The sequence below is a fragment of the Nicotiana sylvestris genome, chromosome 8 (genome assembly GCF_000393655.2).
Source record: "Nicotiana sylvestris chromosome 8, ASM39365v2, whole genome shotgun sequence".
Classification (NCBI taxonomy): Eukaryota; Viridiplantae; Streptophyta; class Magnoliopsida; order Solanales; family Solanaceae; genus Nicotiana; species Nicotiana sylvestris.
In genome coordinates, this window is record NC_091064.1 from 147,461,629 (window position 1) to 147,603,424 (window position 141,796).

General features: G+C 38.9%; 4 protein-coding genes across 5 annotated transcripts; 2 read left to right on the forward strand and 2 right to left on the reverse strand.

Moving 5' to 3' along the window:
* Positions 1-2,860: 2,860 nt before the first annotated feature.
* Positions 2,861-3,820, reverse strand: LOC138875813 (uncharacterized). The gene has a single exon (XM_070154682.1). It carries the CDS (start codon positions 3,818-3,820, stop codon positions 2,861-2,863), a length of 960 nt encoding a protein of 319 aa, XP_070010783.1.
* Positions 3,821-32,878: 29,058 nt separating this feature from the next.
* Positions 32,879-84,375, forward strand: LOC104240482 (uncharacterized). The gene is made up of 10 exons (XM_070154683.1): positions 32,879-33,082; positions 36,005-36,058; positions 36,188-36,278; positions 36,349-36,419; positions 36,503-36,572; positions 36,730-36,779; positions 48,237-48,330; positions 48,466-48,563; positions 57,686-57,692; positions 84,293-84,375. The coding sequence occupies exons 1-10, from the start codon at positions 32,879-32,881 to the stop codon at positions 84,373-84,375; spliced, it is 822 nt and encodes a 273-aa protein (XP_070010784.1).
* An 835-nt stretch (positions 84,376-85,210) lies between these two features.
* Positions 85,211-92,125, reverse strand: LOC104235287 (peroxisomal fatty acid beta-oxidation multifunctional protein AIM1-like). 2 transcript variants are annotated; one of them, XM_009789010.2, is made up of 19 exons: positions 92,037-92,125; positions 91,510-91,643; positions 91,157-91,228; positions 89,762-89,824; positions 89,620-89,676; positions 89,434-89,501; positions 89,256-89,337; positions 89,122-89,177; positions 88,666-88,953; positions 88,440-88,526; positions 88,008-88,182; positions 87,778-87,899; positions 87,322-87,485; positions 86,866-87,120; positions 86,434-86,555; positions 86,103-86,224; positions 85,811-85,959; positions 85,576-85,714; positions 85,211-85,479 (listed from the first exon to the last, which is right to left on the reverse strand). In XM_009789010.2, the coding sequence occupies exons 2-19, from the start codon at positions 91,604-91,606 to the stop codon at positions 85,465-85,467; spliced, it is 2,133 nt and encodes a 710-aa protein (XP_009787312.1). In that variant the 5' UTR covers positions 91,607-91,643; positions 92,037-92,125; the 3' UTR covers positions 85,211-85,464. The 2 variants fall into 2 exon arrangements, with proteins under 2 accessions (XP_009787312.1, XP_009787311.1); XM_009789009.2 differs by having other exon boundaries at positions 92,010-92,111.
* Positions 92,126-95,995: 3,870 nt separating this feature from the next.
* On the forward strand, positions 95,996-96,432 carry LOC138875814 (uncharacterized). Its single transcript, XM_070154685.1, has 2 exons — positions 95,996-96,153; positions 96,243-96,432. Exons 1-2 carry the CDS (start codon positions 95,996-95,998, stop codon positions 96,430-96,432), a joined length of 348 nt encoding a protein of 115 aa, XP_070010786.1.
* The last annotated feature ends 45,364 nt before the right edge of the window (positions 96,433-141,796 follow it).

Consider the following 141,796-nt stretch of genomic DNA (forward strand, 5'->3'; position numbering starts at 1 on the left):
GAAACAGAAGGATAGCAATCTAAAATTTTGGGATCTCCCAAGAAGCAGGAGCATCTCCATATATATGTGGGGAAACAGCAATGGTCCACCTACCCAAGTTAGGCCTCGGGAGGCCAATGGCTTCGATACAAGTTTCGAGGCGGTACCCGACCTTGAGGACCTACATCGAAGAGATGTAAGGCTTCAAAAAGCCAGTCACATCGTCTCCAATCCCGAGATGGTAACCGACCTTGAGGGTTCCTCTCAAGAAGAAAAGTAACCACTTCGAGCTCCATCCATGAGGGCTCGACCTCAGGACATCGCCTAAATATGGATAACCCCTCCTCAAGTACCTACCTACAACGCCTTAAAAGGTTATCTACGTCAAGTTCAAAGTAGATCTCCAGGTGCCTAAAGCTGACTCTTGCTTAGAGACCACTCTCAAAAATTTCAAGGTTCGATGCTCTATCTTCATGGGACTCGAGGCTCCTGTATGACCTGAGTCTATCAGACCGCTTCGGGCTTGGTCCGAGGAACAACGGTAGGCTCGGAAAGGATCCATTTCTATCAACTAAAGAAGGGAAGGAATGCTCGCACTCGAGTTAGATATTGACGATCATCAACAGAAGTAAACATTCAGAATCCCCGCAAGTGCACAAGAGTATATAAGAATATGGCAAGTATCAAAGGCATAAGTCAAGAAAATATCTTTATATTCATAAACATTTGTTTACAATGACCCTCTAGGGGCCCTTACATATGATTACAAAAGCCTACAAAGGGTCTCTACATAGAAACGAAGAAACAAAGGGATGCACACACGTAGTAAAAGCCTGGGGCCTAGTCTACCCTCGAAGGTTCATCTCGGGTAGCAGCATCTCTGAGTGTTGCCTTCTCGAGCTCACATCCTCGAAGGCAATTCCTTCGATAGCCACCTATCTAGGTTCCCAGCTCAATCCCTTGGAATAACATCATCGAGGGTGAAGATGAAGAAGAGGAAAGGAGGAGGATGAAGAAGATGCAGAGAAACGAGACATAACCCGCCAAAGTCAAAGGTTGAAGATTCAGTGGGCCCAACCTCAATGGCCAATTGTGCCATTTTATCCCTTGGGAGAAAAAACACAAGGGATGAAGTGCCACACCAGGTCAGGGTAGGAGAGTGAGCAGCGGTGTATAGTCCGAATACTCTCCCGAGCAACGGTGTAAAGTCGAAATGCCCTTTTAGATTGGAGGATGCCAGTCGCCCCCATATAATCATCTCGGGCCAATAAGTATAGCAGTAGCAGGCGTAACAACAACAACAATAGCAACGACAAGATGGCATGATCTCTTCCGGCAAAGGGAAAATCAGGCGGGAGGCCATCGCACAGCCGATGGGAATGCTGCCAAACAACCTTAAAGCCGTGAACTCCAAACATGGTGATTAGCAATAAAGAAAGAAAGCAATAAGAAAGGGATGAATAAATAAAGGAAGGCACTTGGGTAGAGAGATAACGCCACAATACCCCCATTTATAGGGGATAATGACATGGCCATCAATGCCTCTGGAAGACTGACTGGTATGTATAATTAATGCATTCTTGAATAACCGAATCGATGGCGGTACTGTCACCTTGAAGAACCGAATCGACAGCGTATTAAATGGCTTTGAAAAGATAAGTCCATAGGATATCTCGGTTATCGTGAAAACTCATGCCATAGGTTGCGTCATCGGCATGACATTGTCACGAGAAGCCCGGGGAGTCAGGTATTAGAATCGTTTCACATTGCTTAGTTTTAGGAAATGCGGAGATTATCTGTATGCGGTGAAATTTGAGGGTCCAATTTCTTACTATTAGGTCACTTCGGAAGAACACCTCGAGGCCTCGAGGACTTGAAGTTGTGACTGAGTTCCCTCTCTTAGAGCTCGTCAAGGCCCGACTTTAAGAGAATTTTGACCAAGGCTGGAGTAAAAATAGGGAGTTCCTAGGGCATGCAGCTAAGTCTGACAAAATCGGCCTACCCAGCATCTGTATCAGGGTGTCGCATCTAGTCGTCCCATCTCCATACCTTTACAATTAATGCATCTTGTACTATGTTTGACTGCCCCTCTTATATAATGGGAATCCTTACCACTTTGTAAAGGGCTGTTGTTGCTCCAACTATTCTACACAAGATAAATAACAACTATCTTTCTCTTCTCTCTAACTTACTCACTCGAGATCAGCACTTCCATTTATTGTTTTCATACTTATTCTTCATTTATTGCTTGTTATAGTCCATAAAGAGCCTCCTTTAATTATATTCTAACTATTAACCCCTTCTCGATTATCCTCTATATCTTGAGCTCGAGCCCAGGCATCGACCTCGAGGCCCCTCATCGGCCAATCCGAGGCCCGAACAGCTAACCCCCCGGTTCGCTCACAATCTCATTTTAGCTCGCGCTTTATCTTTTATATTCACAAATATAGCGTCAACTGCTTTAAAAACTAGCATAAAAATAGATCACGTATTTTTAGAGTCCCATAAACAAATTTAATTGTTATTGCCATTTTCACGGTAAACAGCTTTGTTGGTGGAGTCTTCCGGTTCTCAAGGTCCAAGGAAAGTTTTCGAGGCTCATATGTATATGAACCCATTCTTTGCAAAGCATTGACACATTTTACCAAGTCTTCCTTCTCATCCTCATCTTGATTCAATAACACAGCTTCCAATGGGTCTTCAACATTCATCATAGCAATTATGTCATCAACAGTTACTTTGGTCACAAGATCCACAAACGAACACACTTTGTTGCTATTAGGTTGCCTCATTGACTTACAAACATGGGTCACAACCTTTTCATCTCCCACCCGGAAGGTGATCTCCCCAGCTTCCACATCAACTAAGGCCTTCCCTGTAGCTAGGAAAGATCTCCCAATATGATTGGCACGTAGTCAACCTCACAGTCAAGTATCACAAAATCTGCGGGAAGTATGAACTTGTCGACCTGAACTAGCATATAATCAATTATCCCTAATGGCCTCTTCATTGTCCGGTCCACCATTTTCAACCTCATGGACGTGAGTCTTGGTTGCCTAATCCCCAATGTCTTGAACATAGAATAAGGAATCAAGTTAATGTTTGCCCCCAAGTCACACAAAGTTTTGGAGAAATTGGCACTACCAACAGTGCATGGGATTTTAAAGGCACCGGGGTCTTCTAACTTTGGAGCCATACAGTACACAATGGCACTCACTTGATGTGTTATTTTGATCGTTTCACAGTTCATTGATCTCTTCTTTGTTACCAAGTCCTTCATGAACTTGGCATATCCCGGCATTTGTTCTAAGGCTTCAACCAATGGCACATTTATGGACAAACTTTTCATCATATCAATGACTTTCTTGAATTGATTCTCATTGTTTTGCTTTTCAAGCCATTGAGGATATGGTAGAGGAGGCCTTGGCAAATGAGCCTTGGCATTGGGCACTAACGGATCCGATATGTCTATCACATATCCCCTAGACAGGTTCACATCATCTTGTGTCTCCTCCAGATTTTCATCAATGTTTATCATCACTTCATCATTTACTTGAACCTCTTTTCTTGGCTCATCATCATCTTGCATCACCACATCAAAATTCATAATCTTTCTTAAGTTTGAGGTACAAGCAATTTCACCTTTCCCATTTCTTGTAGTCACCGCCATAGCATGCCCCGTATTGTTCTCACTCTTTGGGTTTACTATTGTATCACTTGTTAGTGCCCCCTTAGAGTGAGTATTCAAAGCTTGAGACATTTGGCCAAGTTGGACTTCCAAGTTATGGATAGAAGTGTTGTGTGAGGCTAATTGAGCATCGGAGTCGGCATTTTTCTCCATCATCTACTTGAACATGTTTTCAATCCGTACCATCTCATTTTTGGAAGAGCTAGGACCTTGTGACGGATATAGAGGTGGGTTGTTTAGTTATTGATACATCGGGGGCCTCTGAAAGCCCGACCCCTGATTCCCTTGATTATTGTTGTTCCAATCCCCTTGATTGTTATTACCTCCCCAATTACTATTATTGTTGCCACCCCAATTGCCTTGATTTCCTTGATTACACTGATTTTGATTGTTGTTGTTCCCCCAATTACCTTGGTGTTGTTGTTGCCACTATTCTAATTTCCTTGTTGACCTTGATTGCCCCAATTTCCTTGGTTTCTCTGTGATCTCCATTGTTGTTGATTCGGAGCATTTCCCCGTTGACCTTGATAATTGTTGACATATTGAACCTCTTCAGTTTGATCATCATATGAATCATCTTGATTGTACCCACTACCACTTTGCTCAAATAGATTCGGATTGTTTTGAACTTATTGACCTCGTTGCCTTCTCTTGTTGATCATCATCTTCACTCCTTCCATGGCATTCACTTGTTTTGGCCCTTGAACTTGTTGAAGCAGAGCTTTGGACAATTGGTTCATGGTAGCTATCAACTCGGCTATAGCATGCTCGTGGTCATGTAGCTCCTTGTATAGGTAAATAACATTAGGATCAGCTTGTGGTACATTGGCTCTATTTTGCCATGCCGAAGAGGTATCCACCATCTCATCAAGTATTTCACAAGCTTCGGCATATGGTGTGTTCATGAAGATCCCCCCGGCGAGTTGGTTAACCACAAATTGGTTTGTTGTGTTGACCCCCCTCCCCCCCCGCCCCTGTAGAAGGTCTATTGGCTTATGGCTCAGTCATATCGTTGTTCGGGCACTCATTTACCATTATTCAGTAACTCTCCCGAATTTCATATAACAATTTATTTGGATCTTGTTTAAAAGCAAGGATTTCATCTCTTACCGTTGCCATATATCCCGGAGAAAAGAACTTGGCGATCAACTTCTCGGCCAACTCATCCCAAGTGTGTATGAAATGGTTGGGTAACCTCTCTAGCCAATCCAAAGCCTTCCCCCTTAGAGAAAATGGGAAAAGCCTTAACCTCAATGTGTCCTCAGAGACATTAGTCTACTTGCTCCCCCAGCACGTGTCAACAAAACCTTTGAGATGCTTATAAGCGCTTTGGTGTGGAGCTCCGGTAAAGAAACCCCTTTAATCCAATAGTGTAAGCATGACATAAGTTATTTGAATGTTTCCCGCCCTAATCCGGGGCGGGACTATTGCACTCGCATAGCCTTCATTGGGTAACACCCTGTGTGCTGCCCTTAGAGGAGGTGGGGGAGGGTTTGGGACATTGTCATTAGGCTGGTGGCCTCTCCTTTGTACTTGAGGTTCAAGATGAACATTATCTACATGTTTGTCATATACCTCCTCCCCCAATGGTATGTTCCTGAGGGCTTCGTTGTTAAGAGCCATTTGGTACCTAAAAGCAATTCACACACAAAATTAGAAAAATGGAAGGAAAGAAAAACAAAACACACAAATACTTAGATATATAGCTAAGACCGTCTAACTCCCCGACAACGGCGCCAAAAATTTATCGGGTCCAAGCCTACACTACTATTGAGTAGAGAGGGTGGTCGATGCATTTTTAACCCAACTAGGTCCGGATCGAATCCACAGGGAGTTAATAATTGGAATTAGGTTTATATCTAAGCTAGATGTGGGCTTTGAGTCTAATAAAACTTCCACATGTTTTGGGTTTGATTTCTACTTCTACCTTTACTCTAAAGATTGCAACAATTGAAACTAAGGATAATATTTTTGTTGTTGATTTATAAATGGTTAAAGAGACTAGGGTCGTGACTTCCATCTAGGTAGATATCTAACGGGTAGCAAGAATCTAGGGCAAGCTTGATTAGTTGGGGTCGTAATATAGCTATCACACCCGGGTACTCACTCTATACCTCTCGGTAGTTTGAGTGATTTTCCCAATTTGGCTTTCTCAAGTCCAAATAGATATTCATGCAATTCAAGTGATATTAGCTCAAGTCGAGTATTACTATCTCTAGGTTTAACCCTTTAATTGGAGCTATCAATTTCTTGAGGTCACCTCAATTCCTTGTTAGCCTAGTTTTTCCAGACTTAGTCCCTCTTTCTCAAGTAGAGACTAAGTCATAAAGGCACACAATTCAGACGCAGACTGCACTTCTCTTTTTTGCTCAAATTGTAAGCTTTCTGAACCTCATTCATCTAGGTCCGCGTAATTTCAATCGCGGCCGCACAGGGACTTTCGCAGCCGCACATTTCTGGTGTGGTCCGCGCTCATCTTTTAGCCCAAAAATCACACTCTCTAAATCTCCCTTATGTGGACCACGTAATTAAGCTCGCGTCCACATCATGGCTTTCGCGGCCGCACAATATTTGTGCGGTCCGTGCTTCAGAACTCTTTTCCTAGCCTTGGTTTGTTCAACTTTTGACTCCTTTGTGAGTTAATTAAGTTCCTTTAGATCATTTTGAACAATTCCTGCAAGCAAGCGTATTTCATTAGTTTTCGAGAATACTTTCAAGCATTTTGGGCCTAAAACACAAGTAAAAGAGAGAAAATAATCGGTTAAAATCCCTACTTATCAGTAATATCATATGTGTTCATTGGGTAGATCATTATCATGTTTATTTGCAAATGCCATCTCTAAATTGTGTAAAAATTGTAAAACATAAACTCAGTGCTGTGTGATTTAAAATTATGCGGTCGCGGACAAAATTATGCGGTCCGTAGATCTTGAGTTAGGGAAAAATGTAATGCATGAAAAGAGGGGACCGCACTCAAAATTGTGTGGTCCGCAGAAAAATTGTGTGGCCACGAAAAAATGTATGCGACTGCATTGTTGAAAGATCAGAGAACCAGTATTCTGAACCTGGGATTGTGCGGCCGCTCTCAAAATTGTGCGGTCCGGACATGGCAGTCTGCGGCCTCACTCACTTTTGTGTGGTCTGTACTGTCTCTTTTGAACATTGTTTTGTTGCATCTGTTATCATTGTCTTTGGCCTGAAACTAACTCATATGCCTTGTATTGCAGAAAATGGTCGATCATGAGGTAGAGGTGACACTTATAAAGAGAGAGGTGAACCCTCCCGAGGCTGAGGTAGGGAAAATCTCCCACTCTCAGTCCAAAGAGCAATAAACAAAAAGGCAATTGCTAATAGAGTCCTTGAACCTTCAAAATCCAGTGAATATATCATGTCTAGGGAAGCCTCAGAGGGAAACTCTGTGCAAGCACAAACTGATGCACAATCTCAACCCAAACAACTTTTGGGTAGACTACAATTGAGAGATGAATCCTCCTCCTCTGCTAGTTCTTTTGAGGGTTTGGAAGAGGGTAGCCAAGATTCTGAGCCCTCTTTCTCACATTCCCCTGAAGAACCTATCCCTGTTGATGATGATGATGATGATGATCCTAATGATGGTAGAGGGGGTGACACTAGAGTGGGCGGCCTAGAGAGGTCGAAGAAGAAGGAGATATGGGAAGATAGATTTGTGAGCTTGACAGCCTTCACAAGGTTTAGAGAATGGTGGCCTCAGAGATCGCTCACACTTGAGCAGCAATTCTTAGTGAAGGACTTGGATAAATACAATCTTAATGTCCTTAGGCAGTTTAGGGAGCGCACGGGGTGTATGTGGTGCACCCAGAGTATTATGGATGCTAATGAGCACTTGGTACGTGAATTCTATGCCAATATGGCACACATCAAGTAAGGTACTAAAGTGACCAAAGTGAGGAATTTGAAGGTTAGATTCGATCAATGCACTCTGAACACGTACATGGGATTTGAGGAGGTAGAGGTAGTCCAGTACATGGAGAAGTTTGCTATGGGTGATGCAGCTCGCCCTTGGCTAGCAGAGATCTTGGAAGCTCCAGGACCACCACCCCCGTGGATCACAGCGGGAGTTTCAATTGCACAGAACACCCTCTATTTTGAAGCAAAAGGGTGTCAAACTTTTGTGTGCAGCCGGATAGACCCGAGCAGGAATGAGAACAATCTTCCACTTCCCCAAGCAATTTTAGTGGCATCTATCATGGCCGGGTACCCAATCAATATGGGTGCCATCATATCGGCCAACATGTCTGTGGTTATCCGTAAAGGTGAAAGCTCTTATCCATTTCCAAATACCCTGATTGAATACTTTAATGATATCCAAGGTGGAACCGAGGAGATTTGATACATATGTTCGGGCCAAAAAGCCCTTCTCATGGTACTCTTTGCAAGGACCGTGGAACCTAAAGTTCAATGGTAAAGCAACTACCAACGGTGGCCAGTCTGATAAGCCAACGGTGGTGGTTACAGATTCAACTGTTGAGTCTTCTACAGCTGCCATGCCTTCTACAATAGCCAGTTCTTTCACCGAGACAACTGACATGCCACCACTTTCATCTTCTAGACCATCTACATCAGTACCAATGCCTGCCTCATCCACATATCCACTCATTGTACTACGAGTCTCTCATGCATTGGTGAGTCTCAACAACTGGACGCAGACAGCTACTTCAATGATGTCTGACATATCCAGTGTTGTTGTAGCACAGTCTTTTGCCCCAACAGCATCACAGGTACCTCTGTCAGTAGAGAAAACATTGAAGAAGAACCTGGACAATCAGAAGACCATCATGGATACATTGGTGGCGCATGGAAGAGCTATTGAGGAGTTGGGAAAATAGGTGAAGAAGATGCGGAAATCTCAGGCTTCAAAGAAATCGGTGGATAGATTGAGAAAAAAAATGAACAAGATAGCATCCGCTAGGGATATACCACTTGATCTATTGATGGAGTCAGCAGCAGAAGCACCATCAGTACCTGAGGCAACAGCTGGCTAGTCTAAAGAGTCAGACCTCGCTGCCCACATTGCTGAAGAGATGCTTCATATGTTCACCAACCCATTTATTCCCCCACCGTAGGATGATGAGATCCAGTTGGCGGTGCCCAAGGATGTTGATGATCCCATGCACACTGAGACCACATAGAGAGTTCTCTTAACTTTCTACCCTTCCTTATTCTGATTTTTGTTAAGCATTGAGGACAATGCTTATTCTTATTCGGGCGGGGGGGGGTCTATTTTGGTTGATTTGATATTACATTAGCTTGTAATATCTTTAATACTCTTTTTATTTTATCTTTATTCTCTCTTTCATTATCTATATATTCCTCCCTCTCTTTTGATGTATGTATTTTATTCCCCTTGGTTTGTATATTCATTTCTCTTACTTTCAGTAGTTTATTTTTAGCTTCTTTAATTTGTTTTTCTTAGCAGTGTAACTTCTTATTTACTTTAATAGCTTCTTTGTGATTTGGTAGTTTCTTTTTATGTTTAAGTGAGCAATAAGTCTTTGGTTTTCTTAATGTCATGGTTCTTTCCAAATGTGTATTTTGTGTGAACCGGGTAGCTCTTCCCAACGATGGATGGCATGACAACCTTCTTAAGAGATTGAGTCCGTTTTTTGATGTTTAGGTAAAAATAGTATTATTAATGAATAAAAAGGGTCAAGCATGCTTCACTTGGTACCAACACATTTAACTACGGCCTTATGGTTAAAAACAAGTTCTTGGCAAGAAATAGCTCTAATTAGTGACCTTTAGACTCTTATGTTGACTTGAGCAATCATCGAGTGGTTTAATTGAACCATTAGTGATTTTCAATCTTGAATATTGTTGTTGTGGGCCCTCGACTCTATCCTATTTAAAAATCCAATTGTGTGAGAAGTGAGATTTTTGTTGCAAGTCCAAGTACTCGTGTGATTGGTCTAGAACTTCCCCCGAATGTATTTCTAGGCAAAATTCTAGGTTTTGCTTGGCCTGAGAAGTGATTGTAGGCTCTCCTTGGCCCGCATGAAATTGTCCATGTCCCACCAATGTTGCAATCCCTAGTCAACCCATTTGAGCCTAAGTCCTTTCTCATTTGATAGCTACGTTACAAGCCTTTACACATTTTGGAGTGACCCTCTCTTTGCACCCTAGATTTCTTTATCACCCTTGGGGAAAAGACGAGCAGTTTGAAAATGGTATAAAGGAACAAAAAAAAGAATAAATGAAGAAAAGGAAAGGCAAAGAAAAAGAAAGAATGAACAAAAGAAAAATGCAAAAATAAAATAAATAAAGTGAAGAGTTGGAGGGATTCAAAGAAAAGTAATGATGCAAAACATGTAGAAAACAAAGAAGGAGAAAATGACCATCATGAACAACAAAGAGTGACGTTAACTCTCTCTAGTTCTCACAAGGAAAAAGTTAATGACTCAAAGAGTCGGAAAAACATGAGCCAAAAATAGAAATGGAGTGCTTCAGGAAAGATGAACCTGTTTCTTATTCCAACATTCTCTACCCTTGTCTAAAAGCCTTCATTACATTCCGCAAAATCCCTACGTGATTTCAAGTCGAGTGAATTTGCATCAGTGGTGATTTACATGAGGGGAAAGCATATGGTACTTAGAGTCATACTTGTGATATTCTTTTGAGAGATATGAGCGAACTTTTCACAAATCCTTGAATTGAGTGCTACATTCTTAAGTAAGATATGCTAACGGAAAGTACAGGAAGAGGAGTTTAGGATCCACAATGACTTACATGAAAGAGCGAGCTTCCTTGATGAATAAAGTCAACTCTTGATGATCTAGTCTCACAGTAGAACTATTGAACTTGAAAAGTCAAATCATTGACTTGTTAATAATTCATAAGTGTTGTGGGTAATTATTGGTCCCAATTGATGTGTGTTTGATTCACCTTAGGCTAGCTGAAATAGCTCTTTTCTTGTGGAGGTGGGAATTACCTTATTTGCTAGAGAAAAAGCACAAGCTTAAGTTTGTGGAAGTTGATAAGTAGGGATTTTGACTACTTATTTGCACTCTTTTACTTTCATTTTAGCTCAAAATTACTTAAAGGTATCCCCGAAAACTGATGAAATTCGCTTACTTGTAGGAGTGTTGGAATATGAGCTAAAGAGATAAAAATCAGCTCAAGAAGGAGTAATTTTTGACAAGGACTAAAACATAGCAAAAAGACCAAAATGCAGACCGCACAATATTGAGTGCGGCTGCTAACCAAGAAGAAGCCTCTGACATATTTCCTTTGCAAAGTGCAGATCGCACAAGATGAGGTTCAAAGATATGGGATTCTGGGACCATGAAGAAGTGCAGACTGCATCATTATTGTGCGGCCGCAGAATCAAAAGTGTGACCGCACTCAGAAATGTGTGATATGTAAAAGTCTCTCATATCAAGTTCAAATTAAAGAGTGCGGTCGCACTCAGAAATGTGCGGTCTACGGAATCTGAAGAAGTGCAGTCGTAACCCAGAATTGTGCGGCCATAGAAGTCCATACTATCAAGCCAGCTTCAAAGTGTGGACCGCACACAGAATTGTGCAACCACAGAATCTCCGTAGGGGCAATTTTGTCCCATAATTGTAGCTGGGTATAAATAGTTTTTGAACAACAGAAAATAGATAGCGATTTTTCTTTACTGCTTTGGGTACCTTTGTAATAGTTTATCATTTTAACATTGGATTTTCTTCCGTTTATCATCTATTATGAGTTTAATCTTATTTTCTTCTTTGGTTTCTTCAATGTTCTCTATGAGTAGCTAATTTCTTAGCTAGTTTTGTGACCCAACCCTGGTATGGGTACCTAATAGGTGTTTAATTTAGGACTTGTTTGTGATTGGGTGAGTGATATTTAGCCTAGTTCTTGCTTGAATTTAAGAATTAATGGTTGCAAACATTGATTCATGCCTAATTGACTTAGACTCTACTTGAGAAACAGAGACTAAGTCTAGGAAAACTTGGATAACAAGAAATTAGGGTGAACTCAAGAAATTGATAGACCCAATTAAAGGGTTGAATCTAGAGATAGTAAGACCCGACTTGAGAATCTATCACTTGTTTTGCTAATTACCCATTTGAACTTGAGAAAGCCAAATTAGGCAAAACCACTCTAACCACCGAGAGGTATCGAATGGGTGATTGCATGTGAATTCTATATTACACCCCGACCAATCAAACTTACCCTAAAACTCAAAGTCTGTTAGGTAACCACCTAGGTAGAAAGGTTTGTTCTAATCTCTTTTGGTGGATGAGAGGATAAAAAAGTAGAATTGGTTGTCAAGAATGAGAAGTAATGGGAGGAATAGATTAGTAGTTTAGTCGGCAGGATGAACAGAGTTAGAATACCACCAAGATTTGGTGAGATGCTTGAGATCCCTTCACCCTTAAGCAACCAAAGGTCTCAAGTTTGACCCCTAACGGATAACTTCTTGATAGGAAGCGCTTTACCTCTCAGTTGGCTTACCCAACGCAAATCTGGATTAGTTTGGTTAGTGAATTTCAAATATCTTATGCATAAAATAAGAAAAGAATGGAGCAGATTATTGAAAAATGAACAAAACTGTTGGGTGCCTTGTTTACTAATATTGGCTACTATTATTATTATCATCCAAACTCAACAGACAAGAAAAGAGACATATAGTTACACTTATCCTAAGAAAAGAAGATATATTTGCATTTGTTTTATTTATTTTTGTGAATCTTGTTGGCATATGCTGTCAGATACTTGTTTCTTCTTGTGAGGTTTATAACTTACTAAAAAAGAAAAGAAAAAGCTTAACCATGTAAAGCGAATAGTGGTTCACTTCTTAGCTGCGTGTTTAGAGCTTAAACCAATTTCCCCAACCAATGATGGGCTTTTGTATGAGTTTGTTTGCAGAAACTAAATTTTATGGTAATAGAGAATCTTGTACAATCATGGTTCTATAGTTGACCTCTGATAGCAAGAGTGCATTTTGGGATCATCAATTCTATCTCTCAGTAGATTCAATGAATTAATGTCTTTTCATTTCTTTATATCTAGAAACATACTTTCTCCGTTTCAGTTTATGTGAACCTATTTTCTTTTTGGTCTGTTGCAAAAGAATGACTCCTTTCCAAATTTGGAAACAATTTAGTTTAAACTTACAATTCTACCCTTAATGAGAAGCTTTTATAACCATACAAATACTCGAGGCCCCTTTTTGACTTCTTTAAGACAACAAATTCAAAAGTCTTCATTTTTTCTAGGTTCATATAAATTGGAACGGAGGGAGTATATTTTATTACCTGGTCTAATTCCTCCTTGTAGCCAACTTATGTTTTGGATTTTAATTTACAAGCTTGTATTTGCTTGGTCAAATTCCTTCCAGTTCCACTATCTGTGGTACCTGGAGAACCTGTGAAGGATCCCTTCTTTCAGGAAACTCCAAATCCAAACTTCAGTGAGGTACAAAACTACTTCAGTTTCTTTGTATTGCTAAATATCTACTGTGGAGACTTCATTTTGACAAATTATCTAATAATACAGGCAATGGCATCTTCCCCAACGGAAGATGTGCCCAATTTTAAGGAACTGCTTCAAGAGAAAAAAAATTACTTGACCACTGAGGTGATAGGATTTTAAAACTAAAAATTTGTTAATTAATCTACTAATTAGTATATAACCTAATAATATCCATAGCTGGAAGCTTCAGTTGTGAGGATAAATGGGGAAGAACACGAGAGGAGTTTAGAGAGAGAAGTAAAAGACTTTCATTATTTTCTTCTAAGAGAAAATAAAATGTATCTGTACTTTATACACTAACACCTACAGTAGAGTTAACCGCCTTTCTACAGTGTTATCAACCTAACTAACTAACCTACTATACAAATAATACAGCTTAATATAACAGTGTTCTACAGCCACAGCTTGCACTAGCTCACCACTCGTCTACACTCCCCCTCAAGTTGATGGCTTGAACAAGTTCTTCAGCCCAAGATTCTCCAGTAGGTAATCATGTTGCACCTTACCTAAGATTTTAGTTAGCAGATCAGGTAGTTGCTCTTTGGTAGGTACATGCTCAGTTCTTACCACTCCATGTTAGATTCCTTCCCTCACAAAATGACAATCTATATCTATATGTTTAGTCCTCTCGTGATAGATTGGGTTGGCAGCAATCTGAATAGTTGCCTTGTTGTCACATAAGAGATCAACAGGTAGTTCTAGATTCACACCAAGTTCTTCAAACAACCCTATCAACCAGATCACTTCAGCAGCAGAGGTAGTCATGCTTCTGAATTTAGTTTCTGCTGAACTCCTGGATACAGTCTCCTATTTCTTAGACTTCCATGATACTCGACCCGGTCAGTCATTTTGAGAATTTTAGTCATGTTCGATGGAATAAGGTCTTGAGCAGCTTCGTATTATGTGTTATGACTTGCGTACATGGTCGAGTTCAGTTACTGGATAATTTGGAGTCAAATTGGAAGAATAATTCTAGTTTTGGAAGCATAAGCGATATTCCAATTTGGGTTGGGTAATTACTCTAATAGTTAAATTATGAAGTTTTGATTATATATTGATTAATTTATATAACATTTGACTAGTTTCGGATTGTTCGCACCGAGTTGAGGCTTTAGAACGAATTTGTGGGTCGGAAAGTGAACCTGGAGACGAGATAAGTCTCTTGCCTAACCTTGTAAGAGGGAATATATCCAAATAGATGTTTTAAATTACTATTTGTTTCTATTAGTGGGGGGGAGATACATACATACTAGGTTACGAGAGCCCATGCGTAGCTACTAATCATGCTAAGTTCGGGTAGTTTAGGTCCCAAATCATGAAATACTTGAGTTGTTTGCACTCTACTTATTAATTTAAGTGCCTAGATTATATTGAAACTTGATAAAGAATTCTTAAAGACCGAACTTCACTTACTTTGAGTTTGGCGGACTACTTGACTGTTAATGAAAATTGTGTTCCTTGTGTATAATTGCGTGATAGCTTTAATTTGGGTGTTCATAGAATATTCTCTCTTCTTGTGGAGTGGGCCGAATGCCTCGGCGGTATAACAGACGCATCTATGGTTCGTGTTGCTCGACCCTCGACAGTGTACACATTATTCTGGATCGGACAGTACAACCTCGGCATAAATCGTGCGTAATAATGTTTGGAGCCCGAATACACTTGATATTATATTTATGACTTAAGAGGTTATAATTTATTTGATGGCCCAAAATTGTTGAAGTTCGTGTCGTGTCAATGAGAGATTCTAATTGATTATTATCTAAGGAACCATTTATTTATTGTTTGTTATTGTGTTATTATTGTTGTTGTTATTCATGTACACCATGCCTATTAGAATTTATGTATTTAATTATTATTGGCCCGTAGTAAGTATCGAAGCCGACCCATCGAGTTGACCGGAATTTGATTTATGTGTATATGGCTCCAGAATGGGTTTTGAATAATTTCAACAGCTTCGTATGATGATTTTGGACTTAGGCACGTGTTCGGATTTGGATTTGGAGGTCCATAGGGTAATTTGAAATATTTCTGCGAAAGTTGAAAAAGTTGAAGTTTGGAAGGTGGAGAAGTTTGACCGATAGTTGACTTTAGTATTATCAGTGTCATAATGCAATTTTGAGAGTTGGAACAACTCCGCTATGTTATTTGGGACTTACCTACAAGATTTGACGTCATTCCGGGTTGATTTGCTAGGTTTCAGCGCTAGTTCTAGAGGTTGGAAGATTTGAAAGTTCATAAGTTCGATTCATGGGGCAATACATAGTTTCGACGTCGTTTGGTGTGATTTGAGACCTCGTCTTTTTAGGTAATGGAACTTGTTAGTGTGTTTAGACGGGGTTCCGGGGGCCTCGGGCATATTTCGAATGGGCTACGGGCCATTTCCTTTTATGTTTGGACTACTGAACTGCTAGTGTTTTGTTTCCTTAATCGTGTTCGCGTCATTTCCTCCGCATTCGTGTAGTGCAACTTTGGAGGATGAATTATTTGTTCTTCGTGTTTGCATAATTCCTTTCACGATCATGAAAGCCTGCTTTCCCTTCTTCACATTCGCATCCGTCTCTTCGCATTCACATTGTAGAAACTAGGAGCTGGGCGTTGGTGACCATTTCCTCTACACGTTCTCATTCTTCTGTCCACAAATGCGTAAGTGTGTTTTCCCTCCTTAGTGTTCGCGTGATGCTTCACCTATTCGCGTAACTCAATTCCTGGGCCATCCATTTTTTCTCTTCGTGATCGCACCATTCTGTACGCGATTGCGTACCATTAATTTGGGCAGTGGTCATTTACTCTTCGTGATCGCAGTTACCTTTTCGTGATCTTGATGCTTTAACACCTGGCAGAATATAAAGTACTTTATTCTGAGGGTTAGCCATTTTCCACATTTTTGGAGTTCTAGAGCTCGGTTTTAAGCGATTCTGTGGATTTTTCAAGCAAATCAATTGGGTAAGTGTTCTTCACCTAGAATTTATTATATTCCATGATTATATCTTTATTTTTATCATTAAATTAGTGTTTTGAGTTGAGGAAAAATGGGGATTTTGAAGAAACCTTCAAAATGTAAAATGATGATTTGAGGGACGAATTGGTATCGGAATTTGGTAATTTTGGTATGGTTGAACTCATATCGGAATGGGTTTGGGTTTTGTGAAATTTATCGGATTCTGAAGTGCAGGACCGAGGGTCTTTTTTAGGTTTAGTTTTAGTTTTTAATAAAGATTGAGTCTTTATGATCAAGAATAGTTTCTTATGAGTTTTATTTATGCTTTGAAGTTATTTTGGCTTGATTTGAGCCGTCCGGAGGTTCTTTCACCCGAGAAGTTTCATTTTAGAATATCAGTCTATCTTCTTTAAGGTATGTATCTTGCATAACTTCGCATGGGGGAACTACCCCCTTATGATTTGAGTCTTCTATGTTAATTGTATCATGTAAAGTCCGTGTACGCGAGGTGACAAGTACGTGCTCGAGATTATTTGTTGAAAGTTGGCCTGTTAGGGTTCTTAGGTCCTTATATTCAATAAGTATGAAGTTGTTTTTGTTATGATCAAGTTTCTTATTTACTAGTTCACCTCTACATGCTTTAATTGGAACTTATTGCTTCATGATCCACTCTCATTGCCTATTTGACTCTTATATGACTTAACTGAAGTTGTTACCTCTTCTATTGCCATGTTATCCCTCCCTAATCGTTTTTCCTTAATTGAAACAATGATTATCTTTTCTGTAATTATCCATCCTTAATTGAGTTTATGATTATCTCTCTGCTGCTTATCCTTAATTGAATTTGTTGTATCTCTTTTGTAATTGCTCAACCTTAAAAGAAGTTTAGATATCCTATATCTTAGTTGACTTATCCTTATTTGGAATTATTGACTCGTGTTATCTCCGTTGTTGTTGAATTGTACTATGGAATCGTTGTTACATAGTAATTTCTCCCTTGTTGAGTTATTCTTATTATGACTAGTATTCTCTATTGTGGTTATTCCTTGTGAACTAGTTCTACCATTTCTTTGTGATCAAAAGCTCTTGAATTGATTTACTTGATGTACTCTTGTGTTATTGTCATTGTGGCTATAGTACTCAGTGTTGTGGTGCACGAGGTTTCTGCCGTGTGGTTGGGGTAGTGTTGCATGAGGTTTTTGTCGTGCTATTGTTACTGTGTATTATGCACATGCACCATGACAAGGCAGGCTATATCTGTGTTTTTGTGCATATGGCGAGACAAGGTGAGAATATTAATATGCACGTGTGGGGAGACAAGGCGGACATCTATTTTATTATTGTACATATGGTGAGACAAGGTGGGCTATGTCAGGGATTGATTTGTGATGACTTGTGATGGCCTAGGGGCATTCTTGTTGTTGTATTTTTGTAGTGGCACACTTACCTGTGTGAGTTTTATCTTGTGGAAAATTGTGGAGAAACATATTACGTGCTATCCATTTCCCTATACTTATTAGTTGGCATGAACTATGTTAGAACACTTGCACAAGCATACACGTAGTTAATCACTCATATCCATTAAGAAGATGGATCTTGATATTGTTGAGTATTGATGCACACCTTTGCTTACTTGCCTTCTATGTGAAAATGGTTATATTGGCACGAGCGTCGTCCATGCAGTACTAGTTGAAATGAGCGCACAAGATGCCAAGTGTTTAGAGTTCATAAAGTGGGACTTGTGGCTTATGGATATTCTAGGGTTGGTACCTTATGATGATTATTGGATAAAATCTGGTGTGAAAGTGGTTACTCTCATCTAGTTGCTACATGTTTTTCTTTTAATTGTGATTGCCGGATTTAGACTATTTTCAGTTTACTTTATTATGTTATTATTTGTTGTATTCTGCTGCTAGTTGTTGTTTCTATTTCTCATTTCAAGTACCATATTAGCATCGTCATTATGCGTAGTTTTATATAGATGTCATATTCTGTTAGTACTACACTTATATTTGCTTAGGTTATTTAGTCTACTAGGTGTCTTGACTATTCATCGTCACTACTCCACTGAGGTTAGTCTTGTTACTTACTAGGTACTGTCATGGTGTACTCATACTACACTTTTACATAATTTTTGTACAGATTCAGGTATTTCGAAGTCAGTTGATCGTTAGCTAGCTGTGCAAATTATTGCTGTGGAGACTCAAGGTAAACCTACTGCTGCGTTCGAAGGATTCAGAGTCACCTTCTAGTTTTTTTTATTGCACTATTTATCCTTATTTCAGAACAGTTGTACTTAGAGGTTTTCTAGCAAGAACTATGTAGAGCTTATGACTTGTACTACCGGGGTTTTGCGATTGTAAATGTGTATATAGATTTCTATTTCAAAATTTTCATATGTTAGTTAAATATTGTTATTATTTTAGTTAATATTAGGCTTACCTAGTCCCTAAGACTAGGTGTTATCACGATACCCAACGAAGAAAAATTTGGGTCGTGACAAGTTGGTATCAGAACTCTAGGTTCATAGGTTCTACGAGTCATAAGCGAGTTTAGTAGAGTCTTGCAGATCAGTACAGAGACATCTGTACTTATCTTCGAGAGGCTATGGGACTATTAGGACAGTTTCACATCATTCATTCCTATTGTGCGAGTTTATTGTCTTGGTGTTTGAGTTTTTATCATTCTATTCTCTCACAGATGGTGAGGACACGAGCTGCAGCTATAGATGACGGTGCTCCCAGAGCAGGTGTCGCTAGAGGTAGAGGTAGATACCTATGAGGAGCACGTGTCGTAGCTAGAGCACCTACCAGAGCAGCAGTTGAGGAACTGCCAGTAGCTCCAATTGGGGGACAGGTACCGGAGGCGCCTGTTATTACCCCTGGACTTCATGAGACTTTAGCACAGTTCTTGAGCATGTTTGGTACATTAGCTCAGGCGGGGCTGATTCTAATTGCACCAGCTACCTAATAGATCGGGGAAGGGACTTAGACTCTCTCTGCCCATACTCCAGAGTAGCGAGTTCACGTTGGTCAGGGTCCATGTGTTATGGAGATATAGCCTGTGGTTCCAGTTCAGCCCATGGTCAGGGCAGCAGCATCTGAGGAAAAGCAGCTTAGACTTGCAAGGTTCAAGAAATATGACCCTCCTACTTTCAGTGGTTTGGCTTCAGAGGGTGCTCAGGGTTTTCTAGAGGAGTGCCATCACATTCTCCGTACTATGGGTATTGTGGAGATGAGTGGGGTTGCTTTTAATACGTTCTAGCTTAAGGGAGTGGCTTATCAGTGGTGGCAGGTATATGAGTTGGGTAGCCCAGCCGATACAACTTCACTTACATGGGTTCAGTTTTTAGAGATGTTCCTAAGAGAGTTTGTACCCCAGTCCCTTCAGGATGTATAGCGTGTAGAGATTGAGCAGTTGCGCCAGGGCACTATGTTAGTGTTAAAGTATGCCGTTAGATTTAGTGATTTAGTAATTTAGCCAGGCATGCACCTGCTCTAGTTGTTGCAGTTAGGGAGCGAGTCTGTAGGTTCATTGAGGGGCTCAGGCATGATATTTGGTCAGCATGGCTCAGAAGTTGGAGTCGAATGTTTCATTTTAGTAGGTGGTAGGGATCACTCGTTGGTTAGAGGGCATATGGGACCAGGAGAGGGAGTACAGGTGAGCCTACAAGAAAGAGGGCATGCGAGGTTAGGAGAGAGAGGACAGGGAGGCAAGGAGGCCTCGTAGACCATAGAGATTCACTAGTCCTTAGTTTGGGGGCAGGGTGCAACATGGTAGAGGTTTTGTGGGTCAGCCAGTTCAGTTTGCACTTCGGGCTTCGCACGGTGTATCAGGTACTCACGGGTCTGAGAGTACTCATATCGCACAGTTCCCACAGCCACATCAGCAGAGGGGTTTCTTTGAGCGTAAAGATACTAGCCACGTGGTGAGAGATTATCCCAGACTCCGGACAGATGTGTCACAACGAGGTATTTAGGTGAGTAGAGGGTTCCAAAGAGAGGGAGGCTCGGCCCGTTGATGTGTTTCATATAGTAGACTTGAGGCTGCTACGCCAGATGATGTCATACAGGTATGCTTTCATTTTTTTATAGAGGAGCATCATTCGTATTTTGTTTCACTTCTGCTTATCAGAGTGAGTTCCCCTATTTTTTGCTCCACCTATGTGTGAGTTCATGATTTAGTATTTTGCTTATGTGTGTATCCCTGTTAGGAGGTTCTATGAATGGTAGCCCGTGTCTATCATTGTTTTTATTCATTACCGAGAGTTACAAGACTAGAAGAGAATTCATGTTTTCCATAACGGTAGGTTTTGATGTGATTCCTGAGTATTTTGGTTACAACTTGTGATTTAGATGCTCTACCAGTGTGGGAGCCAGTATGTGTTGTAATTTTGTTGATGGAATTGATCTAGTGGAAGGTTTCAGTTGGTTTGATGTATATTCTACTTGTGATTTAGAGTTGAGGGTGGGACCCTGGTGATTTCATGTGATTTGACGTATTTGAACCGGGTTGCATACCGTGGTGGGAGTTATATCAGGATGAGATCCTTGTGATTTGTTCATATACTTTCATTTTTTTTCCTTGTAAATTGATTCGTAAAATAGTACTGATAGAGAGTTGTGCCTGTCGGGCTTGTTTGATATTTCTCTTATGTGTTTATCCTTAAATATTCAGTCATTTTCGTGTTGTGCTTATTGAGTTTTAGCTTGCGCGGTGTGTACCAGGTAGCGTTAGATGTTACTTGTGGATTCATATGAGTAGTTATGAGAGCATCGTTGTTAGTGTTGCGAAGATTTAAAAAAGGGTTCTAATGGATGTGAGGCTAATTGCCGATGCTCAATTTGATTATGGCCCAATGTGTGGTGTATCGCACCGTGTGGTTGTACATTGTGGGGGTAGGCATAAGTTGTTGCAGCTGGTTAAGAGTGATATCGGGCGTGGATTAAGAATCAGATCTTTTGGAGATGAACAAAAGATGAGAATTTTGACTCTAAGGCTTATTTGTATTTGTGGAAGGGTTAAATTACTGTTGAGATGATGTCGTCATGCTTATATGGATTGGGGTGATGCGGGGTCACCCGCGGGTATATGATGGATGTGTGCATTGAGTGATTTAATGACTTCGAGGTGATTCTTGGCATGTTCGAGGGAGAACGTTTGTTTAAGAGGGGGAGGATGTACCTACCTGGCCAGTCATTTTGAGAGTTTAAGTCTCGTTCAGCGGCATAAGGTCTTGAGAAGCCTCGTATTATGTGTTATGACTTGCGTGCGTGGTCGAGTTTAGTTACCGGATGATTCAGAGTCAAATTGGAATAAGGTTCTAGTTTTGGAAGCTTAAACAGTAAGAGTAGACCGGAATTTGCCTTTTGTGTAAACAGCTCCAGAATGGGTTTTAGATAATTGTAAATGTGTATAGAGATTTCTATTTCAAAATTGGCATATGTTAGTTAAATATTGTTATTATTTTAGGTAATGTTAGGCTTACCTAGTCTCTAAGACTAGGTGCCGTCACGATACCTAACAGAGGGAAATTTGGGTCGTGATAATTCCAAAACTTGACTAAGTAGCCACTAGTTGATCTTATTGTTTGTAGGAAAGCTCTCATTCTGAGTCATAATAGGCTATAAGTTTATTTGTGTTGTCAGCAAGCATAAGAAGGCCAAGTCTAGGTTCAGCTTTGATGTACCTCACCATTCTGAGAGCAGCTTCCATGTGTGACACATTTGGGTAATACATGAATTGACTGAGAATTTGTACTGCAAAGGATAAGTCAGGTCTGGTCATAGTGACATATAGTAGTCTTCCAACTAACCTCTGAAAGCTACTAGGATCCATTAACATCTCATCCTCAGCATTGGTTTTCATCCAGCTGTCATACTCTGCTAAAGTTAGTTTCTGATTCATTTCAAGAGGGGTTCCAGCAGGTTTTGCTCCACCTAGGCCAGATTCAAAGATTAGTTCCACAGCATACTTCCTCTGATTCATCACTATGCCTTCCTTAGACCTGTCAAATTCAATCCCCAGGAAGAACTTCAACTCACCAAGATCTTTCAACTTGACCCTGGTTTGCAGATCATTTCTTATCTCATTTAGTTGATTAGGATTGGTACCAGTGATGAGTAAATTCTCTACATATACTAGGACAACCACAATGTCATCATTTGTTCTTTTAGTGAACAGAGAATAGTCAAAGTGGCCCTGCTTGAATCCTTTTCACCAGGGCCTCACTTAATTTCATGTTTCATGGCCTTGGGGCGTGCTTAAGGCCATATAGTGATTTGTGCAATTTTCAGACCTTCTTTGTCTCCCCCTGTCTGCAAAAACCTTCAGGAATATGCATGTACACCTCCTCAAGGAGATCACCATTGAGGAATGAATTGTGGACATCCATTCGGTTGATCAACCAATGTTTAGAGGCATCCAAAGAAATGATGGACCTAACAGTCACCATCTTAGCCATAGCGGAAAATGTCTCAGTGTAATCTAGACCCTCTCTTTGGATGTATCCTTTGGACACTAACCTGGTTTTATATATTTCAACCTCTCTTAAAGCTATATTTAACTTTGAATATCCACTTGCATCCAATGGGAGTCTTGCCAGGTGGCAAGTCTACAATAGTCCAAGTGTTATTGTCTTCAAGTGCTACAACTTCCTACTTCATTGACTGCACCTATTGAGGATCAGAAACATCCTCTCTGAAGGTCTTAGGTTCAGATATAGCTGAGTGAAGAGCCAACATGTGTTGATAAGTGGCTTCAGGTGTGAGTAAGTAACATAGCAAGAAATAGGATATGCACAAGAGTTGCCAACTTGTTTAAAAACATAATCCTGCAGCCACACTGGTGGTTTGTTTGATACCACTTTGTCACGCCCCAACCTTGGGAGGCGTGGCTGGCATCCGGTGTCGCACTGGCCCGAGCGAACCACTCTGTAACTCACTCATCCCTTTTGTAAATATCATGGGCTAACATGGTCAGAACTCGTAATGTATAACTATAAGTGGGCAACACTGTATCAATAAACTATCGTTCTTAAAATATAAATACATATGGGTCGTCAAGGCCTCTAACATACTGTACAAAATAAACCTTTGTCTATAAAGCCTCTAAGAGTATTTGACATCAAATGGGACAGGGTACCGGCTGACCCATAAGTATGTAGTAAACCTCTGACACGATGACTCATAGACTCGATTGCACTCCAAATGAGGTGGAGTCTTACCGATCCTTCACTGAATAATAACCTCATTTACTATGAGGGCTCGTCAAACTAATTATCTATACCTGCAGACATGAATGCAGCGCCACCAGAAAAGGGACGTCAGTATGAAATAATGTAACGAGTATATAAGGCAATATACTGAAAGCTGAAACTGAACTGATAATATAATAATTGCAAGTAGCTGGAAGTCAAAGATAATCTGAAGATATGCTTACCTGCTGATACTGACTCAACTCTCTCAATATAATAAGTAAAATGGTTGTCCGACCCTATAAGGCTCGGTATATATGTATAATTTCTCTACCATAGTAGGCTCGCTCATAGGCGCTCGGCCATACTAGGCTCTATATCTCGACCAACTGGGCTCGCTCATAAGCGCTCGGCCGCAGTAGGCTCGGTATATATATAACTGCTCTGCCGTATTAGGCTCGCTCATAAGCGCTAAGCCATACTAGGCTCTGTATCTCAACCAACTGGGCTCGCTCATAAGCGCTCGGCCACAGTAGGCTCGGTATATAACTTACCATCTAATCAGAGGTTGCCAAATAGAGGCCTGCCCATCGATTATAGCTCGATGGTAATAAAAATACTTTTAATATTGTATATATGTAAACTCTCTGCTCTTTTGACCGGAAGAAGGAAATACTCAACTGAATATGCAGTCCCGATAAGAAGAATATGGTAACTTACAAAATTAGGAAAGTATATGTAATTTGTGAGACTAGAAAAATATACATAAATTTCGAAATATGAATTTTTCTCTATGCCTCGTTATCAAACTTGTGTAATTATAATATCATGCTAAAATGAAGGAAAAGCTTAGCCTTAACATACCTGAGTCCACAAAACAGCCTAGATGAAATTCCCGCATTATGTACTCAACCCTCCCATTGCAACTTGTAGCACGTAATTTGCAACACCAAAGTCTTCAGCAGTGATGTAAATCATTGTGAATCATTATTCACACACCAAGGATTGTAAATGTTATACAAAGAAGTATATACTATATATGTGAATCTTTGCCAAAATGAAAGCAAAATGACCATTCACTGTTTGGCTTCCACCTAGTCATGTATTGGCGGTGGAAGTGCTATGTTTGTGACAAATAGTGCTTATCAATACAAGATATATCCAACACACACTTATCCCCATATTTTAATATTTAATAAATATAAAAAATTATCTCAATTTGTTTAAAATACTACTCACTTTTAACACATTTTATATAACTTTACTATTATGGTCATGTTGTACCATATAAAATAAATACATAGACTATTATTTCATTAAAATATCCATGTAAAAATACATATAATTTTTCAACTTATAATTTTCTTAATCTCATATAAAGAGTATAAATTTTTGTCTACTTAATTCTTAAAATGGTAAAAAGATAACCTTATTTTCTTGTACAAAAATAATTTATATCTTTACAATAAAGAAAATCTCATAATCTTTCTCGTATTTTGTATATAATTAAAAGTAGTAATATTAATAACTATATAAAATTATATTTTTTTCAAACTATTTTACAAAAATATTCCACTTTACAATGTCATATCAAACGCATATAACGGTGTTAATGTTGTTAAACTTACGGGGTGTAACAACTAGATCTTCTGAGCTCCATAAAGTTGGATGGTTCAGGTAAAGGATTGACACCTGCAGGTGAATGTGAGATGATTTCTGCGTGAGCTTGTTCAGGAAGCTGAGGAGATGATGAAACCTCCCCATCAGTTCAACTATTTATAGGACTGGACTGAGTTGTGAGAGTTTGAGACATCTCTATAGTAAATTCATCTGATGGTAGCAGGTCCAGAACTGAAAATATAGGTGCGCCTGCAGACTTCAGATGTTTAAAGGGAAAGACATCCTTTTTGAACACCACATTTCTGCTTACTAAGAGAGTCTTGTTCTGGAGATCATATAGTTTGTATCCCTTTTGTGTAGAAGAATATCCTAGAATTACTGTTGGTATGGCTTTAGAAGAAAACTTATCCATACACTTAGGGACAGCTAGATAGCAGAGACAGCCAAATACTTTTAGATTACTTAGAGAGGGAGCATGCGAATAAAGCATCTCATATGGGGATTTGAAGTTGATGACTCTTGATGGCATCCTGTCAGTAGATAGACAGTAGTGTTGAGACATTCACCCCAAAATCTAAGAGAAATGCATGCTTGGAACCTCAATGCTCTGGCTATTTCAAAGATGGTTATGTGTTTCCTTTTTGTTACTCCATTATGCTGGGGAGTGTACACACATGTACTTTGGTGTTCAATCCCAATAATAGATAGGAATTCCTTGAACTCACTGCCATTGTCTGTTATGAGTATCTTAACAGAAGCACTGAAAATATTTTTAATCTTAGCAAAAAATTCCTTGAGAACTACTACAATATCATACTATGAGTGCAGAAGAAATATCCAAGTGAACCTAGTGTAGTCATCTACTATTGTGACAAAAAATCTTTTACCATCATAGGTAGTTAATATGCAATGTCCCCAAATATCACAGTGCAGTAAATCAAAAGCATAGGCAAACATAGTATTACTCAGCTGAAAGGTTAAGTTTGTTTGTTTTTCAAGGGGACAGACAGTACAAGGTTGATGAGTATCAAATTTCAAATGTCTAAGCAACTCATTCTTCTTTATTACTTCTAAGGGTGCATGACTTAGTCTCTTATGTCATAGGCTACTAGAATCCGATATAGCAGACATGTGAGCATGACTAGTCTTATTCATAAAACCTATGTTGGTGTTATTATTCACTTGTTGTCTAGAATCCTGACATGAGGCCTTCACTTGCTTCTCCTGCAACACATATAGTCCATGTTTCTCCCTATCAATTCCCTTCACATGTCCAATGAAGAGGTCATGGAAGATGAAGAAGTGAGGAAAGAACATTACCAAGTATTTTAGTTCTTTAGTGAGTTTGGATATTTAGAGAAGATTGAACTTAAACTGGGGTATATACAACACATTAGATATGTCTTGGTTCTTAAACACAGAGGCCAATCCTATATGTGTAACTGATACTCCATCTCCGGTAGGTAGATGCACATTACTCATGTCTGATTTTGGTACTAATCTGTATGCCTTTAGCATTTGTAAGCTAGAGGCCATATGGTTAGATGCACTTATATCCACAATCCATTCTGTATCACTATAGATAGACATAAGGTCTGTTTCTGTACTTGTAGATGCCGACTTGGTTGAGGATCCTTCATCTGATCCTTTGTTAAGCATTTGAATGATCTGTTGATACAGTTTTGGCGACTTGGTCTGCAGGAGCTTGTTGATGAGCTGTTGGTGATTCCATTGAGGTGAAACCTCCCCTGACAAGTGGTTGTTGCCCAAGTTTTCCAACACTGTTGGTTGCACCATTGACTTCGCATGCTGCATCTCCTGTAAGAGGTGTCATCCAGCCAGTTTGATTTGCATAGGAGTTACCAGTTCTAGTTGCTCCTCTTCTCCTTTTGGACTTGAAATCTGGTGTATATCCAACTAGCTTATAATAGTTTTCCTTATTATGGCCCCTCAGATAACAGTACTTACACACAAGTATGTTTCTTTCACAGACTTGTGTGAAATTAGCAAGGTTTCTTTGGCTCTCTTGTATGATTATGGAGTATACCTTGTTTACTGATGGAGTAGGATACATCATTGTGATCTGACTCCTTGCTTCTGTAAGACTCATTTAAACCTGTTAGGAACTGCATTAATCTTTGATACTCAAAGTGCTCAAGATACTTTCTTGACTCAGGACATTATAGCATCAAACGCATGCATTATAGCATCAAACTCATGCATTATAGCATCAAACTCATCCCAAACATCTCTGAGTTTAGAGAAGTAGTCTGTAACAGTCATTGTGCCTTGAGTAAGAGAGTGAATCTCTCTATGTAGATATTGCACCCTAGCACCATTCACTTTGTCAAACCTTTCTTTCAAGTCATCCCATACTTTGTGTGGATTTGAAGCATACACTATACTGCTTAACAATCCTAGTCTTACATCATTCATGATCTAGGACAACACTACAGCATCTACCTCCTCCCATTGATCATGTAATTCCGGCTCAAACCTAGACTTGGGGAATCTACCATCAACAAAACCTAACTTGCTTTTACCTAACAATCCAATTCTCATAGATCTACTCCAAATGGCATAGTTCTCAGATCCAGTTAACCAAAGAGAGATTAAGAAGCTACCTGGAGTATCATTTGGTTATATGTATAGAGGATGCTTATGATCAATTGTAGGGAAGACATTGCAACGAATGGGAATAGTTGTATTGTCAAAAGTTCTTGTCGTAGGTCCGACTAGTGTGGTACTGGTTTCTTCACCAATTGCCATGGAAATCGTAGGTAAACTCAGAGATATTGCACAATTGCTAAGATTTGCAGAGAATTAGCTCAAATTACAGAACCCTAGTTTTGAAACCAACGCAAGTAGAGATGATTCAATTCCAAAATTGAGGGGAATTGAAAGTATTCAGCGCCCGGAGACTCTCGACGCAGGCTCTGATACCATGATAACACCCATATCTGGAAGCTTCAGCTGTGAGGATGAATAGGGAAGAAGACGAGAGGAGTTTAGAGAGAGAAATTCTGAGAGAAGTGAAAGACTTCCATTATCTTTTTCTAAGAGAAATAAAATGTATCTGTACAAGGACTCTTTATACACTAACACCTACAGTAGAGTTAACCGCCTTTCTACAGTGTTAACAACCTAACAACTAACTGACTATACAAATAATACAGATTAATATAACAGTGTTCTACAACCACAGCTTGCACTAGCTCATCACACGTCTACATAACCAGATTCCATTTATTAGACAATATACTTCCTGAGTAGCTGAATAAGCATTTAAGATCAAAATTGCCAGTTTCCTATGACTTTGAGATGCATTTATTTTTGTAATAATCAGTATAAAATATTAAATTAGGTAGCTCTGTTTGACTGCTACATATTTTGTTTCTTCTTTGTATTTTTTCCCTTGTCTAGTAGTTAGTTTCCCTTCCCCCACAACAGCAAAACCCTAAATAAAAACAACAAAAAATGCTTTTGGTAGATCTCTTTTTCGTCACATTTTAAAATACAACAACAACAACAACAACAATAGCAAACTCAATAGTTTCCCACAAGTGGAGTCTGGGGAGGGTAAGATGTACGCAGCTTTACCCCTACCCTAGAAGGGCAGAGAGACTGTTTCCAATAGACCCTCAGTTAGAAAATGACTGAAAAAGAAAAGGTAATTGCAACAAGTAAGAATAATAGCATGATGAAATAAGATAGAAACCAAGAATGCTGTCAAACTCTAGGTAGTAATAGTCATCTATGAATAAAAGATATCATACTAACACTAATGCTAGCGAACTGAGTAAGACAAAGAGAAACGCTCAACTACCTATGAACCTTCTACCCTAATTTTTGACCTTCACACCCTCCTGTCTAGGGCCATGTCCTCAGTCAGCTCCAGTTGTGCCATACGGCGGCTAATAACCTCTCCCCAAGACTTCTTAGGCCTACCTCCACAGCTTCTGCTCTCCACCGAGGCTAACCGGTCGTACCTCCTAACTAGGTCTTCTCTACTTCTCCTCTTAATATATCAGAATTATCTCAACCTCGCCTCCCACATCTTATCCTCCACAAGGTCCATTACCACCTTTTTCCGAATAACTTCATTCCTAATGTTATCTAACTAGGTATGCCCACACATCCAACTCAACATCTGTTAGAATATTTATGAGAATATATGTAATTAGTCCTAGCCCCTTATGTAATAAGAGTAGGTTATGTGTTACGTTTACATATAACTAGGGCTCATTGTAACATAGAATATCAACTACTAATATTTTCTCTCGTGCATTCTCACATGGTATCAAAGTAGCTAGTGAGAAATCCCCATTGTGTAGTTACCAACGAGTCCGGGATAGTCATCGTGCCTTTTTTCCGGTGACTTTTAGGCTTTTTTTTAGGAAATCCCTTCTCCGGTGGGTTTTTTACGAAAAATAGCACCACCAGCAGGTGAGGATTTCTCAAGTGACCAAACCCCAGAAAACCACACTAGCAGAACCCCATCCACGCACTCTCACGCACCTCCAAATCTTCTGACACCGGCGGCGTGTCAGACCCACGCGCACGGCGCGTGAATAGTGTTCCAGCCATTTTTTTGGAAAATTTCTTCAAAACAGTCTTATCTTATAGTAATTCCGACCAGGCCCATACTTTTTCTTTTTATTTTGAGGACTTTGAAATTTTTCCGGCGTGAACAGTGAGTTTTTCGGTGAGAATAGTAATTACCAAGAAAATTTCTACTTTTTCCGGCACAATACTATAATGGCATTTGAATCAGAACCCTTTAACTCACAATCCGTTGGCTCCAATGCATTGAATCCAATGCATATGGTTTCTTTACTAGATTATATTGTGCTCCTTCAGCACAAAGCATGTAAACAGACATCTTCGGAGATAGCTTCCGTTGTTCAAACAGATAATAGCGTGACTTATGTCTCAAAATCTTCAACCTTTGAGTCTTGGTTCATTGATTCAGGTGCATCTAATCATATTTCTGGTACCAAATCTCTTTTCACTACTATTTCAAATTCCCAATCTCTTCCAACAGTCACAATGGCCAATGGGTCTCAAACCACGGCAACTGCAATAGGTCAAGCACGCCCACTTCCTTCCTTACCTTTAGATTTAGTTCTTTATATTCCCGGTAGTCCTTTTAATCTCATAGCCATTAGTCGCTTAGCCAAATCACTTAAATCTGTTGTTTTATTTCTTGATGACCTTGTTTTTATACAGGAATGTAGTACTTGGCGGATCATTGGTACCGGGCGTGAATTAGATGAACTTTATACCTTATCCTTGCAAAATCACATGGACTCGCATCTTATCTTCCTTCAACAACTTGTCCCGTTACTAATTCATCAAATTTATTACATAAACGGTTGGGATATCCCAGTTTGTCAAAAATTCAAAAAATGGTACCTGGCTTATCTCCCTTGTCCATTCTAGAGTGTGAGTCATGTCAGCTCAGTAAGCATACCCGTTCCCATTTCCAGCGGCGTTTTGATAATCGAGCAGAGTTACCTTTTACTTTAATCTATTCAGATGTTTGGGGTCCTAGTAGGGTCAGTTCTACCTTGGGCTTTCGCTACTTTATCAATTTCATTGATGATTATTCCAGGTGCACTTGGATATTCTTGATGAAAAATCGATCTGAGTTATTTTCTATTTTCCAGACCTTCCACGCTGAAATTCAAAATTAATCTGGGGTTTCTATCTGCACATTTCTTAATGATAATTCCCTAGAGTATTTGTCTTCCCCATTTCAGTAGTTTATGAACTCCCATGGGATTATTCAACAAACATCTTGTCCGTACACATCCCAACAAAATAGGGCAGCTGAAAGAAAGAATAGACATCTTAATGAAACTGCTTGTACCCTACTCATACAATCTCATGTTCCGCTGCATTTTTAGGGGGATGCAGTTCCTACATCTTGCTATCTTATTAATCATATGCCATTTTTAGCTATCCAGAATCAAGTTCCATTCTTTGTCCTGTTTCCCCTCTTACCTTTGTTCTCTCTTCCACCCCGTGTCTTTGGGAGTACATGTTTTGTTCATAACCTCACTCTAGAAAAAAGATAAGTTAGATCCTCGTGCTCTTAAGTGCATATTTCTGGGTTACTCGAGAATACAAAAGGGATATCGATGGTATTCTCCTGACCTCCAGTAGTATCTTATGTCTGTTGATGTTACCTTCTTTGAAATCCAATCATACTTCACAGGTCTAGGTAATCACTTAGATATTTTTGAGGTACTACCAGTTCCATCTTTTGGAGATTTAATCACTATCTCCCATTCATCTTCTTCCATAGCTCCAGTTACAGCTCCACCACCTATAGCTTCAATGCCACCGCCTAGTCCAGTGCCACCACCTAGTCTATCTCCACCAACTATAGCTCCAGTGCCATCACCTAGTCCAGTTCAACCTTCTATAGCTCCACCACTCCTGACTTATCATTGTCGTCTGTGCCCAGCATCAGGCCCAATTGATTCATGTCCTGCACCTGACCCTGCTAATACTGCGGACTTGTCTCCTCTTAGTCAATCGATTGCACTACGAAAAGGTATACGGTCCACACTTAATCCTAATCCCCATTATGTCGGTTTAAGTTACCATCTTATGTCATCATCCCATTGTGTATTTGTATCATATTTGTCCTCTGTTTCCATCCCTAAGTCTACAGGTGAAGCACTATCTCATCCCGGGTGGCAACAGGCTATGATTGATGAGATGTCTGATTTACATACGAGTGGTACTTGGGAGCTTGTTCCTCTTCCTTCGAGTAAATCGACTGTTGGTTGTCGTTGGATGTATGCAGTCAAAGTTGGTCCAGATGGACAGGTTGATCGACTTAAGGCTCGTCTTGTTTCCAATGGGTAAACTCAAATATTTGTACTCGATTACAGTGATACTTTCTCTCCTGTGGCTAAAATAGCATCGGTCCGCCTTTTTCTATCCATGGCTGCTGTTTGCCATTGGCCTCTCTATCAGTTGGACATCAAGAATAATTTCTTCATGGTGACCTTGAGGATGAGGTTTATATAGAGCAACCACCAGATTTTGTTGCTTAGAGGGAGTCTAGTGGCCTTGTATGTCGGTTGCGTCGGTCCCTCTATGGTCTAAACCAATCTCCTCGAGCCTGGTTTGGTAAGTTCAGCACAGTTATTCAGGTGTTTGGCATGACTCATAGTGAAGCTGATCACTTTTTTTTATCGGCATTCTGCTTCAAATCTCTATATTTATCTGGTTGTTTATGTTGACAATATTGTTATTACCGGCAATAATCAAGATGGTATTAGTAAGTTTAAGCAACATCTCTTTTAGCATTTCAGCCTAAGGATCTGGGTAGATTAAAGTATTTTCTGGATATTGAGGTCGCTCAGTCTTGCTCGGGTATTGTGATCTCACAACAGAAGTATGCCTTAGATATTCTTGAGGAGACAGGAATGACAAGTTGTAGACCTGTTGACACTCCGATAGATCCAAATTCTAAACTTCTGCCAAGACAGGGGAGCCTCTTAGCGATCCTGCAAGACATAGGCAGTTGGTTGGTAAATTAAATTACCTTACAGTGACTAGACCTAACATTTCCTTTCTTGTAAGTGTTGTGAGTGAGTTTATGGATTCTCCCTATGATAGTCATTGGGATGCAGTTGTCCGCATTCTTCGATATATAAAATCAGCTCTAGGTAAAGGTTTATTGTTTGAGGATCGAGGCCATGCGCAGATCGTTGGATACTCAGATGCTGATTGGGCAGGATCACCTTCTGATAGACGTTCTACGTCTGGATATTGTGTCCTGGTAGGAGGAAATTTGGTGTCTTGGAAGAGCAAGAAATGGAATGTGGTTGCTCAGTCTAGTGCAGAAGCAGAATATTGAGCAATGGCTATGGCGACATGTGAGCTAATTTGGATCAAACAATTGCTCAAGGAGTTGAAATTTGGTGAGATTAGTCAAATGGGACTTGTGTGTGATAATCAAGATGCTCTTCATATTGCGTCAAATCTAGTGTTCCATGAGAGAACTAAGCACGTTGAGATTGACTATCACTTTGTTAGAGAAAAGATACTTTTGGGAGATATTGCTACAAAGTTTGTGAAGTCGAATGATCAGCTTGCAGATATTTTCACCAAGTCCCTCACTGGTCCTCGTATTAACTACGTATGTAACAAGCTCGGTACATATGATTTATATGCACCATCTTGAGGGGGAGTGTTAAAGTAGTTATGTGAATATATGTAATTAATCCTAATCTCTTATGTAATAGAAGTAGGTAATGTGTTATGAATACATATAAATAGGGCTCATTGTAACATAGAATATCAATTAATAATATTTTCTCCCGTGCATTCTCACAATATCCTTATCCCAGATACTTTTAGCTTCTGGGTATGAGAGTTCTTGACCGGCCAACACTCTACTCCATACAACATAGTCGGTCTAACTACAACCTTGTAGAACTTACCTTTAAGTCTCAGTGGCACATTCTTATCACACAAGACACTAGAAGTGAGCCTCCATTTCATACATCCTGCTCTGATACGATGCATGATATCTTTATCAATCTCCCTGTTACCTTGTATTATAAATCCAAGATACTTGAAACTACCTTTCTTGAGGATGACTTGCGCATTAAGCCTCACCTTCATATCCCCTTCCTAGGTATCATTACTAAACTTGTACTCCATGTATTCTGTCTTGGTCCTGCTCAACTTGAAACCCTTAGACTCTAGGGAATACCTCCAAACCTCCAGCCTCTCATCAACACCACCCCGAGTCTCGTCAATTAAAATAATTCCATCCATAAATAACATACACCATGGCACCTCACCTTGAATGTGTCTCATCAATGCGTCCATCACTAGAGAAAATAGGAATGGACTAGAGCTGATCCCTGGTGCAACCCCATCATAACCAAAAAGTGTTCTGAGTCTCCTCTCGTTGTCCTAACCCAAGTCTTAGCTTCATCATACATGTCATTAATCTCCCTAATGTAGGCTACTAGGACCCTTTAGCCTCCAAGCATCGCCGGAGCACCTCTCTCGGACTTTGTCATATGCTTCCTCTAGGTCAATGAACACCATGTGAAAGTCCTTCTTCATCTCCATGTACCGCTCCACCAATCTCCTCACAATATTATTAGCTTTCATAGTCAAATGCCCCAACATGAAACCGAACTGATTCTCAGAAATGGACACACTGGTCCTCACCCTTACTTCAACCACCCTCTCTCAAACTTTCATAGTATGGCTTAGCATCTTAATCCCCCTATAATTATTGTAACTTTGAATATCGCCCTTATTTTTATACAGAGGAATCATCGTACTCCACCTCCATTCTCGGGCATCTTCTTCGTCCTAAAAATAACGGTGAACAGCCTAGTAAGCCCTTCCAAACCTGCCCTACCCCCATTCTTCCAAAATTCCATAGGTATTTCATCTGGATCGGTAGCTCTACCCTTGTGCATCTTACGCATAGCCCGCTCGACCTCCTATAATCTTATGCACCTACAATACCCAAAATCTTGGCTCATCTCGGAGTGCTCCAAGTCACCCAACACAATTCCCCTATCACCCTCTTCATATAGGAGATTTTGGAAATATGTCTACCATCTTCGGCTAATCTAAGCCTCTTCCATCAAAACTCTACCTTCCTCAACTTTGATACACTTAACTTGAACCAGATCACGGACCTTCCTCTCTCTCACCTTGGCTAGCCTATATAGCTTCGCATCCCCACCTTTGGCCCAAGGCTCTTCATACAAATGCCACAGTCTTAGCCACTTTAATCGCTAAATTTACCTCCTTCTTAGCCCTCATAAACCCCTCCTTGTTCATCCTCTTCGCCTCCTTGTCCATGCTCTCTATAAGCGTCAAGTACGCCGCTTGCTTGGCTTCCACTTTCTCTTGTACCTCTTCACTCCACCACCAGTCACCTTTTTGGCTGCTAGAGAAACCCTTTGAGACTCCTAACACTTCTCTCGTAACCTAAGTTGCTCGGACTCGGGTGCGGGTACTTGATACGGGGACGGATCCGAGTATCGGATTCGAAAAAATCTAAATTTTTAGATTTGGGTGTGCGGATCCAGATATTAATACGGGTGCGGGGATTCAGCTAATAAAAATAGAGCTATAAAAATATTATAAATTTTGAGAACTATTATGTGAAAAACTTACATTAATATTGTAGAATTCAATCTTTCATTCTCCAAGATTGACATTATTCTTTCATTCTCCTAAATCTGTTTTATTTTTGATTTTGAGAAATCAAAATATCAATTTTTCTCCCAAATTTGACGATGTACTCCGTCGAAGTGTCCAAAGTCAGTTAACCGATTCCAGGACGTACCCCGTCCCCGTCTCGTATCGGGACGGGGACGGCACCAAAATCGAAGAGCCCACGCAACTTATCTCGCAACTACTCTAATACACTCTGCTATCATGGTCCACATATAGCTCGCGTCCCCACTGCTCCTCTAGGCTCCCAATTCTCATAGCCAACAATTCCTTCCCCCCCCCCCCAAAAAAAAGCTCCTGAGCTTTGTCACTAGTCAAAGCACCCCACCTTATCCTGGGTTGTCCATACACAGCCCTCTACCTCCTCTTCCTCACGATCTCTAAGTCCGTCACCAATAATCTATGTTGAGTCGTGAAATTCTTGCTGGGTATAACCTTGCAATCCATGCACAGACTCCTATCGCACTTCCGGAAGAGTAGATAATCAATTTGAGTCTTGGCTAACGAACTCTGGAATGTAACCAAGTGCTCCTTCCTTTTCGGAAAATAAGAGTTGGCAATCACCAAATCAAAGGCTTTAGCACAGTCCAACAACGTATAGGTTGAACTACATATTGGATTATTACACTATTTCGTATTTCACTTTGGACTTTATTTCTGTTTAATTGGTTAAATTGTTCGAAGTGGTTAAAATTCTTGTGGCTTGCCTAGCAAGTGAATGTTAGGCCCCATCACGATCCCCAAGGTGGGAATTCCGGGTCAGTGACAATGAGTCTAACCAATTGTGCTTGAATACCACTGTACGTGGTTGACTTGATCTTGCTAATTTCTTCTTTCTGTAGTACAGGCCCTAGTGTCATCATGGAAAAATGGCAATACGATGCCGTTCATATTTGATACGGTAATTATTGAAGAAACTAACCTGATTCTTCCATTTGAGAAAGCTTGGTGAAATGTGGTTATTATTCTCGTACCGCATGATTATTAGTTGATTCGGAGCTCTGAGCATATCTTTTGCTGAGTTTTGAAGGTTTGGGACTTGATAAAACTGGCAGATTATCTTACTCTGAGGGAAGATGTTGACCCATCAAATATAGGAATCACTGGCGAATCTCTTGGAGGTTTGACCAGTGAATTAGGAGGTTTACTTAACAGTATAAACATCAAGTTCAAATACATTCTGCCTTGCAGGTATGCATGCTTGGTTTGCTGCATTTGTTGACACTCGCTATTCTGTGGTTGTCCCCATAATTGGTGTTCAGGTACCTCTTGTTATGTATAATAGGATCAACGATAGAGCTTAATTGATAGGAGATTATGATGAGAAATTGAGACGAGGTGGTAGGGTTTTCAATGGGCCATTGAGCATGATAAGTGGCAAGCAAGAGTTAACAGTATCAAGGCTGTCTTTGATGGTGAACACGACTCCAAGAACCTTATTAGTTGGATCGGCTACTTTCCTGCTGTCTATATGGTTCCTAGCACATGTGTCTCGCTAGTTTGTTACCAGCTACTTTAGTGCTGCATATATGGTTCTTAGCTTAGCTGTTTCGCTTGTTTTGTTTTCACTAGCACGTGCCGATTTAGACAAGAGTACAATTGATAAAGAAGTAGTTCAGAAGGTCAGGTTTATGACCATTGTGTGTAATTTCTTTTTTCATTCATGCATAGTGAGCAATTCAACTACTATGGTCTTCCTGCTCCTCAAGATTATTTAAGAATTGGAATTCATGTGATGGGAGGTTCGATGGACTCTTTGCTATATATTGTGATACACTAAAATAAGGTATAGGATGGGATACGTACCTTACCGATTACAATTGTGGGGAGGGTGGCGGTATGTGACATTCTAGATAGGTGAAGGAAGTTTTATTGGAGCAAACCTGAGCTATATGCAGTGGTTGCAGCCTTGTACCGTTAATCTCTGTCAAGAGTTTAAAATAGAAAAACTCGTTCCTCCAATTATTCTCTTTCTGATGTTTTACACTTCAATACCACATAGGAGGGGTGATTTGTGTGGTGTCCAATTTTCGCTTAACCTGATTATAAAAAGACCTGGTTCTTCTATGTGTTTCAACTACTACTATTGCGAAATAATAAGTACAGAAATTAAAGAACACAAAGATTTTACGTGAAAAATACCTGGTTCAAAAGGTGAAAAAACCATGACCTACTTTCTAGTAGGATTTTTCCAAACTCTCCACTAAAATCATTGAGCCAAAAACTACATTTACAAAAACTCTTTTGTAAATCTAGGACTAACTCTAATCTCGTTGTAGCACACAGCCTCAACTATTGCGACAACTTCAAGTTAACTCTAACTTGAAAATTCTGAGCACCTAATACAATTTCTTCTAGATAAAGCTGAAAGGTACAATATAAAAACACCTACTACAATTAAACTAGAATAAAAGACAGACGCTTGGAACTGGTTCTTCTATCTGGTTCATGTAGCTTCAGGTTTGCACGCTTGAATCACACACAAATTGCTTGCAAAATTGCCTTGTTATTTTGCTCTCAATTCACGTTTAACTTCTGCTTATGTGTTACCTGTAAAAGAGAACAACACTGATATTTATAGAGTTAGTGAATAGAGATTGACTAGAATTCTGATGTTACTCTTTCTTGGTGGAAGAGTTCTAGTTGATCTCAACCTCTAACTCCATCATTCTCTTAAACCGTGTTCTCTTTGAGTAAGGAGTGCTTCTCCTTATCCATTATTCAACCTTTTCGATCATGATCAGGAGATATTACTTCTTTCAAGTTAAGTTTATCTCCTTCACGTGCATCTCACATGCTTAAGTCTATCCATATCTGTGTTCCACTAGGATGGACTGGTTCAGGTCTGAGTTCCTTTGTCAGTCTTCAAAACTAACCTTTACTTGGGCCAACAAATTCTCCCTTTTTGATGATGACAAACTCTGGCTTTTCATACACTTTGGCCCTGTCAGAACTCAGCTCAACATCAATGCAAAGTTGGAAATTTTTCACTTATCATCAAGGACCAGGTTCATTAGGTTATAAACATCACTATTCAGAATATAAAGCACAATATCTTTTTCCCCTTTTGGCATCATCGAAAAGTTGCATAAAAAGTGTAATTCCTAGATTTAAAAATTACTCATGGCCACTGGGGCAACTGCAAATGCATTCATGGATAAATCATCAGTAATCAACTACACGTATTCAAACTATCAAGGAAAATAAACAGTCATCAAGAGCAACAACATCAAACTTCATTGATAGAGAATATGATTCTGCCACAATCCACAAAAAGAAACAAAAACAGTTAAAACATGAGCAAAAAAAGAAAAATCCCTAATCTGGGTCACTGAAAGGTCTGGACAAGTTTCAGGAAATGAAGGCTAAGGAAATTAAGTCTTGGAAGAACTAGAGGATTGGGTTTGGGCATGGAGAAGGTGCAGCATGTCTTGAAAAATGCCATCATTCTTCTACTTTATCTTTGTGAGCTCAGTTCTGAGAGCATCTCTCTCAGATTCAACCTCTGCCAAATGAGTCTTCAGCCTAGCTATCTCAGCATCCTTTGCCCCACTCTTCTGCAATAGAGCTCTGACCTTTCTATTGATAGGTGTCTTTGTAGATGAATTGGGTTCAATGGGAATGGCATTGACCTCATAATCACAAGCAATCATAGTATTGATTCCAAAATGGTCTTTGCTTGTGACCATCTCCCACTTTTTTAGTGGCACCTTACAACGGGCAATAACAGTAGTAAGAATGAAACCATAAGGAGTGGCATGGGCCTTGAAGCCATTGATAACTCGATCAAGTAGCTTGATCATAAACCTAGGCCAGTAGATCTGCTGCCCACTTTCCAGACACTTCATCAAAACCAAATCCATGTAGTTGACAATATGCCTTCTTTCCTGCCTAGGCAGCAAACACTTGTTGACGAACTCAAACAAGACTTTGTGGGATGGCTTCATTTCACTTTTATACACGACCTTTGCCTCATTCACTTTTGTGCTATCACAGAACTTCTTAGTAATGGCTAGGGCAGTAAAAAGGGAGTCCAAACTTGGTCATTTTTGCCTTGTGTAGTCATCATACCCTTTAGAAGGAATGTCAAGGATTTCACCCAGCTCTTTTGCATCAAAAGTCGCCTGAACCCCTTTCACTTGGCTGGTAACTCTGCCATACTTGACCTCTGAATTGGCCATGAACTCAATAATCTCATTTCTCACCAGCCTGCCATCCAACTGAAGGACCATGTCCTTCCATCCCTGAATAGCTAGAGCATCAACCAGCCGAACTATCCCTGGTTCCTCTAAATCTTTCAAAAGTCAACCCTTCAAGATGGTTCATTTGCTAAACTTGGCCAACTTATCTTGTTCATTATCAGATTCACCCTCTTCTTTACCACTCCAATCTTCTTCCTCAGTAATCTTGACTTGCTTGGCTTTCACAGTAGACCTTGTTCTTTTAGCCAAAGAAGAGAGTTCAACAGACTTGGATATAGATGAATACTTCTTTGAGGAAGTCTTGGTCTTCTAGGGCTTAGAGGTCTGAACCTCCACCTCTACATTCACATGTTCACCTTGATGGACCGGGTCCATCTCATCCACATCAATAGCCTCAACAGGCTCTCCTATCTTAGCTTTCTCTTTATCCATTCTTCTCTTCTTACTTTCTTCCATATCTTTTTGCAACTCATCCTAACTCTACTTCAACTTACTTCTTGTGCCCCTTCCTTTTGGTAGAGGAATATCAGTAGTTGTTGGAGAAGCAGCCTTCCTTTTCTTGGAGGTTCTTGCAGTGCCAGGAACTTTTGGTGTTGGAGTTCTCCTTTTCCCCTCACATCACTATGAACAGCCTCACTCTCAGTTTCTTTTCCTCTTTTATTTTTACCTCCTCTCCTTCTTGACACAATCATATCCACATTAACAACGGACCCAACCAAATCAAAACGATTCTCCAAGTTTTCAACTAGAACAGAACGTACCTCACAAGGGGGATTTTGCACAGATGTTTCCTACTCAGAATCAGAAGACCCAATTCCTTCCCACTCACTCGCAAACTTGAAAGAATCATCAGAATTTTCAGAATCTTGGGCTTGACTAGCCTTTAATTTTGCATTTAATATTCTTGAAAGCGCACCTGTAGCCACAGTTTTGCGAGTAAGCATCTTCCCTCACCTTTTTCTAGGTTGGGGATTGTGCTAGGTTGAGGAGTATTGGAGGAATCGGAGGGGGTAGGTGGTGGAGGTGTGCCAGGGTTATCTTGGGGGTTGGTTATCTTCGTTAATTCAGGGAGAAAATTTTGATTAAAGTGTTAGAAGAAGAAGAATAGAGAATAGAAAGAATTTTGACGGTTTTGAGTATTATGGGAGTGCTAGTGATGATGATGATGGATTTTAAAGGGAGAAGGTTAATTAATGTCCAACGGCAGCTTTTTGTATTCAAATAGAAGTCCAATAACTCTGAAATTTCAAGTTGAATAGGCGGTTAATCTTCCCTAGAATCTAGGCATTTTAATACGGTGAGGAGTCTAATTGAAACGGAACTGGTTCAAACTCAAAATGATAGGTTTTTAAAGTTTTTGAACATAGGTAGGACTTTGCTCATGAATTAAATATTAATATTTCTAATTGTGCCGAGTGTAGAAAACATACCTTGTTATTCAGATGAACCAGGTTCTTCACTAAGAATCTTCTTGATCATGCCTCAATTTGCCAAAATAGAATAAATTTTATTAGAGATCAGTGAGTCATATCAATACATGGCACAGGAGTATACTATTTACAGTATGAGACTGAGTAAATATTAATCTATATATTTACACAAGTTCCAGATTTCCTAACCAAAAAAATTATTTTTTGTTTTTTTATTGTGCATTCTGAACTGGTTCCATTAGGTGATCTTAATCATCTCTAGTTCTAACATGTTCCTTTTAAAGCTTTCTCTACTCAGTACTTTTGTAAATATGTCAGCAATCTGTTTATCAATAGTACAAAATTCTTTAGTGATCAGTCCTTTCTCATAGTTGTCCCTCAAAAAATGGTGTCTAACATCTATGTGCTTAGTTCTCTTATGATGAACAGGTTCTTAATCATACTAATAGCACTAGTGTTATCACAGAAAATAGGGATGCAGCCAACTTTAATACCAAAATCCATCAACTGTTGTTTGATCCACAGCAATTGAGCACAACAGGAAGCAACAGCAACGTACTCAGCTTCAGCAGTAGGTAAGGCTACTGAATTTTGCTTTTTAGTAGCCTATGACACTAGACATGAACCAAAGAAGTGTGTCATACCTGAGGTGCTCTTCCTATCCATAAGGAAACCTGCATATTCATCATCATCATCATATCCCACTAGGTTAAAGTTACTACCTTTTGGATACCAAAGTCAAAGGCTAGTAGTGCCCTTCAAGTATCTCAATATTCTCTTAACAGCAGTCAAGTGGGATTCTTTTGGATTTGCTTGAAATCGAGCACAAATCCCTACACTAAAAACAATATCAGGTCTGCTAGCAGTAAAATACAAAAGTGAACCAATAATACCCCTATACAACTTCTGATCAACAGATGAACCAGGTTCATCTATGTCCAATTTTGTGGCTGTTGCAATAGGAGTGTCTATTTCCTTTGATTCTTCCATTTTAAACTTCTTAATCAACTCTTTTGCATATTTCTATTGATGGATCATGGTTCCATTTGAGTTTTATTGAATTTGTAAGCCTAAGAAGAAATTAAGCTCACCCATCATATTTATTTCAAATTCACTCCCTATAAGTTTAGCAAATTTCTTACTTAGTTTTTTAGTGGTTGCCCTAAAAATTATGTCATCAACATATATTTGTATACAAGAAGATCCTTACCTTTTTCCCTCAAGAATAGAGTGCTATCAATTTTACCTCTCTTGTAGCCATGTTCAAGCAGGAATTTGGACAGTCATTCATACCATGCCCTAGGAGCCTGTTTGAGTCCATAGAGTGCCTTGACTAGTTTGTATACATGATCCGAACACTCCTTGCTTTCAAACCCTGGAGATTGTTTGACAAACACTTCTTCCTTTAAGTATCCATTTAGGAAGGCACTCTTAATGTCCATCTGGTGAAGAATAAATTCCATGTATGCAGTTATGAGGAGTCTTATTGCTTTCAACTTTACAACTGGAGCAAAGATCTCATCATAGTCTATGATTTTCTCTTGGCTATAACCTTGAACCACCAACCTTTATTTGTTCCTTGTAATAGTGCCATCTTCATCAAGTTTCTATCTGAAGACCCATTTAGTGCCAATTACTAATCTGTCCTGGGGTCTTGGAACCATATGCCAAACTTGACTCCTTTCAAACTGATTGAGGTCATCCTGCATTGCATTTACCTAGTTTGTATCCTGCAAAGTCTCAGTAACATTTTTAGGTTCAATAAGATATAGGAAAGCATCAAAAGCACACAGATTCTTTAATTGAGATCTAGTTTTAATTCCAGAAGTTGGATCAGTAATTATGTTTTCAATGGGATGAGAAATTTGATACTTGTAAGGTTTCACAACCAACTAGTTTTTGTTTGATGTTTCTCCCATGTTCTGTTGCTGAGAAACAGACTCATGGACAGGTTCCATTTGTGAGTTAGATTCAGTTATTCTTTGTTCAGTTCCCCCTGCCAGGTTGCCCTGGATGGAAGAACCTGTTCCATCACCTGTTCCTTCTTCTGGTGCAGCTTCAGCTTGGGCTGTGACTTCATTTAAACCTTTTACCAGCCCAATAGCTTCATCTTCGTGTTCCTGTCTCTCAGAAAGGATGTTAGTTTCATCAAAAATTACATGTGCACTTTTTTCTACACACATAGTTCTTTTGTTGTACACTTTATAAGATTTGCTATGTGAAGAATATCCCAAGAATACTCCCTCATCACTTCTGGGATCAAACTTACCTAGGGAGTCTTTTCCATTGTTGTGCACAAAATACTTGCATCCAAATGCCCTAAGATGGGATATATTTGGTTTTCTCCCTTTAAGTAACTCATATGGAGTCTTCTCTACAAGAGGTCTAGTCATACACCTATTAATGATGTAACAAGCAGTGTTTATAGCTTCTGCCCAGAAGCTATGGGACAGTTTACTGGAAAGAAGCATAGTTCTAGTCATATCTTAAAGTGTCCTATTCTTTCTTTCAACTACTCCATTTTGTTGTGGAGTCCTAGGAGCAGAAAAATTATGATCTATGCCATGCTCATCACAAAATTCAGCAAACTTAGCATTTTCAAATTCAATTACATGATCAGACCTAATTGATGCAAGTTGATTACCTAGTTGTTTCTGAGTTTTTCTAACAAAAGAAGTAAACATGTCAAATACTTCATCCTTAGATGTTAAAAATAATGTCCAAGTAAACCTAGAGTAATCATCAATAAGCACCATCACATATTTTTTATCACCTCTTCTTAATGTTCTCATTGGACCACAGAGATCTATATGAACCAGTTCTATCGACCTGGTTGTACTTACCACTTTCTTGCATTTAAAAGAGGATCTTACATGCTTCCCCCTTGCACAAGACTCACAAACTTTGTCTTCCTTAAACTTGATGTTAGGCAGCCCTATTACCGGGTCCTTGGAGACTAGTTTGTTGAGTTGACTTAGACTTGCATGTCCAAGTCTTTTGTGCCAATAGAGGGGATCATTGCCAATACACTTAAGCAAGTGAGTTCATTTTCTGAAAGAGTGGGCAGATCTACAATGTATATATTATTTACTCTTTTTTCTGCAAAACAATCTCATTAGTTTGGTAAGATTTATCACAAAATATTTGGTAGAGGTGAATGCTACCAAGTTACCTCTGTCACATAGTTGTGACACACTGATTAGGCTATATTTCAAGTCATCTATCAAGTAGACATTCCCAATGGAATGTGAGTCTGTCTTACCTACCTTTCCAACCCCAATGATCTCACATTTCTTACCATTTCCAAAGGAGACATTACCTCCTTTTAGGTCCTCAAGTGAAAGGAACTGGCTCTTGCTTCAAGTCATATGCTTTGAGAAGACACTATCCATGTACTATATTTGGTTGCTCCCCTTCACTTGGACCTGCAAAAGGAAATTAGGGGTTAGTTTTAGGAACTCAAACTTGTTTGGGTCCCTTTCTATAAGCAAAAGGGTAAATTAAATTCTTTTTAGCCATCCTGGCAGCCTATTTTTCCCTTGAACAAAAGTTTTGTTCTTTTGACTAGCCTTTTCTTTTGCATTACATTCACTTTTGTAGCAACCAATCTTACCACAGTGTATGCAGATTTTGATCTCAGAAAGTGTGATGTACTTGCTTTTGGGATCCCATTTAGGTGCAGGAGTCCTATAGCCAAGTCCTCTCTTATTGCTACTATGGTGTTCTTGTAGCCATGATAGTACATCAGAGGACTTACTCCATTTATAAGTTCATTCTAGTTCATGCTTAACCTTACTTAGATCTTCTTTTAGGACTCTTATTTGCTCATCCTTTTTGTACAACTCATCCTTTATTTTTCCTAGATTTTCTTTTAAGGTGAGATGTATATGATCAGCTTTTTTTTTACTTGTTCCTAATTTCAGTTTTAAATTTTCAAATCCAAGCTCTAACATAGTGGTGTCAAGTTCAAGAACCTGGTTCTACAACTCAACATTTTTACTATCACTTTCACTAGTCCTGAGTTCCAGATTTTTGCACTTAGATTTCAAGATTACACATTCCTTAGATAGCTGTTCCTTTTCATTATTTATGACCTCAGATCATCAATGAAATCTAGCAGTAACTCGGATAGACTTTCTTTAGAAAAAAATTTAATCTTGTCTTTGAGATGAATCACACTTACCTCTGATTCCTCATCAGATTCTCCAATGGACATACTTGTTCATCTCCATCTTCATCTTCTGACTCCTCATCTGAGCTTTCTCCCCAAGCACCAACCATAGCCTTTGTTGATCCTTTGTTCTTCTAGGGATGAACATGTTCCTTCTTCCTGTTTCTTCGTTCAGCCCTTTCCTTATTCCATTCAATTTCCCACTGAGGATTGTTTTTGATCATGTGGTCAGTCTCGCCACATTTGTAATAGCCTTTGTTGGTCTGTTTTTCAGGGACCCTTGGTTTATTGTAGGTTGCACCTCTTGAAGAACCCTTTCCTCTCATTATATACTTCTTGAAATCCCTCGTGATCATAGCCATTTCATCCTCCTCTAGATCTTCACCTTCAGCGATTCTGAGAGCCAGGCTTCTTTCCTTCTTGGGTGCATCCATCTTCATGGTTTTCCTTCTAAGTTTATAGGCAGTGAGATTTCCAATTAACTCGTCCAACTTGAGTGTGGCAATATTCTTTGATTCCTGAATAGCGGTGATTTTGCTTTCCCAAGTAACTGGCAAAACCCTTGTCAAAATTTTCTCAACCTTGTCTTCTTCAAGGATAATCCTTCCAAGAGACTTAATTTCATTTCTTAGTGTTGTGAACCTTGTATACATCTCTTGGATGGTTTCTCCTTCCTTCATGGTGAAATTCTCATATTGAGAGTACAACAGTATTCCTCTTAATCTCTTCACATAAGGAGTTCCTTCGTGAGCCACTTGCAAAGTGTCCCAAATTTCTTTAGCAGTAGTACAGCTTTGAATTTTGATGTACTCATCTGGACCAAGTCCACACACAAGCCATTTCTTGGCCTTAGCATTCTTTTCCCACTTTTTCAAGTCCTCAGCATTGCAGTCAGCTCTAGTCTTTGGCACATTCACTCCTTCAGCATTCTTCTTCATGGTAGCCAAGGGACCATCAGTAACAATGTCCCATAGTTCATAATCCTCTCTAATGATATGATCTCTCATCTTGTTTTTTAACCAAGAGTAGTACTGGCCATTGAAGAGTGGAGGCCTAGCAGTGGATTGTCCTTCCTAGTTTTCAGGTGGTGCACTCATCTTGATCTGTTCCTAAGGTGTTAGCCTTCTTCAAGGATAACCTGCTGATACTAATTGATGTTTTACACTTCAATACCACACAAGATGGGGGGGGTGATTTGTGTGGTGTCCAATTTTTCTCTTAACCTGATTACAGAAGGACTTGGTTCTTCTATGTGTTCCAACTACTACTGTTGTGGAATAATAAATACAAAAATTAAAGAACACAAAGATTTTACTTGGAAAATACCTGACTCAAAAGGTGAAAAATCACGACCTACTTTCCAGTAGAATTTTCCCAAACTCTCCACTAAAATCACTGATCCAAAAACTGCATTTACAAAAACTCTTTTGTAAACCTAGGACTAAATATAATCCTGTTGTAGGACACAGCCTCAACTGTTGCGACAACTTCAAGTTAACTCTAACTTGAAAACTCTGAGTACCTAATACAATTGCTTCTAGATAAAGCTGAAAGGTACAATATAAAAATACTTACTACAATTAAACTAGAATAAAAGACAGACACTTGGAACTGGTTCTTCTATCTAGTTCATGTAGCTTCAGGCTTGCACGCTTAAATCACACACAAATTGCTTGCAAAATTGTCTTGCTATTTTACTCTTAATTCACGTTTAACTTCTGATTATGTGTGTTACCTGTAAAAGAGAACAACACTGATATTTATAGAGTTAGTAAATAGAGATTGACTAGAATTTTGATGCTACTCTTCCTTGGTGGAAGAGTTCTAGTTGATCTCAACCTCTAACTCCATCCTTCTCTTAAACCGTGTTCTCATTGAGTAAGGAGTCCTTCTCCTTATCCATTATTCAATCTTTTCGATCATGATCAGGAGATATTACTTCTTTCAAGTTAAGTTTATATCTTTCACGTGCATCTCACATGCTTAAGTCTATCCATATCTGTGTTCCACTAGGATGGAGTTGGTTCATGTCTGAGTTCCTTTGTCAGTCTTCAAAACTAACATTTACTTGGGCCAACACTTTCTGACAACATTATAAATATTCATAACTATTTTAGTAGCAGATTCTGTAAGAGAAAGAAGAAATAATCATTGAATCTGCTAAAACAAGAAGCAACATCGGGTAACTAATCATCTCTAGATTAGGCAGAAAAAAAAGTGAGATCTGCCATATAGTTCGGACTATTCTGGATTTGATGATTTGTAAGATATAAAAGGTTTATCAATTATTTGATTACTATTATCACCAACTTTAGTGTTGAGATGCCTGTGCCCATGAGAAATTGCGGAGCCACCCTTAATAATAATAGAACCCTGTGCAAAGTTTCCTCCAGTGATATGAGCTACGAAGATCTCAAAATGATCTTCCAGCTCAGAGAGTTGCATACCAATGGAGAACTGAATCGACATTTCCCTTGTTTCGACCGAAGAATCAAAAACATACATTACTGTGGATATTCTAACCAAAAATTAGTCAGAGATCACAATCATTTATTTCTCAATGTGACAGAGATTTGAGTGAACCCCATTTGACCACTATTAGAAATCCCCTTAGATTCATCATTGCTTTCCTTGATCATTGTTACAGAGAATTGAGTGAGACCCAGTTGACCACAATTTAGAGATTCCTTCAATTCATTCTTGCTTTCAAGTCCCAAGATTGAATGATGTTTGCTTCAGTTGATATATAATCAACGCTTTGCATTAGAGGCCTCTTGCCTTAGACTAATGTTGAGATGAAATGCTCGTTAATTTGTAGTGATTAGAGCAGAAAACCAGCATACTCTTATGGGTTTGGACGTTAATCTTTCCAAATATCTATAGAAATCTTTGTAGGTCCATCCAAGAATATGTCATGATCCATCTTTCATGCCTTGTTAGAGTCTGCAGTTTTCCATCTTCACTTCTCTCCCCACCATGTCCCCCAAGGTTATGCTAGAAGGACAATCATATATAATCAACCTTTTCTTGAATTACTAAACTACCATTGTGGGAGAAGACTATCTAAAGACTTGACGCACTCTATTGGTTAGTAAAAGTTTTAGTCTAAAGAGTTATGCGGAGAAGACTGAGTTTATAGTCTAAAACATCATATTGTGATGCTTCTTGTCAATTTTGTTTATAAGTTGAATATCGTACATTTTGGTAAACTCTTGCAAGCTTCTCGAATGTTATATTTCATGGAACTATCTGATGTTTAATAGTGTATCTCACCAGGTCTGGGACAGGATTGCCCCAGGTTTTTCCTCTCAATTTGATTCACCATACACAGTTCCAATTATTGCACCACGCCCGTTCTTGATTTTAAACGGTACAATAATCTATATATCTTAAATAACAAAAAAAGAATTTTGTCACATTTATTACCCATCAATTATATTGTCAAAATACATGTGCTTCTCTCTTCTTACTGTCTAAGATAAATCTACATCTCCAAAACTTATAGGGGAAGATGATCCTCGGAGCCCACTAGGTGGCCTAAAAATTCCAGAATCAAGAGCTCACAAAGCGTATGAAGAGGCTAACTGTCCTCGGGATTTCAAGGTAAAAACTGATCTTCCATATCTTGCTTATCTTCTGTAATTTTTTTCTTACTTTGTTGTCATTAAGTAAAGGAAAGAACGAACATATTATGATATTGCTGCAATTCAGTACTCGAATCTAATCTATAATTAACTTGTTTAATTTTCTTTTTTCAAAAAAAAATTCCATTAAACAAGGGGGTCGGGGAAGGGTAAGGGAAAAGAGAATAATTTGAAACTATTGTGTACTCGTGTTGATATCAACTTAAATTATAAGTTGTTCTAGTTGACCAGTTTCAATTAGTTTGAGCACCTTTTAATTGTGTCACGACCCAGATTTCCCGCCCTCGGAAGTCATGATGGCGCCTACTAAAGTGAGCTAGGCAAGCTGACTGCTTGATAAATTTACCTTTTCCCCATTTTAATCTTTTAACAATTATGAGCAATAATTTAAAGATAGCGGAATTTATGACAAGTGGAAGAAAAACAATAAAACTACTGAGTATATCCACTACAAGTGTTTAAATAGGACTACCCAGAACTAGAGTCACAGCTTCACAGACAGTCTAAGAATACTACAAACAAGGTCTGAATGAAATACAAAAGTCTGTCTCTGAATAAATAAAAACAGCAAGAGAAAAGATAGGAGGAGAGACCAAGGCCCGCGGACGCCTGTAGGACTACCTCGGGTCTTCTGTGTGGACTGAAGACAGCACCCTCATTGCGGTCTAAATGCTCCGGTATCAGTATCTGCACACAGTGTAGAGTGTAGTATTAGCACAACTGACCTCATGTGCTGGTAAGTGCCTAGCTTAACCTCGGCGAAGTAGTGACGAGGCTAAGACCAGACTACCAAATAAACCTGTGCAATTAAATCATATACAACGGTAATAGAAGTAGATAATTAAAACTAAAGTTGGGCGGGGGAAACATGCTTCGAGGAGTAACAGATAACAACAGAACAGGTAACAACAGAACGATGGTAGAGAAATATAAGGAATGCCATAAATCAATTACCAACAAAGATAAGGAAATAGAAGAACAGGTACACATGTAATACCGGTGCAGATGTGCAACCCGATCCCATTTCATATGATATCATTGCAGGCGTGCAACCTGCTCCCATTTCATATACTATCATTGTAGGCGTGCAACCCACTCCTATTTCATATATTACTGTTGCAGGTGTGCAACCCGCTCCTATTTCATATATTACCGTTGTAGGAGTGCAACCCACTCCCATTTCATATATTACCGTTGCAGGCGTGCAACCCGCTCCCATTTCATTTGTCAACACCAATCATAAAAAACTCCCGGCAAGGGAACAATAGCAATATAACAACATCCCGGCAAGGGAACAATAATATCAAAACAAATATCCCGGCAAGGGAACAATAATATGACAATAACATCCCGGCAAAGGAATAATAATGATGATAACATCCCAGCAAGGGAACAATAATGATAATCCTCATATGAAGCGCAATAAACCACAATGGAGTCATAACAAGTACAATACAAGACTCACGGGCATGCTTAACACCGACGTATAGATACTCGTCACCATGCCTATACGTCGTACTCAACAATCAACACGTAGCAAATAAGACATGAATCCTAATCCCTCAAGCTAAGGTTAGACCAAACACTTACCTCGAACTTTCACAGCCAACTCAAGCCTCAAACACCGCTTTTTCTTTTGAATTTGGCTCTAAATCAATTGTATCTTGACATAATCGACTTAATAACATCAATAAACGCTAAACAATCCAATTCCAATGCTTAATTATAGATTTCCTATCATCCTTCCCAAAAAGTCAAAAATCGACCTCGGGCTCGCATGGTCAAAACATGAGGTTCGGACCAAAACCCGATCACCCATTCACCCACGAGCCCGAATATGTAATTAGTTCCAAAATCCAACCCCAAAACGAGGTCTAGATCCCAGTTATACAAAAAGCCCTAACTCTACCCAAATCCCTAATTTTCTACCCTTAAGAACATGATTTAGACCTAGATATCTAATGGGTGTTAATGGAAATTGAAGAAAATGAGTCTAAGATTACATACCTATGGATTTGTGGTGAAGTTCTCTTTCAAAAATCGCCCAATTTGCAGTTTGGAAGAAGAAGTTATGAAATTTTTGTTAAATCTCGTATGTTCTGTTACTGTTTAAAAATCACTGAGCAGGCCTTCATCGCGTTCGCGATGCGTCAGGCCCAATTAACCATCGCGTTCGTGATACAAGGCTCGCATTCGCGGAGCTTCAGCCCCCGGAGCCTTCGCGTTCGCGTAGAGTAAAATCCTCTCCCCCTGCCCAGGCCCAAAAGCCTTCGCGTTCGCGATAGCAAGCACGCGTTCGCGAAGGGAAACACCCCCAAATCTTCGCGTTCGCGTCCTGTGTCTCGCATTTGCGTAGAAGGAAGTTTCCTTCAGCCTGACTTACACTTCGCGTTTGCGAGAGTCCTTCTGCGAACGCAAAGAACAACACACCAGAAACTGAAAACCTGCAATTTTTTTCCAAGTTTAAAAGTTTCTGAAACCTATCTGAAACTCACCCGAGCCCTCGGGGCTCCAAACCAAACATGCATACTAACTCAAAAACATCATATGAACTTATCTGTGCGATCAAATCGCCAAAATAACCTCTTAAACAATGAATTTAGCATAGAAATCTAAGAAAAATCTCAAAACTTTCAAAGTATCAATTTTCACAACTACGGGTCCGAATCACCTCAAACGACTTCCGTTTCTTACCAAATTTCACATACTCATCTTAAACCACATATAAGACATGTAACGGGCTCCAGAACCAAAATACGGGCCCGATATCATCAAGTTTTAAACACATTTCATTTCCAAAAACTCATAAATATTCCAGAAAATAATTTTCTTTAAAAATTTATTTCTCGGGCTTGGGACCTCGAAATTCGATTCCGGGCATATGCCCAACTCCCATATTTTTCCACGGACCCTCCGGGACCATCAAATCACGGATCCGGATCCGTTTACCCAAAATGTTGATCAAAGTCAACTTAAATAGGTCAAAATTCATCATTTTTCACAGATTTTCACATATTGGCTTTCCGGCTATGCGCCCGGACTGCGCATGCAAATTGAGGTGATGTAGAAAGAGATTTTTAAGGCCTTGGAACACAGAATTTATTTTTAAACAAGTGATGACCTTTTGGGTCATCACATTCTCCACCTCTAAAAAAACCGTTCGCCCTCAAATGGACAGAAGAAGGAAGTATATGAGTCGGGGAAAAGATGGGGATAACGGCTCCGCATATCGGACTCGGACTCCCAGGTCGATGCCTCAGCAGGATAACCTCTCCACTGAATATGAACAGAAGGAAAACTCTTCGATCTCAACTAACAAACCTGCCGGTCTAGAATAGTTACCGGCTCCTCCTCGTAAGACAAGTCCTTGTCCAACTAGACAGTGCTGAAATCTAACACGTGAGATGGATCACCGTGATACTTCCGAGCATGGACATATGAAACACTGGATGCACGGCTGATAAGCTCGATGGCAACGCAATTCTGTAAGCCACCTCTCCCACTCGATCAAGAATCTCAAACGGGTCAATGAACCTAGGGCTAAGCTTGCCCTTCTTCCCAAATCTCATCACGCCCTTCATAGGCGACACTCGAAGCAATACCCATTCACCGACCATGAATGCCAGATCACGAACCTTACGGTCGGCATAACTCTTTTGCATGGACTGAGCTGTACGGAGCCTATCCTGAATAATCCTGACCTTGTCCCAGGCATCCTGTACTAGATCCGTACCCAACAACCGAGCCTCTCCCGGCTCAAACCATCCAACCGGCGACCGACACCTCCTACCATACAAAGACTCATAAGGAGCCATCTGGATACTCGACTGGTAGCTGTTATTGTAAGCAAACTCCACTAAAGGCAAAAACTGATCCCACAAGCCTCCAAAGTCAATGACACAAGCTCGGAGCATATCCTCCAAAATCTGAATGGTCCGCTCGGACTGCCCATCCGTCTGAGGATAAAATGATGTGCTCAACTCAACCCGTGTCCCCAACTCTTGCTGAACTGCTCTCTAGAAATGTGAGGTAAAATGCGTACCTTGGTCCGAAATGATAGACACAGGCACACCATGAAGACGAACAATCTCTCGGATATAGATCTCAGCTAACCTCTCGGAAGAATAGGAGATTGCCATAGGAATGAAATGTGCTGACTTGGTCAGCTTATGAATGATGACCCATACTGCATCGAACTTCCTTTGAGTCTGTGGGACTCCAACAATGAAGTCCATAGTGACACGCTCCCACTTCCACTCAGGAATCTCAATCTTCTGGAACAGACCACCAGTCATCTGATGCTCGTACTTAACCTGCTGTCAATTCAAACATCGAGCCACATATGCAACGATATCCTTCTTCATTCTCCTCCACCAATAATGCTGTCGAAAATCTTGATACATCTTAGTGGCGCCCGAATGAATAGAGTACCGGGAACTATGGGCCTCCTCTAAAATCAACTCTCGAAGTCCATCCACATTGGTCATACAAACTCGACCCTGCAATCTCAGAACTCCATTATCTCCTAAGGTAACCTGCTTGGAACCTCCATGTTCCACCGTGTCTTTAAGGACACATAAATGGGGATCATCATACTGCCGGTCTCGAATACGCTCCAATAAAGAAGAACGAGTGACTGTGCAAGCTAACATGCGGCTGGGCTCTGAAACATCCAACCTCACGAACTGATTGGCCAAAGCCTGAACATCCAAAGCAAGCGGTCTTTCACCGACCGGAATATAAGCAAGACTACCCATACTGGCTGACTTCCTACTCAAAGCATCGGCCACCACATTGGCCTTTCCCGGATGATATAAGATGGAGATATCATAGTCCTTTAACAGCTCCAACCACCTTCTCTGCCTCAAATTTAGCTCCTTCTGCTTGAACAAATAATGTAGACTCTTGTGATCTGTGAACACCTCACATGCCACGCCATACAGATAATGCCTCTAAATATTTAACGCGTGAACAATGGCTGCTAACTCCAAATCATGGACCAGATAGTTCTTCTCACGAATCTTCAACTGACGCGAAGCATAAGCAATGACCTTGCCATCCCGCATCAACATTGCACCAAGTCCAATAGATGCATCACAATAAAATGTATATGGCCCTAAACTTGTGGGCAAAACCAACACCGGTGTCGTACTCAAAGCTGTCTTGAGCTTCTGAAAGCTTTCCTCACATTCATCCAACCACCTGAACTAGGCACCATTCTAGGTCAACCTGGTCATCGGGGCTGCAATAGACGAAAACCCCTCAACAAACCGACGATAATAGCCTACCAACCCCAAGAAACTCCAAATCTCTGTAGTTGATGCTGGTCTAGGCCGGTTCTTGACTGCCTCAATCTTCTTCAGATAAACCTGAATACCCTCTACTGATACAACATGACCCAAGAATGCAACTGAACTTAACCAGAACTCACACTTCGAAAACTTGGCATACAACTGACTATCTCTCAGAGTCTGAAGAACCACTCTAAGATGCTGCTCGTGCTCCTCCCAGCTGCGGGAATAGATCAAAATATCATCAATGAAGACTATCACGAACGAATCCAAGTAAGGCCTGAACACTCGGTTCATCAAATCCATAAAAGCTGCTGGGGCATATATCAATCCAAATGACATCACCAAGAATTCATAATGCCCGTACCGAGTGCGAAAAGCTATCTTAGGGACATCGGATGCCCTAATCCTCAACTAATGGTAGCCAGATCTCAAGTCAATCTTCGAGAATACCTTGGCACCTTGAAGCTGATCAAACAAATTATCAATCCTCGGCAACGGATACTTATTCATGATTGTGACCTTGTTCAACTGTCGGTAATCAATACATATTCTCATCGATCTGTCCTTCTTCTTAACAAACAACTCCGGCACACCCTAAGGCGAAACACTAGGTCTAATGAAACCTTTTTCAAGTAAGTCTTGCAACTGCTCCTTCAACTCTTTCAACTCAGGCGGGGCTATACGATACGGCGAAATAGAAATAGGCTGAGTGCCCCAAGCCAAATCCATGCAGAAGTTAATATCCCTGACGGGTGGCATACCTGGCAGGTTTGAAGAAAATACCTCAGAGAACTCACGAACAATAGGTACAGAATCAATAGAAGGAACCTCGGCACTAGAATCGCGAACATATGCCAAATAGGTCAAATAGCCCTTCTCGACCATACGCCGAGCCTTCACATAAGAGATGACACTGCGGTAGAATGACCAGGAGTCCCTCTCCACTCTAAACGAGGTAAACCCGACAAGGTTAAGGTCACAATCTTGGCATGACAGTCCAAGATAGCGTGGTAAGGTGATAACCAGTCCATCCCCAGTATGACATCAAAATCAACAATGTCCAGCAGTAATAAGTCTACTCGGGTCTCAAGACCCCCAATCACAACTACACAAGAGCGATAAACACGATCTACTATAATAGAATCACCCACCGGTGTAGACACATAAGTAGGAGCACTGAAGGAATCACTAGTGTGAGCACGTAATTTTTGTTTCGCGCGACAATCGCTCCAAAAGAAATAAAAATAATAACAAATGGTCCTGCTATACAATTTTTGGATTTTTACATGGCACTTTGTTAATTATTTATGATTTTTGCCCATTTTATTTTATTAAAACAAAATACAAAAATGTATGTGTCATGCGTAATTTGAACCGTAATCCGGTCGTTAAATAGAAAATCATAAATAGGCATCTTTGTCCGTGATTTTTGTTTTGTTTGATTTTACCTGTTTTAAATATTTTAATATATGTGTGCAAATAATTGTATTAAGTGTTTATTTAATTTTTAATTTTGATTTACTTAAGTTTTGTTTTAAAATAAAAAAAATAATAAAAGAGAGTGCAAAATTGGGTTTGGAAATTAGTTCGGGCTGATTTTTCATTTTTAATTCAGGGCCCAAACGAACAACCCAACCCAAATTACCCGGTCCAGTCCAGTTCATCCCCTAGCCATCCAAACGACACCGTTTAATCCAGTATGATCTGAGCCGTTGATCTTTGAAAGATCAACGGCCAAGATCTCTCACCCCGAACCCACTAACAGACCCGACCCGTCTCACCCGGACCGACCTCAACCTTTTACCCTTGAAACGACACCGTTCCCTGTTAGTCGAAGGATCCTGGCCCTTCATCATGTCTCATCCAACGGCCAGGATCCACCTATCCACTAACTATATAAACCTACAACCATACCCTGCCCCCTATCCAATACCCCAGCCTTCGTCTTCACCAGACCCTTCCCCTTCAAACCCTAGCCGCCCCCATCTCCCTTCACCAGAAACCCGGCGGCATGAACGCCGGTGACCTTCACCTTAACACCTAGGACCACCTTGACACCCTGAACATGGATCCACCAACCGTTCAGCTCGAATCCCATCCCACCTTCTCGAATCTTCATTTGAAGATTCGAGTCAAAACTCGATCTACACCGATCTGCCCTAAATTCATACCAGACACTCCCCAGACCCCCTCGTGACCAAACCATGCTTGGTTTGGTCCGAATCTGACCAGGGAAGCATGAATCCCGGATCTAATTTTTGGAACCTTAGGGTTCCTCGTCACTGGTCCGTATCTTGTTCAAGCCGAGGAGATTAAGGTCTAATGGACACTGGTCCGTAATCTGAGAAACACTTCGATTAAAGTCCGTTCAGCCTTAAGAAAGGTCTGTTCGAATCCAAGTAAAGGTTTTTTGATTTTTCGGGATTTAAGGTGAGTTTTGTTTTCTTTTCTTTATTCTGTTAGTCCATGTTTGTTTAAAAGGTTGTTTATGTTGTTGTGAAATTTGTGTTTCGAATTTTATCAACTGTGTCCTGTCCGCTTTGCCTAAACCTCGGTGTCTTGAGTCCTTCTTCTATTTGTTCTGATAATGTGTATGTATGTGTGTGTTGTGCAATTAGCTGATTTTCAATTTTGAACTGACTAACTGATTCCTCGAGTACATTTTTGCTTAGTCAGTATAATTCAAATCATGTGTCGATACTGTTAAATGTCTGATTTTTGGTTACGATTGTATGTGTTATAACTAGTATAGTCGAGTCGACATATGTCGTCAATTAGTTTCAGTTGTCCGAACAATAACAAATCGACTTACTTCTGCTAAGCATTTGTTTGAATCAATTAGGAACTGAGTTTGTTTACTTATAGTTGTTAATTTGAATCAGAAATGTAAAAGGAATGTTTTGTTTAGTTACAGTTCTGAATTGGAGGGCATGTGCACTTGTGCACAACATGTGCATTTGTGCACCACAGGTGCATTTGTGCACAGCCTGGTTCCTGCATAAAGGGCTTTTTGATTTAAAAATAGTTTGACAGCATATGCTGTCAGATATATTCTGCTGCCCATTACCCTGCTTTAGTTTAAGAAGTATTAAACCTCATTTAAAAGAGTAAGTCTGCCAAGGAATGTGATGGGGGGGTTAATACTTAAATAGCTAAGTGGAAACTGAAAAGAGATAGCACATTGGAGGTGTGTGCTTTTGGTCTAACAGGATGTTAAAGGGCTGATGTTAAGGCTTATAAAAGGGAAGGACTTCCATCAGTTTTAAAAAAAAAAGGGAAAAGAACCAGAGATTAGGGAGAGCAAAAGAGATACACATATATACATAGAAAATATAAGAGAGAGAGAGACACATACATATTAACACACGCAGACATGCATTGATAAGGAGAGAGTGAATTGAGAGGGAACATTTTGAGAGTGAAGTTCTGAAAAACAGAAAACTGGAAAATAACTTTGTTCGATAACACAGACAGACAAAACTAGAAATTGCATCCTTCTCTGCTGTCTTGATTTCGCTGGTTTTGACCTGTTTGTTCAATACTGGTTTCTTTTAAAGCCAATTGAGTTTGTTGGTTGTCTGTTGGTTTACTCTGGAACTTGGTCTAGTTGGGTTCTTGATTCTACTTGCTTCGCTTGTTGCTGCTGCTGCTATTCTGCTTTCTGCTGCTGCTGACCCTTCTGCTTCTGCTTCTTCTTTGCATTTCAGTATTCAGGTACACATTTTGAGTCCCATGTTGGTGTTAATTGTAACAGTTCGAAGCATGAAATGAAAGGAGTTTGAAGAAGTTTAAATGTCTGTTTGTAATGCTCATAGTATATTGACTTCTTTTGTATAAATTGATTAGTGCGTAATTCAGTAGCGAAAGATTAGTTAGTCAATACTTAACCAGGTTTTAGCCTCTTGCATCGTAGTTTTATAGTTGTTTGTTAGTACGAGATGTAATGGTATAATACATAGAATGCATGGATAACTGACATAAAATTTTCAACCGGATTCCTGTTTAACTATAATGACATGCATAGGATAGAATATTTCCACCTTACACAATGATGTTCTGTGTTACTTTAGTTCTTTTATCAGGACCCGCTAGGCAGTATATAGGAGCACGTTCGAATCCCCATTAGTAACAATGCCTAGTGTTCAATTCCCTTAATCTAGCTTAAATAAGTCTAGTTAAGTTCAATTCAAGAAATGTTTGGATACTAGTATAGCATTTGGTCAATCTCGTATGTTTCACAAGGTATGACGCCTCTTCACTTTGTAAATAATTAATCAGAAATTGGTAAGAATCCGGTTTGGGCCAAAGCATATAATTAAATTAGCATGTACCCTTTTCTTCTAATCTTAGAGACAAATGCATTAGAAATGTAGCCACTTTAAGATATCCCTTCTAAAAAAAATAGAGACGAGCCTCGCCAAATAAAACGCAAAACTGCGGGGCCCTCAATAAATAACCATAATAAATTCTTAAAATTCGGAATAGGCCGTTTAGTGAATTTCATGGCCTTCTACAAAAATAATAACGCGCTAGACTCTTTAGGCGCGGCTTAATAATTTGACCTTCTTAAACACGGGTGCACATTGATGTGACCCAAATCCAAATCTCAACGGAGTCAAAATGTGTCGACGACCACGGGTGCATTGATTGTGACGTGGTTCGAGATGCATTTTCACGACGTTGCAATTCTATAAAAATAAATGATAATAATAAAAGCGGTTTAAACTTAATAAAAGCACGTAAGTCATAACATGTATTTAAATCAGATATTTAGCCATTATAACAATTTAAGCGACCGTGCTAGAACCACGGGATTCGAGGGTGCCTAACACCTTCCCTCGGGTCAACAGAATTCCTTACTTAGAATTTCTGGTTCGCAGACTTCATTTGGAAAAGTCAAAAATTTCCTCGATTTGGGATTCAAGATAAACCGGTGACTTGGGACACCAAAAGCCAAACCTTTCCCAAGTGGCGACTCTGAATTAAATAAATAATCCCATTTCGAATATTGTCACTTAAATTGGAAAAACTCCCCCCGCACATTTTTTAACCCTTCGTGGCCGGGCACGCAAAAAGGAGGTGTGACAGCTCTGGCGACTCTGCTGGGGATTTAACCCAGAACCACTGGTTCAGGGTTCAAGAATTCGAGCTTAGAATAATTGTTATATTTGGCTTTATTATCTGATCTTTATTACATGTTTTTGCATAACGTGCTAAATGTTGTCTTTTACCGCTTTGATATTATCTGAACTGTATATAAACTGTGCCGAAACCCTTCTCTTCTTACCTCCGGGGAGAAGCTCGCTGGTCGAGACTCCCTATTCTGTTAGTGTCGATACCTGAAATAAGAAAGAGGTCGGACAAGTTACAAAGCCGGACGATCTCGCGGGTCCCCGGTACGTAGCCCCCTCCTCGACTCGAGTTGTCCGCTCGGGTACACAGTCTAGAACAAATGCCCAGGTTATAAACCTAGTATAACGAAACTTTATGCCGGATCCCTAGTAGGAACGTTTATTTGCATCATGTTGCATTTGACTTAGGGGGCTCAACACAGGGGTTGGGTCCGTCTAGGACAGGCAACCTGAAATGAAAAGACCATCTTGCTGCATTCCTATCTGTTTTGCGCATTTATTTGCTTCAGTTCCGCATGCTGACCGGTTTCTAAAAAAAAAAAAGAAAAATAGCAGCGTAGGGAGATAATTACTTATTTTGGAAAAATAAAACCAATATCCAAGTAGTGTCAAAACTTTGTCGAAATTTTTCTAAAAAAAGAGAATAAAAACAAAATTTGTCTTCTAGTTTGAGTTATTAAAAAAATAATGTAAATATTTTTCTTTTTTTTTATCACTTTCAAAATCAAAAAAAAAAAGAAAAAAAAAGAAGGTATTTATTTAAAAGTAAAAAAAATGGAAAATTCATAATTCAAAAAAAAATGTTGTTTCTTTCGTAGTACCTCCTTTATAAATTCAGACTAGCAGTCCAAATATTTCCTTCAAAAAAAAATTTTTTAGTCTTTATCTCTTTTCAAAAGAAAATAAAAAAAAATCTTGCTTTCTGGGTTTAATTGATTTTCTCTATTCATGATGTCCCGAACTACGCCGGTTTGATTCTCACCGGATGTGAGATACGTAGGCAACCCTCGTTGGGTTCAACCCCATTTTGCTAAAATAGCCAAAATCAATAAAAAAAAAGAAGATGTGTCAATTTTTAAAAGAGTCATAAATAAGTCAGGTGACGCTGTTTTGTCATAAATAGCCGAATGTTTCCGAAAAAGGGACGCCGGAAGGCTGACTTTGCATAAACAGCCACCTTCGGGTCTTGCTTAGCATTTTTGTCCAGTTGACCCACACAGCCTTAAAATCTTCGTCCCCAAAGTGTTTAAAGGCCGTGTTCAAAACTTGATCCCCTTTGTAAAATATTTTTGAGTCAATTCATTTTTGTTAAAATCACCTTAATAAATGTGCAGGATGAGCACGATGCAAAATGAACATTTTTCAATAATGACCAAAATCCCTGTCAAGTTACGGCTATGGTGGAATGATCTAGGTGTTGAAGGACAAAATGAGGTCAAGAAATATCTGAAAGGTCTCGTGGGTTTGTTGGAAATCCAGCCTCGGGGAGATATCATAAGAGCTTTGATTACCTACTGGGACCCGGCGCACAATGTTTTCCATTTCTCTGATTTTGAACTCACCCCGACTTTGGAAGAAATGGCTGGGTACATCGGGAATGCTGAACTTCCGTTGAGGCAAAAATACATGGTCGCCCCAAGAGTCGTCACGGTACATCGGTTCCTAGATTCATTGAAGATACCTAGAACAGTCCACAACCCGGATCTGGCAGCCGGATTTTGTACTCCATGCTTCATATATGATAGGTACGGTCATGAGGGGGGATTCAATAATCCAATCAACAAACTGTGCAGCAAAGGAGTTCGTCAGAAGTGGGACAAGCACAGACGGGTAGCGTTCATGATGATGTTCCTGGGCCTTCTGGTATTTCCAAGGAAAGACGGAAACATTGATTTGAAGATATCCGGGGTCGTCAGCACTTTACTCACGCAAAGTGACAGTACTCTCGCGCCTATGGTGGTATCTGACATCTTTCGAGCTCTTACAGCTTGTAAAGCTGGGGGAAATTTCTTCGAAGGTTGTAACTTGCTCCTACAGATATGGATGACCGAGCACCTCTGCCATCATTCCGAGATTTTGAGCCATGGTTCCCCGGAAAAGACTTGCATAGAAGAATCTTACACGAGAACCAAAGAGATCAGTTTGCCCAAAGGAGTCCTGGCATGGACCTCGTTCTTTCAAGCTCTTACTGCCAGCCAAATACAATGGACGCTAGGATGGTTGCCTGTTGATGAGATCCTATATATGTCGGCAGCTAAAACTTATTTCTTACTGATGGGGCTTAAGAGCATTCAACCTTACGCACCCTGCCGAGTTTTGAGACAGTTCGGAAGATGCCAGACAGTACCTCATGAGGAAGATCTTAGCACTCAAGCAGTTGAGATAAGTCCTAACGGACAATTCCCAGAAGCGAAGATTCGCCAAATCTGGAGTGAGTGTCAATATTTGAAATCAGATACTTGCGTGCGGGATCGAACCAAAGGAGAGACGGCGCCAGGTTACCTTGCATGGTATAGAAGGGAATTTGAGCATGAAAGGCCGGCTAAAAGACCCCACATCCGAAATTTCACCGAATCATCGCAAAGGCAGTGGGATTGGTTAGCAAAGGAAAAAGGCTATTGCGCCGAAATCAGCAGGTTAAAGCAACAAGTGGAAGGCTTGAAATATGAGCACAACGTGCAAGTTGCTACCAATCTGGGAGAGCGGAACAGGTTAATTCAGGAAAACGAAATGCTCAGAGCCCAGATCAAACAGATAAAGGTGGATGCGGATAAACAGCCAAGGCGTCGATCAGACGAGCAAATGATAAAAAGGTTAAAAAGTGAAATCAGGGAATGGCAAGATGGTTTGGAGAAATCTGAAAACGTCATAGCAGAGCTTAGGGCACAGTGGGATACAAGAGTAGATAAGCATCGCCAATACCTGAATCAATTGGAAGGCGACCACGAGAAAACTGTTGCCAAAATGAAGAAAGAGATGGCTATACTTGAGATCAAAGCAGCTGATCAGGCCAAGAATTCCCAAATTGAGAGCAGATACTGGTATGACTCATTAGCCCAAATGAAGTTAGAAGTACGGCGACTGAAGAATCAGCATATGCAGGATGCTCAGGTATTCAAGATATGTAGCGATCAGATAAAACGCCTACTCGTAGAGAAGAAGCAAACCAGGGATAGGATCAAGGCCATTGCTCACGCCATCACCAGACGATGTCTACGATGTGAGAACATGACCAGCGTTACCTTCCTCTCGGCGGTGATGGGTTATGTCAAGAGGACTATGCATGAGCTGGAACAACTTGAGAGGGATCTCGCGCCTAGGACCGCGGCAAGGCCGAATGATGCCCCGCGGACACCAATTTTCAAAACCATAATGCACTCATAAGTCAAGTCTGTATCTTAGTATCTTCTGCCTATTTTTCCCATCAGGGTGATTTTTAGTCTGTTTTGAGTCTAAGTTTGCTCTTCCTTTTGCAAAATGTAGTTTGTAATATACCATTTCAACAATAAAGAGGTTGCTTCTTTTATGCTCATTTGTGTTTTTCGAACTACGTAATGATCTAATTCACGTAGGCATCGTGATACGTAGGCAATCCTCATCGGATCCGGTCGCATTTCTTTTACTGCAAAATAAAAAAAAAAAAACAAAAAAAAAGGGATAAGAGGAAAAATGCCGGAATGACGCATGCTCTCGTAGCAAACATATAGTAATCCACTTAACTGTATAGGTGCATCATGCCCAACGTGAGATTAACTATCTGTTATTTGCTGCAAATTAACCGTGCGTTTGTCGATGAGTATTCCAGGGTTTTTGGAAAGACGGTTGGTTTGGTGAAAGTCTGGCCTCGCACTCATACTTCACGAGGTCAAGGAGAAGTGTTCAACTACCTGTTGTTAGGACCAGAAGCAGTACTCACACTTACTTCACCAGGTCAAAAGGAAGTGTGGAAATGTCTTCAGAAATTCCATTGCAAACAATCCCTGTTTCCGAGGAGAGCTCGATCTCAGCCGTCCTCACACCTGAATCCGCAACTGCGGAGGAAAATAGAATCCTACGGCTCCGCATGTTGGAAATGCTGGACGACTGGAATAATGGGAAAGAGCCGCCGAGTGTCGTCCCCGGATTCCCTGAATTATTCTCCAGGTCAAGTGGGACTTCTAATGTCCCCATAAATTATCCTGCTACCCCATTCGGGTACCCAACCACCTCAGCCTTCTCTACTGGATCGCCTTCTGAGCCTCATCCCCGAATGTCAGCCACCGATGCAAGCATGAACATCTTTACTGCATCACCTTGCCCGATTACGGCACAGCCTGCCACGTACAAACCAAACTTTGACTCATCCTCTTTTACATTCCAAGCACCATCGTTCTCAATGGAACCAACTAGGTTCGCTGCCAGCACTAATCCTCTACCGCCTCAGTGCGAGCTTGCACCCGGGCAGGATCAGAATCCCAGAATTGCAGAACAAAATGAGATTGCCAAGAGAATGAGAAGCCTCGAACAGAGTTTGAAGAATATGCAAGGATTGAGCGGGCAGAAGAGCGTCTCTTACGCCGACCTATGCATGTTCCTTCACGTGCACCTGCCAGCGGGTTTCAAGACCCCAAAGTTTGAGAAATACGATGGGCACGGTGACCCCATTGCACATCTTAAGAAATATTGCAACCAATTGCGGGGAGCCGGCGGAAAAGAAGAACTGCTAATGGCATATTTTGGGGAAAGTCTAGTAGGGATAGCCTCGGAATGGTATATGGACCAGGAAATGTCTCGATGGCATATATGGGATGATCTCGCCAGAGATTTTGTGAAACAATTCCAGTATAACATCGACATTGCGCCAGACCGAAATTCTCTATCGAATTTGAAGAAGAAACCTTCAGAAAGCTTCAGAGAATATGCTATTAAGTGGCGTGAACAGGCGTCAAGAGTGAAGCCTCCCATGGATGAAGTGGAAATGGTCACTACCTTTCTCCAGGCTCAAGAGTCTGACTATTTCCAAAACATGATGTCAGCCATGGGTAAGCCATTCGCGGAAGCGATCAAGATTGGAGAGATGGTGGAAAATGGTCTGAAAACAGGTAGGATTCTGAGTCAAGCAGCCATAAGGGCGACCTCCCAGGCCGTCCAAAGCGGGTCCGGAGGAATGACAAGAGGGAAGAAGAAGGAAAAAACGACCATGGCAGCCTCGGAAGCAAGGGAGTATCGTCAGCCCAGGCCCCGTTTTCCGGAAAGAACCCCACAACACTACTACCCCCACTCAAATTTGGCATATGCTCATCAACCTTATATGGTCATGAATGCCCAGCCTTATGCCCATCCACCACAACAAGCCAACCGAGGCCCAGCTCCACCTCCCAGAAATCAGCCTCCTTACCGCAACCACTATAACCCACAACCCCCGCAGAATAACTTTCGCCCTCAGGAGCCACCTCGAAGGCGGACTTTCACGCCCATCGGTGAACAATACTCTACTTTGTTCCCGAAGCTAGTCCAGTTGGGTTTCTTACAACCAATCCCTCAAACGAGGCAAAACCCAACGTCACCTTCTTACAAAGCTGGAGTCAGATGCGCCTATCATTCAGGGGCCGAGGGACACGATACAAATGAATGTTGGTCGTTGAAAAGAGTGGTCGAGAATTTGATAGAGCAAGGGAAAATAGTGCTAAGGGACGAGGAGATCCCGAATGTAACTAACAATCCATTACCTGCTCACAATAATGGGCCGCTGATCGGAATGATTTGTGAAGACAAAGAGTTCGACCCTGCTCTGAAAGCCATAATTGCCATTGTCGACACGGGGAAGAGGCCCGAAACAGACCAGAAACCGAAAAAGGGGGAGGAGGCCAAGGCTATAAAGAAAGAACCTGAAAAGAAGGTGGAGAAGAAAGTGGTACCGGCAAAGGGTGGAGTTCTTTACATACCACGAGGTCAAGCCAAGAAGACGCAGAACTTCGGGATCAAAAAGACAAAACCTATGTATGTGCCAAAAGGGGCCTATGTGGTCCGGGGGACGATTCAACCACCTCGGCTGAATGAGCCAGTGGTTATCGGACGCGTGCCACAAAAGCCAATGACCAACCCGTCCACAGTGCCGTGGAATTATCAAAAGACTTTGGTAATGTACAAAGGCAAAGAGGTCATGGGAGAACTTCCAGAAAATACTTTCATTGGAAGGTATTCAAATACCCAAGAACCGAACGACGCCACACAAAGGCGCTTCCCGCCAAAGAAGCCCGTAAGTGTTGAAGAAGCGGAAGTGTTCTTCCAACAAATGAAAATGCCAGATTACGAAGTGATAGATCAACTGCGCAAGTACCCCGAGCAAGTGTCCATGCTGTCATTGTTAATGAGGTCGACCGAGCATCGAAAGATCTTACTAAAGACCCTGAATGAAGCATATGTGCCAGTTGAAACCTTGGTAGAGCAATTAGAGCGGATGACAGAAAGATTCTTCGCCGTCAACCAAATCTCTTTCAGCAAGAACGATCTACCCCCGGAAGGAGCGGCACACAACAAGGCTTTGCATCTAACAGTTAAATGCGAAGACTATTATGTCAAGCGGGTAATGTTGGATGGGGGCTCAGGCGTTGACATTTGCCCGCTCTCCACGCTACAAAGAATGGAAATTGGGACCGGAAGAATCCGACCCAACAATGTCTGCGTAAGAGCTTTCGAAGGCATCAAGAGAGATACCATGGGGGAAATAGACCTGTTGTTGGTCATAGGACCAGTCGAGTTTGAAGTAACCTTCCAGGTGCTCGACATGGACACATCCTACAATTTCCTCCTCGGCAGACCTTGGATCCATGCGGCAGGAGCTGTGCCTTCCACTCTTCACCAGATGGTGAAGTTCGAGTACGAAGACCGAGAGATCGTGGTCCATGGGAAAGACGAGCATGCTATCTATCGGGACCCATCCATCCCATATCTTGAACCGAGAGAAGGGAGCGAACATACGGTCTATCAAGCTTTCGAGATTTTACTAGCAGAGCAGCACGAAGAGGGAATACCCTGCCCCCAGCCTTTCTTGTCCAACGCCTCGGTTATGGTGGCCAAAGAGATGATCCGGCACGGATTTAGGCCAGGGAAGGGGCTTGGACGAACCCTTCAGGGAATAACAGAACCCATTACCTTGCCAGTCACCAAGAAACCTTTTGGACTAGGTTTCAAACCTACTCCAGCAGACGAAGAGTGGGCAAAGAAAAGGAAAAATGAGGGTTGGAAGTTACCTCGACCACTGCCAGATTTATATGCAACTTTCATCAGGCCAAGGTACGCTGAAGAAGAAGATGATGAGGTCTTCACAGCTGAGGAAATCGAGGAGATATGTGGGGCGATGAGAGAGATGCTCTACGAGGTCCACATGGTTCAACCAGGTGAAGGCACAAGCACTGCTGAGATGATGTACGTGGGGCCGAACGCCAAACTTCAAAACTGGGAGGCCACGCCATTCCCGACTAGACGGAAGTCCGGGTAGACCTGTCCTGCCACCTTTCCTGTGTCACAAGTTATCTCCAGGACATAACTTGAACGTTTTCTTTCTTTCAATTGTTGTTTTGAATTCCTAAGTTGTAAACAGTGTTGTCTTCCAACTTCCTAAAGAAAAATAAAAAAAATCATCATCATTGCTTTCCCATTCTTTCTTTTGTTCTGATTTTTGTTATTTTTCCTTTTATCTTTCTTTTCAGTTATAATAATGTGGCTTTAAATATGAAATGCTTGCGGACTTCACGCCCAGATCACAATGAGTTATTTAACTGCGAATTAATGAACCCAGAACCAGAATATGATGCGGAAGAGGCTTTTAGGGAGATAAACCGAGAGTTGGAATATTTCGAGAATAAACCTAAGCCAAATCTGAATGACACTGAACCGGTAAATTTAGGAACCCCGGAAGAAATCCGGGAGACCAAGATAAGCATTCACACGGACAAGAAAATGCGAGAGGCGATAATTCAACTTCTTTTTGAATTTAAAGACGTGTTTGCTTGGTCATATGATGACATGCCGGGACTAGGTGTTGATCTAGTGGTTCATAAATTGCCGATTCATCCTGATTGTCCTCCAGTTCAACAAAAGCAACGAAAGTTCAAAACTGAGGTCAGTGACAAGATTAAAGAGGAGATCACCAAACAACTGAAAACGGGAGTGATTCGGGTAGTCCAATATACAACATGGTTGGCGAATGTGGTTCCAGTACCAAAAAAGGACGGGAAAACTCGGGTATGTGTAGATTACCGAGATCTGAACAGAGCAAGTCCTAAAGATAATTTCCCGCTGCCCAACATCCACATCCTCGTTGATAATTGCGCCAAACACGAGATACAGTCTTTCGTAGATTGTTACGCTGGGTATCATCAGGTATTGATGGATGAAGAGGACGCCGAGAAAACTGCCTTCACCACGCCTTGGGGCACCTACTGTTACCGGGTCATGCCATTTGGTTTGAAGAATGCTGGGGCTACTTACATGAGGGCCATGACTGCCATTTTTCATGACATGATGCATCAGGAAATAGAGGTGTACGTGGACGACGTGATAGTCAAGTCCAGGGTGCAGGATAATCACATCCAAGACTTGAGGAAATTCTTCGAGAGATTAAGGAAGTATGACTTGAAGCTGAACCCAGCCAAATGTGCTTTCGGAGTTCCGTCAGGCAAACTTTTGGGCTTCATCGTAAGCAGGAGAGGTATCGAGCTAGATCCAACTAAGATAAAATCCATCAGAGATCTGCCTCCCCCGAGAACAAAGAAAGACGTGATGAGTCTGTTGGGCAGGTTGAACTACATCAGTCGGTTTATTGCCCAGCTGACAAGCACGTGTGAGCCCATATTCAAGCTGTTAAGGAAAGATGCGGCGATTAAATGGACAACTGAGTGTCAAGAAGCCTTTGATAAAGTCAAAGAATACCTTTCGAATCCCCCAGTCTTGGTCCCTCCAGAACCAGGGAGGCCACTTTTCTTGTATCTGACAGTCTTGGAGAACTCTTTCGGTTGCGTCCTCGGGCAACACGACATAACCGGAAAGAAGGAGCAAGCAATCTACTACTTGAGCAAGAAATTCACCGGCTACGAGGCCAAATACACTCTGCTGGAAAGGACATGTTGCGCTCTGACGTGGGTTGCTCAAAAGCTGAGACATTATCTCCAAGCCCACACTACTTTCCTCATAAGCAGGCTGGATCCTTTGAAGTATATAATTCAGAAACCAATGCCTACTGGGAGACTGGCTAAATGGCAAATCTTGCTTACGAAATTTGACATAGTCTATGTCACTCGCATGGCAATGAAAGCCCAGGCGCTAGCAGATCATTTGGCCGAAAATCCGGTCGATGAGGAATACCAGCCATTGGATACCTACTTTCCAGATGAAGAAGTAAACACCGTAGAAGTGGTCTCGGAGGAAGCTCATGTTTGGAAGATGTTCTTTGATGGAGCCGTGAACGCCAAGGGTGTAGGGATTGGGGCAATTTTGATCTCGCCTTCTGGTCAGCATTATCCCGCCACAGCTAGACTTCGTTTCTTTTGCACAAATAATACAGCTGAGTATGAAGCCTGCATCATGGGCATGCATATGGCAATCGATCAGGATGTCGAAGACTTACTGATTATGGGAGATTCTGACCTGATTATCCGGCAAGCCCAAGGCGAATGGGAAACTCGGGATGTCAAACTTATCCCTTACCGACAGCATGTGGAGGACCTCGGCAAGCGCTTTTACATCAATAGAGTTCAGGTATATCCCGAGGTGTCACAATGAACTGGCAGACGCACTCGCTACTCTGGCTTCAATGCTACCCTACCCAGGCAACGCCCACGTCGATCCTTTGGAAATCCAAATCAAGGAAAGACACGGTTACTGCAATGTAATCGAGGCGGGATCAAATACACAGCCTTGGTACCATGACATCAAGAGGTTCTTGAAGACACAAGAATACCCCGAGCACGCTACTGGAGATCAAAAGAGGACCATTAGGCGACATGCAAGTGGTTTCTTTCTGAGCGGTGAATTGTTGTATAAGAGGACCCCGGACCTCAATCTTCTAAGATGTGTCGATATCGAGGAGGCAAGAAAGATCATGCACGAAGTACACGCAGGTGTGTGCGGACCTCACATGAACGGGTATGTCTTAGCAAAGAAAATCCTTCGAGCAGGTTATTACTGGATGACCATGGAAAAGGATTGCTTTAGCTTCGTTCGGAAGTGTCATCAGTGTCAGGTGCACGGTGATTTGATTCATGCACCTCCCACGGAGCTGCATCCCATGTCTGCACCTTGGCCATTTGTCGCCTGGGGCATGGACGTCATTGGACCAATCGAACCAAAGGCTTCGAATGGACACAGGTTTATACTGGTTGCCATCGATTACTTCACAAAATGGGTAGAAGCTGTCACTCTCAAGTCGGTCACTAAAAAAGCTGTAGTGGATTTTGTACACTCAAATCTTATCTGTCGTTTCGGTATTCCTGCGACTATCATTACAGATAACGCAGCAAACTTGAACAGTCACTTGATGGGAGATGTATGCGAGCAATTCAAGATAACGCATAGGAATTCTACTCCTTATCGGCCGAAAGCCAATGGTGCTGTGGAAGCGGCGAACAAAAACATCAAGAAGATTTTGAGGAAAACGATCCAAAGTTCCCGACAGTGGCATGAGCAGTTACCATTTGCATTGTTGGGGTATCGCACTACGGTACGCACATCAGTAGGAGCGACTCCTTATCTTTTGGTTTATGGGACCGAGGCTGTAATACCGGCAGAGGTAGAAATTCCTTCGCTTCGAACCATTGTCGAAGCAGAAATCGAAGACAGCGAGTGGGTCAAGACTCGGTTAGAGCAATTGATTTTGATTGATGAAAAGCGAATGGCCGCGGTTTGTCACGGACAGTTGTACCAACGAAGAATGGCCCGTGCTTACAACAAGAAAGTCTGACCCAGGAATTTCGAAATAGGTCAGCTGGTACTGAGGCGTATTCTGCCGCATCATGAGGAAGCAAAAGGGAAGTTTGCTCCAAATTGGAAAGGCACATACATCATAAGGAAGATATTGCTGAGAGGAGCATTGTATTTAGGTGATATCGAAGTAAATGACCCCGACACAGCAGTAAATGCGGATGCAGTCAAGAGATACTACGTCTGAATTATACTCCAGTAGTCTTGACGCATTCGAAATGACGAAGGTTTTATTCCCCACTACTCCCCAAACACTACCCAATTCTCTCTACAAACCTTTGAGCCGCTTAAAAAAAAAAACATTGATTAAGGCCTGAACTGCGTTTGACTTGATTCCGAAAGGATACGTAGGCAGCCTCTCACTGAGGTTCAGTCACACCAACAATAAAATCTCATTCACCCTGAAATTGAAACCGGGGCACGTCGAGCAGTTTAGAAGTTAGTATCATCTACCTCTCTTTACCAAGCACAAGCCTTCAGATCAATTACCAAAGATAGTGGGAAGCCAATAAGCGTCACAAATGGAGACCGACACACTCTGAATTGAGAGAGATAAAATGAGAGAGTCTCGTCGGTGAAAACCTTCGGGCACCGCGAGGCGACGGGAGTAGAGAAACCAAAATGAGAGAGCTTGTTTAGTTAAAAACTCACAAAGAGTGCTATCAAGCGATGACAGGAAGAGAAATGAGAGAGGTCAGCCAGCGAAAACCCGCAAAGGGCGCTATTGGTCGAAAAGAATGACTCCACCCCAAGGAGGTCTCGGCAAAGCTCCACCGGTTTGGAATCACAGATCCGTTCTGGTTCAGGGAAACGCAAGTTCATGGAAGGTCAGGCGTCCAGTCCAAAGAGCATGTCATGTCATTTAAAGCCAGCGTTATCTTCCTCAGATAAGTCTTTCTCGTCCCAAAAGGGACACTCCCTTCCTGAAATTTGTTTTTTCCCATTCTTTGTTTCTCTTCGAATCCCTTTTATGTTTTAACCCCAAGTTCAGGATACACCGGAAAGGGCAGGTGGCAGGTTTGTTTTCACGGAATTCCGTTTCATGAAGGAAAGCGCCTCGTTTCGTTGGTACGTTTGTTCAAACTTGATGGATCATGATGTTTGATGGTGTTTGAAGTAAAGAGGAAAAAGAGAAATTCCCCCAACAAGTCCGCCTTCGGACGAATCCCCACAGAGTCTCCCCTTGTACAATCCCCCACAGAGTCTCCCCAATATATATACAAAAAAAAAATCCCCGTTGGAATTTCCCCAGCACATCCCCAGCGAGTTCCTTTGAAAAAAATTCCCCAACAAGCTTACCCCAACGAATCCTAGAAAGCCCGCTGCGAAACAATTACCCAGCATGCCCCATTGTACAAAGATCCACACAAAGAATACACTTTGTAAATATTCCCACATAGGACTTCCTTTTGTACAAATCCCCACAGAATACCTCCAATAAAATCCCCGTTGAGAACCCTAAACTGAATTTTTCCTTTAGTCAGCATTAGGGTTTTAAACCCTAAACTGAACTTTTCCCATTCAGCCAGCATTAGGGTTTTAAACCCTAACCTGAGCTTTTCCATGCAGTCAGCATTAGGGTTTTAAACCCTAAACTGACCTTTTTCCATGCAATCAGCATTAGGGTTTTAAACCCTAAACTGAATTTTCCCTTTAGTCAGCATTAGGGTTTTAAACCCTAAACTGAACTTTTTCCATTCAGCCAGCATTAGGGTTTTAAACCCTAAACTGAGCTTTTTCATTTAGTCAGCATTAGGGTTTTAAACCCTAAACTGAACTTTTTCCATTCAACCAGCATTAGGATTTTAAACCCTAAACTGAGCTTTTTCATTTAGTCAGCATTAGGGTTTTAAACCCTAAACTGAACTTTTTCCTTTAGTCAGCATTAGGGTTTTAAACCCTAAACTGAACTTTTTCCATTCAGCCAGCATTAGGGTTTTAAACCCTAAACTGAGCTTTTCCATGCAATCAGCATTAGGGTTTTAAACCCTAAACTGAATTTTCCCTTTAGTCAGCATTAGGGTTTTAAACCCTAAACTGAACTTTTTCCATTCAGCCAGCATTAGGGTTTTAAACCCTAAACTGAGCTTTTTCATTTAGTCAGCATTAGGGTTTTAAACCCTAAACTGAACTTTTTCCATTCAGCCAGCATTAGGGTTTTAAACCCTAAACTGAGCTTTTTCCTTTAGTCAGCATTAGGGTTTTAAACCCTGAACTGAACTTTTTCCTTTAATCAGCCTTAGGGTTTTAAACCCTAAACTGAACTTTTTCCATTCAGCCAGCATTAGGGTTTTAAACCCTAAACTGAGCTTTTTTCCTTTCAGCCAGCATTAGGGTTTTAAACCCTAAACTGAACTTTTTTCCTTTCAGCCAGCATTAGGGTTTTAAACCCTAAACTGACCTTTTTCCATGCAGTCAGCATTAGGGTTTTAAACCCTAAACTGACCTTTTTCCATGCAATCAGCATTAGGGTTTTAAACCCTAAACTGAATTTTCCCTTTAGTCAGCATTAGGGTTTTAAACCCTAAACTAAACTTTTTCCATTCAGCCAGCATTAGGGTTTTAAACCCTAAACTGAGCTTTTTCATTTAGTCATCATTAGGGTTTTAAACCCTAAGCTGAACTCTTTCCATTCAGCCAGCATTAGGGTTTTAAACCCTAAACTGAGCTTTTTTCATGCATGTCAGCATTAGGGTTTTAAACCCTAAACTGAGTTTTTTCTTTAGTCAGCATTAGGGTTTTAAACCCTAAACTGAATTTTTCCATTCAGCCAGCATTAGGGTTTTAAACCCTAAACTGAGCTTTTCCATGCAATCAGCATTAGGGTTTTAAACCCTGAACTGAACTTTTTCCTTTAATCAGCCTTAGGGTTTTAAACCCTAAACTGAACTTTTTCCATGCATGTCAGCATTAGGGTTTTAAACCCTAAACTGAACTCTTTCCTTTAGTCAGCATTAGGGTTTTAAACCCTGAACTGAACTTTTTCCTTTAATCAGCCTTAGGGTTTTAAACCCTAAACTGAACTTTTTCCATTCAGCCAGCATTAGGGTTTTAAACCCTAAACTAAGCTTTTTCTTTAGTCAGCATTAGGGTTTTAAACCCTAAACTGAACTTTTCCTTTAGTCAGCATTAGGGCCCCAACCCTGAACTGAACTTTTCCCCAGTTGGTCAGTATTAGAGTTTTCAACTCTAGAAACTGAACTTCTCCCCAGCTATTCGGTATTAGGGCTCCAACCCTGAACTGAGCATTTTTATCTTCCTTCATCAATTTTATGAACTTTCTGGCGAATAATTCACGAAATTTTCCTAGTGAAACTGGGGCAGAAAATTTCGCTCGTTTGTTTGTTTCTCCCGCATGTCTAACCTCGAGCCACACGGATCGAAATGACCCACGAGATGAGTCTCAACTCAGAATCTAAAGAAGAAAAAGACAAAAAGAAGATGTCCCGAGATATCGGAGTAAATGGAAGGCGGATCGACTCCAACATTTGATTAAGGTCCTGAACTCTGCCAGTCACGTCTCACTGAGTATCCCAGAGTGAGCAAGCACCTACAACTCGCAAGCATCAAGATTCGGATCGAAGTCTCCAAGCAAAATCAGCTAAGACCCATGATCAAGTCGCAAAAGAATCATAGATAGGGATCTTGTAACTAGCAGTTGACATGCATATAAGTATTTAAGTTCAGTTTCAATTTCTCTTTGGTTGTAATAAGGCGGTCAGTAAAGCAGTGGTGACTACAGCAACAGCAGTAACAGCAAGCATTGCAGTCCCATGGTAGTCCCAGCTACCGAAACTTCCCGAACTACATTGACCTGAATCCTGTTGAGCCCGGGATATGTAGGAAATCTTTGAAGCAAGATTCGGTCAAAACTTTCAAAACATGCTTCACACGGAGTAGTCCATAGGCAAAAATCGCTTATATCCGCTCACTTTATCTTTGCACGAAAACTCTTCGTGTTTCCGAACAAAGAGGGGCAGCTGTGAGCACGTGATTTTTGTTTCGCGCGACAATTGCTCCAAAAGAAATAAAAATAATAACAAATGGTCCTGCTATACAATTTTTGGATTTTTACATGGCACTTTGTTAATTATTTATGATTTTTGCCCATTTTATTTTATTAAAACAAAATACAAAAATGTATGTGTCATGCGTAATTTGAACCGTAATCCGGTCGTTAAATAGAAAATCATAAATAGGCATATTTGTCCGTGATTTTTGTTTTGTTTGATTTTACCTGTTTTAAATATTTTAATATATGTGTGCAAATAATTGTATTAAGTGTTTATTTAATTTTTAATTTTGATTTACTTAAGTTTTGTTTTAAAATAAAAAAAATAATAAAAGAGAGTGCAAAATTGGGTTTGGAAATCAGTTCGGGCTAATTTTTCATTTTTAATTCAGGCCCAAACGAACAACCCAACCCAAATTACCCGGTCTAGTCCAGTTCAGCCCCTAGCCATCCAAACGACACCGTTTAATCCAGTATGATCTGAGTCGTTGATCTTTGAAAGATCAACGGCCAAGATCTCTCACCCCGAACCCACTAACAGACCCGACCCGTCTCACCCGGACCGACCTCAACCTTTTACCCTTGAAACGACACCGTTCCCTGTTAGTCGAAGGATCCTGGCCCTTCATCATGTCTCATCCAACGGCCAGGATCCACCTATCCACTAACTATATAAACCTACAACCATACCCTGCCCCCTATCCAATACCCCAGCCTTCGTCTTCACCAGACCCTTCCCCTTCAAACCCTAACCGCCCCCATCTCCCTTCACCAGAAACCCGGCGGCATGAACGCCGGTGACCTTCACCTTAACACCCTAGGACCACCTTGACACCCTGAACATGGATCCACCAACCGTTCAGCTCGAATCCCATCCCACCTTCTCGAATCTTCATTTGAAGATTCGAGTTAAAACTCGATCTACACCGATCTGCCCTAAATTCATACCAGACACTCCCCAGACCCCCTCGTGACCAAACCATGCTTGGTTTGGTCCGAATCTGACTAGGGAAGCATGAATCCCGGATCTAATTTTTGGAACCTTAGGGTTCCTCGTCACTGGTCCGTATCTTGTTCAAGCCGAGGAGATTAAGGTCTAATGGACCTTAATCGAAGTGTTTCTCATCTGAGAAACACTTCGATTAAAGTCCGTTCAGACTTAAGAAAGGTCTGTTCGAATCCAAGTTAAGGTTTTTTGATTTTTCGGGATTTAAGGTGAGTTTTGTTTTCTTTTCTTTATTATGTTAATCCATGTTTGTTTAAAAGGTTGTTCATGTTGTTGTGAAATTTGTGTTTCGAATTTTATCAACTGTGTCCTGTCCGCTTTGCCTAAACCTCGGTGTCTTGAGTCCTTCTTCTATTTGTTCTGATAATGTGTATGTATGTGTGTGTTGTGCAATTAGCTGATTTTCAAATTTGAACTGACTAACTGATTCCTCGAGTACATTTTTGCTTAGTCAGTACAATTCGAATCATGTGTCCTATACTGATTAAATGTCTAATTTTGGTTTCGATTGTATGTGTTATAACTAGTATAGTCGAGTCGACATATGTCATCAATTAGTTTCAGTTGTCCGAACAATAACAAATCGACTTACTTCTGCTAAGCATTTGTTTGAATCAATTAGGAACTGAGTTTGTTTACTTATAGTTGTTAATTTGAATAAGAAATGCCAAAGGAATGCTTTGTTTAGTTACAGTTCTGAATTGGAGGGCATGTGCACTTATGCACAACATGTGCATTTGTGCACCACAGGTGCATTTGTGCACAGCCTGGTTCCTGCATAAAGGGCTTTTTGATTTAAAAATAGTTTGACAGCATATGCTGTCAGATATATTCTGCTGCCCATTACCCTGCTTTAGTTTAAGAAGTATTAAACCTCATTTAAAAGAGTAAGTCTGCCAGGGAATGTGATGGGGGGGTTAATACTTAAATAGCTAAGTGGAAACTGAAAAGAAGATAGCACATGGGAGGGGTGTGCTTTTGGTCTAACAGGCTGTTAAAGGGCTGATGTTAAGGCTTATAAAAGGGAAGGACTTCCATCAGTTTTAAAAAAAAAGGGAAAAGAACCAGAGATTAGGGAGAGCAAAAGAGATACACATATATACATAGAAAAGATAAGAGAGAGAGACACATACATATTAACACACACAGACAGGCATTGATAAGGAGAGAGTGAATTGAGAGGGAACATTTTGAGAGTGAAGTTCTGAAAAACAGAAAACTGGAAAATAACTTTGTTCGATAACACAGACAGACAAAACTAGAAATTGCATCCTTCTCTGCTGTCTTGATTTCGCTGGTTTTGACCTGTTTGTTCAATACTGATTTCTTTTAAAGCCAATTGAGTTTGTTGGTTGTCTGTTGGTTTACTCTGGAACTTGGTCTAGTTGGGTTCTTGATTCTACTTGCTTCGCTTGTTGCTGCTGCTGCTATTCTGCTTTCTGCTGTTGTTGACCCTTCTGCTTCTGCTTCTTCTTTGCATTTCAGTATTCAGGTACACATTTCGAGTCCCATGTTGGTGTTAATTGTAACAGTTCGAAGCATGAAATGAAAGGAGTTTGAAGAAGTTTAAATGTCTGTTTGTAATGCTCATAGTATATTGACTTCTTTTGTATAAATTGATTAGTGCGTAATTCAGTAGCGAAAGATTAGTTAGTCAATACTTAACCAGGTTTTAGCCTCTTGCATCGTAGTTTTATAGTTGTTTGTTAGTACGAGATGTAATGGTACAATACATAGAATGCATGGATAACTGACATAAAATTTTCAACCGGATTCCTGTTTAACTATAATGACATGCATAGGATAGAATATTTCCACCTTACACAATGATGTTCTGTGTTACTTTAGTTCTTTTATCAGGACCCGCTAGGCAGTATATAGGAGCACGTTCGAATCCCCATTAGTAACAATGCCTAGTGTTCAATTCCCTTAATCTAGCTTAAATAAGTCTAGTTAAGTTCAATTCAAGAAATGTTTGGATACTAGTATAGCATTTGGTCAATCTCGTATGTTTCACAAGGTATGACGCCTCTTCACTTTGTAAATAATTAATCAGAAATTGGTAAGAATCCGGTTTGGGCCAAAGCATATAATTAAATTAGCATGTACCCTTTTCTTCTAATCTTAGAGACAAATGCATTAGAAATGTAGCCACTTTAGGATATCCCTTCTAAAAAAAATAGAGACGAGCCTCGCCAAATAAAACGCAAAATTGCGGGGCCCTCAATAAATAACCATAATAAATTCTTAAAATTCGGAATAGGCCGTTTAGTGAATTTCATGGCCTTCTACAAAAATAATAACGCGCTAGACTCTTTAGGCGCGGCTTAATAATTTGACCTTCTTAAACACGGGTGCACATTGATGTGACCCAAATCCAAATCTCAACGGAGTCAAAATGTGTCGACGACCACGGGTGCATTGATTGTGACGTGGTTCGAGATGCATTTTCACGACGTTGCAATTCTATAAAAATAAATGATAATAATAAAAGCGGTTTAAACTTAATAAAAGCACGTAAGTCATAACATGTATTTAAATCAGATATTTAGCCATTATAACAATTTAAGCGACCGTGCTAGAACCACGGGATTCGAGGGTGCCTAACACCTTCCCTCGGGTCAACAGAATTCCTTACTTAGAATTTCTGGTTCGCAGACTTCATTTGGAAAAGTCGAAAATTTCCTCGATTTGGGATTCAAGATAAACCGGTGACTTGGGACACCAAAAGCCAAACCTTTCCCAAGTGGCGACTCTGAATTAAATAAATAATCCCATTTCGAATATTGTCACTTAAATTGGAAAAACTCCCCCCGCGCATTTTTTAACCCTTCGGGGCCGGGCGCGCAAAAAGGAGGTGTGACAACTAGGCATGACCAAATACGGTGAAAAATAAGATGACACATAGGAGTATGTAGACCCTGGATCAAATAGGGTTGAAGTATCTCTACTACAAACCAGAACAGTACATGTGATAACTACATCAGAAGCCTCAGCCTCAGGCTTGGTTGGGAGAGGATAACATCGGGGCTTGGCCCCACCACCCTGGACTACATCTTTGGGACGGCCTGCAACTAGCTGGCATCCACCTCTAGCTGCCTGACCTCCACCTCTAATACCTCTACCTCCACCTCTAGCACCTCTACCCCCACCCCTAGCTGGTGGAACGGACGGTGGAATACCTGGTGCCTGAACCACAGCATGAGAACCCTGCTATTGAGAACTCGGTGCTCGAGGGCAATATCTAGCAATGTGCCTCATGTCGCCACAAGTAAAACAAGCCATCGGTTGTTGGGGTTGACGAACCTGAAAACTCTGAAGCGGTGGTGCACTGATCGGAGCTGGTGATGCATTGTAGGACTACTGATCAGAATACTACATATGAGAATCACGGCCACCTAAAGTACCGTGAGAAACCTAAAGTGCTGACTGAAAAGGCCTAGGAGGATGGCCTCTACCATACGAATCCATGTCTCCAGACAAGGCGCCACTGAATCTGTCTGAATGACGAGGCCTCTTGTCGGACCCCTGACCACCTCCCTGTGACAGAACCATCTCTACTCTCCTGGCCACACTGGCTGTCTCCTGAAAAGAAATCTCACTCCCTGTCTCCCTAGCCATCTGAAGTCGAATCGGCTGAATAAGTCCCTCAATTAACGTCCTCACCCTGTCTCTCTCTCTCTCGGTGGGAAGTATGATAAGAGCATGACGTGCCAAGTCGATGAATCTGGTCTCATACTGAGTAACGGTCATAGAACCCTGCTGGAGATGCTCAAACTACCTCCGATAGGCCTCTCTCTGAGTGATGGGGAGAAACTTCTCCAGAAATAGCTGAGTAAACTAATCCCAAGTCAAAGCTGGTGATCTGGTTGGCCTAGCAAAACAATAATCTCTTCACCAAGTCTTGGCGGATCCAGACAAGCGGAAAGTAGCAAAGTTGACCCCATTAGTCTCCACTATCCCCATGTTCCTGAGAACCTCATGACAGCTGTCTAGATAATCCTGGGGATCCTCAGAAGATGCAACGCTAAAAGTAGTAGTGAATAGCTTGGTAAACCTCTCCAATCTCCACAAAGCATCGACAAACATAGATGCTCCATCACCAGTCTGGGCTACCACACCTGGCTGAACTGCTCTAACTGGCTGAGCTGCTGGAGTCTAAAACTGGAGAGCCATCTGCTCCGGAGTGCGAGTAGCAGGAATCTGGGCTCCTCCTCCAACCTGAGGACGGCTGGTGCTACAGGGAGCAAGCCTACCTGGGTGACGCTCTCCATAAGGCCCACTAGACGGACCAGAGCATCCTGGAGTACTGGGGTAGAAATAAACCCCTCTAGGACTTGAGTTGGGCCCATTGGAACTGTCTAGGCCGGAACCTCATCATCAAAGTCCACCTGAGGCTCCGCCGCTGGTGCTGCTGCTCTAGGCTGAGCTCTGCCCCTACCTCTACCTCTAGCACGGCCTTGGCCTCGCCCTCTTCCCCTCATAGGAGCTGCTGCTGGGGGCTCGGGCTGCTGGTCAGTGGATGAGGAAGCGCGTGTTCTCGCCATCTGCGAAAGAACAGAGTAGAAATTCAATTAGCATCGAGAAACGAAACCGCACGACAGGAAGGAATAAATGTGAAGTTTTTCCTAACTCTGTAGCCTCTGAGGGATAAATACAGACGTATCCGTATCAATCCCTCAGACTCTACTAAGCTTGTTTGTGAACTGTGAGACCCATGTAACCTAGAGCTATGATACCAACTTGTCACGACCCGGATCTCCTGCCCTCGGGAGTGGTGATGGCGCCTACTAAAGTGAGCTAAGTAAGTCGACTACTTGATCAATTTACCTTTTCCCAATTTTAATCCTTTAGCAATTATGAGCAACAATTTAAAGACAGCAGAATTTATGACAAACGGAAGAAAAATAATAAAACTACTGAGTATATCCACTATAACTGTTTAAACAAGACTGCCCAAAACTGGAGTCACAGCTTCACAGACAGTCTAGGAATACTACAAACAAGGTCTGAATGAAATACAAAAGTCTGTCTCTGAATAAATAAAAACAGCAAGAGAAAAGATAAGAGGAGATACCAAGGCCTGTGGACGCCTGCAGGACTACCTCGGGTCGCTTGTGTGGACTGAAGATAGCACCCTCACTGCAGTCCAAACGCTCCGGTATCAGTATCTGCACACAGTGCAGAGTGTAGTATCAGCAAAACCGACCCCATGTGCTGGTAGTGCCTAGCCTAACCTCGGCGAATTAGTGACGAGGCTAGGACCAGACTACCAAATAAACCTGTGTAGTTAAATCATATACAACGGTAATAGAAGCAGATAATTACAACTAAAGTTGGGCGGGGGAAACATGCTGCGGGGAGTAACAGGTAACAACAGAATGATAGTAGAGAAATATAAGGAATGCCATAAATCAATTACCAGCAAAGATAAGGAAATAGAAGAACAGGTACACATGTAACACCATTGCAGGCGTGCAACCCAATCCCATTTCATATGATACCGTTGCAGGCGTGCAACCCGCCTCACATTTCATATACTACCGTTGCAGGCATGTAACCCGCTCTCATTTCATATATTACTGTTGCAGGTGTGCAACCCGCTCCCATTTCATATATTACTGTTGCAGGTGTGCAACCCGCTCCCATTTCTTATATTACTGTTGCAGGCGTGCATTCCGCTCCCATTTCATATATTATCGTTGCAGGCGTGCAACCCGCTCCCATTTTAATTGTCAACACCAATCATAAAAGAATCTCGGCAAGGGAACAATAGCAATATACCAACGTCCCGGCAAGGGAACAATAATATCAAAACAAACATCCCGGCAAGTGAACAATAATATGACAATAACATTCCGGCAAAGGAACAATAATGATGATAACATCCCGGCAAGGGAACAATAATGATAATCCTCATATGAAGCACAATAAACCACAATGGAGTTATAACAAGTACAATACAAGACTCACGGGCATGCTTGACACCGACGTATAGATAATCGTCATCATGCCTATACGTCGTACTCCATAGTCAACATGTAGCAAATAAGACACGACTCCTAATCCCTCAATCTAAGGTTAAACCAAACACTTACCTCGAATTTTCACGACCAACTCAAGCTTCAAACACCTTTTCCTTTTGAATTTGGCTCCAAGTCAATTGTATCTAGACATAATCGACTTAATAACATCAGTAAATGCTAAACAATCCAATTCCAATGCTTAATTATAGATTTCTTATCATTCTTCCCAAAAAGTCAAAAATCGACCCGTAGGCCCGCATGGTCAAAACACGTGGTTCGGACTAAAACCTGATCACCCATTTACCCACGAGACCGAATATGTAATTAGTTCCAAAATCCGACCCCAAAACGAGGTCTAGATCCCAATTATACAAAAAGTCATAACTCTACCCAAATCCCTAATTTTCTACCCTTAAGAACATGATTTAGGCCTAGAAATCTAATGGGTGTTAATGAAAATTGAAGAAAATGAGTCTAAGATTATATACCTATGGATTTGTGGTGAAGTTCTCTTTCAAAAATCGCCCAATTTGGAGTTTGGAAGAACAAGTTATGAAATTTTGTTAAATCCCGTATGTTCTGTTACTGTTTAAAAATCATTGGGCAGGCCTTCATCGCGTTCACGATAGGCCTGTCGTGTTCGCGATGGGTCAGGCCCAATTAACCATCGCTTCACGATACAAGGCTCGTGTTCACGATACAAGGATCGCGTTCGCGGAGCTTCAGGCCCTAGAGCCTTCGCGTTCGCGGCAGTGTAGATGCGTTCGCGTAGAGTAAAATCCTTCTCCCCATGCCCAGGCCCAAAAGCCATCATGTTCGCGATAGCAGGCCCGCGTTCGCCAAGGAAAACACCCCCAAAGCTTCGCGTTCGCATCCTATGTCTCGCGTTCGCGTAGAAGGAAGTTTCCTTCAGCCTGACTTACATTTCGCGTTCGCGAGAGTCCTTCTGCGGACGCGAAGAACAACACACCAGAACACCAGAAACTGAAAACCTGCAAATTTTTTCCAAGTTTAAAACCTTCTGAAAGCTATCCGAAACTCACCCGAGCCCTCGGGGCTCCAAACCAAACATGCATACTAACTCAAAAACATCATATGAACTTATCTGTACGATCAAATCGCCAAAATAACCTCTTAAACAACGAATTTAGCATAGAAATCTAAGAAAAATCTCAAAACTTTCAAAGTATCAATTTTCACAACTACGAGTCTGAATCACCTCAAACGACTTCCGTTTCTTACCAAATTTCACATACTCATCTTAAATCACATATAAGACCTGTACTGAGCTCCAAAACCAAAATACGGACCCGATATCTTTAAGTTTTAAACACATTTCATTTCCAAAAACTCATAAATATTCCAGAAAATAATTTTCTTTAAAAATTCATTTCTCGGGCTTAGGACCTCGGAATTCCGTTTCGGGCATATGCCCAAGTTCCATATTTTTCCACAGACCCTCCGGGACTGTCAAATCATGGGCCCGGGTCCTTTTGCCTAAAATATTGACCGAAGTCAACTTAAATTTATTTTAAGGTCAAAATTTATCATATTTCACATATTTTCACATATTGGCTTTCCGGCTATGCGCTCAGACTATGCACGCAAATCGAGGTAATGCATAAAGAGGTTTTTAATGCCTCGGAACACAGAATTTATTTTTAAACAAGTGATGACCTTTTGGGTCATCCCAAATTGTTTTCCCTTTTTCATTCACTTCATTTGGAATTGGGATAATCCAACTAGTTCTTTCGGGCTCATCAGACTCTTTACTTGGGTATTTGCATCCATACCCGCTTTTTGGGTCACGTTTTAACTTATGCCCGCTTTGCAAAAAAAAATTACAAACGTACTCACTTTTTCGCGTAACTTCAGCATACGGAGCTGAAGTAGCAAAGGCAATCACGCAAGACTTCAGCATTCTAGTAGACGGGCCTGAAGTAGCAAGTGTGCTGAACCAAGTATGCTGAAGTTTTTTTTGTAATTGCTGAACTTAAGCATAGTAGCTGAAGTTTTGTTCTCTATTTGTTGAAGTTTTTGTTTGTAATTGATGAACTTACGCATAGTAGTTGAAGTTTTGTTCTCTATTTGCTGAAATTTTTGTTTGTAATTGATGAACTTAAGCGTAGTAGCTGAAGTTTTGTTCTTTATTTGCAAAAAGTTTTTGTTTGTAATTGCACTAAATAAGCTGAAGTTTTTTTGTCCTGGATTCATTAGTTTTGTCATTAAGCTTTTTCAAAAACTTCAGCAGAAGATGCTGAAGTTATTTAGTTCATTTATAAAAACTTCAGCACTAAATAAGCTGTAGTTTTTTTGTCCTGAATAAGCTTTTTCAAAAACTTCAGCAGAAGATGCTGAAGTTATTTAGTTCATTTGTAAAAACTTTAGCACTAAAAGCTGAAGTTTTTTTGTCCTGGATTCATTAGTTTTATCATAAAACTTTTTCAAAACTTCAGCAGAAGATGCTGAAGTTATTTAGTTCATTTGTAAAAACTTCAGCACAATATAAACTGAAGTTTTTGAAAAAGCTTTCTAACATACTACTTAAATAATCAGATTGTCAACAATATCTAAATCATAAATTTTGGAAAACAATAAACGTGAAAAGAACAGAATTATCATTGTCTACTAATTTACGTACGTGAAAATATTCACAAATTATTGTCTACTAACTTACGTAATTAATTATAATTTATTTTTAAATAATCTGATAAACATATTTATGGTAATCATCCCATGAACTAAAGTTTCATAGCAGCACCAACAGCAGAAGAAGAAGACGAAGGAGGAGAAAGAGGAGGAAAAAGGGGGTTGAAGTTGTTTAAAAAGTGGATACAAATTAAAGCTTTTTTAAAAAATGGGTATAGGTTAAATGGGGGCGACCAAAAAAGGCGGTCCGTGTAATTTTTACTCTTTACTTCGAGCCACTGAAATGTTCTTAACTCTGTTACCTGTACATATTACCCTTCGGGGTAGGGGTAAGGTCTACGTACATATTACCCTCCCCAGACCCCACTTGTTCTGTTACCTGTAGAATTTTGTCTGAATTAGTTAATCAAATTGCTTGAATATACGTTTTCCTAAGACCAACTGGACTTTTAGTTCTTGGATTTTTATTTTCTGGTGCTAGTAATATCAATTTCTTGAAACTAGCATTGCAAAAAGAGCAAGTCCTTCGTGTTAATACCTTTTTTTTTTTTTGGAGTGATCAATCTTCTTTGGTTCTGAAATGCGTGTTTTAATAAATTTCAACTGATAGCGCAACCTGGAATTGGGCATGAAATGACGCCATTGATGGTAAAAGACGCGAGTGACTGGTTCGACAGATTTCTTAAAGTATAATATACCAGTGCTTGAATCAACATTCTTGGATAGTTCCTATAATTATTTTGAAGGATAACTAATAAAGAATGCTATTGGTATTGTTAATCTTGGTCTTCCATTTCTCATATTACAAGTATGTTAGTCACTGAAATGTCCATTTCTCATATTACAAGAATGTTAATACCTTTATTTTTTTTTTTTGGAGTGATCAATCTTCTTTGGTTCTGAAATGCGTATTTTAATAAATTTCAACTGATAGTTCAACCTGGAATTGGGCATGAAATGACGCCATTGATGGTAAAAGACGCGAGTGACTGGTTCGACAGATTTTCTTAAAGTATAATATACCAGTGCTTGAATCAACATTCTTGGATAGTTCCTATAATTATTTTGAAGGATAACTAATAAACAATGCTATTGGTATTGTTAATCTTGGTCTACCATTTCTCATATTACAAGTATGTTAGTCATTGAAATGTCACTGGAGGGGAGGATAATATACTCCAGAATAGTGGTGAATTTAAGGAAAACAAGTGTCTACGAACCAAATTGTTATTTATCACTTGATCCTTCTGTAAAATGGAAAACTCAACTCAATTTTAACACTCTGTTGGTCATATCTTTTTATTTCTATATTAAATAATGCATGTAGAAAACTTTCTTCAGTGTTTTCCTTTTCCCTCAACTCTCTCTTATCATCCATCATCTTCTGTTTCACATTTTCTGCCGCTATAGAGCGATACTAGATTCAGTTGAACGACTCATTGATAATAAATGTTGTGAAATCAACAAATTCACAATATAAACCTTAGGAAAAATACAACCAAAATAAAAGGGAATACTTCGAACACAGTGAAAAGAAGAAAAAGGAACTTTGTGAAGCGTTTGGACATTTCATTCTCTTTCTCGGACGATTACACTAGTTTGTAGAGCCAAAGTTACAACTACCATCAAATAACTTGAGGGGAAAAAATAGGAAATTATTATAATTAATGGAACTTCTAACTAATTGTAATTAACAAACTTTCCCGCCTTATTTCCGAGCACAAGTTCAGCATGCTTGAATTACTGCTTCTTCTGCAAGGATATGATCATATGATATGCAGCTCAACACGATCCTCCCTACGATGCATCATGAAGAACGAAAGAAGGTCAAGAAATGCACTTAACAAATGAGATCAAGGATAAAGAAAGAGTTAAGAATTGGTTAGTCCTTACCAAGGGCAATCCTTTTGCAGCTCTCTGCTCCAAAAATGTTGATGGCTTATAGAAATCACCATAGGCCTCATGCCAAGTTTTTAGCTTTGAGTATATGTATTCAGATCCAATTGTATCAGCCCAAAACATGACACCTCCACTGCAGAAAAACATAGTGATTATTAGCAGATCTTACAAGTAATGAATTCGAGTTCAGAGATAGGCAATAGCAATTGAAGAAACTGTTGCTACTTACGTTTCTGAGGGAAATTTAAACCCATGGACAGATGCAATATCAATATCAGATGCTCGGACAACTATTCCTTCCTCAATAACTCGACAAGCCTCATTCACCACAGGAAAGAATATCATTTCAAGAATTTCTTCATCGGTCACAGATATTGGCTGCACAATAAAATCACGTTAAGCCTTATATCAATCAAGCATGCACAATATAATATAGCATTGGCTGTAGTTAGACGAGAATGCTTGCTTTAGTTTTAACAAACAAGAATTCAGATTAAAAGAAGGATTCAACTGCAACAAACCTTTCCCCCAGGAGCAATATTAGTAAATCGCATAGACTCCTCAACAACTTGAATCACAGAGTGATCAGCTTCTGGCTTGCTTCCCTTTTTGTATGTGTAATATCCTTTTCCATTCTTCTTACCTATGATGCAAGTATATATTCACTTAGAAAACCGCACCACTTTGAGTGACAAATCTTGGAAATTGAACTGAGTAGCAGACTGTTGCAACTTTACTACTGTTATTCTTCTTGTAAAGATCATTTAACTTCTTTTTACATTTTATTTCCTTTATAAAAAAATTATTTTCAGGCCAAAAGTTAAAAGTGGAAAATACAAGTGTCTTCAGTACCTTCCCGCCCATTTTCTACCATCAGTTGAACCAAGGGTGACTGAAAAGCACGGTCTGGAAAAGCAGCAACAAACTCTTTTACACCAGCCAAAAATATACCATAGCCACTAAGATCCTGAAGCCTGCATATCATAATATACCATCTTGGTTTAAATATGCAGAAATGATTTTGGTGTAAATAAAAGCAAATGCGCATGAACAGTTAAAGTGTTTGTGCAAGCATAAAACATGCCACTAATGAATTCTAGTTGAGGCACAGACTCAGTTATAGAAATTGAACACAAGTTATTGATAACACTAATTATTGATAAAAATTGAACACAAGAATGTATTCACTCAATAGTGCACGCAAGTGTTTGTGCAGTGATACTGTGTATGTTCATATCTTAACATGCTGAGATGAACAAGTTTCACTCTAGAGAAAAAACTTACTGGAAAGGGCCAAGCCGCATGCCAAACTCAGTGATCACGCGGTCAACTCTGAAGATATCAACACCTAAATTTGCCAACAGGTCTGGTCCTTGCATATAAGGGAAGAAGCTCCGGTTGACAGCAAAACCAGTACAATTTTTCACTACGATGGGGACTTTTTTCATAGTCTTGGTGAATCTTATAACATCAACAATTACTTGTGGAGAAGTATTTTCGGTCCTCACGATTTCCACCAGAGTCATCACATGAGCAGGACTTCACCCGGAAAAAGAAAGAAAAATGAAAACCAGGAAAATTAGAATTAAGGAATAGAATAAGTCATGAAACAGTAATATAATATACTCTCAAAACTATCTTTGCCTCGCTCGAGTGAGAAGACACCTTATAAATGTATCCCCTGAATAAAGACACGGTATAAACATTCGGGCAAAAGTCTGGTAGAGAATTGAACCTCACCTGAATAAATGTATCCCCAAAATGCGATCTTGACTACTTGTTCTTTCCCCAATAACATCAAGACTAATTGTAGATGTGTTTGATGCAAAAATGCAGTCTGGAGAACAAACTTTTTCAATATCTTCAAATATTGATTGTTTCAGAGACACTACCTCATTAACAGCCTGAAGACAGAGAGACATAAATTTCATCAGAAAATAATGGAAATGTGTATAATATGCATCATCTACAAGGATTGGAGAAAAATATTCAATACGGAACTAAAATAATTCAATACGGAACTAAAATAACAAGAGTTAGAGATTTAACGACATCAGAGTTGAAGTAGGGAAAAACGATGCATGGACAAAGGGTGTTAAAAAGGATGTTTCTTAGACATCAATAGTATGGAAATACAAGGCAAGAGAATAGCATGAAAACTAAGAGGAAGAAGGGAAGAAGTGGTCAATGGATTACCTCAATGACCATGTCAACATCTTTTAGATCCTCATAGTCTAAAGTGCCTTTGAGAAGAGACAAAGTCCTTTTCATCTTATCCTGATTCAGCTGTCCTCTTGTTACTAGGCCTTGTAGATTTGCTGAAACACAATTAGCATAAGCAATATATCAGAAATATGTCGTGACATCCAAATATTGCTTTTCTGTCCTACTACAGAAAGACTACAGATTCAACAAGTTGTACTAACCTTCTACCGATTTCATTGCTTTCAACAGATATTCATGGTTAATTTCTTTAACTACGACATTCATGTTGCTCATAATGAGAGCTGTAGCAATGCCAGATCCCATTAAACCGCCACCAACAACGGCAACTTTTTCTATTCTCCGCGGCTTTAGCCCAATATCAGTAACACCTGGTACCTGTAAATTATATTACAGCATTGTTAGACTACGTTTAAGCCCTCACAAAGTTGGCCTAAAAATACATAACATATCAAGATTCTCTTTTAAAGAGTGCGATTATTAAGCATGAACTCTACCAGGCATGAAGAAATCTTTATATGCTTTCTCATGCATAAACTGTACCAAATAAAATACAGGTATAGAAACAGTTCCAGTTTTTTGTCCCTTCTTAATTAAACAATGGAAGAAAGAGAATCTATGGCCTAATATCTGACCTTTGATGTTGCACGTTCAGCGAGAAATACGTGAAGAAGACCTTTTGCAGTATTTGACAGCACCAGCTCTTTAAATACTTTATCCTCCTACAATCAGTCGCGCATAGATTATACGTCAGAATCCAAACAAAGATTTTGGGAGCACATCATTGAAATCATCAATCTCTAGTAATACATCACAAAAGCAAACTATAGAATTGCAGTTTTGTGTAATAGGATTGTTCACCTTAAGAACACCAGAAAATCCTCCAGATATGATGCCTTCTTCGATCACATCAAGACAGGCACTGTAATGAGGCGCTCTGTACCGTTGTCTAGCACTTTTCAGTATCTCGAGCGATTCATCCTTAGGTCCAAGTTTATCTGTCTTTTCAAGAGAATTGCAATGTGGTTGGCGCCCTTCAACGATGTCAAGTGCCCAGCACCGAGCAACTGCCAATAGCTCCTCAGAAGAGACAATGGCATCAATAAGACCCAACTCCTTTCCCTCTTCAGAAGTTATGGTTTTGGATGACTGTTCAATATTTAGACAAAGATTCAGCCTCTTTATGCTACCATCTAATTCAGAAACACTAATAGTTTCATAGTGTATATTTCAAGAATGACACTTACCTCTTTATGCTACCATCTAATTCAGAAACACTAATAGTTTCATAGTGTATATTTCAAGAATGACACTTACCATCAACATATCAACAGCCTTTGAGGTCCCGACTAATCTTGGAAGCCTCTGGGTGCCTAGAAACACATTCGAATTTTTCAGCAGAAAGTTTCTTAAAATGAAAAGGCGCCAATTTTAAACATAAAGAAGTGTACCTCCACATCCAGGAATAACTCCAAGTTTCAGCTCAGGTAAACCAAGATCAGCTTTTGCTGTGGCAATTCGAGCACTGCACCCCTACATAATTTAAATTGAGAAAATCAATTAATTGACAGAACTGCGTGCAGAGAAATAAGGAAATCAAATGAAAAAACTAGAGCAGAGAGACCAAACCATAGCCAACTCCAAGCCACCACCAAGGGCAAATCCTTGAATTGCAGCAACAGAAGGCTTCTTCCCGTCTAAACATGACCACCAGACAAAGTTGTGATTAGATAATCAAACTACATATCAACCGCAAACTACTTTAGAACTTATACAGAAATTCTTGGCAAAGAACATATAATGTTATAGACATACTTTCCATTTTATTAACCACGAGTCCAATTGATGCATCAGGTAGAAGTGATATATCTCCTGGAGATTTTGAAGGAAAAAGCTGGTTAGATAACAAGGGGACATTAACTGATCAGGAATAAGCGATAACTGAAAAAACAATTACCATGCTTATGAACATTCTCCACAACACTGATGTCCAAACCACCACAAAATCTACCATCAGCACCTATCAGCATAAGAGGACGACGTCACAACAAATATTTCAAATTAAAAATTTAGTCAAGCACAAAGCCATTTTAAGGAAGGGGAGCCTTAGAGCAACTGTAAAGTTGTCTTCATATGACCTATAAGTCACGGGTTCGAGCCGTGAAAGAAGCCACTAACGCTTGCATTAGGGTAGGTTGTCTACATCACACCCCTAGGGGTGCGGTCCTTCTCCGGACCCTGCGTGAAGGCGGGATGTTTTGTGAACCGGATTGCCCGTAGAGCCATTTCAGGAAAACAGGTAACATTAGCAGTACATAAATCTCTTGCTCCTTTATACTGATTGGTTTAACCCTTTTACTTATTGACATGAACTCTTTAAACAATTTGCCAATATTAAATCAGACTACATAATCATATTTTTTAGGATATTTATACATACTCAGAGTCAGAGATTATAACAAGGAGATAAACTGTGTTTTTCCTCTTTATATGTGAAAATATGACTCCAATAGTTAAAGTTCACTATATTAAACTCTTTTTCTCTTTAATTGAACTCCCTAAAGGACCACTTTGACTATTGTGTGACAGAGATTGTTTTTTAATAACCTGTCCAATCTACCCAAGTTTAAACAGGTTGGATCATCACCCATTTGTTAAAAGTTGAATTTTTTTTTCCATCCAATTATTAGGTAAAAAGACAGCTTCAAAACAGGGTAACCTGCTGGGTCAAAATTCAAACTCAAATCCAAACATATAAAATTAAACTTGAAGATTGAGAATCACATAAACTTGGAATAACTTAAAGCTAACAATTCAAGAAAAATGTATTAGCATTCACAATTTTTTTTCTTCAAAAGCAAAGTAAAAGAGGAGGTTGTATCATGTTAATCAAACTCATTTTGATCCAATCAAACTTCAAATGGATCATGACATGTTTATTTGTCTGACCCATTTTGACCCGTTCAATTGTTACCTCTAGTTGGAAAAGCAGTTTAAGCTCCCGTTTGGACAAAGATTTTTTCTTAGTTATTTTCAAAAAAGAAATTGAAAACATTTGTTGTTCGTGGAATTTGATCAGTTTTTTAAAAAAATTTAAAGAAAAATTTTCAAGTTTCAAAAACTAGTTTGGGCCAGTTTTTGGATGAAATTTTTCTCCAACCCACAAAATTTCAACTTCCAAAACCTATTTTACAACACAAGTTCAAGAAAATAGTTTTTCCGGTTTTCAATCAAATCTATGTCCAAATTAAGACTTGTCACTTTTACAATTATTAAACTAATAAAAGGTCAATACACATAGATTATAAATACACGTGTTTAATTCCCAAAGAGTAATTGGAACAAAACTTACCAGAAAGAACAATGGCCTTTACGGTGTCGCTATCAATTGCCTCTTGATAGCATCTCTTCAACTCCTCAAGTGCTATTATTGATAATAAAGAGTATTAATAACATTTACTAACACTTTCTACAATTGGAACTACTTTCAAAGAGTGGGCCACTCGGAGAAGGAACTCAACAACGTGGGTAGAAAATGGAGTAGATTTTTACTTTAGGAAGTTGGGAATAATATAGAGTTAAATTTATAAAAAGAAAAAGATTTTTTTTGTTAAGTTGGAGATTGTAGAGATTATGGAATGTGAAATTTTAATTCAAATCAATAAGAAAAGAAGAAGAAGAAGAAGAAGAAGAAAGCTAAGGAACCTGAGAGAGTTAAGGCATTGACAGGTGGATTATGGACAGTAATAACAGCCACGCCATCGTTCCCTATTTCCATATTGATTGATGCTTTCTTTGCCATTTCTTGATTTTCTTCTACACAAATTAAGTCGTCTTTCCTGAAATAGCATACGATGGAAAATACATCAATGTCACCGTACAGTAACGTAATTAATCAACTTGCACCCTTAACACAGAGATTACAAGAATTTCAAAAAATATATTTAAAACTCATAAAATGAAAACCTTGTCTACGATTCTTATATGTACAAATTAAAGCAGCAGAAACAAGTGATTTTAATTAGCCAAACTTAAAGTGATGGCACAATTGATTGTCATTCGGTACGGCAAGCAGATATATCGGAGTTCAGCACTATGCGGATATATATATATATATTCTGAGAAAAAATCCAAAGGGACTAAAAGGAGTAATTAAACAGTGCTAACAAAATGCCAGTTTTGTAAATGAATGATAGATCGAGTACCCCAATTTAGTTGAAAAGAAGGAGAACCTGTGCCTTGTAATTTTGCTTGAAGCTGTTTGGTTTGTTATGCGAATGATTGCTGATATATGCTCTATTTATATGCAAGAAAAGGATGGAAAGCATATAAAATAGTGATTATTAACTACTCAAGTTGTGACAATCAAGTAGCCAAATAAGCCGACTTCATAGCTGCCAAAAAAGACTGTGACCCTGCCCGCCCTTTCAATAATCCTATCCTCCTCCTGTCCATAACCCTATTTGTTTACTTACTATTCCCATGTGGTGGAAAATTATTAAAACCATTTTTATATACTACTACACCATATTAAATAAATCAGATTTTACAGTGTTAAGCATCTATAATGATGTCTAAAGTGTGTATATATATATATATATATATATCCTAATAATTGAAAGCTCAAAAAGAATCACTTCAAAAAAGTTACCTCCTACCCAAATTATGTTATATTTTTTTTTAGTCTTTCTCAAGAAAAATATAATATTTTTTTATTTATAAATAATTTAACTTTAAACATTTTTTTACAAGACGATCTACAGTCACACAATGTCTTGCTTTAGATCATGACTTTTAAGTAGACGTTTGGACATAAAGATTGTAATTTTTGAAGAAAAAAAATGTTTTTGAGTTAAGTTGAAAAAAGTATTTAGAATTTGAATTATGTTTGGACATGCATTTCACTTGAAAAGTTGCAGTTTTATGAGTGGGGGAAAAGTTTTTCTCTCATTTTCAAAAATGCAAAATTTTATGGACAAACACATTTTTGAAAAAAAAAATTATGGACAAACGGGATATCAATTTTTTGTTTTATTTCTTAAACTTTGTGTACAATCAAATATCTTCTCTAAAATTGGTAGATACGACGAAGTAGTTGGATTACGAAAATTTTACTATAGTAAGGTTGTCTTCGTGTTAATTTCGCAATTAGTTACTCCTTTCACAAAAGAACCCCATGGTTTAATTTTAAAAACAAGAGCTCAATCATGTAGACTTTTGAGCGAAGTCAGTTTGATTCTTTAATTTTTAAAGTAAATTTACATATTTACACAAGTAGTTGGATGGGTTACAATTATTCATTTCTTAAAGCTAAGTAAAAAGATTTCAAAAATCATAATTATATAAAAAAGTTATTTGACACTTTAAATAATACTAATATTTGTGAAATAAATTGTGTGAGAGAGAGACCGAGAGAAAAGACGTTGCCATCATGATGGCAAAGACAGCTTTATAAACGGGAAGTTTCCAATCAGTTGCTGCTTTCTCTCTCTATATATATAATAAATAAATAAATAAATAAATAAATAAATAAAGTATAGAAAGGAAAATATGTTCCTTTGACTTGTCATTTCCATTCTTTCCTTATGAATTATTGCTGCCAACTACTCGGAAGGGAATTAATCTTTTCAGGATCATGAATCGCATAAGGTATATAGGCTATAGCCATGTCAATGTGGGGGACGAGAGAGAGATAAATAATATTCCATCTATCTCATTTTATGCAATATATTTTTTAAGCTTATTGCAATAAAATAAACAATTTTTGTATTTGAAAACTATTTAAACAATTTAGGTTCTATTTGCCTCTAAAGTACTATGAAAAATGAAGGATCAAATTATTACTTAATCAGTTGTAGAACACAGAACACCTACTCTGAGTATTTGATCCTAATTTTATAAATCGATATATGAAATGTGTCTTACATATGGACTTCAATCATTTAACTATGGTAAATTACATGCATTCTCATCTAATTAAATTAATTAACCATAATGAGTTAATATAGTTTATTGTAAAGACCGCACCGAGTGTTTACACCAAATCAATAGATATATGACATGTGTCTTGCATATGGATTTCAATCATTTAATCATGGTAAATTACATGCATTCTCATCTAATTAAATTAATTAACCATAGTGAGTTAATATAGTTTGGTGTAAACTAAACACCCGATATGGGTAAGTATTTACCTTTTATCATCGTGAAAAAGTTTGGTGTATCTTCTCCTTTTTGTTTTTTGGTCTACCCTGATTCCCTCCTTTCAAAATTTTCTTTATAAAATAATACCAGTAATAATAGAAGAATTAGTAGAGTGTTTGGTAGATGGTATGCTTGTCACGTCTATCTTTCATGACCTTACCTTTTGAACTCACATCATGTTAATAAATCATATGGTACTTATTTTAAGTTTTTAGGGTTGAATAAGTGCTTATAAATAAGAAATATTCGAAACCAAGTAAAGCTCAAGAGATTCAACAACAACAAATTCAGTGAATTCACATAAGTGAGGTCTAAAAGGATAAAATGTATATAGCTTCATTCCTACCCTGAAAGGTAAAGAGACTGTTTCCGGAAAATCTTCAACAAAAAATAAGAGATTCATACAAGCGAAAAATGTCTTGGCTTAAAAATGTATTATAAATTAAGACTTCAAAGCAATTTGACCGTAATTTCTAAATAAAAATTATAGTCATTGAAGTCAAGTTATAATAGTTCATCAAACGGTTCATCATTTTAATATTCTACAACAAGTTTTGATCATTTATTCATTTTGTTAAAGCAAGACAGTATAGTAGTCTCAAACATGTGCCCACCACGCGCTATTGAAATCTCGGATTAGCGAGACAGTTTTGTTCTCTGTTACTCTGTAAAGTCCCGCCCTTATGCTATAAAATATAAATTGTTGGGGCAGTAATTTAGCTACTTGTGTTCTACCAGGTCTTAGAATCATCTAACTTTAATTAACAACCCCAAATTTTTGAATTTTCATAGATTACCATATAAGCTGCAATCAAGATATTTACTACCCATGCTTTACCGAGGTAACTTTGAAGAAGAAAAAAAACCCCTTCTTGATTGTGGACCACAAAGAAAAAAGATTAAAAATAAATTGAAGTGGACCGAAAAAAATAATTACTATTTCAAGCGCTATATTTTTTATTGTAGGAAATGATGGAGACCTTAGAAAATTTTTTTAAAAAAAACTTTTTTGACCTTTTAAATAATAATGCTATAATATTGTCAAAGATAGAAAGACCTAGTAACATCAATTGCCATTATTAAATAATATAATAATAATAATTGTTCCTTTGACTTTGAATTTCCCTTGACTGTAGCTCAAAAACAAGGTAAGTAAAGTGGGAAACAATGATCTCACATAAAATATCGTCTAAGATATTGCTTGCCTTGATATTTCCAATATATCAATCTCAAAAATTGCTTTACTCACCAACTTACATGATGACAATATAAAAGCAAAATTTCATATCAATATATGGGTACACTGATCTCCGTGTGTAAAGAGAAAGGTCCTTATTGAACCAACATAGCATAACACGTTATTTTGAGGGTCATAATGTATAAGCAAAAACCTATAACTTAATTGTCTTTAGCCGGTTAGTTGGTTATGACTGTGTATATATAAGCTTTAGATATTAGCTTCTTTTTTGAGACTCAATTTTGTACATTTACACAGATATGAAAATGGCTCCACTTTGAGCTCTCTCTCTCTCACACTCACTTGTTCTTCCAACACTTTCCAATTGCTTGTATGTGCATTTCTCTTCTTCCTCGGTTGCTCAATATGGTATTAGAGCCTTCCGATTAAGCTCCAGTGACCAGTTCTGCTCTCCGATTCAGTGTTCTCCTCCATTGACGACCTCAATTTTAGAGCTAGGGTTTTTCAATTCAGAGTAAAATGGCGATTGGTGAAGGCACGAGTGATGATACAGTACTAAGTCACAACCATCCTTTGTATTTGTGACCTTCGGATTCGCCATGTGAGCATTTGATTGAATTCAAACTATTAGGCACTGAAAATTATAATTTATGGTGTCGATTCATAAGAATTGGACTTTTTACGAAGAACAAAATCGTATTCATTGACGGTACTTGTCGCAAGGAGAATTTTAAGAAGGATCTTCATGGTCAATAGGAAAGGTGCAATGCCTTTGTTTTGTCGTGGATTATGAATGCAGTAACAAAACAGTTGTATAGAAGTGTGGTTTATGCATCCTCTACACATAATGTGTGGAAAGATTTAAAGGAGAGATTCGATAAAAAGAACATATCGAGAATTTACAATTTACTTCAGGAAATTTCTGCTTTGATCAAGGATTATTACCTGTATCCACTTATTATTCTAAGCTCAATGATCTGTGGGATCAGTACGATGCTATGGCCCCTACTCTATTATGTCCATGTCCATAACCAAGATCAAAGGTGTTTCTAGAGAACATTCAGCAGCAGCGTTTCGTGCAATTTCTGAGTGAACTAAATGAGTCGTTTGCCCAAGCAAAGGGTCAGATCATGCTTATAATTCCTACACCTACTGTCAATGAGGCCTATAGGATGGTAGTTCAGGATGAGAGTCAACGAGCAAAGACAGTGAATGTTAGTGGCTAGGAGATGGGAGCTGCGGCTGTGGCATACAACTCAGGACAAGGATTTCCTGGTGGCTACAAGCAGAAAGCTCAGGTATTCTGTAAATATTGCAAATTAAAAGGACACACTAAAGATGTTTGTTACAAGTTGATAGGTTACCCACCTGACTACAAGTCAAAGAAGAAATTTTTTGGAAAAAATATGGCAGCAGCACAAAATGCACAGGTTGACCATTCTAAAGGACCAATAGACCAAGGAAGTCTTGGAGTGGAAACTACATGGAACTTCTTCACAGAGGAGAAATATAAATAACTGCTTCAACGCTCGACCCAGAACACAACACCTGCTGAAACAACAGTTCATGCCAAGGTCACAGGTATACCATTGTCACTCTTGAGCAGAGTTAAGCAGGATAGGTAGATCATTTGACTCAGGTACCACTGTCTAGATATTTCACTAATTTTATGGAGATTCTTAAAGGAGAAGGTAGGAAAGTGCAGTTTCCAACTAGTGAAACTAGTAGGACTACACACCTAGGATCCTCTAGTATTCTGAATGGTTTACCATTTAAAAATGTCCTATATGTACCACAGTTTAGGTACAATTTACTATCATATTCACAACTTACAAAGGACATTGGATGCTTCATTGCCTTCTTTCCTGATTGGTGTGTCTTCCAGGACATTTACAATGGGAAGGTGAAGGGGATTGGTAAGCTGGAGGAAGGACTATCTGTTGGATCTCAAGCACAAGTCTAATCTCAAGTTACCTGTTGTTGTTATCATTTTTGCTTTGGCTATCATTTTTACTTTGATAATGAATAGAATAAGTGGCTCTTTGTGGCATAGAAGATTAGGCCACATTCCTTTAGATGCTTTGAAGAGATTACCAGCATTTCACAATAAGACATTTTGTTGATTGTAATGAACATTGCTCAGTATGTCCTCTAGCAAAGCAGACAAGATTACCTTTTCCTATTAACAGCAGTAGATGTGATGACTTTGGTGACCTTATATATGCAGATGTATGTGGACTCTTTAAGGTTTCAACTTTTTATGGTAAGAGATATTTCCTGACCCTTGTTAATGATTTCAGTAGGTATACATGGATATGCCTTATGAACACAAAAGATGAATCAGTTGTTGTTTTGAAACACTTTATCTCACTACTAAGAAATAAGTTCTCCACTACTCCTAAAACACTAAGAACAAGCAGTTGACATATTTGTTGCATTCTGAGGGGATAGTGCATCAAAGCTCTTATCCATATACTCCTAAATAAAATAGAGTTGTTGAAAGAAGGCATAGGTACATTTTTTATACTGCACGAGCTTTAAGATTTCGGGCCGGATTGCCCTTAAAATTCCGGGGTGAGTGTGTTTTAACAGTTGTGTATTTGATTAACAGAGTTCCTTCTAGATTTTGTTTGGTAAATCACCTTTTGAGCTGGTATTTCACAAGAATATCACCCTAGATCACCTCGGGGTATTTGGTTGACTGGCTTATGCTGCAAATCTTAAAAGACAACATAATTTTCACCTAGAGTAGTACCAACTGTATTTTTGGGTTACTAATAGGTTATATGTGTATCCCTGATATATTTTGATGATCTAACAAACTTACTATTAAGAACAAAATATGGAACCTGTTACACATTCTCAAGAACTTAAGATCAACAAGTCTCTAGTCGGAGACACGGTTCAACTCTTTAGAGTCAAAGGAACAATAGAGGGAACAGATAGCTACCAGTTCATGTGGTGACTGTACAAGTCCACCCCCAACTGTAAAGTTACTGTCTGCACACACAATAGTGCAGAAATAGTGTAGCAATCAACTTTATGGGGAATGCCCTTTACCTAACTTGCTTGCATCATTCAAGTGATGTCACAAATGAATTATTAACATCAAGAAAAGGTAAAAACAAAGTACTTGCACATTCAAGAATGATCAAGAATTCTCTCAAGTGATCTATCAATCTGGCAATCGACTCTCAAGGGCATCAAGAACAAAGAACAGCATAACAATGGACCAGTTCCCTGTATCGAGTTATTACATGTCCTTAGTTTTGTTGCACCTTTGTTAAAGTATTCTACTTGTAATTCCTACTTAGCTTAGTTAGAAGCATTGTGTAGGAAATCTTTGTAAATTATAAATCTTTGTGTTTGTGTTTTGACTAGAATTAGTCGAGTTTTAAGTTTTTGTAATAGAGGTATTACAAAGTGGCTTGTAATAGAGTTGTTACAAGTTAGTAAGGGATTAAGAAGTTAATTCCTAGGTTACAATAGGTTGTAATCTAAATTTTGCTCAGTAGTGAAGTTGGAATCCTATAAGGGTAGGTCGTGGTTATTAATCCCGTGAGCTGGGAGTTTTCCACATAAAACTTTATTGTGTCATTTACTTACTGCAGTGTGCGTGTGTTCTGTGGGAACTAATAGAGAACCTGTTTCTCTATATAGTTTGGTGGACCCTTAGTTTCTATCAATTGGTATCAGAGCGGGTTCTTTCTATCAAGCTAACACCTAAAAAGGATCCTCATGGTTGCTCTGCCAAACTTCGATGAAGGTCAATCTACCTACAGACGACCAAGATTCAACGGTCAATACTATGGATGGTGGAAGACCAGCATGCACGACTTCATCATGGTTGAAGACTTAAAGCTCTAGGATATCATCTGCGATGGACACTTCGTTCCTACGAAGACCATGGAGACCCTGAAGTGACTGTTCCTAAAACAAGAAAGGAATATAACGATGTTGACCACAAGACTATAGAAAATAATTTTCGAGCAAAGAAAATCCTCATATGTGGCATTGGACCAGATGTTATGGATTTCAGCAACAATAGGATTTCAGCATGTCAATCTGTTATAGAGATCTGGAAGCTCTCCAAATAGCTCATGAAGGGACAACACAAGTAGAACAGTCCAAGATTGATATGCTAACCACAGAGTATGTTCTTTTCAGGATGAAGGACGATGAGTCTATTTAGGATATGCACACACACTTCACATCTATCATCAATGAGCTTCACTCTCTGGGAAAGATCATCCCCAGGAACAAACTCGCCAGGAAGATACTTACTGTATTACCTAGTTCCTGGGAAAGCAAAGTAAATGCTATCACATAGGCAAAGGATTTGTAGAAGCTGACCATTGATGAACTTGTTGGAATTCTGAAGACTTATGAAATGAAGAAGAAGAGGGATAATGAGAGAAGAGATCCTAAAAGGGAGACGAATCTGGTCCTCAAGACGGACAACAATGACTCAGGTGGTAGGGATGCTGATATGGCCTACCTGACAAAAAGGTTTCAGAAAATGGTTCGCAAAAATGGAGGCATTCCAAAAAAGGGCAGCTCCAGCAAGCCAAAAGGTTATGACCTATGTCATAAGTGCAGTAAGCCAGGAAACTTCATCAAGGATTGCCCTCTCCTCAAGCAAGATCAGTACAAAAACAATACTAACAAGCAGCTAAGAGGAACCCGGTTCCTGACAAACGATTCAAGAGAAAAGATGACGTTGACAATGTTGTGAAACAAGCTCTTGTTGCATGGGGAGACTTTTCAAGCGAATTTGAAGAAGATGATGATCCAGATGATAGCTCCATAACGGTAGTGGAAAGTAAAGCAGCTGAGTATGACTCAATCTTTGCCCTGATGGCAAAATCTGATGATGATGATGATGAAGTAAACTTTCTAGATGTTAAAAGAAATCTAAAGTCTTATTTGGCGAAAAAATGTATGTCTTTGGCAAATGTTTTAATTTATGCTTATCATAGTCTTTAAATGATAAAGATGCATTAACTGTGGAACTAGGAGAAGCAGAACAGTCGAAAGATGATCTAATAGTCATTGTGGTAGATTTAGAGGAAATCATTGAGAGTTTGAAGAAATAAAAAATGCCTTAACTGAAAAAATTTCAAACATAGAACATGAGAGAGATGATCTAGTGGTTGTTGTGGTCAATCTAAAAGAGACCATTGAGTGTGTTAAAAAGGAGAAAGAAGTTTTAACTGAGAGGGTTGCTAACATTGATCATGAGATAGATGACCTATTAGTAGTGGTTGTAGACCTAAGGAAAATAATTGAGGAACTAAAAAGGGAAAGTAGGCCTGGGAACACTCAAAAAGGAAAGGAAGTTTCAAGTGAGGCACACCTTAGGCTTGAAAACAAGTTAAAATCAGTGAAATCTAGTCTGTGTGTTGAGCTTGAGAAAAATAGACAACTTCAGGAAGATCTAGGAAAAGTGAAGAGTAACCTATAAAATCTCTTAAGTGGACCTGGTCCTCCGATACAATCACTGTTGTGTATATAACCAGTGGGGAAAACATGCCGGGAATCTGGTTTCAAAAGGAAAAGTCTCCCTACAACACTCATAGCAAGTACGTTACTATACCTGATAAATGGCTCTGCACTCACTATGGTAACACTAGAACTTTAAGGAAACATGTAAGGCCAGATTTCAGTCTCAACAGAAAAATAAAGTTTTTGCTGAAAAAGTAACTACTGCTAGGGAACCTGGTCCCTCATATAAAAAATGTGTGATGCATACTTGGACAAAAAGAGCCCTCATTTATCCCTTTCCTCACTACAAGGGACCCAAACTTGTTTGGGTTCCTAAGTCTAACTCTTGATTTCCTTGTGTTGGGACTAGCGAAAGGGAGCAACCAACAATGGTACATGGATACTGCTCGAAGCACATGACTAGAAGTACACATGATTTCCTTTCACTGAAGGCCCTACAGGGAGGGAGTGTATCCTTTGGAAATGGCAAGAAGGGATACATTCTGGGAGTTGGAAGGATTGTGAAGTCTCTCTCTCATTCAATTAAAAATGTGTACTACGTGAACGAGTTAAAGTATAGCTTGCTGAGTGTTTCCCAAATCTGTGACAAGGGAAACAAAGTGGAATTTATATCCAAGATATGCATAGTCACTAATTTTGTGACTGGTGAAGTGGTGTTAGTGGCCAAAACATACAAAAATATCTATGTTGCTGACTTTGAGTCCTTGCAAGATAGGGATCTCAGCTATTTGAGTGTTGTTGATGATGATGCTGAACTATGGCACAAAAGGCTGGGTCATGCAAGTTTTACGTTACTGAACAAATTGGTCAAGAAGGACCTGGTTTGTGGTCTGCCCAAGTCAAGCTTCAAGGATCACAAAGTGTGTGATGCATGTGTAAAAGGAAAGCAAGTCAGATCCTCTTTCAAGCCCAAAAGTGAAGTTATCACACCAAGGACACTTGATCTCCTCCATATGGATCTATTGGACCTATGATGGTGCCAAGTAGAGGAGGAAAGAAGTACATCTTCGTTATAGTGGACGACTATTCCAGATTCACCTAGACTCTGTTTCTCGGAACCAAGGATGAAACCTTTCAAGTGTTTGTGGTATTTGTGAAAAAGATCTAGGTGAAGATGAGCCATAATGTAGTATGTATTAGGTCTGACCATGGGACAGAATTTAACAATGCCAAATTCGACGAATTCTGTGTTGAAAATGGCATTAGTCACAATTTTTCAACTCCAAGAACACCTCAACAAAATGTTGTTGTGGAGAGGAAGAATAGGACTCTTGAATACATGACAAGAACAATGTTAATTGACAGTGGCATTGCAAAAGGTTTCTGGGCAGAAGCCGTCAACATTGCATGCTACTTGGTGAACAGGTGTATGATCAAGTCCCTTATGAACAAAATGCCATATGAACTGTTGAACAGAAAGAAGCCCAAGCTGACACATTTAAGGACATTTGGTTGTAAATGTTTTGTCATCAACAATGACAAGGAAGCACTTGGAAAATTTGATGCCAAAAGCGATAAAAGAATCTTTCTGGTCTATTCATCACAACGCAAAGCCTAAAGTATACAACAAAAGAACTCAATGTGTTGAGGAAAGCATACATGTGATCTTCAATGAATCTCATCACTCATGTAGAAGGGATTTGAATGATAAAAATAATCAAGATGAAGAACAGTCAACCGCCCCTGGTGAAGTCATTGACATGGCAAATGGAAAGGCTGATATAATGAGCCACATCGAGGAATCAAATAAGGATGGTGTAACCATATCTCCAATTGATGGAGAGGAACATGATCCCTCAATCACAACAATTGAAGCTGAGAACAAAGTTGTCGATGATGTCCAAGGAACCCCACATGCTGAGATGAGAAGAAGCCAAGGATCACAGTTAGTAATACCTAGATCTTCTAATAATGAGACTCAGGTGCCTAACTGGAAGCACAAAAGTTCACACCCTCTTGAAAACGTAATCACTCCTCTTGATTCAGGAATACAAACCAGATCAAAAACAAGAAACTCACTTGCCTTCTCAACCTTTCTCTCTCAAATAGAGCCCAAAAATATCAATGAAGCAATGAAAGATGCATATTGGATTACAGCTATGCAAGAAGAGCTCCATTAATTTGAGAGGAACAGCGTATGACACCTGGTTCTATGACCTACTGACCGAACTGTTATAGGAACCAGGTGGGTATTCAGAAACAAACTTGATGAGTTTGGAAACACAACAAGGAACAAGGCAAGGCTAGTAGTTCAAGTCTACAATTATGAAGAAGGGATTGACTATGATAAAACTTTTGCTCCAGTTGCTCGAATGGAGGCAATCAGAATTCTCATTTACTTTACATCTCATATGGAATTCAAATAGTTCCAAATGGATGTCAAAAGTGCATTTCTGAATGGTTTTCTAAAGGAAGAGGTCTTTGTCAAGCAACCACCTGGATTTTAGAATCATGAGAATCCTGAGCATGTCTTTAAACTTGACAAGGCTTTGTATGGGCTAAAGTAGGATCCTCGCGCTTGGTATGAAAGGTTGACAAAATTTCTTCTAGAAAATAGTTTTACAAGAGGAAAAATTGACAATACCCTTTTTCTGAAGAAACAAGGGAGGAACTTTCTCATTGTGCAAGTTTATGCTGATGACATCATTTTTGGAGAAACGAATGATTCTCTGTGTGAGGTATTTGCAAAACTCATGGGGAGTGAGTTTGAAATGAGCATGATGGGGGAACTGAATTTTTCTTGGGTTTACAAGTGAAGCAAACTCCCAAGGGGACAATGATAAGTCAGCAGAAGTACATCAAGGAGCTGCTGAAGAGATTTGACATGGAAGGATCAAAAATCAATGATACTCCCATTTCCACAGCCACTCGTCTGGACATGGATGAACCTGGTTCCTCTGTGAATGAGACCGTGTATAGAGGTGTCATAGGGTCACTCCTGTATCTCACAAAAAGCACACTGGATATTATTTTTAGTGTGGGTCTTTCTGCAATGTTTCAATCTAATCCAAAGGAATCTCATCTGAAGGCAGCCAAGAGAATCCTGAGATATCTCAAAGGGACACATGACATGGTTCTCTACTATCCCTCAAGAGACAATTTTGATTTAATTGGGTATGCTGATGCTGACTACGCTGGGTATCTGGTGAACACGAAAAGCACTTCTAGCATGGCACATTTTCTGGGTTCATGTCTGATTTCATGGGATACAAGAAAACAAAACTCAATGGCCCTCTCAACTACAAAAGCTAAATATATGGCGGTTGCATCTTCCTGTGCTCAACTGTTGTGGACTAAACAACTGTTGGAAGACTTTGATGTGTTTTCTATTTGTGTGCCCATACTATGTGGCAATACTAATGCTCTCAACATGGCCAAGAATATAATTCAACATAAGAGAACAAAGTACATTGATGTGCGACATCATTTTCTTAGAGACAATGTTGAAAAAGGGCTCATCTGTTTGAAATTTTACAGCACAGAAGATCAAATTGCAGACATATTCACCAAAGTACTGAGCAAAGAGCACTTTGAAAGGAATCTCTAGGCACTAGGGTTGATGAAATCAAACTGAGGACCTGGTCCCTCGATGATTGGCTACAAAAGAAATGTATAGGTAAAATACCTAAAAAGTATTTTCTAGCAAAATCTAACTCATCTCTATACCGTTACAAGTGGACACACATGATGATTATAGAGCAAACAAGTAGCTAATGCATTGCACTTTGGTCAAAGGATGATGCTTACATTTGCAAAATCTGTCAGGGAACTTGGTTCCCTCGACACAGGTTAGTAGTTCCTCTGTACTCTCATGCACAATTTTTAAACGGCTGAAATGGTGCTACATCATCAAACGTCTCGCCCCTTTATAAAGCGACCCGATTACCCAAATTGAAATCTATTCCTAACCGGTCTCTCACCCCTCTTAAATAAATCCACTCACAATCACTTTCACCACTATTCACATCAAAAATCCAAAATTCCTCTTTTTCCTTCTTCAAACCAAACACTCTCTTCTTCAACTCACTACACTCCACCATGTCTAAAGACTTGGAAACACAAAATGTTCCAAGTGTCGTCCCCACCATGTCTTCATCCGTTGAAGCATTAGTGATAGATCTCACACTCTCCACTCCAACTAGTCCAAACCCTAAGCCAGAATCCCAACCACTCTTTACTTCCTCTCCAACCCAATCGAGTACTGGTTCTCATCGGAGTCGCAAAACTTTGAATCCCAAAAGGTATATAGTTGTGACCTCTCCTTCTCCCTCACCTAAACAAATGGTCGAAGAGGATACAACAACGGGTGAAGAAAATCCAGAAGTTTCTAGTCTACCTGTAGAATAAAGCTCTGCCAAAGAACAAGAGTGGGTCAAATCCATGCTGAATCAATAATGACAGCCTCTGGCCTTGATTCTACGGATAATACTCTCTACTTCTAAGTTTACCATGGGGTTATAAGAGCAAGAGGCCATAGAAAATATATTGTCAATAGTTGCTGAGGGAAGTGTCATTAGGGGTGAAGGTGTGTCTGAGTCTTAGGGGAAAGAAAATAGTACACTAGTGAAGAGTAGGGAACTGGTGCCTGTTGAAATATCAGCACCAGACAGTACTACTGGGGCACCAATTGAGGGACCTGATCCCTCCACTCAAGAGTAGCTAAGCCTTGGTTCCTCTCAATTACCCCAGGTCAGTATTGATCTTGCTTGCTCTCCTTACTTCTACGATGAGCCTTTGTCCATAGTTGTTCCTGAAATAAGACCTTTATCTTTGGAGGAGAATGTGAATAGTGAGGAATAAGATTATAATAATGTGGCTCTAGCGAGCTTTATTAGTGCTAGGAGTAGAAAGGCACCTCCCTAGGGGTCAACGTCTAAGGGACCCTCACGAGGTTGGAAAAAAAGGAAGAACTTAAGTTAGTTTTAAGGAAAAATAGAAAGGAAAAGAAGAAGAGGAGATTGGTAAAAGATGGAAAGGTTGTCCATGAGAAGGTAGTGCCTTCTACACTAGTCGTGAATGTTGATGATGAGGTAGAAGAGGAACCTGGTTCCTTGGTTCGTAAGTCCTCAAAGAATTTTACTATTCCAAAGTTCAAAAGGGAGTCATCTGTGAGTAAAAAGGAATTGAAAAGGGTTGAGGGTGAAAAATCTGGTGAGAAAAAGAATGAGAAAGTGGTTGAGCAGTCTTGTGAAAACATGGCTGAGGTGTCTTCTGAGAAGATCTCCAGGAAATCTGCAGACAATGGAAAGAGTGCTACAAAATCAGTAAAATGGAAGGCTGATGCCAGTGAGCAACCTGGTTCCTCCTAAAAGACCAAGGTTGGTGATACCCAGGATGCTGGCAAGGAAAAATTGAAAAAACGAAAGGTGTTGTGGGGCCGTATATTTGCCCCTGATATTTTGGATATGACCGAAATGCACCAATTGGTGGAGATCTGTGAATTCCAACAGTGGACACATCTGTTCATAAGTGATAGTCCTAAATTTTATGAGGAAGAGGTGCACATTTTTATGCCGACTTCTTTACAGTTGAGGATCATTATATTTGTATGATGGTGAATGGTGTTGATTTAGTGATGGATACTGCTATTCTGGGAAATATTTTGGGGGTGCCTACTGATGGTATGTCTTCTGTTGAGGGAACTTGCTCGTCTAACTTCAGAAATGTCATCGTGAAGGACAAGGCCATACAACACGGGGAACGGGTACACAAAAGGCCCTCCTTCCAGTGTACCAACTACTGTTCGAAATGGTAAACAAAATTTTATTTCCACGCGCAGAAAGAAGGTCAATAACTTCATGAGAAGACTTGGTTCTCATGGAAGCACTAGATGGATACACTAATATAAACCTGTCTGGCGTTATAATAGAGCACTTATCGGGTCCAAGCCTACACTACTATTGAGTAGAGAGGGTGGTCGATGCAGTTTTAACCCAATTAGGTCGGGATCGAATCCATAGGGAGTTAATAATTAGAATTAGGTTTATATCTAATCTAAATGCGGGCTTTGAATCTAATTACTCTTCCACAAGTTTTGGGTTTGATTTCTACTTCTAACTTTACTCTAAAGATTGCAATGATTAAAACTAGGGACAATATATTTGTTGTTGTTTTTCAAATGTTTAAAGAGACTAGGGTCGTGACTTGTACCTAGGTGGATATCTAACAGATAGTAAAATCTAGGGCAAGCTCGTGATTAGTTGGTATCGTAATATAGCTATCACACCCGAGTACTCACTCTATACCTCTCGGTAGTTTGAGTGATTTTGCCCAATTTGGCTTTCTCAAGTCCAAAGGGGTATTCATACAATTCAAGTGATATTTTGCTCAAATCGGGTATTACTATCTATAGGTAACCCTTTAATTGGGGTTATTAATTTCTTGAGTTCACCCCAATTCCTTGTTAGCCTAGTTTTCCTAGACTTAGTCCCTCTTTCTCAAGTAGAGACTAAGTCATAAAGGCATGAATCAATGTTTGCAACCATTAAATCTATAGTTCTAGCAAGAACTAGGTTAAATATCACTAACTCATTCACATTCAAGCCCTAAAATCAAATACTCATCAAATACCCACACTAGGGTTGGGTCACTACCCTAGATATGGGTTTAGCTACTTATGGAAATAACAAAAATTAAAGATGAATTGAAGATAAATTCATAATATTAGATTAAAGGATGAAAATCTAACGTTAAAAGATGAATCTAGTAAAAAATTCCAAAAGCAGTAAACTCAGCCGTCTCAGGTGCTCCTCTAGTACATAACATAACCTAAAAATGACAAAAAGTTCTAGTTATACTACGCTGAAACTTTCGGACAAAAATACCCCTGCGGAGGTTGTGCGACCGCGTAATTCTGAGCGCGGCCACATTCATGCTTTTGTGGCCGTGTAATTCTGATCGCGATCCACGTTCTTCGAATCTAGATCTGGGTTGAGCTGAGTTTCGCAAACCGTATAATTTCAATCGCAGCCATGTAATGGACTTCTGTGGCCGCATAATTCTGACGCGGACTACGCTTATCATTTAGCCTGAATATGCAACTCTCTGAACCTCCCTTTCGCGGACCGCGTAATTCTGATCGCAGCTGTGTTGTGGCTTTCACGGCCGCACTATATTTATTCGGTCCGCGTTTTAGATCTTTTGGCCCAGTTTTGGTCTTTGTTCAAGTTTTGACTCTTGTTAATTATGACTCCTTTGGCTCATTTTGAACAATTCTTGCATGCAAGCATATTACATTAGTTTCCAGGAATACCTTCACGCTTTTTTGGCCCAAAACATAAGTAAAAGAGGGCAAATAATAGGTTAAAATCCCTATTTATCTAGCATATGTAGAAGGTGGCAGAATTCAAGGATGGTAATCATGGGCTGCCTTATGGGTTCCTCCTTACTAAGGTCTTTGAATTCTTCAAAGTCCCTTTGGGAAAATCTAAAGTGGGTACTCGTAAGCAAACCTTCTCCAAGACCACCCTCGGGGAATGTGAATACTTTGATAAGAGTGGAGGGGTTGGCATCACTTCTACTATCTCTCAGCTGATCAACGCTCAGAATAGTGCCACTGAAGAGATAAGGAAGCTAAAGGCAAGGAATGTCATTCTCGAAGGCCAGCTAAGTCAAGCTCATGAGGCACTTGGTCCAAGCAGCTCTCAAAGCACAGAGCTTGCCCATCTGACAAAGGAGAATGCTGACCTCAGGAAACAAGTTAAGGACATAAAGGAGAGACTGCTCAGCGAGCAGGTATCAGTTAATGCTCGCATGGATATCCTTCTAGGAACTTTTGCCTCTTCATCTGGTCCTTCCCCTTCCAGTGCTCCATAAACAGTGTCCCCTTCCCATGTGTTAAATTCTTAGTGTATGTCCTCTGTTTTAGTTCTAATGATGTTTATGACGGGTAATTTTATTTTTGCTATTTTTATTTTGTGTATTTGTTTGGTAACAATGGAATTGATCCATGCTTAATTATCCAAAATTAATGAAAGTTTCATCCTTTTGTTGTGTATGCCTTGCTCTTCTGCTCTGTTTTTAGTTAGGATTGTGTGCACAAATATGGCATGAGTTAACTAAACTAGACTTCTTTTTACTTAAAGCATGCTACTGATCTTTTATGATGTTAGAAGTGGGGGAATAATTGAGGGGGAATAGGATGGGGAACAGATTCCGAGGAAACATAGAAAAGGCAAATGTCATTCTCGTTCTTAGGGGGAACTTAAGTTATAAGTTTGTCATCATCAAAAGGGGGAAATTGATAGGTTATATGTGTATCCCTATTATGTTTTGATGATCTAACAAGCTTACTGTTAAGAACCGGACAAGGAATCTGTTACACATCCTCAAGAACTTAAGATCAAAACAACAAGTCTCCAGTCGGGGACACGGTTCAACTCTTCAGAGTCAAAGGAACAATAGAGGGAACAGATAGCTACCAGTTCCCGAGGTGACTGTACAAGTCAACCCCCCCAGTTGTAAAGGTGTTGCATGCACACGTAACAGTGCAAAAATAGTACAGCAGTCAACTTTATGGGGAATGCTTTTTACCTAACTTGCTTGTATCATTTAGGTGATGTCACAAATGAATTATTAACATCAAGAAAAGGTAAAAACAAAGAACTTGCACATTCAAGAATTGTCAAGCATTCTCTCAACTGATCTATCAATCTGGCAAGTGACTCTCAAGGGCATCAAGAACAAAGAACAACGTAACAATGGACCAGTTCCCTATTCCGAGTTATTACATGTCCTTAGTTGTGTTGCACATTTATTAAAATACTCTACTAGTAATTCCTACTTAGCTTAGTTAGAAGCATTGTATAGGAAATCTTTGTAAATCATAAACATTTGTATTTGTATCTTGGCTAGAGTTAGTTGAGTTTTAAGTCTTTGTAATAGAGGTATTACAAAGTGGCTTGTAATAGAGTTGTTATAAGTTAGTGGAAGATTAAGAGGTTAATTCCCAGGTTACAATAGGTTGTAATCTAAAGCTTGCTCAGTAGTGAAGTTGAAATCATATAAGTGTAGGTCGTGATTTTTAATTCCGTTAGTTGGGAGTTTTTCACATAAAACTCCACTGTGTCATTTACTTACTGCAGTGTGCGTGTGTTCTGTGGAACTAATAGAGAACCTATTTCTCTATATAGTTTAGTGGACCCTTAGTTTCTATCAGTTACTCATTGGTGCAAAAGGGTTACAAACTCTATGATTTGCATAAGCACTGCCTTTTTATGAGCAGAGATGTTAGCTTCAAGGAAGATGTGTTTCCTTTTCTCCAATACATGAATAGCCCTATGCATGATCTACAATTTCTTGTCGTTGCTCTGGTTTATGATTCTGATGACCCTGTTTTGTCTTCACCTTCCCCCTCCACTACATCATAGGACACTTCATCACCTTACTCGGGACACTTGGATGATTCTATTATTTTCACTACACCACATACTCCATTCACTTATGGTATTCAAGATAGTTCGGTAAGTCACACTACTCCAATTCCATTCACTAATGATCTTCAAGGTAGTCCTGCAAGTCACACTCCTCCTATTCTATTCACTGATGCTCTTTCTACATCTATTGCTAATGACTCAATTGTTGATGGGATCAGAAATTCCACTAGGCCTTCTAGGCCTCTGATATGGATGAATGATTATGTAGTTGGGAAGACTGCTAGCAAGAGTAAGCCTTGCAATTATCCTATTTCTAACTCTGTTAGATATCAAGCATTGAATCCTGCCTACAGTCAATGCCTTATAGCTTACTCAGCAGAGATTGAGCCCAGTTATTTCTCAAAAGCAGCCAAGGATCCTAAATGGGTGTCTGCAATGCATCAAGACCTTCAAGCCTTGGAAGATACTGAAACATGGAGTATAGTTCATTTACCTCCTTTGAAGCACCCTATTGGTTGTAAGTCGGTGTTCAAGATCAAGTATAAAGCTAATGGAGAGGTTGAAAGATCTAAGTCCCGGCTAGTGGCTAAGGGGTACACACAATAAGATGGGTTGGATTATATGGATACCTTCTCACTTGTGGCAAAAATAGTCACTGTCAGGACCATCATTGCCCTGGCTGCCCATCATGGCTGGCCTATCTACCAAATGGATGTTTATAACGCCTTCCTTTAAGGTGATCTCTTGGAGAAAATGTACATGACCATTCCTCCTGGTTTCTCTCATACCACTACAAGGCAGGGGGAGTATCCAGTTTGCAGACTTCATAAGGTCTTATATGGACTCAAGCAAGCCTTCAGGTAATGGAATCTTAAGCTCACGGATGCCTTGCATAAAATGAAGTTCACACAAAGTTATTATGATTACTCTCTCTTCACTAAAAGGGAAGACTGTAGTCAAATGCTTGTTCGCATCTATGTAGATGACTTATTAATCACTGGTAGTCATGCTTAGTTTATTGATCAAACTAAAGCAGATTTATAGAGATTCTTCAAAATGAAAGACTTAGAGGAGCTGGAATTATTTCTTGGGATTGAATTTGCAAGGTCCTCTAAAGGCATATATATGAACCAAAGAAAATATGCCTTGGAGTTGATAGCTAAACTTGGTTTAGCAAGATCAAAACCAGCTAGTACTCTTGTAATCAGAAGTTGACTACTGTGGAGTTTGACAAAGCAATAGCAGGTGCTACGGATAATGATCCTGCTTTAGAAGATGCAACTGTGTATCAAAGGCTTATTGGCAGACTACTATACCTGACAATAACTCGACCAGATATCTCTTATGTTGTATTGACACTTAGTCAGTTCATGCATGCTCCTAAATGATCACATTTAGATGCTACCACCAAAGTAGTAAGATATATCAAGACTACTCCAGGTCAAGGGTTGTTGTTGCCAATAGAAGGAGATGGACAATTTTTAGCATGCTATGATGCAGATTGGGGGTGCATGTTTGCACATAAGAAGGTTTGTTACATGCTATCCAGTATTCTATGGTGATGCGTTGATATCTTGGAAATCGAAGAAGCAAGAAACTATTGCAAGAAGTTCAGTAGAAGCTGAATTTAGAAGCATGTTTTCAGAAGCAGCAGAGATGGTGTGGCTGACAGGCTTATTCAGTGAACTAGGCCTTAAGATCAAAGGGCCAATCACCTTGATGTGTGATAGTAAGGCATCAATACAAATTGCAACCAATCCTATATTCCATGAGCGTACAAAACACATAGATATCGATTGTCACTTTATCAGAGAGAAGGTGAAAGCTGGAACTATCAAAATTATGCATGTCAACACTAAAGAGTAGATTGCAGACATACTAAATAAAGGGCTGGGCAGAACTCAACATGATCATTTACTTGGAAAGCTAGGAGTGAAGAATTTTTTTCTCCCCTCCGGTTTGAGGAGGAGTATTGATCCAACATGGCATAACACGTTAGTTTAGGGGTCAAAGTGTATAAGTGGAAACTTGTAACTTAATTGTCATTAGTCGGTTAGTTGGTTATGACCGTGTATATATAGGCTTTAGATATTAGCTTCTTCTTTGAGACTCAATTTTTTACATTTACACAGATATGAAAATGGCTCCACTTTGAGCTCGATCTCACTCTCTCACTTGTTCTTCCAGAACCTTCCAATTGCTTGCATTTCTCTTCTTCCTCGGTTGCTTAATAGCCCCTACTCATACGTAGTTACCCCTACTAAAATTCTATTTTTCATGAGAGAGATATATGCCATTGATTAAGAGCGAATTTAATTAAGTTGTGCATTATGCTTGAGTTACCTACATTATTGCACTTGCATTTGACACTTATAGTAATGATAAATGGCTCGTATTTTTGGAATTTTCTTTAGAATTATCGAAAGCACTTTTATCACTCCATCCCTTGGGGCCAGAAAACGCATGCTATCTTGTTAATCGGCCGACAAGATCTTTGAGATTGACCAGTCAACTGACTTTACTCAATATAGTTTACAACAACAACAACAACCCAGTGAAATCCTACTAGTGGAGTCTGGGAAGGGCAGTATGTACGCAGACCTTACTCCTACCCGAAGGGTAGAGAGGATATTTTCGAAAGACCTTCGGCTCAAGAAGACAAAAAGAGAAAGGGAGACAAAATCAGTATTATCACAGAAAGCATAAGAAAATAGAAGAAAAATAGGACCAACATAAAATGCAGAAGAAAGCTGCAAAACAAAAGTGATAACTAGTAAATAAGTCTGGCACTAAAAAAGAAATAGAAAGGCACGACTTTTCCACCTGTTACCTAGACAAAACCCTACAAGACTACTCTAGTAACGGAACGAACTAATGCAAGACCCAACTACCTCCTAATCTATAACCCTAATACTCGACCTCCACATCTTCCTATTAAGTGCCATGTTCTCAGAAATTTGAAGCCTCGCCATGTCCTGCCTAATCACCTCTCCCCAATACTTCTTAGGCCGCCCTCTACCTCTTCTCATGCCCTCTACAACTAGCCGCTCACACCTCCTTACCTAAACATCTGGGCTTCTCCTCTATATATGCCCGAACTATCTGAGCCTCGCTTTCCGCATCTTGCCATCAATAAGAGCCATGTGCACCTTCTCCCGAATATCATCATTCCTAATCTCGTCAATCCTAGTGTGCCCGCACATCCACCTCAACATCCTCATTTCAGCTACTTTCATCTTCTGGATATGTGAGTTCTTAACAGGCCTTACTTAATGTAGTTTAGTCTGTTATAATTTTTATGATGTTATCAATTATTCCCTCCATGCTTATAAATGTGAAGGTGTTTGACTGAGCACGAAATTTAAAGAATAAGGAAATATTTTTGAAACTTGTGAGTGTCACGACCCTAAACCCAACTCGCTCGTGATGAGGTCTCTCGTGAAGACAAGGCCAGCCGACTCACTTTCAATTCACTTTAAGCAATTAATATAATAACTACTAAGTCTTTAATCAGAAATAAAATCCCAAAATAAGCATTTAACAGTATAATTTGCGGAAATAAAAGCCAACACAACCCGACATCGGGGTGTCACCAGTCATGAGCATCTAAAACAATACTACCAGTCTGAAAGTCTACTCCACTACTAAATAACTGAATCAGAAAAGAAATAAGATAGAGGGAGTTTGCACTGGGTTGCGAATCACAAAGCAGCTACCTAGTAAACCTCCGAAGATCTGCTGGGACTGTCAACCCTCAGTAGCAGGACCTGTAGCGCCCGAATCTACACACAGAGGTGAAGGGAGTAAAGTGAGTACTTCCAACTCAGTAAGTAATAAGAATAAATGAAGACTGAACGATATAAAATCACGTTAAACACAACATTTAACTATCAGAGGCATAACAAAATCAGTAACACAATTTAACGATGAAATCTCATAAAAACACCTTTTTAAGCAGTCAAAAATAGATAGGAAAAACAACTAGGAATGATAAACACATAAGAACTGCCTCTCGGCACAATAACATCAAATCAGCCCCTCGGGCAATATCACAAAACAGTACCAACCCCTCGGGCTATATCTCATGTCACAATGGGTACCCGCGCTCACTAAGGGTGTACAGACTCCTGGAGGGGCCCCTTACAGCCCAAGTGCAATATCAAGCCATCTCGTGGCATCATAAACAGGCTCTCGGCCTCATATCAATATCAAGCCACCTCGTGGCGTACAATCTCAGGCCCTCGGCCTCATTATCATAATTAGTGTATCGCTGTTGCGACATGTAGCCCAACCCAAAAGTATCCTCACAATACAGGCCCTCAGCCTTACTCAGTCAGAATCTCAAAAGACCTTCGGGCAATAGTAAAAATATGCAGCTTAGCTCAAAATATCATTAAAACATCATTTAAGGTTTCTAGAACACATTAACATAGATGCGTTTTGAAAACATTGAAAGATCTAGCATGATTAAGCACAAGTATGCAATCAAACAGTGAGGAAAATATCATTAACGATCCCCTAAGGGTTCAAACAGTTGGTACGAAGCCCAACTATGGCATTTAGCCCAAAGTATAATAATATCAAACAATTAGCTACCAAATATACAGAAAAATAGTCATTCGGGATGGACTAAGTCACAATCCCCAACGGTGCACGACCCCACGCTCGTCATCTAGCGTGTGCGTCACCTCAACACAGCCGAATGTTGTATAATCTGGGGTTTCATACCCTCAGAACAGCATTTAATATCATCACTCACCTCGAACTAGCCCGAAAAGCTACTCTACAACACGCTTGCCTCTCGAACCAACTTTCGAGTGCTCCAAATTTACCAAGTTTAGATTTTTATTATCAAATTATGCTAAATGAATGAATTCCAATTGAAAAATATCAATTTTAATCACAAAACCCGACCCTCGAAGCATCACAATACACGGTATATGAACCTGAAGCTGATGGAAAAACTAACACGGGAGTTGTGGTCAAGCTGTCTTGAGCTTCTGAAAGCTCTCCTCACACTCGTCTGACCATATAAATGAAGCACCCTTCTGAGTCAACTTGGTCAAGGGCGATGCGATAGATGAGAATCCCTGAACAAACCGGTGATAATAACCCGCCAAACCAAGAAAGCTACGAATCTCTGTGGCTAAGGACGGTCTGGGCCAACTCTGAACCGCCTCTATCTTCTTTGGATCAACCTGAATACCCTCACTGGACACCACGTGTCCCAAGAATGCCACTGAACCGAGCCAAAACTCACACTTGGATAACTTTGCATAAAGCTTCTCCTCCCTCAATCTCTGCAACACAACCCTCAAATGCTCCGCGTGCTCCTCCTGACTACGCAAATATACCAGAATATCATCAATGAAGACTATGACAAAAGAGTCAAGATAAGGTCGGAACACGTTGTTCATCAAATGCATGAACGTTGCTGGGGCATTAGTCAGCCGAAAAGACATCACCAAGAACTCATAATGACCATATCTGGTCCTGAAAGTTGTCTTGAGAATATCCGAATCCCTGATCTTTAACTGGTGATTGCCTGAATGGAGATCAATCTTGGAGAACACTCTCGCTCCCTGAAGCTGGTCGAATAAATCATCAATGCGAGGCAAAGGGTACTTGTTCTTAACTGTTACCTTGTTCAATTGCCTATAATCATTTCAGCTACTTTCATCTTCTGGATATGTGAGTTCTTAACAGGCCTTACTTAATGTAGTTTAATCTGTTATAATTTTTATGATGTTATCAATTATTCCCTCCATGCTTATTAATGTGAAGGTGTTTGACTGAGCACGAAATTTAAAGAATAAGGAAATATTTTTGAAACTTGTGAGTGTGGATAAAAATTATCTCATTAAGGGTAATTTAAAGTTGAATTGTTACTAAATAAAAGAGGTGACATTCATTTTGAGACTAGCTAAAAAAGAAAGAGTATCACATAAATTGAAACGGATGAGTAATAGTCATTGCAAAAATTTATTTATAAATCAATTCTAAATAATTTAATTGTATAAATATCTTTTGCTAGTACTTCATAAAAGTTTAAATAGTTAGAAAATATCTGATGTATACGTGGGCGAGAAAGACGGCACGCCACATGAAGAAAGAAATAAATAAGTACTCTGTATTGAGGGGTGAAAGTAGGGGTGTCAATGGATATTTAAAAAATGGCTATATCGACGGAGTTGTACCGTACCGAACCAATTATTAGATTTTTAAATAAAATTGTAGGTTTTTATATAAATTTATAATTGTCCCGGTAATAGGTTTTGTTTTTAATTTTATAAAAAATAAATCGAAAAAATATCGAACCATACTGAATAAATTTACATGTGAAAAATATATTTATATATTAAGCTTAAAAATAATAAAGCATTAAATTTTTCTTGGACCTTAGAATTATAAAAATTGTTACAAGTCAACAAGTGATTAAACACAAATCGTAATTCCCAGACCTATTATGTTACTCCTATTCAAATTAAATTATTTCAGCATATTCCCTAGCAAGACACTAGGTATTCTAGAGATTATGAGTAGCAAACTACAATGTATTGAACACGATTCCTTTCGTATGATTTAGATATATATTTTTGAATATTTAATCTTCTATAAATTTTATTCTTTAGTCCTAGTTTTGTTAGTATCTTTTCACTCATGTGATTTCTATTTTCTTTGTGTTTGCTTAGTTTCTTTTACGCTACTATAGAATAGTTGATGAATTTATATTCTAGATATTTTTCATGTTTGCAAAGTCCTATAAAATACGTATGTTATCGCATTCTACTTCTACTAGTGACTTTTACATGACGTTTAAAAAGATATCGAATATTAATCGAATTATACTGACACCAAAGAAAAACCGAGATGATTGAGACGATTTCAAAAAATCTAATTTTGATATAAATTAATATGGTATAAATTTTATAAAATAATCAGTCGAACCAAACCGACGCCCTTGGTAAGACATTAGGTTCTCTTTGCCTCTCAAGATGTTATCAAAAATGATAGATGAATTAACCGGAGCTCAAAAATAATGTGTAACCCTTTTCTTTAAAAGTGTTTTAAGTTCAATGGATCTTCTCTTCCCTTTCCTTCCACACGAGCTCAATCCTCCCAAGATGTTTTTTAAATAATATGCTTTTATGAATAATAGATGAATAGGAGTGGACTATATGTTTAACTTTTCCCTTTGACAAAAAAATGCACACTAGGTTCAAACGATGAATGCAAGCACCTTTAATATTTAGTTCGAAGTTCAAAAACATCGTCACTATATATATATATATATATATATATATATATATATATATATATATATATATATATATATTTCGTAGATGATATGATAACAGTAAAATTATCAAATGAAGTTGTTTTCGATATAGATCTGAGCAAATTCTCTTATTTTGTTCGAAGTATATAAAGTGTATGACAAAGTTTATTATCGAGTAAAATTTTATTTCTATGTCTAGCTTAAGTTCTTATATATATATATATATATACACACACACACACAATAACAACAACATACCCAGTAAAAATTTACTAGTGGGATCTGGAGAGGGTAGGATGTACGCAGACCTTACCCCTACCCCAGAAGGGTAGAGAGGTTCTTTCCGGGAGACCCTCGGCTCAACAGAAGAGATAATAATATCATAAAAGAAACGCAAGAAGAGATCTGTAACAACAAAAGAAGCAAGAGAAGTAATAATAATATCTTTAAATACATCAAATAAGTGAAAGGGACTGCATCAATACAATCCTATGAAAAACAACAAAAATAGTGTGAACACAACATAGACCGCTACCAAACATAGGCAAAACTCTATCAGACTACCCGGTACAAAAAGGGAAAAATTATGAACTACCCCCTAACCTACAATCCTAATGCTCGACCTCCACACGTTCCTATCAAGAGCCATGTCCTCAGAAATATGAAGTCGCTCCATGTCTTGCCTGATCACCTCGCCCAATTTCTTCTTATGTCGCCCTCTACCTCTTCTCGCACCTGCCAAAGCCAACCACTTGCACCTCCTAACCGGGGAATCTATGGTTCTCCTCCGCATGTGTCCAAATCACCTAAGCCTCGCTTCCCGCATCTTGTCGTCCACGGGAGAAACGTCCACCTTCTCCCGGATGTCTTCATTCCTTATCTTATCCAGTTTAGTATGCCCGCACATCCATATCAACATCCTCATCTCAGCTACTTTCATCTTCTGGATATGTGAATTCTTAACTGGCCAATACTCAGCCCCATATAACATAGTCGGCCTAACCAACGCTCTGTAGAACTTACCTTTGAGTTTCGGTGGTACCCTCTTGTCACACAGGACTCCGGATGCTAACCGTCATTTCATCCACCCCACCCCAATGCGGTGTGTGACATCCCCTTCAATCTCCTCATCTACCTCGATAATAGACCCTAGGTACTTGAAACTTTGTCTCTTGGGGATGATTTGTGAATCGAGCCTCACCACCCCGTTCGCTTCCCCGGACACGCCGCTGAACTTATGCTCCAGATATTCCGTCTTGGTCCTACTCAACTTGAAAACTTTGAACTCCAAATCCTGCCTCCACACCTCCAATCTCTTATTAACACCGCTACGCGACTCATCGATCAGAACTATATCATCAGCGAATAACATACACCATGGCAACTCCCATTGAATATGGTGTGTCAAGGCATCCATCGTCAAAGAAAGTAAGAATGGGCTAAGCGCCGATACTTGGTGTAACCCCATAATCACCGGAAAAAAGCTCGGAATCACCTCCCCAGTTCTGACCCGAGTCTTAGCTCCATCATACATATCCTTTATCGATTCAATGTATGCTATCAGCACCCCTTTCACTTCCGGGCATCTCCAAAGAACGTCCCTAGGGACCCTGTCACATGTCTTTTCTAGGTCAATAAACACCATGTGTAAATCCCTCTTCCTATCCCTGTGTTATTCTACCAACCTCCTTATAAGGTGGATAGCTTCCGTAGTAGAACGTCCCGGCATGAACCCGAACTGATTTTCGAAAATAGATACCGCCTTTCTGACCCTCCCTTCCACCACCCTCTCCCAAACTTTCATGGTATGACTTAACAACTTGATGCCCCTATAATTGTTACAATTCTGGATATCACCTTTGTTCTTAAACAACGAAATCATCAAACTACATCTCCACTTATCTGACATTCTCTTCATCTTGAAAATAATATTAAACAGCCTAGTCAGCCATTCTAAGCCCGCTCTACCCATATACCTCCAAAATTCTACTGGAATCTCGTCTGGTCCTATCGCTTTGCCCAGACTCATCTTACCCACAGCTCCCACTACCTTCTCAACCTTGATACGCCTATAATACCGCAAGGTCTCGGTGACTCTCGGAGTGACCCAACTCCCCTAGCACGATGCTACTGCTCCCCTCTTCATTTAGAAGTCTATGAAAGTGCGTTTTCCATCTATGCTTAATCTGGGAGTCTTCCGTCAATACTATACCTTCCTCGTCTTTGATGCACCTCACTTGATCCAGGTCATGAGCCTTCCTCTCTCTCGCTTTGGCCAGCCGAAATAGCTTCTTGTCCCTACCTTTGCCCCCCAGTTCCTCATACAACCGATCAAACGCAACAGTCATAGCCTCTATACTAATTTTGCCTCCTTCCTAGCTTCCTTATACCTCACTCTGTTTTCTCTCCTCTTCTCCTCATCGGTACTCTCCACTAATTCAAGGTACGCCATTTTCTTTGCTTCCACTTTACCTTGGACCACATCATTCCACCACCAGTCGCCTCGGTGCTCGCCATAGTAGTCTTTCGAGACCCCTAACACCTCTCTCGCTGCCTCCCTAATACAGTTCGTTGTCGCCGTCCACATAGCACTAGCATCCCTACTACTCTTCCAGGAACTCATAGCCATAGATGCCCCTCCAACTCATGCGCTATATTCGTAGCCAAAGCACCCCACCTTATCCTCGATTGACCCCGTAAAAATCTCTTCTTCCTCTTTATCACGATACCGACGTCCATCACCAGGAGCCTATGTTGAGTCGCGAGGGTCTCACTCGGGATCACCTTACAATCCTCGCACAACCCCCTATCACACCTCTTGAGGAGGATATCATCAATCTGGGTCGTAGCCACCATACTCCGAAAAGTAACCAAATGCTCCTCCCTCTTCGGAAAAGAGTTCGCGATCACTAACTCAAAAGCCCTAGCGAAATCCATTAGAGAAGTACCACCTCCGTTCCTATCCCCAAAACCGAAGCCATCGTGCACCTCGCCATAACCCTCAACCGACGACCCAATATGACCATTGAAATCCCCTCCTATAAATAACTTCTTCGTTGACGGAATACCCCGCACCACCTCATCCAACCCCTCCCAGAAGCACCTCTTAACCTCCTCTCCCAAGCCCGCTTGCGGCGCGTACGTGCTAACAAAATTCAGAATGCTCCATCCAACTACTAACTTAATCGCCATCAATCTGTTATTTACCCTCCTAACCTCAACCGCTGACTCCCTGAGTTCCCTATCTACCAAAATACTCACTTCGTTCTTGCCCTCCACGCGTCGGAGTACCACAATTTGAACCCGTCCGCATTCCTCGCCTTCGATCCTACCCACCTGGTCTCCTGAACACAAGCTATATTGACCTTCCTCTTCTGGAGAATCTTCGCTAGCTCTATAGACTTACCCGTCAACGTCCCTATATTCCACGATCCAATCCTCAACCTACAGGCTCCCTCATATATATATATATATATATATATATATATATATATCTTTAGCTGATGTACTCCTATAAATTCAAGTTGAATTAGTTCTGAAATATTTTATGTCTATATTTTAACCAAAAAAGTCCAATTTGGATTGAAAATGTCAAACAGTAGACTCATAGACCAACATTGATAAGTGTGACTACGAAAAGATCGTGATTTGCTACACAAGTCACGTCACCGCCTTCGTTGAATCGGATTCCCAAAGCAACGGTCTCATTTTCATTTTAGAAATAAAAAATAATGTACCATATTAGTATTAGCTATGGTCATTCTGTGGAATGAAATTCTCACAAGTTTATTAAAATATAACCGAGTGTTTCTACATTTCTCAAAGTGGTTTCAAGAAATTATATTTTTAAATACTATTTGTAATACTTTTATAAACACCTCTAACAAGAAGGAAAAATAATTATCCTGCTATACGCAGGGGCGGATTTAGGGAGCAGAAGAATGTTCATCCGAACCTTTTTTGTCAGAAAATTACACTATTTATATAAGAGTAATTTTTTTATTTATGTATATATATAATATCTTGAACACCCTTGACACAAGCCAAAAAGGAGGCCCAGTGATCAAGGGGGTTAAGGTTTTGTACAAGGTCGGGGTTTTATTCCTGTTAAATGCAATCTTACACATTAGTTTTGTTTTTTAATTTTAAACCAAGTAAAACGACATCGTTTTCCCTTTTAATTATATTTTACCCCAAAAACGTTATCAATTGGGATTTGGGTTAAAAATCACTAACTCTCGCTCTCTCTCTTTGTTGCCTCACTCATCTGCCACTCCCTCTCTCTCTGCCACTACTCACGTTGCCTCAAGCCCTCAACCACTATTCTTCTCTCAATTGCTTATTCTTGTTTGTTGTTTCTTGATTTTTGATTCTGTAGAATTTAGTAATGTAGTCCGTACATTATTGAGTTTTCTAGTGCATTTGCTTTGATAAACTTATGGAAAATAATTGCTGATTTTTTTTTAGAATTGAGATTCTTTTTTGTGTGTAATATTCATAATATGGGTCTATTCAATTGCTTTTTAAGCACCAGTGAGTAGGTTGTTCAACACTTCAGGAATAAAGTCATTGTTTTAGCTCCAAAACAAATCTTAATTTATCTTTAGGTTCCTAATTAACTCAATATATATGGGCTTAAACTCAATCTTAATAGTACTGTAGCAAGGATGAATTTAGGGGGGCGGAAGGATGTTCATCGTCCAAAAATTGCACTGTTAAAATTTTTGTACCCCCATAAGATCCTTCTCTGCTTGTCTAACTCAAGCCAGAAGGCAACAATCACTCGAAATAGTCAGTCTAATCTCAATTAGAACCATTTTCAAAAAGTTCTAATATAATGGAGTATTAAATAGCTCACCTAATTACATTTACATAATATGGCTCACCTAGACCCAATCAAACACATAATTCTTCCCCATATAACATGGTTCCAACTTCCAAAGAGTCATCAGGTATTAAATTAGTTATCACGAGTAATATGTTAGACAAATTATTATCTTGAATATTACTCCTTTCAAATATTATTAAAAACGTATGGTTAGTTGGTAACGCATCAAAATTAGTTATGATTGAAATAATAAATGTAGTAGCTAGCCTGCACGTCCATTCCATCTTATATGATAGATCCCATCAACACATAGTTTATATATAGTCATATTCGTAGTAGTTGAAAAAAATATATTATAATAGTGATAAGGGTTGGTTAAAAGTTTGAATAGTTAATCGAATTTGAAAAGAAAATTATGAAAGTTGCATAGAATAATTTTAGTTGTGTAATAATATAAAATATTTTGAAACTTTCCAAAATGACTAGACTGTTATATAAATTGGAACAAAAGGAGGCATCTGTTATATCTTGACTTGTTGGGATGAAAATTAGCTTTATGTTTAAGGAAAACTAATTTTCTGAAATGGACTAAAAGAAAAGAATTTTACAAAAGTTCATATAGGTTAGTTGTACAAAATTGTAATAGAAATAATTATATTTTAATTTGCCTCTCAAGAGGTGACCATGGTTTGATCCTTGTCCATTCGTTTTCTTTACTTTTTATCTAACTCTTTTGAAAAATAAAAGATTTATTAATTTTTAGTATCTCGTCAATAATATAATTTGTTACCTTGCATTTTAAAAAGATGTAAGATTCCCCGACATTCTCTTATCATTCCTAATATGAAATAAGCAAGAAGAATTATTTAGTTGATCATCAATAATTTTGTTACCTTGAATTTAAAAATGTAAGATTCCACCTGAATTCTCTTATTATTCATAATCTGAAATTAAAAATGATACCAATAATGGGGTTTGCGATTCCCTCCACCAAACTTTATTCCATTTGTTTTTTGCTACATCAATAAAGCTGTCCATCGAGGGTGAAAAATAACTCCACATGAGACAATGACAACAACCCACTAAAATTTCACTAGTGGAGTTTGAGGAGGGTAATGTGTACGCAGATCTTATCCCTACCCCGAAGTAGTAGAGAGGTTATTTCCGAAAGGCCCTCGGCTCAAGAAAACAAAAGACAAAAGGAGACAATATTAGTATCACCTCAGAAATCATAGTAAAAATAGTAACAACATGAAATCCAGAAAGATCCAAAGCAAAAACGATAGCTAGTAAATAGACCCTCCACTGAAAAGCGAAATAGTAAGACACAACATTGCCACTAGGTATCTTAGACAAAAACCCTACCAGACTAGTCTAACAAAGGTACGAAGTAAGGCAAAACTCAACTACCTCCTAACCTACAACCCTAATACTCGACCTCCACATCTTCCTATCAAGTGTCATGTCCTAGGAAATCTGAAGTCTCGCCATATCCTGCCTGATCATCTCTCCCCAATACTTCTTAGGCCTCCCTCTACCTCTTCTCGTGCCCTCCACAACCAGCCGCTCACACCTCCTTACCGGAGCATCTGGGCTTCTCCTCTGAACATGCCCGAACCATCTGAGTCTCGCTTCCCGAATCTTGTCATCAATGGGAGCCACGTGCACCTTCTCCCGAATATTATTATTCCTAATCTTATCCATCCTAGTGTGCCCGCACATCCACCTCAACATCCACACTTCTGCTACTTTCATCTTCTGGATACGTGAGTTCTTAATAGGCCAACACTCAGCTCCTTACATCATGGTCGGTCTAACCACCGCTTTATAGAACTTACCTTTGAGTATTGGTGACATACTCTTGTTACACAAGACTCTAGATGCTAACTCCACTTCATCCATCCTACCCCAATACGGTGTGTGACATCCTCGTCGATCTCCCATCCCTCCTGGATAACCGACCCAAGGTACTTGAAGCTGCCTCTACTTGGGATGACATGTGATTCAAGCCTCACATCCACGCCCACTTACCCGGCTCAGCACTGAACTTACGCTACAGGTATTCCGTCTTTGTCCTGCTCAGCTTGAAACCCTTAGACTCAAGTGTCTATCTCTAAACCTCTAGCCGCTCATTAACACCGACTCGCGACTCATCAATCAGAACTATGTCATCGGTGAATAGCATGCACCATGGTACCTCCCCTTGAATATGGTGTGTTAACGCGTCCATTATCAGGGCGAATAAGAATGGACTGAGCGTAGAACCTTGGTGTCACCCCGTTACAACCGAAAAATGCTTAGAGTCGCTTCCTACTGTCCTAACCCAAGTCTTAGCCCTATCATATATGTCCTTAATCGCCATAATGTAGGGAATCGACACACCTTTCGCCTCCAAGCATCTCCAAAAAACTTCTCTAGGAACCTTGTCATACTTTCTTAACTCCACATAAGACATGTTCAACAAACCAGAAATAGCAACAAAAGAAAAAGGCAAAAAGGATTATTTTTTCAAGGTTAGCCTATGTAAAAAGAATTTATCCGAAAAATAAAACGTGTCTTCAAAATGTTTCTAAGAATGAGACCTATTTGTTTTTATAGCGAGATCACGCTACAACATAAATTATTATGGTACATGATGAGTTTTGAGTGCATTACTCACGTGGCTATTCAATTATTCAAAATTACCTAGTAAAATTATGTTTCTTCTATGGTAACACAAAAATATTTAATTATGCTTATAACACTCAGAAGATCATTCAACATAATTTCTTAAACTTGTGGTGACCAAATAACCTTTAAATTATCAAACTTTGTTTTTTGTTTTTTTACTTTTTTAATATTATAATTTTTCTTTTTAATCTATTATATGGAACTTTTATAGAACAAATAAATCTAATACACAAAGTGAAAAAATAAAAAATAATTTTCAAACATGTATAATGTTTAAATATTAAAATAATTGAGTACAATAAATATTTAAATAATTTATTTGTATCAATAATTCTGATAATATATGAGAACAAGAACTCAAAAAAATTATTCACACAATTGAGAATGAAAGAGAATTAAACCTTTTAAAATATATATTCCATGCATATAATATAGAAAAAAAACTATTTAAAATAGTGCTTAATTATTTCATATTCCAACATTATATATGCTTGGAAAAATATTTTTTAGTTTTTTATTTTATAAATATAAGATTTATTTGTTTCATAGATAAGCCCATAATATAAATTCAAAATACAAAAATTATAATATTAAAAAAGTAGAAGACGGCAAACGTTAGTAAGTTAGAGGGTAAAATAAGTATTTGGCCACCGAAAAGTTTGAGAAATCTGCTAAGTAACTTTCTGAGTGTTATATACATAGTTAAATGACTTTTCTAATATAAACAAAAGAAACATGACTTTACAAGATAATTTTGGATAGTTAAGTGATGAGTAAGACTCATGCATTTTTGATAAATCATTATAAAAGATATTTTATGTACATAGTAAATTTTTTTCCTTATGTGATGATTATGGGTGACATTGATTTTCTTTCGACCCTGAGTTTTTTTTTCTTGGTCGTCGATCTAAATTTATTAAGTTAGGTTCAAATTTTTATTTATATATTTTTTCGCTGATGAGAATTTTTAAACTATCATAGCGAGTAATGTTTTTGTATTAGCAGCGTAGAAGCAGATTTCTTGCTGGAAAAAAATAAGTTTGACTTCTCAATGTTGAATTTCTTTTCAATGGCGACTGAATTTTAGATTTTAATTTGGATTTGGCTGAATATAGTGATTCTTAATTTTTAGGTAGTTACACAGTTTTACCTTGTGTTGCTTTCTCCATGATATATCATATACGACACGTTAAAATCAGATATAAATGGAAATATCTTAATGTTATTAGTCAAAGCTGACGTGTCTTATCAAAAATAAAAAAATAAAAAACATCTGTCGACACTTTTAGAGCACGTGAGGATGGGACTGCAGATGCAAGTGCCATTATTGAACACTGGTCAAAGCAAAGCTGACGTGCTTTTGAAAAAAGAAGAAGACTGTATACTTAATTAAAATTATGCAGCTTTTTTCAAGTAAAAATAGGCGTGTTAGCTCTTTATTATAATCTTAAGTTCAATAAGTTAAGAGACTAAAAGATTATAACCATTTAATTCTAACAAAATTATCATGATATAACTTAGTGTTCTTACATTTACAAAGTGCTTTCACTTATTAATTTTTATGTCTCAATGTAATTTTTTTTTTATGTGTTAAGCTCTCCAAAACACCCTCTTGAGACAATGTATTGTTCTCCTCAAAAAGGGAAAAAAGAAATTCTACTTAATCACCTCATTTTTTTAGGAAGCTGAGGAGTCTGGATTTTGACCACCGGGGTTTTCTACTGTGTGTGTATTTTTTAAAATGAATTGGAGAAGCCGATTTTGACTTAGCCTCTACCATGTATTTCTATGTGCAGTGATCAATTTCCCAGTACTTTCTGCACAGCTAAGTGGGAGTGGTATTTCCTAGAAGCTGTCATTGCCAAGTAGCCGATAGGCTGTAGGACATATATAAAAAAACGGAAAAGGAGCAAAAATGTCCTTAAACTATTCGAAATAATTCAAAAATATTCTTCGTTTATATTTGGTGCCAAAAATATATCTGCCGTCTATGTTTTGGACCATAAATGCCCCTAAACCGTTAGTCTTGCCAATGAAGCTGACATGACAGTCCAACTAAGTTAGATTTGCTTACATGACCATCCACCCAAGCTATCTAGCATGACAAAACTATTTTTTCGGAAAAACTATTTTTCCGGAAATTTTTATTAAAATACAAAATCAGCATTTATTTCGAAAAAAGTAAAAAATATTCAGAAAAATTATTTATTTCGGATTTTTTTAATTAAAATACAAAATCAACACTTATTCCGAAAATAGTAAAAAACTTCCGGAAATATTATTCTTGATTGGCTTTATGATTTGATTAAAACTCAATTATACTCTTTTGTGAATTTATGATTAGTTTAATCTAAATTTTTAGATACTTATCAGTTATAGCTTCACAAAAGGCACACTTCTACTGTAAGTATCAATTGGTTCATCCGAAGTTCTTATAATTTTTGGAGTTTTCAAATTTTCCAAAATTCCGAAATTTAACTTTACGTGAAATTTAAAAATTTTACGGTTGAACATGTATTCCGATAAAAGTAAAAAAATTCCGGAACAATATATTAAAGCATGCTCCAAAATAATTTAAATTTCCGGAACAATATATTAAAGCACGCTCCAAAATAATTTATTTTGTATATTATATATAATATTTTAATAAATAAATAATTTTTCTGAATTTTTTTATTTATTTTCGGAATAAATGTTTATTTTGTATTTTAATAAAAAAATTCCAAAATAAATAATTTTTCCGAATATTTTTTACTTTTTGGGAATAAATGTTGATTTTTTATTTTAATAAAAAATTCGGAAAAATAATTTTTTCGAAAAAATAATTTTGTCATGCTGGATTGCGGGTGGATGGCCATGTAAGCAAATCTAACCTAGTTGGACTGTCATGTTAGCTTCAATGGCAAGACAAACGGTTTAGGGGCATTTGTGGTCCAAAACATAGACAGCAGGGATATTTTTTGCACCAAAAACAAACGGAGGATATTTTTGAGCTATTTCGAATAGTTCAAGGACATTTTTGGCCCTTTTCCGTATAAAAAATGATGAATCTGTTATGGAATAAAAGCAATTTAGTAAAACATGAACAAGAAATAGAGATAGAGAGAAAGGAAGAGATTTTCTTCTTCAATTGTGTGTATTTTCCTATCTATTACAAGGCCTTTATATAGGCATGAAAAGTGAAGAAAATATGTCATGGAATATGTCATTGAACATAGAAAATATGTCATTGAATATGTCATTAACCATTTGAGAGAAAGATCGTGGAGGAAGAGTAGACATCCACCATATTTTGATTTTTATCATAACACTCCCCCTTGGATGTCCATAAATAATGTGCCTAGTTAAAACCTTATTAGGAAAAAACCCTATGGGAAAAAAATCCTAATGAAGGAAAAAGATTACACATATTTAGAAATACGCCTTTTGGTTGCCTCGTTAAAAACCTTGCAGGGAAAACCCAATGGGACAAAACCTTGTAAGGGAAAAAGAGTACAACGCGTATTAACTCCCCCTGATGAGATCATTAGTTCACATCGTTGAGCCTTCGTATCCCAATCTTATACACTAGTTTCTTGAAGGTTAATGTCGATAGATATTTGGTGAACAAATCAGCCATATTATCACTTGAACGGATCCGTTGCACATTAATATCACCATTCTTTTGAAGATCATGTGTGAACAATAATTTAGGTGAAATGTGTTTTGTCCTAACTCCTTTATGAATCCTCCCTTTAATTGGGCTATGCATGTTGTATTTTCTTCATACAAAACTGTGGGTAGTTTATCACACTTCAAACCACATTTGTCTCGAATAAGATGTATAGTAGACCTCAACCATACACATTCTTGACTTACTTCATGAATAACAATTATCTCAGCATGATTAGAAGAAGTAGCCACGATTGATTGGTTAGTCGATCGCCAAGATATGATAGTGCCACACATGTAAACACATAATATGTTTGAGATCAAGCCTTGTGTGTGTCAGATAAATACTCTATATCGGCATAATCAACAAGATCGGGATTGCAATCATTGCCATAAAATAAGACCACATCGTTAGGCCCTTTTAGATAACGCAATATATGTTTGATTTCATTCCAATGTCTCCTTGTAGGAGCAGAGCTATATCTTACTAAGACATTAACTGAAAAAGTTATGTCACCCCTTGTAGTGTTAGCAAGATACATTAGTACATCAATTGCACTAAGATGTGGTACTTTAGGACCAAGAAGTTCTTCAGTATTTTCATGAGGTATGAATGGATCCTTATTTATATCGAGTGATCTCACAACCATCAGGGTACTCAATGGATGTGCTTCATCCATATAGAATCACTTTAAAATCTTTTCAGTGTATGCTGATTGATGGACACAAATTTCATCTTTCATATACTCAATTTGTAGACCAAGATAAAATTTTATTTTTGTCTTTACAAGATCTTTCATTTCAAATTCTTTCTTTAAACAGTCTACTGCTTCAGGAAGCTCCCCGATAGTTCTAATGATATTGGAATCATCAACATACACGGCGATCATAACAAATTCAAATCCAGATCCTTTTATAAAGACACAAGGACAAATTGAATTATTCTTGTACCCTTCTTTCAACAAGTACTTTCTTGGGCGATTATACCACATGCGCCCTGATTGTTTCAATCCGTATAAAGATTATTGAAGCTTTATTTAATAAATTTCTTGGAAACCATAATATGCTTCAGAACAATTTAAATCTTTCAATAATTTCCATTATATGCATATCAAGTTTTTCATATATTGCCAGATTAAAACCTGAAATGCTAGGATATTTACAAATCTTCTTGTGACACAAGTCGTCTTTATGTCTATCGACTTGTCTTTCTTCGCACAAGAACACATTTATACCTTCACTGGCTTTATACTTTCAGGTGTTTGGACTATCCGTCCAACTTCATATTTTTCAGGTGAAATCAATCTTGATTGCGTACTTTTTTTTTATTTTATTTGGGCCAATCATTTATCTGTCCAAATTTTTCAAGACAGATTTGAGCTCAAGATCCTCGTCAATATTAATAATATCGAGCGCTACATTATATTAACAATATCGTCGATGATCACTTTACGTCAATTCCATTATTACCTAATAAAGACATAACTTATTGAGATCTCTTTATCTCATTATTTTGAAGTACCTGAGACTCTCCTATGAGGTCTTATGAAGTGTTATGTCGTGGTGCTCTTATAGGGCACTTGCCTCCTTATTATGACCATTTTGAATATTTGCCCCTCTCCTTCTTCAAGGAGTTTTATCTTTGGAACCGATTGGTCTGTTACGCTTCATGCGTGCCATAGACTCTGCCCTCATGGACTTTATTCTATTTGGAGCATTAGCAGCTGAAATATGACATTTAGCTTTGGGTCAGCAAATGCGTCTGACAATAATTTATAAATGAATTATCACTTGAACTTCAAGTTCATATTTTCTTGTACGAGGATCTATATGTATTCATAATAATTCATTTCACGTATCACTTTCTCAGCCGCCCATTTTCTCCCCCTAATGTTGGGATCACCAACACATTTCCCAAGCTTCTTTGGGAACTCATCTCTGTGCATTTTGGTGGCATAATTAAATCATATAGCACATCCATATTTCTATATAGAAATTATTTGGTTCCTGACCCTGAACTGAATGTTAGAGGGAGAAATTTTTATAACTTGGCTAGATGCGTACAAGTGTTGTTATGTATTAAATAATACATCTCATACCAAATTTTATTTTTGGGAGTTTTGTTCTCATAACCAATGATTTAGCTATAATTGGAGGCATACAATTTCTGCTAAACCAACTTGGATTTAAACCAGTATTATCAAGATAAATCATCATAATTTATATTCTGGAACTGTGCTCTAATAATTTGAGCAAACAATCTTGCAAAAGCCAAACTGCAAGTTAATAACAAATGCACATGTGACCATAGAATAGATGCATCTATTAAAATGGTAAACAGTCCACATGGCAGGTGACTGGGCCCATATATTTATCACCTTTTATTTATTCCAGAAATCAAGGGATACAATCTCAACCTTAACTGATATCATGAGAATAAGCAGCACAAGAGAATTCTTGAAGAATCTTCTGTTCTTCAATATATGCCAATGTAATTCTCAATTAATTTTTTCGCATCATAATTGAACCGGGATGGTCAACCGGTTATGCCAACTATTATTTGTTTTAGTAAACCTGTAGTTTACTTGTGGGATATGATTCAAGCATCATACTTATATTTGTGTAGTACAAATAGAAACAAAATCGGGTAACCTTTCGTATTTACCCGGTATGATTATAGAGAAGATATTCAATCTTCCTTTCATTTATAGTCTCAATATGCCAATCACTTTGACTTATATATTTGAAACTCAAAAAGTTTCTTTTGAGACTTTACAATATAAATGTCATGAATAAGCTTATTCATCCGGGTAGTAACAAATTAGTTTTTTCAGAGTTCTTAACAACTTTTGTACTACAAGATCTTTTATCATACCATTCATATGGTAAATGTCTCCTTCACGGGGAAAATTATATCATAATAAATTGTCAGGGTCAAAATCATCATAAGCAAAATCATTTCTTGCTTTAATTTTGCCTTTAATAACTTTTATAAGGCATGACAAAATAATATTTGGCATATCACATGTACGCGACCAATGACATATTCATGTAACCACACAATAATATTTATTCTCTTTATTTTACTCAAACCTCCCTTAGAGGTGAGTTGTGTGGTATTCATATAATCATGAATTGCATGTCTTTATTCATTGCTTTTATCACATATTGCCACATTCAACTTTAGGAATGGGTTTGCATTCTCAATGCTTATCACAAGTCACATTCTCTTCAAGGAATGGATCATAATCAGCGACGTGCTTTATTATTTTCATACCAATTTGATGGTAAGCATTGCCTTCACATTTTGAAGGACTATTTTGAGAACCCTTATTGTTCTCCTTTTATAATCATAGTGATGATTATTATTATTTTGATATTTGGAACGCCCACGTTCATTGTTCAACCACTTGTCTTCATTGAAACTTATTATGCACTGCTATCACATTCACTTCAAGAATGGAGCAAATCAAGTGGGACATTTTTCATGCTTTTTCATGAAAAATATATTATTTTTCTTTAGTCATCATTATATCATCAATATGGCACATTAGGACTCAAACCCAATGTCTTACCAATATAAAGTCATGTTAGGCCATAATAAATTGGGACTCAAACTCAACTCTTATCATTATGGAGCATCAGGACTTGATCCCGATGTCTTATCCTCAATCAATGGCATAATAGGCTAAACAATATTGAGATTCATTCTCAAGCCTTAATTTCAATCACATGCCAAGAAAGTTATACACAACTAATTTGCAACTTAACAAATCAAATTTGTTTTCTTAAATAAGTGTACAAATCTCAAATCAGCGTAAAAGTTTTATCAATTATTTGTAGCATCTATATGAAATACAACCGTTTGTAGTCAGAATATTTTTTCTAAATTCTATTAGAGTTTAAATGGATCATAAAATCATTGTCATAATATTTATTGAGCCTCTTTCAAAAATATTGTTGTTTTCGGGACATACCTTACTTATTGGATTTGATTTAATGCCATGACTTTCCTTCACTCAATTCAACCAAGCAATTAGTGAATAAATTTATCAAAAGTACAACATATAGGTAACAACACATATATAGTACTAATACATAAATTCAACATTTATATTATCTGAAAAGTGACATTATAGGTAACAACTTACCAGTTGTAGCTTATGCATCATTTATATAAAATACTTGAAAATGGTAAGTCAGTAGCAAGCATCAAGTAGATCATGGATACTCGAAAATACCTCTTCTAGTAGTCATACTAATCATTGTTTGCTTTCAAATGATACGACCATAAATTATGAAGTATACTTTCTCAATAGCTTTTGAAGTAATTAATCAACCTAGATAAAGATGTGAAGTATTTCTTGTTTTCTTCAAGATAATTTATGTTTTTAATCAGTATGACCAATTTTATTTTATTTTTTATTCCCTTTTTTTTGGTACTATATGCAAGTGTAAAAATTCAAACGAAAAAAATTCATCCAAGTAAAAGAAAATGTTAAAAGCGGCAGGACAGATTGAAGATAGTTAACACATAAATATGCATAAGACAATTTATATAAAATATCCTTGGTTACCATGACATGCAACATATCAACAATTAACTGCTACTATGATTTTAACATATAGAACTTCGAAAATTTTATTCCATTCATGTGATATAAAAGATGTAATATTAATATGTGCTTATGCAATACAGGTGTAGTACGAAGTTGTGTGCATATGAGATTTTAAAGGAATGACAAGTATAAGATAATCATACCTTCTTACATTTCATTACTTACCATATGTAGTTTCTCTTTACATTTAACCATGTGATGATATGTATGGCTTCTAATTGTAATCTTTCCGGATGTAGAATTTTTTTTGTATATATATATATATATATATATATATATATATATATATATATATATATATATAATTGGTTAGAGACTCGTGCTGATAACGTGTTATGAAATAAAAGCAATTTAGTAAAACATGAACAAGAAATAAAAGCAATTTAGTAAAACATGAACAAGAAATAGAGATAGAGAGAAGGAAGAGATTTTCTTCTTCAATTGTGTGTATTTTCCTATCTATTACAAGGCCTTTATATAGGCATGAAAAGTGAAGAAAATATGTCATGGAATATGTCATTGAACATAGAAAATATGTCATTGAATATGTCATTAACCATTTGAGAGAAAGATCATGGAGGAAGAGTAGACATCCACCATATTTTGATTTTTATCATAACCGAATCCTATTTTTCTCCCGTGTTATTAAGTGTAAATAGTGTTAGCTTTTTTTAATTGGGAAAATGCCATCCTTTTTGCTTGTTCGTCATCCATACCATACCCTCGTATTATAAGTTTATTTAAGTTCTTGGAACAAAATTCATGTCTGATTGATACAAAATTCGACTAAATTAACCGTTTAGTGAGAAAGGACTTAAAATAAATTGGAATGAGGGAGTGATATGTTATTAAGATAAGGTTTCACATATTTTAATTGAAATTGTGGATCGTATTAGTAGTCTTTCCATTAGTAATGACGCATATCGGCAAAGTTAAGTATTTATTATATCTTGGGTAAAATATCTTAAAATCCTCCTAAACTTGGCACGGATTATTAGTTACAGTTTTAAATTATTCGTGATCTTAATTACCCCCCTCAACTTGGCCTTTTGAGAGCCATTACCCTCTGGACGCTGATGTGGCAAAAAGTGTGGGTGCCTGCCACGTGGTTTTGTCTGTTTATGTGATATTTTTTTGAAAAATAAAATATATTTTTATCTTTTAAAGTATGTTATTTTTTTTAGATAATTTTTTTTCGAATACAATTTATCACAAAACTTGGATAGAACTACATTATTTAGGCTAAATTTTTTTATTTGGCTAAAAATAATAAAGTTTTAGTTAATCTTTGTTTGAATTTGACCTGAAAATAAAGATTTATATAATTGAAATAAATAGTCAAGACATCTAAAAAGTTATAAAAAATACATAGTTTAAAATTAATTATTTTGGCTATAATTGTTTATATAGCTCTAAATTACGGTGCTCTAAAAATATATATATTTTTTACATATTTTACTTGAAAAAGTAAATATACATAGTTGCAAGAAATAAAACGAATCACTTGCATTATACTGCAATTGTACACTCTTTTTATTTCTTCTTTTGATGCAATGAATAGTTAATCTTAATTAATTGTTACCTCGACACATTGAAATATGTAAATAAGGGCAGATTTTGAAAAAATAAATTAATTTCTTCTTGATTATGTAAATGGACACTTATTTTGGACCAAAATAAAAAGGCCAAATGATCACTTATTGTGGAACGAAGGGAGTATCTATTATTGAAGACATACATTCTTGTATTATCATAAATTAAGGTAAAAATATAAGTTAATTAATTAAAATTTTGTAATAGATACATATATATATATATATATATATATATATATAAAGACATGCACCATATAGTTATTTGATTAGTATAAATAGGGGCGAAGGTACATAGCCCTAAGGGTGGTCAACTGACCACCCTTTGTCCATCGTCTAAAAATTAAACTGTATATATAGGTAAAATATTACTCCCTCGGTTCCAGTTTATGTGAACCTATTTCCTTTTTGGTCCGTTCCAAAAAGAATGTCTCCTTTCAAATTTTGGAAACAATTTAACTTAAACTTACAATTTTACCCTTAATGAGAAGCTTTTATAACCACACAAATATTCTGGACCCCTTCTTGACTTATTTAGGACCACAAATTCTAAAAGTCTTCATTTTTTCTTGAACACTCTTTATTGGGGATTTTTTTTTACTTATTTTAAGTTTGAACACCCTAGATAAAAGTTTTGGCTTCGCCACTGAGTATAAACATAAATTTTCATTAGTGAAAAAGTGGCAGAAGCAGAGGGTCAGGTAATTACACACTCACGAGTTCAACTGCTTATCCATCTTCTCACTCAAACAAAGAGTTGCTACTCACCAGCTTGTACATCGGATGAATTTGTTTTCTCCTTTTTGGATTACTAACCTTTCTTATTAATTCTCTTTTCTTCTTAATTTTTGTGCATTTTCAAGTTTTTTTTTGGTTAAAAGGGATGTTGTATTTATATGCTAGTTAACAAAAGGAACCACATCAGGGACATTACTGGGATATCCCATTGACCCCATAGTTGTAAGGTTTAGCATGATTGTGTTTAAGTTACAACCCATAAAACATCTAACTAGTTCAGTTCCTAGGATCTCTACCCAAATACATTATTGACAAACATCGGAGGAACTGATAATGTCATAGATTTGTTCAAAAATATCTCCTTTGCTGCTTTCTTGGCCAATGCATCAGCTACTCTGTTCTGCTTCCGGTAGATGTGCCTCACTACCACGTTGCCCATCCTTTGGATGATTGACCTGCATTCACAAATTAGAGGGTCATAAATCAGACTTCCATTCAAAAGCATATTGATTGTTTCAGCTGAATCAGTGTTTATTTCTAGCGGTACTAAATAGTTTTGCTCAGCCAGTTGTAGACCTCGTATGAGGGCCTGAACTTCTGCCCTTGTGTTTGTTGTTTGGGGGATATTATCCATATAACCCGATATCTAGTCGCCATTGTGGTTTCTGAATATTCCCCCTGAACCTCCTATTACTGGGTTCCCCATTGTCGCTCCATCTGTATTCAGTTTGTAAGAACCTCTAGATGGAAGTTCCCATTTTAACAGGACCTGGTGAGTTACCTTTGTTGAGTCATTCTTTGTAAGCATAAGGTATTCAGTTGCTTTAGATATTGTGTTATTAGCATTGATGTGCTCTTTCTTGTTATTGAATACATTGTTGTTTCTGGTTAACCAGATGTGCCACAGACAAAAAGGAATGAGATTGTCCCAACAGATGTAGTTGTTGAAGGGGACATTTTTGAGAGAGTTCCATGTTGATTGCCACTGGTGGCCATTGAAAACTGGAGCATTATTTGAACCATTTCCTAAAGATTTGGATAGAATTTCATTTCAGAAATGGACAACATTAGGACATTCAAAGAAAATATGGGCAATATTTTCATGTCCATTGTTACAGTATTGACATTGAGGGACACAGTTGATTCCAATAGAGAGGAGGAAGCTCTTAGTTGGAAGTCTCTTATGGGTTAGGAGCCAGATGAAGTATTTGATTTTGTTAGAGGCTTGTAGCTTCCAGATCCATTTGAAGGGGCCTTCCTCCCCAGAATGGAGACTGGACGTAGTCCTGCTTAGGAAGGAGTAAGCAGAACTATTTGAGAACTGGCCATTAGGAGTCAAATCCCATATAAGATTATCATCCTTAGTTGTAACAGGGGGGATGAACACAGAGTTCAACAGGTTCAGAATACTTGGGGGAATGTTAATGAACAAAGCTGATGTGTCCCAATTGCCCAGGTTGTGGATTGAGCTAACCTTGGCATCAAGGTCATTTTGGGTTAAAGGGCCCTCAATCATCTATCTGATTGCTGGCTGATTAGGGATCCAAGTATCATTCAAGAAACTGACCCTATTTCCTTTATGGACTACCCATCTACTTGCTTTGTTGCATATCTCCTAGCCCTTTAGAATGCCCTTCCAGGTTGGAGATTTTGGCTGTTTAGGGTGTCTAAATGCTCTAACTGGTCTAAACATGTTGCAATGTTTGTGAATGAGAACTCTAGCCCATAGACTATTGGTATACTTATAGGTTCTCCATGCCAGATTTGTGTGGGAAGCTTTGTTCTTGATACTAGCCTTTTGGAGCCCTAGCCCTCCCTCAACCTTGGTCTTAGTGATTACCTCCCACTTGATCAGATGTAACTTCTTCCTTTTAGGGGTGGTTCCCCAAATGAAGTTTCTCTGAATTCTATCAATCTGATTGGTGATTTTAATGGGTAGATTTATGTATTGCATAACATGACTTGATGCTGTTCAAAGAAGTTTTGGCTAGGACTATTCTCCCAGCCATGTTGAGGCATTTAGTTTTCCAACCAGCCATCTTGGATTGCATGTTATCAATAATGAATTGAAAGTCTGCAGATGATTATTTTTTGTGGAGAATTGGGAATCTAAGGTACTTTCCAAAGGATGTTGTGTGCCTGATGGACAAATAATTGGTGAGATGTTGTATGACATCTTGAGTGATGTTTGAAGAAAATAGTGTCACACCTCCTTTTTCCGTACCCGCGAGGGGACAAGGGAGTTTTTTCCAATTAAAGGACAATCGAAAGGGGATTTATTTGTTTATTTCAGAGTCGCCACTTGGGAGGTTTAGGGTGTCCCAAGTCACCAATTTTAATCCCGAATCGAGGAAAATAATGACTCTATATTACAGTCTGCATACCAGAAATCCGGATAAGGAATTCTGTTAACCCGGGAGAAGGTGTTAGGCATTCCCGAGTTCCGTGGTTCTAGCACGGTCGCTCAACTGTTATATTCGGCTTGATTATCTGATTTTATACAAGTGTGAACTTGCGTGCAAAATTTAACTTTTAACCGCTTTTATCATTTACTGTTTTTATCAAGAATTGCAACGTTGTGAAAATGTATCTCGAACCGCGTTACAATCAATGTACCCGTGGTCGTCGACACACTTTGACTCCGTTGAGATTTGGATTTGGGTCACATCAAATGTGCACCCGAGTTTAAGGAAATTAAATTATTAAAGGCGCGCCTAAAGCGACTAGCGTATTTATTTTGGGTAAGACCGTGGAATTTTACTAAACGATCCATTCCGAAGTCCAAATAATTTTTTAAAGCAAATATTTACTGAGGGCCCCGCAATTTGTATTTTATTTGGCGAGGCTCATCTCATTCTTATTATTTTTTTTTTAAAAATGAAATTGCAACATCATGGACACGCATCTCGAACCACGTCACAATCAATGTACCCGTAATTAGAAATACATTTCGAATCCGTCGAGATTTGGATTTGGGTCACATAAATGTGCACCCGAGTTTAAGACGGTAAGGTTTATTAAAGCGTGTCCTAAAGAGACTAACGTGTTGTTATTTTAGGAGGGTTGTGAGATTTGCTAAACAACCCGTCCTGGAAACTAAATGCTTCAATAATATACATTTAACAAGGGCCCCGCATATGCGCGTTTTGTTTATTTTCATCGAGGCTCATCTCGTTCTTATTTTAAAAGGATATCCTATAGCAACTACGTTTCTTGTCGTGTTTGTCTCTATCAATTGAAAACAGTAGATAATCCTAATTAATTACATGCTTGCAAGTTGTTTGTAATGGAATTCGGAAATGCTTAGCAAATCGGGACCGAAGCTGCGTGCACAGTCGGCCAAACAAATAATCATGGGCCCAAATCCAGCCCACGCGCGGTTGGCCAGACCTGGGCCACTGCTCGTTCGATGCGGGCCTGCCTGGTCTGTCTTCGACCTGGGCTCGACCTTCATGAGGTTGAGGCCCTGAATTTGTGTTCTTTATCTTGAAACATGATTTTAAGAGTCATATATGGCAATTTATTGGAAAGGAAAGAACTTAATTTACAGTGTACAAGTTTCATGCTTGGACTACATTACAGCATATATGGCAAAGTAAACTAAATCTGAGATGCAACCTAATTCATTGAGACCACTTTTATCTAACAGCATACATATATAATTATCATTCGATACCCTATATTGACCTCAACTAGGCTTGTTAGCTAACTTCAGTATCCCAAAATATGAGCTATTAGACATTACATGACGTTCAACACAACAGTACATGTATATAAACAACATCTGCAGATCTTCTCTTTTATACTCATTGCTCAAACTTTCGAGTTACATTGGTAGTGTAATTGTGTACCTGGTATGGAGGACAAAGAAGGAAGGAATGATCAGCTAGGCAGTATGCAGTAAACACAGCAACAACAGATACTCAGCAACAACACAGCAACAACCAACTAAACCAAATGTTTTCCATAGCCACAGACAACCAACAATGATCTCCCAGAATACAAGGACTAGCAAGTAGTCGAGTGCCAAGCCAGTAATCTCAGGAAAGAGTAAAGAAATAGCAGCAGTAACTGAGGGTTCAAATGCAGTAAAACCACCAGTTTAATCAACCACAAACAACTCAGTCAATGCAAGCAACAGAACTTGGCCAAGACAGATTGACCAAAATGCATTCTTATACCACTTTCAGGCAGTGTTTGGTTACAATGTCTTACTCGAGCCTCTCTTATGTTTTCAATCTTTTCTTTTAACTCACCACTCTTTCTTAAGACTTAAAGATTCCAGCCTTAAGACTAAAAATTCCAACCCTTTGTTTTCTCTTTTTCTGAAGACTAAAAGTCCAGCCCTTTTTCAGTTCTCAAATGACCTATTTATAAGCCAAAGTGACCAAGTGCAGCTAAGCTGCCCCCATGCTGCAACTTGCAGCCTGCCCCTACCCTGTTAAACCCATGCTTGAGCATCTCTTGATGCCAGCCCCCTTTGTTCCCCACGCCTGGTTTATTCTTTAATCAAGGATTATGGGCTTATTTTAGTATTCCTTTTAAACCCATACTCTTGTGTCTTGTCCCCCCATTGGCATTAGTTTAATCCTAATTTAGTACCCCATTTGTCAGCTCACTTAAACTAATTACTTCTGTTCTTTTTAACACCCCAGAATACCCCTGTCAACCTTGATTATTACTGCCCCTGCCTATTGCAGCATCAGGGCATTTTTTGAACTGATGAAAGTTCGAACTCAAGACTGCCTGGGCTGAACCTTTTCAGTCAGTTTTATAGTGCAAACAAACCATTTCAAACAATGCTGGGGCATACAGTCAGTGACAAAGCTCAATTAGTCATGCGACCTTATTAGCTCATTCGATTTATTAGTTATAGAAAGCTAATCGACGATATTTATCGAGTCGACTATACTAATTATAACAGGTAATAATCAATCGCTCACATAAACAATATGTTTAGGGACCTAAAGGGCATCAGACAATTTTTGTTCAATTACTGGGGCCTATATGAGTTAACTTATCTGACGATTAAACTAATCGACGATCATGTTTATCACAGAGTACATTCAGAATACACACATAGAAAATCAACCGACCAAAGAAAAAGGTCTTTAAAGAGATGAAAGAAATCCGAATGAAAAATAACAAAAATAACAAACAAACCCAACGAAACATGCTGACCACTTAATTAAAAACTAACACAAAAGAAAGGAAAACGTACCGAAAATGTTTAAATCACACAGACCCAAATCTGATTCATCTTCGAACTTTTGAGGCCGAACAAACTTTAATCAGGGTGTTCTCACATGAGAACACCTTGATTAAGGTCTATTAGACCTCAAACCCATGTCCAAACCGGCCGGATTCCCCAGGTGCGTGTGTTCTAAAGTCTAGATTTCTAGATCTGATTTTTAGGGAGTTGTGGGTAGATTCGGACCAAACCAAGCTTGGTTTGGTCACGAGGAAGGTCAGGGGAGTGTCTGGTATGAAGATAAGGTGGTTTGGCATAGATCCGGGTTCGACTCAAATCTTCAAATGAAGATTCGAGACGAACGAAAGTGATTCGAGGCTCGTGGTTAGTGGATTCGTGTTCAGGACAATGAGGTGGTCCTAGGGTGTTCAGGAGGCGGTCATCGGCGTTCATGCCGCCGGCTTTAATGGCGAGGGATACTGGGGCGGCTGCTAGGGTTCGAGGATGAGAAGGGGTTGTGTTTGGGACGAGGGTGTACAGTGGGGAAGGCGGGGTTTGGTTTGGGGGGCGTGGGGTGTAATGGAGAGCTTATATATGTATTGAGGATTTAGATCCTGGCCGTTGGATCAATGGGGATCTATGGCCAGGATCCATCCACTTAGGAAAGACGGTGTCGTTTGGGCGTGATGGTGGGTGAGACCGGGTAAAGGGCATGGATCGGGCCATGTTGACGGGTTTAGAGGAGGGCCTGGATCCGTTGGATCAATGGGGTTGGACGGCTTAGATCATCTTGCCTGAAACGACGTCGTTGAGGCGAGTTGAACAGCCTGATCTGGACCGTTCGTTTGAATCAGATCAACGGCTTTGGTAGGGATGCCGATACGGCGTCGTTTGAGTCCGTGTTTGGGCAGGCTTGTTTTGGACTGGATCAGAGTGCTGGTTTGGGCCTGTTTTATTTCATTTCTTTTGGGCCCAAACCGGTTTTCCCTCACTCTTTTACTTTTTTTTTTCTCTTTCTTTTTTTTTTCTTTTTAATAATAATAAATAAAATAGTGTAATTAAAATCAACAACACTGTAACATTTCCACATAATTATCACAAAAATATTTAAGTAAGTTAAATCACAACCTAGAACGAACGACG

Coding starts and splice junctions, on each gene's coding strand:
- LOC104240482 (XM_070154683.1), top strand. CDS start 32,879: ATGGGACTTGTGTGTGATAATCAAGATGCTCTTCATATTGCGTCAAAT. Junction 33,083..36,004: donor CTGGTCCTCGTATTAACTAC/GTATGTAACAAG, acceptor TCTGTAGTACAG/GCCCTAGTGTCATCATGGAA. Junction 36,279..36,348: donor CACTGGCGAATCTCTTGGAG/GTTTGACCAGTG, acceptor TCTGCCTTGCAG/GTATGCATGCTTGGTTTGCT.
- LOC104235287 (XM_009789010.2), bottom strand. CDS start 91,606: ATGGCAAAGAAAGCATCAATCAATATGGAAATAGGGAACGATGGCGTG. Junction 87,900..88,007: donor AGCAATGAAATCGGTAGAAG/GTTAGTACAACT, acceptor ATTGTGTTTCAG/CAAATCTACAAGGCCTAGTA. Junction 87,486..87,777: donor ATGTTGACATGGTCATTGAG/GTAATCCATTGA, acceptor CTCTGTCTTCAG/GCTGTTAATGAGGTAGTGTC.
- LOC138875813 (XM_070154682.1), bottom strand. CDS start 3,820: ATGGAGAAAAATGCCGACTCCGATGCTCAATTAGCCTCACACAACACT.
- LOC138875814 (XM_070154685.1), top strand. CDS start 95,996: ATGAATGCAGTAACAAAACAGTTGTATAGAAGTGTGGTTTATGCATCC. Junction 96,154..96,242: donor TTGATCAAGGATTATTACCT/GTATCCACTTAT, acceptor TCCATAACCAAG/ATCAAAGGTGTTTCTAGAGA.